At 45.5% G+C, this 144,179-nt stretch overlaps 5 protein-coding genes across 6 annotated transcripts; 1 reads left to right on the forward strand and 4 right to left on the reverse strand.

Moving 5' to 3' along the window:
- Positions 1-2,491: 2,491 nt before the first annotated feature.
- Positions 2,492-3,554, forward strand: LOC134016814 (olfactory receptor 1D2-like). The gene has a single exon (XM_062456103.1). It carries the CDS (start codon positions 2,616-2,618, stop codon positions 3,552-3,554), a length of 939 nt encoding a protein of 312 aa, XP_062312087.1. The 5' UTR covers positions 2,492-2,615.
- A 12,970-nt stretch (positions 3,555-16,524) lies between these two features.
- On the reverse strand, positions 16,525-40,314 carry LOC134017527 (kinesin heavy chain-like). 2 transcript variants are annotated; one of them, XM_062457246.1, is made up of 25 exons: positions 39,829-40,314; positions 33,589-33,676; positions 33,174-33,247; positions 32,023-32,127; positions 28,948-28,996; positions 28,582-28,725; positions 28,367-28,491; positions 28,005-28,109; positions 27,664-27,812; positions 27,373-27,521; positions 24,547-24,710; positions 23,673-23,741; positions 22,608-22,814; positions 22,061-22,207; positions 21,719-21,907; positions 21,452-21,569; positions 21,278-21,354; positions 21,082-21,191; positions 20,169-20,270; positions 19,896-19,956; positions 19,739-19,810; positions 19,070-19,174; positions 18,713-18,929; positions 18,039-18,182; positions 16,525-16,628 (listed from the first exon to the last, which is right to left on the reverse strand). In XM_062457246.1, the coding sequence occupies exons 1-24, from the start codon at positions 39,952-39,954 to the stop codon at positions 18,046-18,048; spliced, it is 2,889 nt and encodes a 962-aa protein (XP_062313230.1). In that variant the 5' UTR covers positions 39,955-40,314; the 3' UTR covers positions 16,525-16,628; positions 18,039-18,045. The 2 variants fall into 2 exon arrangements, with proteins under 2 accessions (XP_062313230.1, XP_062313229.1); XM_062457245.1 differs by lacking the exon at positions 16,525-16,628 and adding an exon at positions 17,712-17,858.
- Positions 40,315-40,919: 605 nt separating this feature from the next.
- Positions 40,920-48,459, reverse strand: epc2 (enhancer of polycomb homolog 2 (Drosophila)). Its single transcript, XM_062457247.1, has 14 exons — positions 48,045-48,459; positions 47,250-47,409; positions 46,923-47,068; positions 46,537-46,743; positions 46,204-46,352; positions 45,869-45,998; positions 45,445-45,654; positions 45,002-45,085; positions 44,624-44,772; positions 43,833-44,158; positions 43,382-43,512; positions 43,134-43,275; positions 42,656-42,923; positions 40,920-42,210 (listed from the first exon to the last, which is right to left on the reverse strand). The coding sequence occupies exons 1-14, from the start codon at positions 48,195-48,197 to the stop codon at positions 42,138-42,140; spliced, it is 2,328 nt and encodes a 775-aa protein (XP_062313231.1). The 5' UTR covers positions 48,198-48,459; the 3' UTR covers positions 40,920-42,137.
- A 1,241-nt stretch (positions 48,460-49,700) lies between these two features.
- LOC134017529 (methyl-CpG-binding domain protein 5-like) lies at positions 49,701-65,229 on the reverse strand. The gene is made up of 11 exons (XM_062457248.1): positions 64,832-65,229; positions 61,640-61,795; positions 61,051-61,429; positions 60,192-60,294; positions 59,902-60,064; positions 57,094-59,241; positions 54,816-54,985; positions 53,683-54,693; positions 52,477-52,550; positions 52,278-52,353; positions 49,701-51,991 (listed from the first exon to the last, which is right to left on the reverse strand). Exons 3-11 carry the CDS (start codon positions 61,173-61,175, stop codon positions 51,929-51,931), a joined length of 3,933 nt encoding a protein of 1,310 aa, XP_062313232.1. The 5' UTR covers positions 61,176-61,429; positions 61,640-61,795; positions 64,832-65,229; the 3' UTR covers positions 49,701-51,928.
- An 832-nt stretch (positions 65,230-66,061) lies between these two features.
- On the reverse strand, positions 66,062-95,239 carry acvr2aa (activin A receptor type 2Aa). The gene is made up of 11 exons (XM_062457250.1): positions 94,035-95,239; positions 85,949-86,165; positions 84,588-84,697; positions 80,164-80,318; positions 74,213-74,356; positions 73,521-73,664; positions 73,038-73,183; positions 72,648-72,762; positions 72,370-72,508; positions 70,612-70,742; positions 66,062-69,568 (listed from the first exon to the last, which is right to left on the reverse strand). Exons 1-11 carry the CDS (start codon positions 94,087-94,089, stop codon positions 69,374-69,376), a joined length of 1,551 nt encoding a protein of 516 aa, XP_062313234.1. The 5' UTR covers positions 94,090-95,239; the 3' UTR covers positions 66,062-69,373.
- Between the last annotated feature and the right edge of the window lie 48,940 nt (positions 95,240-144,179).

Here is a 144,179-nt window from a genome sequence, read left to right on the forward strand (position 1 = left end):
GTATTGTATTGTACTAAACTTTGTAATAAATCTATCGTGAGCCTTACTTGTCCTGGTTATCCATGTGGGGGTTGTGTTCTAGAGATTTATAAAACCTGTAGTGGGTGGAGTGGTCAAGGCTCGTCCTATTAGTGGGCAGGCACTTTACATTTTTGGCGTAGTCGGCAGGACTACGCCAAAAATGCGTAGTCCTGCCCTTGCCTTTGACTTCAGTAAACAGATACTTGTTTCGTTCAAAACTTAATTTTGTATCAATATTCGTTTTTTTTACCGTGAGCGGACATTTTCGAGGGCTAACCAACAGTTAACTCAGTGTTTCCTGTCGGTGAGGCTGCGTAAGCGCGCATAAGTAAATCGCTTGATCACTGTAGTCTTTCAGGACTACAGATTTCCTACCGCTGAACACATTTATTTATTTTTGATTTACCTCACACGGTCCGGACTGGCACAGCCCTGGGCATTTTATGGCCCAAGGGAAGAATGACCAGAATTACAGTTCTTTTAAACTCGAGTTGCTTGCCCTTTATTGGGCGGTAACAAGGACGTTTTGAGACTACTTGTGGGGGGAAGACTTCATAGTATATACAGATAACAACCCCCCTGGTCCACCTTCACACTGCAAAGCTTGGGGCTGTGGAGCAACGATGGGTGGCCCAGCTTGCTAACTTACAATTCCAAGTAAAGTACCGCCCTGGCCGCATAAATCAGAACGCAGATCTTCCCTCCCGGCTTCCTAGCACGGAGGGACAGGTTTATCTGAGCCAATGACGCCAGAAAGAGTGCCACCATCAGAATTAACCGACAGAGCCCATCTGGGGGCAGATTCAACAAGAGGATCCACAACTTCGATCGTTGGCCCAGAAGATCAGTCAAGGGGAGACGCCCAAAGCAGGGGCTCAGCTAGATGCCCTACTCTACTGGCCTCGTCGAGGGAACGATGTGCGAGGCTGGATCAGTGAATGCACCCAGTGTGTGCAGAGCAAACCAGGACCAGAGGTAAGGGCACCCCTGGTGCCGATGACTACTGGTTATTCTTTGGAAGTGTTGGCCATTGAATACCTATCTCTGGGTCAGCCTGGTGACGCTTACCCTTACGTGCTTGTCATGACATATCTATTTTCTATATGGCTGGGCCATCCCCACCAAGGATTAGACTGCATAGACTACTGTAAAAGCTATCTGGTCCGCGGTAGTGCAACACTGGGGTTGTCCAGAACGGATTTTGTCTGATCAGGGGGCAATGTTTGAGTCTGCACTGGTAGCTCAGTTCTGTCAGCTCTATGGTTGTGCAAAGATTCGTACTACCCCGTATCGGCCACAGGGCAATGGTGCCTGTGAGCGATTTAACCAGATCTTGATCTCTTTCCTTGGGTCCCTCAGACAGGATCAACAGAGGTCCGGGCCTGAGCAGTTGCCCATGCTGCTTCAGGCATATAATAACACTGAACATAATAGCACTAGGCTTACACCATTCTTTGTAATGTGTGGCATGCATGCCCGTCTTCCTGTTGATGTGATTTCAAGTGTAGACGCCCGGGCACTACGAAGGGACCTGGATGGATGGATTAGGTATCACCACGACCAACTGTGCAACTGTGACATGAAACAATTATAGTAAATGTGGCACAAAGGTCTGCATGAACTGTCCCCTGCCCTCTACTAACTTTATTTAACCCTTGTGTTATCTTCGGGTCGTTCTGACCCATCAGTCATTGTGACCCACCGTCGTATTGCGACAACTTTACCGCATACAAAAACAAAGTGAAGCATTTTCTTTTAACCGTTGGGCTGTCTCAGACCCCCCACATTGCGAAGGTTAAAAGAAAATTATTTTTATTTGGTTTTGTATTGGGTAAAATTGGGTAAACACAAAGATGGTTCGTTATGAACCTTTGGGTCATGTGACCCGAAGGCAGCACGAGGGTTAACATGGGCCCCACCTGAGCCTGGCCTGGGGCTATCTGTACCCTTTGACCCCTCCCCCTGACGACGGGCCTGCAGAGAGCTGCGCTGTCCATCCCCCCTGTAGATAGCAAAACAGAACCAAGGGTTGAGGCTGGGGCAGTGGGGGAAACAAGAAAGAAGCATCCATGCATCCTGTGTCATATTGCATCCTGTGTCAGCAATATCAGAGTGTGAGTGAGTTCTTGGTCTTTAAATAGACTGCCCTGTCTGTAAGATGGGTCATAAATATACAAAGAGATGACGGTGGTGCTGACTGACAGCGACAGACTGACAGCGTATCTTGGAGTCTCTGGATGTTACATCACATACTCCCAACATCATAGTGTGCTGACGAGATCCATAATCTAAATCCACAACACTGTTCCCACTTCCTGATTGGACAAATCACATTTTCAGATTTGAATATGCATCTGAGTAGAGAATAAATGAAGAAAATGGTGAAAAGAACCACAGATATAATTTCATAGCACAAGCTTAACATGGTACGACGACTCTTTGCTTATCTTGTGTATAATGTTAGGTTTAATATTAACTGGGTATCGTACTTTATTACTAAGATCTAACCTTCAATAAGGATAGTGAATAAAAGGGACCTTTTCCATTTCGTTTTAGATAGCTTGCTCTTAATTTTGACTTGTTATTTTTGCACAATGGGAAATATGTCAGTAGTAACAGTGTTCACTCTGTCTGGGTTTGGAGACATAACAAACTACAGGGTCCCTGTCTTCTCTGTCACTTTATTGTGTTACTGTGTCATTGTGCTAGTTAATGTTTCAGTCATCATGACTATCATCTTTAACAGAATCTTTCATGTGCCAATGTATATCTTTCTTTGTAATTTGTGCATTAATGGACTTTTTGGTACTGCAGGATTCTACCCCAAATTTCTGACAGATCTGCAATCTCGTTTGCAGGTCATCTCCTATGCAGCCTGTCTGTTTCAGGCTTTTGTCATATATTCTTCCGTGTGCATCGATCTTTGTCTGCTAGCCGTGATGGCCTATGACAGGTTTGTAGCAATATGTAGACCACTGCAATATCACTCTGTCATGACTAAGCAGCGGGTGGCACAGTTAGTCTCTTTCTCCTGGATTGCTCCTTTTGGCCTTACAGCTGGTGCTATTATATTTACTTCCCAAATTAGGTTGTGTGGCTCACACATACAGAAACTCTACTGTGCTAACTGGTTGGTTGCTAAATTGTCGTGTGATGCGACCAGTTGGGTAACTTCATCCACACCAACCAATGTAGTTGCATATGTAACAATATTGTTCTATATTTTTCTTGCCATTTTCATAGTTTGCTCTTACATGCAGTTGATCAGATCATGTTTTAAGTCTTTGGAAAACAGAGGAAAGTTCATGAGTACTTGTTTGCCACATTTATTTGCATTATTTAACATTTCAATTGCTGCTCTATTTGATGTTTTGCATATGCGTTATGGCTCAAACGATTTGCCACAGAGCCTTCAAAACTTCTTAGCTGTTGAAATTCTAATAGGTCCTCCATTATTCAACCCCCTCATTTATGGTCTGACACTAACTCAAATTCGCAATAAAATACTGTGTAGATGTTTGAAAAGGAAATAATAGTGTGTTGAGTATATTTTTTATATGCATTTTTATTTCATAAATGGTAGGTACTGTAAAAGGTGGGTCATAGGGAAATTAAACCTTTAAAAAAAGAATATTCTAGAGGTTGCAAATTTGCTAAGCTGTGGCATTGACTTTGGGGTTGACAGTTGTATGTAGTCAGTAAGAATGTTTTCAAACCACAACAGTCACACTATGCTTTTTATTTAAACAAAACTAGTGGTTTCAGGGAGATGTGGAAGAATGGGGAGTTTGTCATTTATCCAGCTGTTTGTTAACATGAGTGATCCAGTTAGTATCTGACCCAGTTCTGAGCTAACTCACCTTAGTGATAGTGTACTACACTGTGATAGTGTACTACACTGTAACTCGTTGCAGGATAACTTCATAGAATTGTTAAAATCATGCCTTATTGCAAAAATATTTTGGAATACTACTTGTTTACCAGACATTTCTGAGACTCCAAATGCAAAGCATCACACAAATCTGCCTGATCTCCTTTCATTTTTCATGCACAGAAAAAAAACTGTCTTTATATTTGTTCCTATATATTTTTCTTGTGTTACTTATTGTATTTTGAGCATGGTTTAATATACAGTATGTTTGTACGTATTATTTTTGAACTTTACAATAAAAGAGTGGGTTTGTCCCACCTTTGTTATTGAGTATCTGAATCTGTACCATAGAACCAACTTTGAGACAGGTTCCACACTAAAACCCTTCCCCCTGGCTGCAGGGGGAAGGGTCATAGAATAACTTTCCTCTTGAAGCTCCCTAAGCAGCTGTTCTTGAAGCGATCTCATATGCTTGATGCATTCTGGCCCACCAGTTCTGCACATACTCTGAGTAACTCTCTACTTTCTCAGGCGTTGTTAAATTGAACATTATGTCGATGGGTAGGCGTGGAAAACGACCAAATAGCAGAGAGTAGGGAGAAAACCCTGTTTCCTCACTGCGTGTGCAATTGTATGCATGCACCATTTTCTCCAGGGAATTTTTCCAGTCAGCTTTCTTTGTGTCCGTCAAGGTACGCAACATGGACAGGATTGTTTTATTAAAACGTTCCGTCTTCCAATTTCCAGCAGGATGGCAACACGTTGTATGAGAGCCTCGCACCCCAGTGCACTTCTTAAGCTGAACCATTAAACTATTCTCAAATTCTCCCCCCAAGTCGTGGTGAATCTTCTCTGGGAACCCAAAGCGGAGGGCAAAGTCATTAAAGACCTTTTGGGCCACAGTCTTTGCAGACTTATCTTTAGTGGCATAAGCCTGTGCAAACCGCGTGTAATGGTCTATCAATACTAGGATGTATTCGTAGCCCCCTTTACATGTTTCCAAATGTAGAAAGTCCATTGACACTAGTTCAAATGGATGTGTCGTAACAATGGAAACAAGGGGTGCTCTTGTTGCCTTTTGTGACCTGCGTCTCTTCAGGCACTCACAGACATGTGCAATGAAGTGCTCTACCTCCTCTTGCATCCTAGGCCAATAAAACCTCTCCCGAATTAGGTCTAATGTCCTGTCCACACCTGGATGTCCCATCTCTCTGTGCAGCTCTGTAAAAACGGTTTCACAATACTCTCGAGGGAGGACCTGCTGATGCCGATTTCCTGATCATCTGCAAAGCACACCCTCTGGGTTGAGATACAACTTAGTCCACTGACGGAGGAGCACCTTTACATCCGGATGCTCTAAGGTAAGCAGTCTGGATTATGGGGGCTGATTTGTTCTCTTCAGTTTCAAGGCTGGCCCTATGATAGGGTCTTTTTCCTGACTCTAGAATTTGTTGTGATGATAAAGGCTGACACGGAGGACCCCAAGATGCATCCTTTAACAGGCTCAAAGTATCCAGCTTGATCGTACTGATCCAAGTGGGGGGTATCTGCTGCATTGACACACCCTCAATCGACGCACTGATGGCTTCTTGGCTGACGTCTTCTGTGCACTGCTGCATTAAAGTGTCTATTTCCAATGGCTTTCTTGAAAGGCCATCAGCATTGCATCTGCCTGGGCGGTACTTAATAGAGAAATCAAAGTCTGCGGGATGAGCGACCCAGCGATGCCCTGAAGCATTTAATTTGGCTGTTGACAGTACATAGGTCAAAGGATTATTGTCTGTATAGACAGTGAAATGTGGTGCATGGTATAAGTAAGACAGACAGACAGCCCATTTGAGTGCTAAAAATTCAAATTTGCCAGAATGCATGTGATTATTTTCAGGTGGGGTCAGTGTCCGTGAGCCGTATCCTATGACAACCGTTTTCCCCTTCTGCCTCTAGTAAGGAATGGCACCCAGCCCCTCTTGTGACGCATCACAGTGGAGTACAAAGGGCTCGGTTAGGTCTGGGTAGCCTAGTATAGGTGGGACAGTCAATTTATCAACAAGAGAGTTCAGTCTTTCTTGATGGCTTTGTGTCCATTCAATGGGACTGTTCGGTGACAAGTTACCTTTGTTTCTTGTGCTCGCTCCCCTCTTGTCTTTTCCCGTGCTGCAGGCGGCTGTTTGACTTGAGAGGATGACAGCAGCTGGTACCAGTGGTTTTGCCAACTTGGAGAAGTTTAGTATGTATGCTCTGTAATAGGAGAGGAATCCAAGTAGTCTTCTCAGGTCTCCTACTGTTGCAGGGGTCTTCTCTTTCAAAGCCAGGACAGGGGCTAATTCTGCAGGGTCCATGGTATATCCATCACTGGAGACCATACGTCCAAGGAAGCGCACTTTTCTTTTGAATATTTCACACTTGCGTGGACTCAGCTTGACACCATGCTTCTGGTATCGCTGTATCACTGTTCTCATGCACTGGAGATGCCCGTCAAAACTGGCACTGTGTACCAGATTATCGTCCAGGTACGGCTGACACATGACATCTCTAAGGCCACTTAAACACTCCTCCATATTTCTTTGGAATTCTGCGGGAGCTGAGCTTTGCCCAAATGGTATCCTAATCCAGTGGTATAAACCCCAAGGTGTTATAAAAGATGTTAAGGGTTGACTTCGTTCATCTAGGGAGCCTTGGTGGTAGGCCTTACCTTGGTCTAGGACCGAAAACAAAGAGCTACCACCAAGAGAGTCCAGCATGTCTTGATATCTGGGGATAGGGTGGCGGTCTGGGACTGATTTCTTATTTAACTCACGGTAGTCACAACACAGTCTCAGAGCGCCATCCTGTTTTCTGATGCACACAATGGGAGAAGCAGGGATGGGATAAACCCAATGTCGTCATCGTTGTAGGAAAAGGCGTGACACTCCTCTCGCAGTATCTGCCTTACCCTCTCGTTGTGCAGGCTCTAAGTGGTCTACGTTTACCGGTGGATTCCAACAGGTTGGCTTCTCTTCCGTTTCCTTGTTTGGCATAACATCTCTCTGACTAGAGAGTTGTCATTGCTTTGTTTTTCAGTTGAAGTCAGCTGTTCGGACTGAACTGCGTATGCTGTTTTCACCGTTTGAAGGTAACCCAGGACAGTGCGTGCATTTACTGTGATATTATATTTGTTTGTGTTCATGAGAGGGACTGGAACACACAGACTTCCCTCTTGTCACTGTCACTAACCCTTCTTCTACAGACACACCCTCAGGTAGGTTCGGCTGGTCACAGGGGACAAACAGCAGGCTTTGTGTGCACATGCCCTCACATTCACAGTGGTCACCGTTTCGGCAGCCAAGCAAATTGTCCTTTTGCCAGTGCAAACAGTTACAACGTCACACTCTGAATCCTCTCTCATGAGTTGTATCACTAACTTTGCCGTTTTGCAGGTCACAGAAAAAGCTTGACTTAATTTCTGAATCGTCTGTGATGCTGTCTGCTTCTCATCCCCTTGGCTTATTGCTTGAATTACATTATACCCGATTATAGGATGCTTGGCCACATTTGAGTCACTTGAGACTAACAAAGGGGCTAACAGTGGTTCTGATGAGCCCTGGTCTTGAGGTAGTTTGAATTCTACTTCTGCCCAGCCTAAGAAGGGTATTTGAGTCTGATTTGCAGCAAGGCCAATTAAAGTACCTGGACCTAAAAGTTTCCTCAATGGGGCGCATTGGACAATGGGGCAGATGAGTCTTTCTCCATTCTTCATTAATAATACTGGCTGGTGCGCCGGTGTCCCAGAGTGCCTCCACTGGCATGTCATCAAAAAAACATTGTATTAGACATCGCTCACCGATTAGGTTAATCAGCCTGGTCTTGCGTTGAGGGGGGAGGTAACACACAGGATGGCCTGGCACGGTAGCAGACGACTTCAGAGGGGTGGCAGAGATGGGCGATATGGGTATGTGCTGCCTGTCGATGTCCACAGAGTCATTTTGCTATCTGAGGACCTCTTCAGTGGGGCTACTGGCGGCCCTGACCTGGCAGCCCTGACCTGGCAGCCCCCTCTCGTTTCCTTGGTCTCTCCTCTGTCTGCAGCCGCGAGAGATGTGTCCCTCCTGCCCACATCGGAAGCAATGGCTACACAACTCATCTCTGCCTGACTCTTGACAGGCTCTGCATGCGGCTGGCCTGTAGCGAGGAGCATTCATGGGAGTGTGTGGCAGTGACTGTTGTTTACTTGCACCTACACTCTCCAGGAACATTTTCTTCAGCTCCTGTATTTCAGCCTTGAGGTCATTAATTTGCTTACTCGATTCTGTGTCTTCATCCTTGCAGCGTGCTTGACATTTCTTGTTTTTATTGGAGACTTCTCCTTTATCCACGGTGCTAACAGCGATGTGGTGCCGCTCTACCTCACGACTGGATGCCGACTGCTGAGGGTCAGAGGGTAGATCGATCTGGATCTCGCTTATTCTTGACGGGCGAGGTTGCACAGTCTTTCTCAGCTTTTGTTGCCTTTCTTGCTCCAAATTTGCAGCTTCATTGACACGCGCTATCAGAACTTCATTTGTCACTCGATGGTCACACAGGTAGGGTTTGAGTTGGAACTTCACTGCATTGCTGATCAGCCCAGTCTCTAACGATCGCAAAAATCGTCTCTGAATCAGATCTGCGCTCAGCTTTTCCTCTTCGTCCTCCTCCCCCAGCTTGCATAATTTCTCCCTCAACTCAATAGCTCGAAACAGGAAACTCTGTGTAGACTCCTTTGGGTCCTGTGCCAGCGTCATCAGTCTATGCAGGAGATCGGAGGATAAGTCCACTTTGTAGTGACCACGTAATATGGTCTTTAAAACGGACAGTGTGAGGTCTCGACAACACAGCTGACAGGTTAGGCTCTCCCTGTTAATACACATGCTAGAAAGAGTTTTGGCTTGCTAATGTTGTTGCTAACGTTGCTAATGCTCTGACATTCTGATTCCACTTCGGATGCCATCAAGCGGGATCTCTGGTCGTAGTCAGTCCTTCACTAACCAATCAGCATTCATTATCAGAATGCTAGCGTATTATGGGCAACAACGACTCACCCTGTAAGAAATCGAAAGGACATAAGTACTCGTTCATTCAACTTTCGACCTATAATCCATGTTGAACATGCAAAAACTACAATCAAATCGGAGATTTCTCAATGACAATCAGGTGAAAGAGACAAATTTAGCCGTTTAGCTCCATAGACTCCCATTAATTTTGCCCTCGACCGCGATCACTCCCAGTGGAACTCTGGTGGAACTGCAACACAATTTGGTACAATGGGGCTTGATAGGGAGTGGCCAGGCTCTCCTTAAACAGGCTCTGGTATGATTTTGTCGCTAACAGTTAGCCTATTATCAATGCTAATGTCTCCTGTATCTAGCATAGGTAGAATGCTAAATATGTTTCTAAACACATCAACATACCTAACGTCACTGTGTCCAATCCCGACCGCTGTAAACTACTATTGTCCAAACCCGAACGGGGTTTGGACACTCAGTTTCCGGTCTTTTTGCCAGCATTTTCTTTTGCTATCGCCAGCAAAGTGTAAGTAGTATTATTTTAGGCATACCAAACAATCTACATGTAAAATTTCATGAACATATATGGACGTTTACATGTCTAAATAATATAGGAAAGTTACTTTGGCCAAAAGACCACTCGGTGACACTCGGGCGACGCTTGGGCGACGATCTTTACTCTGACAAGTGTGTCTGTGTTGTCATCGTACTGCTACTATGGGTTAGCATATGAGTGTATTTCAATGCTAGCTTAACACTACTTTGTCTTGCCAATGAAAATACACGATCATGTGTGACGTGATCTGTAGTCGAGGGGAGGAAGGGATGGGGGCTAGCAAACTTTGAGAAGAGTTCAACAAAACATCCAGCAGGTGGTGGTATACAGTCAAATTGAGATTTTATCGCATAGTTTGGAGATGTTGAAGCGTGATATCTTATTGTGGAGGACATAACTACGTCCCCGGATATGTTGACAGCATTTATGGTCAGTTTGGTGACCCTGGATCAAGTTAATATCCCAAACAGCAGCGGCCAGTGTTTAGAAGTGCGGTCGGGTTTGGACAAGGGTAGCGCAGGGCTAATTTACCGGCGCCAGCGTCTTTTGACCGGCTCTAGTAAAGGCTAAGCTAACTCTAAATTTTTAAACAATATTTAGCTCGAAAAGTAAGAAGTTAAAGCTTAACGTGAAATCAGTAAATCAGCTGAAAACGTGATACGATTATTTTATCAATATTTGAAGTGCCATTTTATCAGAATGTTAGCTAAAAACCGGTCGGGATTGGACACAGTGACGCTAGCTGTAGTCGGCATTAGAAGGGAAGCTTCTACGTTAGCAATAGGCGAACGCCTGTCTAGATTATCCATTTGAAGAACTGGAGAAAGGCAGGTGCTAGCATTGCTAATAACTGTTACTCGACAAAATCATACTACAGTTTGCGGTTATGATGAACATAAAGTCGGAACGCACCTCTTTTCAGCAACAGCTTCATAGCATGTCCTGCTTTACATTGTCCCAGATTTTCAAAACCGTCCTTGGTGAAATGGTTCGGGAAAATGTGTCGAGGGTCGAACTGCACAGGGATCTTCTACGCTACGGTATAGACAAACATCAGCATGCCCGTCTAATCAATGTTAGCTAGACTCTAGCTCAGGGGTACTCAATTAGAAACCCATATAATGTTGCGGGGCGGTAGGGATGGACTGGGAGTAAAAATAGGTCATGCACATTCTGTTTGATGTGATGCTAGTTCGTGAGAACGCTAGGATACCTAATGCGAGCGCGCGTAGCAGGCAAGACACTTTTTTTGCCTTTATTTGAGCTTTATGTAAAATGAACATAGCCGTTTTTCAATTGGTAAAACCTTGTCTAGTGAAGGTGATGTCTTTTTGTCTCTTAATGTTTCAGCCCCACCCTTACGTTTCTTAGCCTGGTTTTCCATTGTTATTCTTCTCCCGGTGCTCCCGATGGCCAGTCCGCTACTGCGGGGCTGGGCTGTGCCGCGGTGGTGAATTTTCAAGTCATATAATTGGAAATTCTCGTGCTGTCAGGGGGTGCTACAGCACTCCTAGTTCCCACGGCCATGATAGTGACGTTTCACATTAGCTACCACTATTGACAAGGGCAACCGTCTCATTAAACACATCGGTTTTGTGCGCCCCACCGGCAGCACAAATGCATACTTGTCTGAAATTAGGTATTTTGGGATTTGGATTTTCGCCGGGTTTAGAGCACGCCATGTTTTTCGCTAATGAAGAAACAGGTACTGTTAGCAAATCGATTAGCCTGCGTTGTTGCGAATGACACACACAACCTGAGCCACAGAGGTTGCAACCAACTTTCAGTGAGTCAGTTGTCATGGTGATTACAGTTATTAAAGCTACTTATTGGACCTTTGTATTGGACAAGTAAGATAGAAGCCACATTTAGTTGGAACAAAAAGATGTGCCGGTTAAAATGGAAACGTTCCGTCAAAATGAATTCCATAATTGACGGAACGTTTTAACGATATATATCGTTATAGGTCAGGGTCCGGATAGGGAACCGCCTGGGTCCGGACCCGGACCGCGGTCCTCCAATTAGTGACCCCTGCTCTAGCTCATATGAATTTTATTAACGCTGATTTGCAAGGAATGCAAGACCAGCTAGATAGCGAAAACACCTAGACTGTAGGCATGCAAACTAGTTAAGCTTGCTAACGCAAGAGCATAGCCTAGTTGACTGTGTTTCATTCGAATAAATAACCCGTGTTGTCATGTAAATCTACAATTCAAGATGCATGTTTGTCCAGATCTATTTTTCAGCAAGATAGCTAGAGCTAACTGAAGCTGAGTTGAATCACGATAGTTTGTTTGTTAAGCTAGTGCTAACGTTATACCCACCTAAGGCGATCCTGTTTGCTTCGACAACAGAAGTGGAAACAACTAACGGAATAATTTGAAATGATATCTAGTCAATCTGTTGAAAACAGTGTTGTGTAGACACAATAGATGTATTTGTACGTTTTTATTTCAAGTCTCCACCTTCGTTATTTCAGTGAGTGCTGTTGCCTTGTTGAGTCTTTGCTCTGCAGCTTCACCCGTTCTAAACCAACCAATCAGCGCGCAGCTCATCTATATATTCATGAGCATACCATAAAAGGAGAAAACCTAGTGTTTTTTCCCGGGAAAATTTCACTGGATGTATCAGGGGGCTTAGAACTAGCCTGGTCCTAACCAGACTCTTGTACATTTCATTTGTACAGAGAGTCTGGCCTCTCTCCATTGACAAGCGTTGACTTCCTTGTAGGCGGGTACTCTGTTGAAGTTTAAAACTATTGGATCTGCCCAGAGCCACTCTGATCTGCCATGACCAATCGCTAGCGTTTGCCAATTCCTTCACCACTACTGTAACAGAGCTAGCTGCCGTAGCTGGAAAATCAAACTGTTCCCGAACCCCGTGGGGAGGAGGCCCGTTGTGGCCCGGGCCACAACATCATGGCCACCAACAAAACTCAGCAAAACTTGTTCTTGCTCCGGCTTTAGTTTATAGATATTCGGCAGTGTTGCCACAACGGACCGAATGGCTTCACTAGCATCTTTCTCCGCCGACATTAACCCTTGTGTTATCTTAGGGTCATTCTGACCCATCAGCCGTGTGACCCACCGTCGTATTGCGACAAATTTACCTCATACAAAAACAAAGTGAAGCATTTTCTTTTAACCGTTGGGCTGTCTCAGACCCCCCACATTGCAAAGGTTAAAAGAAAATTATTTTTATTAGTTTTTGTATTGGGTAAAACTGGGTAAACACAATGATGGTTCGTTATGAACCTTTGGGTCATGTGACCCGAAGGCAGCACAAGGGTTAAGGAACTACAACACAAACTAGCGCACGACATCAACGTCATCGTTCTCAGCCACTCCATCTGTTCGCTGATTCGCCGGTAGAAAATCTACCGGAGACATCTGACTTACGTACCTCATGGCCAGACCTAGTACAGAAGCAAAATCAAAATTGAGCGGAAGTACCTAGGAGGGCAGGGCCAGGCTAGCATACAACAGCACTCGGGCCATTTTCAGCCCAACCAATGTTACATACCCTATTCGGAGACCTTAAGGAACAGTGTGAAATACCCCCAAAAAACAGTCAATCACTCCTTTAAACTAATACATACACGCAGATGAAGTATAAACAGTCAGCAAGGGGGAGAACTGTGTTTGGAACTAGCACAGACTACTTTTGACTCTTGGGTATGGTTAGCATAATACAGATACAGGCATTGTATGTGTGACTCACATTTCAGACATTTTGATGCTTAAGTAGGCTTACTTTGATTATATGCTGAGTAGGCTTACTATGATTATATGCTGACTGATCCATTACATTTGCAATGGTTAGCAGGTAGAATTGTGGAATTACCTAATGGATAATGCATCTACTGTTACAATGTTTACTCTTTCTGGGTTGGAAGGGACTACGCACTACAGAGGCACCATCTTCTCTCTAACTTTACTGTGTTACTGTTTGATTTTTCTGGTAAATGAAATGTTGCTCTAGTTTTGACCATCATCTTAGAAGAAAACCTCCATGAGCCCATGTACATATTCCTGTGTAATTTGTGCCTCAATTCACTTTATGGGACTGCAGCATTATACCACAATTTCCTGCTGGATTTACTGTCTTACTCTCATGTCATCCCTTATGCAGGATGTCTGATACTAAGTTTTGTAATTTATTTATGTGCTTGTAGTGACAGGGGGACGTTTATGCAGACCTGTGTGCAGCATTTACTGTCATTGATTCATGTCACAGTCGCTTTGCTTTTTGATGTAAGGAACACACGCTATGGCTCAAGTGATTTACCGCAAAGTCTTTCCAATTTCTTGGCTATAGAGTTCATATTAGTTCCTCCACTACTTAACCTTCTAATTTATGGTCTTAAACTGACAAAAGTTAGAAACCGATTATTGAGTTTGTGTGGAAAAATGAATTGATATATTGAAAAACTATTCAAGATTTACCACAGATAGAAAAACATGTACATCTATTTAGCTAACAAATATAAAATAATAATAAAAAAAAAGCATTTAAAAATGATCTGATACACCTAATGGTGAGTGTGCTTATGACCTCTATAATTTTTTGGCAGTTTACGTGCTGTTTATGTGGTGATTAGATACAAGTTTAATTAAGGTGTGGATCCACGGTGCAGAATGAATTGAAGGTATCAGACTGCATTATTTTTCTCCAACCTGTTGAATATATCAGTGGTGATATCTTCTCACCAACTACAGTTCTGTTCACTCATAGGTCATCTTGAATTCCCAGCACAACTAGCTGAGGTGTTTATGCAAATACAGACTATAAACAGTCTGTAAACAGGAGTGAAGAACAGTACAGGGGAACTACACAGCACAAACTAACATTTGACTGAACACTGTAAATAGGCTTTAGTTACTGTATGTACAGCAGTGCATGTTACAACTGTTAAAATAACTAATGTGCTTATCTCAGACTTATTGTTAGGGTACAAGCAACACAAGAAGAATAATTTTACAACATTTTCACATTTTAATATTTATGAAATCATGAAATTGTGAAAGGAACGTTCTCACTACATCGTGTCATTGATCATGGGCATCGCAGGACTGTAATAAACATGACCAATCATTAAGGTCGGACCGGCTCTATTGATCGGATGACATTCGGACCGAATGCAATGATTGGATGGGCTACTTGTCTTGTCTACTACCTCCTGGCAGTAGTCAGGCAGCACGTTCATGTGTTTTGGAGGAGTGGCTTTGAAGGGAGGCGATGGAATATTTTGGTTTGAATCCTTTCAAGCTCAAGCTAAAATTGCTAGGTTTGCAAAACTTGCCTATCATGCCTTTAAGAGCATTTGGTCTTGAATTTGACCAATACTACTGGTCATTCAAGGTTGTTTGCCGAGAAGTCAGGACAATAAATCTTGTATATAAGTGGCGAACGTAACACATAAGTGGCATAGTGTGTTGTCATTTTCTCACCATACCAGGCCCTGTGAAATAGAATGAACATGGAAATGTTTATGTTCACGAGATACTTACATCAGTAAAGTAGTGACATGAGTGAACATGGCAGTTATAATATTTTCTTTTCGTTAAATACCCTTCACCAGTCTGGACAAGTGGAGCCATTAGTGACTGTTTCCCAGAGGAGGTGAACAATCTTTTCAGCAGAGACATTTGATTCGTAATTTGAATCCATAACTTTATACAAATAATGATCAAAGGTCTGAATAGCATCCACATCAACCAAATAGGAAAACCCAGTTACGCTACTTGAGAACATCTAACCTCTTCACTGAAAGATGGCCTGTTCAGCAACCTTGCACAGGCAACCTAAATTGACCCATTTATTCTTTTGATCTCATTTACAAAATCTACAACTCACAGCCAAGTTACACATTCCAGTAAAACATTTTTTAACCAAAATACAATTGACTTGGATCAGGGTATATTGTCTTTTACCATGTGACCAAACCTGGAAGTGATGCATTGTTTAGGTGGATTGTTCAATTCTCTTTTCTGGGTGTTTTGTTGAGCTGAATGATTCCTCTTCCTGACCTTATACATCACCTCATACACCTCAATGTTTTGTGATACCTAGTACCTTATGTAATTAAGACAATACTGTACAGACATGAAATATGTAGACCTATATAAGATTCATGGTACTAATTCATAAATCAGAGCACCATAATTATTCATTGCTTCCTACTGATGCAACATCGTGATTATGATGATCCTGGATGTGTAAAAGCTTAAAATGAGAACATAGATGATAGTGTGCTCATATCAATATGGATTTCTCAAACACAGATGACACTCATGTACAGTAGAGTTACATATACACTGTCATATTCTACAATCACATAAAAAGTGGAATAATGTCAGTCTGAAAAAAAAACACAGTTGATATTTAAATAATAATTGATAATACACAGGATACATTTTTATAAAACAAAGTCACGAAATGTGCAAACTTAACAAGATTGTGTTTATACTGAAGCGATAGTCTGTCAACACAACCACAGTCACCTCACATCTATAAAAAACTTTTAAAAAGAAACTACAATCTTAGTTTTTTCTGCAAATGTTTACCTTGGTCCATAACCACTTGATAAAAGGCCTCTAGAACTGAGAATAGTTTACGGTATGCTGAACTTGTAATTTGGCTTTAAAGAACCTTTAGGAAAATCAGTTTCAAAAGTTACAGCACTGGGAGAGGAATTCAACGATAATTGGAAGAAACTCTAGATACATAATAGATAGTCATCATAGGAACAATATAAATAGACAAGTGAAAGAACAATAGATACAAAATGAGGGAGAGTGAGAAATATAAAGAAATAAAAATAGAGAGATAGAATGCACTTGACTGGTATATAGGGCCTGCATCTTTTCTTGGCTATGAGTAGAGTTATCCAATAGAGAAAAGCAGAGAGAGAGAGAGAGAGAGAGAGAGAAAGAAAGGCAGAGAGAGAGAGAGAGAGAGCAAAAAGAGGAACGTTTGGGAGATGAGGTCTGTGGTCCCAACGAAGGCAGATTGGTGAAGTCAGTGTTGGTCCCAGTGGCTGAGAGTGTTCTGGGGTGGGGAGTGCAGAAATGAGGTTATTGAAGTTAAAGTAAAGTCATTGTAGAATGGAGGATCTTTGCTTGAGGATCCAGCTTTGATCCTAAGGTCTGAAGCAGCCAGCCTGTGGGAGATGGGAGAAGATCTTAGGAGGGTGTACGGTAGGCATCTATCTTGGTAAAGAAACAGGGAGGGGGGGGGGTCTTCTCCACTCTGCATTATATGGCCTCTTATCTCTTTCTCTGAGCTTCAAAGGGTTTTCCTAGGCGACCTGACAGTCACAGTATTCACCCTCACTTTCTTTGGCGGGACTTTCAAACACAAGAACAGACTTTTCCCTTTCATTGAAGTGAACAGAGCTGTAAGAAGTCATTCCTTCAACACTTCACCTTTACCACAAGAGTATAAAGTATAGAATTATGAGAGGAATATTTGTGTGATGATTGCTCCTTTCTTTTCTATGTTGTGTTTACTTAAATGTTGATGTTAGTAACTACTTCTCCTGCCTGTTAGTTAACCAAGTCATCCATGGTATCTAAATGAATCTAAGGTCATAAAACAATTGAACTATATTTTGTAACTGTACAAAGATGTCCATAACAATAATATGAACATTCTTGTGAACTAGCCTAAGACCAGTTCACACCTACAGTAAGTGTGAATGCAAGAGAATGAACTCTATAAAACTGAGATGACAAGTCAATTTCTTTGTCATAATTGTGTCCATATGCAAAGAATATGGCGGCGCAAGTGTTGTCAGGATTAGCATTTCAAAGGATGTCACCAAGACACCTTGCTAACCTGAGTTAGCAGCGTAACAGGAAGGATAGACAATTGCAATCATCATCAAGACCAATTCCAAAACACAATTCTCACAGTGAACTGTGACTGAAATCACACACTTGGTCTCCTGATCCCTGCAGTCTGCACATTGGATAATCATCCTTTGACAATTTCTTCTCCACTTGAGAAGTTGATACTTCTGAACACTGATATTATAAATTAAGAATATCTTATTCTTAACACCCACACCTTGCTACAACTCAAATCGGACTACTGTGAAAGTGAGACTGATAACTACAATGGTACAGTTTCTGGCTATGGTATTTTTCCTCTAAGTATTTAACAGCACCAATCACAGTTGCAGATTGATTAGATACTGCCCCCGTGTGGCACATTTCAGAATTTTCACTTTTTAGTCATGCACATGAGCAAGAACAGCATTTCTGGCCATTTTACGTAAGTAGCTTGATTGGAGTTACAATAATATGAGCAGGTTAATATAATGCAACAAACACAAGGACAAAATCTGAGTTTCGCTGGCAGCTGAGAGTAGGGACTGGCTGACTTTCCTCTGCAAACACAAAAACATTCTCAGACTCCACAGAACTGATTACAGCTTGAAAGGCCTTGACATCTGAATTAGGCTTGAAGGATTTGAATGCCATTATGGGTTTCCTGGCTGTATGAATAACTTAATACTTGACCCAGAATTCATGCATATTGCTGCTGGGTGGTGGGCGGAGCTACTGACCTGGTGGTTACTTGGTGCGCTGCTGCTGTGGCTGGCGCGGGCGGTGGTGGTGGGGACTGGGCCCGCCGGCACCGCCCCGCAGGGTGTGGCCCGTGGAGGAGGATGGAGGCTGCTGCTGGTGATGTCCAGCACGGATGGGCTTGGCTGCACACACACACAGGGGAAGCAAACATTATTTAAAATCCTAGCAACACTTTTTTTTTTATCAACATTTCTGCACAATGAAAACTAACCCCAGTGTGAGCGATTCAAGGTCTTTTAACCCTTGTGTTATCTTCGGGTCATTCTGACCCATCAGTCATTGTGACCCACCGTCGTATTGCGACAGATTTACCGCATACAAAGATAAAGTGAAGCATTTTCTTTTAACCGTTGGGCTGTCTCAGACCCCCCACATTGCAAAGGTTAAAAGAAAATTATTTTAATTTGTTTTTGTATTGGGTAAAATTGGGTAAACACAACGATGGTTCGTTATGAACCTTTGGGTCATGTGACCCGAAGGCAGCACGAGGGTTAAAATAAGGAAACATGGTGAAACTCAGTACTGAGGTTTTGTCTCTGTTCTCCCCACTCGTTGAGGTCGATTTTACTGGACGAAGGGGCTCCTCCTCCTCCACTTGACCAAAGTCCCCCAGCCCCCCTCCCCACCCCTCTCCCACCGCCCTCAGCCCTACCTATTTGAGCAGTGTGGCTCCTCCTGGCCACGTTCTTGGCCCTCACGACCTCCTTGATGCGGTCCACCTCCTGCTGGTAGCGCTTGCGGTCCCTCATGGCGTTCTCCTTGGCGTCCCTCAGGGCGCTCTCCAGGGCCCTGACCCGCTCCGCCGTGGCCCGCAGGCGCTTCTCCAGCTTGGGCAGCTCGCAGCGCAGGTCGGCATTATCACGCACCAGCTGTGTTCATACAGGAGGGGTGGTCAACATGAGTGTGTGTGTTTGTATGTGGGTGTGTGTGTAACTGTTTTTATTTGTGTGCTTGTCTGTGTGTGTTTATGTATGTGTGTGTTTGTGTGGTTCAGTGTGAGAGGACCTACCTGCTTGTGGACTTTAGTGAGCTGCTCCAGGTTGTTCTCCAGGAAAGTGATCCTCTGTCTTTGGGCAAGGCTGCCTCCAGCCTCGTCAACATCCATCTCTGCACTCTGATTGGATGGACAGGATGAAGAGACTATACATCACAACAAATCAATATAATGGAACTTGGCATGCATATACAAAAACAAACTCAAGTGGCATCTATGAAGGAAACAGCAGTCAACAGCCATGGTTCTGACATAGTCTGACATGCACTGTGAGAGCTGACATAGGCATGCAATGTCCTTACCCAGAAGATACAATTGCTAGCACTAGCTAATGCTCGAGTTCCTTTAACAGCTTATTTTCAGGCTCTGCTTAATGTTTGGCTTTGGATATTAATAAAGTTGAACCAAAACACTGGCAACATTCTGGTGGGCAGCAAGGCCTGGGTGATTACACGTACACCCACAAACAAGACAGTACGTAAGTGTAAATGTTTTATTGGACACTGAATGACCTTCCTCATAACTTATAAAGACCTTGAGTTTTCAGGGACATATGGTACAGTTCTGATGGGTGGAAAGGGTGTGGAGTTAGGGTTCTGGGGGTGGAAGGAGTGTGGGGTGAGGGTTAGGGTTCAGGGGGGTGGAAGGGGTGTTGGGTTAGGGTTTGGTGTGGAACCAGCCTACCATATTCACTCGTGAGGTCAGGTCCTGGATGAAGAGCGTGCGCAGGTTGTGCAGAGTCTGGAGCTCCTTGACCTATTTGAAAGAAAATGAGCTCTCAGGATCTTCTCCAGGGGTATGTATCATGTACAGGAGAAGGTCTGTGTCTGTCCCCACTCACCACAGTCTCCTCCAAACCCTTCAGGTCCTCCTTGGCCTGCTCTCTCTTCTCAGTCAGCAAACTGACAAATAAAGACACACAGGCTTCATGCACACTAGTTTATGTTACTAACACCAAATGTTAGTTATAACATTACAGTAACATCCTGACACATACTGAAGAACTAGTACCTACAGGTACTGTACTGCCTAGTTACCTTATGGACAAGGTTCTATATGGACTATGTTCTGTTCTGTATAGGTCAAATATAGTACATGCAATGGCTTGTCTTACAGCAGTTTCTGCAGCTTGTTGTCCTTCTCCATCTCCTCAGTCTTCAATTTGTCATAGTCAGACTGTAGCTTGCTGTGCTCCAACCGCTGGGCCTGGTTCAGACTGGGGGTGGGGAGGTGGGAGGGGGTGTCAACACTACTGTATACAGGGGACAACACTGTGGATTTACAGTGGACATTTAGGGCCGGAAAGGCCTCTTCTTCTTGAGGAGACACTGATACACTTCTCACTAGTCACTTTACACACTGTCACTTTCAGCTATTGGTTGCACGATCAGCAATATTGCACTATTGTACTTCACTTGTCTTAGGTTAGTATAGGTTTATAAGGTTAGTATAGGTTATTATGTGTATTATGTGTATTTAGAGGTTTAGTATACTGTATTGAATATTGTATATTATTTGTATATTAGGAGGCTTGCTATATTTTAGCTTATCCTAGATTTAATCTATGTTCTGTGTACTTATATGTTATGTTATGCCAGGTTGCTTTGCGTTGTCTTGTCCTAAGAATTTCAGGGCCCAGTCTGACCCTGTGTTGTTCTCTGCAGCTGACAATAAAAGACTTGAAATTGAACTTGCTTGTACAATACACACTACATGTATGGCACTAGTTCTAGAGTAGGTCTACTAGTGTCTTTAGGGTGCATGGTTGAAGGTACTAGAGCAGTTCTACTAGTGTCTATAGGATGCATGGTTTAGGGTACTAGAGCATGTTTACTAGTATCTCTAGGGTGCATGGTTGAAGGTACTAGAGCATGTCTACTTGTGTCTATAGGATGCATGGTTTAGGGTACTAGAGCAGGTCTACTAGTATCTCTAGGGTGCATGGTTGAAGGTACTAGAGCATGTCTACAAGTGTCTATAGGATGCATGGTTTAGGGTTCTAGAGCAGGTGTACTAGTGTCTCTTACTCCCTGAGCTCGTCCAGGACTCTCTGTTTGAGGTCGATGTCGTCTCTCAGACGGGTCAGCTGCTTCTGGTGCACCTCTCTGTGGTTCTCCATCTGCTCTTCCAGAGTCTTCTACATGGAGACAGAGGGAGGGATCAGGGAGGATGGGGACAGAAAGAGAGACGAACAAAGAGTGTGTGAGCGAAGAGTGTGCTTACCTTCATCTCCACAGCATCCAGCAGTCTGTTCATGTGCTCCTTCTCCTTGTCCATCACTGACACCTCTTGCATCTTCCCTGGAGACACAGCAAACATGTATAATTTTCATAAAAAATGACAGTGTGTCTCTGCATGAGTGCTTTAATTGTGTGTGTGTGTATATGTATGTGTCACCTTGAGCATTGAGCTTGGCCAGCTCCTCCATGAGAGAGTCCTGACTTTCCTCCAGCTGTCTCTTCTTCTGCTCCATACTCTGCATATAGTCAGTCAGAGACCTGATCTTAGCCTGGTGCTGGAGGGCAGACGGGAGAGGGAAAGGGAGAGAGGGAGAGGTTAATTACAGCATGGTAAACCAATAGCTAGGTTCGTCATGGTCAAGCAACCTATATTTTACTGACTTTAACAAAACCTGTGAGACGGTGCTTCTTCTTGTGTGGTTACCTGGGAGATGAGCATCTGACAGGAAGCCAGCTCCTTCTCGTTGGCCTGCATCTTGCGGCTGGTCTCTGACAGGTTGCTCTCCAGCTGCTTACTGCGGCTCACCAGAGTCTTGACCTCAGACTTCATCTTACTGATGTACAGACGAGCCATGGTGAACTCCTCCTCCATCACCCCACTGCCCTCCGCCATCTGACCACACACAGGACGACTGGGTCGGGGGGGTGTATATTTGTGTTTCAGTAAGTGTGTATGAGCATGTGCCTGTGTGTACGAGCATGTGTGTGTGTGCGAGTGTGTGTATGTGTGTGTATGAGCAAGTGTGTGAGTGTGTGTGTGTCTTACAGCCTTCAGGTCGCTGGTGCCGAGGATGCCTCCTATGTCACTGAGGTCCCTGAGCAGCAGGCTGAGGATCTCTGCTGCCCTCCTCCTGTGGTGGCTACTGAGCTCCTGCAGGCTGGACAGCTCCCTCTGGACCCCCTCCAGAGAGGTCTGCACACACACACACAACCAGACAAACGATCAGACACACACACACACAGACAAACGCTCAGACACACACACACACACACAAAAGGACAGATAGACAGAAGTATATACACACGCACACACATATAAAGTTAAAATCACAATATTCTCCAAGTCGTCTCCTATGCCCTGGGTTGAGTGTTCCAAAATCCTGTACTGGGTGTCTTTCACTTGAGTGCACAGCATCATCTCCACCAGGTGGCGCTATCCTAAGGCAAGTCACAAAGGGTCTAAGTACAGGCGAACATGGTATGTATGTAAGACGGTTCAGTTCAGTCCAGCCCAGCCCCAACCTCCACCCAGCCCCAGCCTCCCCCCAGCCCAAGCCTCCGCCTCCCCCCAGCCTCCCCCAGCCCCCTCACACCGTCTTCTGGCTGAGCTCATCGCTGAGCTGCAGGTTGTGGCGGGTCTTGTTCTCGGCCTCCTGGCTCTTGTGGTCGTAGTTGACGGCCAGCTCCTCCAGGGCCTGCAGCACCTCCTTCACCTCCTCCTTGGACGCCCTGCTCTCCCTCTGCAGCTGGGACAGCTCCTCCTGAACACGCTCCAAGTCCCGGCGCACGGATGACAGCAGCTGAGCAGTGGACAGGGAGAGACGGTCAGACTGGCAGACAGGCAGACAGGCAGACAGGCAGACAGGCAGACAGACAGGCAGACAGGCAGACAGGCAGACAGGCAGGCAGGCAGGCATGCAGGCAGGCAGGCAGGCAGGCAGGCAGGCAGGCAGGCAGATGGATGGACAAAAAAGATGTTTGCACTCTAGTTAAAATATTGTTATTGTTGTACTCTGTGCCTGGTAGCCAACGTGGTTATTTTGCTCTGTGCCACCCATTCTTTGAACAAAAAACTAAACTATGCATTTCTGATCCTTGATTTCCCACTGTATTTTCTGTACCATTTGTACGTCTTTGTACATTTGTACTTTGGATAAAAGTGTCTGCTAAAGTTTTAATGCAATATGTATAGCCAATGACATGTAGTTTACATTACAAAATCTCGTCCTCTTCTAGACTGAGACACTGTATTATAGAGAGAATGCATGAGGGTGTAACAGCAGCCCCAGTGTCTCTTTAATAGGGGACTGGAGCTGCCTTTGAATGAACCACAGAGAGGGAAATTGATTTGTTACCATGGCATTTTCATTTGAAATCGCTTTGGGTAACTGCCGCAATTTTCAGGTAATTTTCTGCCATACAAGGCGTTAGGAAGCCAAACTTCTGTCTGCCAGGACTCACCCAGTAAGCAAGGGAAGTCACTACTGTGATGGTCCATTGAACATGACACAAAGGACCCACTGGTAACCACTTTTAGTGTAGCCTACTGCTTATTCACCACTAGATGGCGATACACACAAACTTAAGTTCCTGCAACAAAACACGAAAAAAAAAGTGTCTGGTCAGTGACAGCTGTTGCCTAGGGGACGGCACCTCACCTCCTCCTGGTCCATCATCTGATCCTTCAGACTCTCCACCAACTGACTGCTCTGGTTGATCTCATCGTCCTGGAAACAGTTCAAAGGTCATACACACTGTCTGATTCAACATATCTTTATTATTTAAATTAAATTCAGATTTTGGGGGCAATTCTTCCTTATTTATCCAGTGACATTACAGAGAGACAGGAAAGGCAGGGGAGAAAGAGGGGACGACACAAAGAGTGCCCATGGTCAGCACTCTTCTCCGGTGAGCCACCAGGGCAATCCATATCTTAATTATTATTTATTGAACTATTAGCTGTTCATATTATTAGAGCCTTTATCCGCCTATTAAAATGTAACTTCTTACAAAGCAATGTTTTTGGTAAAAATCCATAGAAATCCATTGCTAAACTAATGCCTTATAGAAAACGTTCCATTACAAATGTCTACTGTACTGTCTTATTGTCACTGTTGGTTGAGGACAGAGCTGGTGTGGTGCACTACTCCAGTGTGTATAACAGTCACACGCTGTCCCAGAGGTCATGCTGAGCAGGACTGGGAATTTGGCTGCCTGCCAAATTTTTTCATTTTTCCCAGCAGCTATTTGGGGAGATTCTAATGACCTTGGAAAATTAGCCTAATCACCAATCATTACGGACATTGGCACCGATTACGTACCATCATCTTTCAGAATGAGCTATTCATGTTTGAGTATTTACATATGATTAGTCAAATTCAGGGCTTGATTACGATATCTTAGGATCTATCCATGAATTAACAATTATATACACAAATGTAATATCTGCCAACCAATCACAACTCCAAGTTTCCCACAGCCCCACCTTCCCTCAGCCTATCACCCTAAAACCTTTCCCTTCGGCCCGCCCACCTTGTCATCCAGCTGCTGGTATAGGTCAGTGATGAGTCCCTCGTACCGGGTCTTCTCCTCGTCCAATAGCGGGGCAGCGGGCGGGGCCAGGGTCTCGATGACGGGCGTGGCCTCGCTGGTCTTCTCCTTACTGTTGAGCTGCTCTTCCACAGGCACCGCCTCTCCTGGGAGAGACAAGAGGAGAGGAAGAGAGATAGAGAGAGACACAGATAGAGAGATGTAGAGAGAGAAAAAGACAAATAGGGTTTACTGAGAAAAATGTAAATGGAGGAGAGTCAAAGACAAAGAGAGATGAGGGGGAGAGAAATGGGTTAGTGGGTGAATAAGGTGAATACAGAGACAGCAGGTATTTTCAGATTGAAACTTTTTTCCTCATACTGTACAACTTAACTTTAGAAAACTAGAAATCTCATATTAGCTGATGACCCATGCGCGCAGATGGCACTGGGGACGGGGGGGACATGTCCCCCCCAGATTCCTAGTGACCCCGATCCGTCCCCACCACTCTCCCTAAGGCGACAAGCATCAGTTCATAACTGCACAGCTGATTAGGCGATGTTAGCGATGTTAGCTTGTATTAGCGTGTGTAACGCAATACACTTTGCTTAAATAAGCAAAGTGTATTATGCTTATTTAAAGTATTTTTGGAGCCGGCGTTTGTGCTTTTAGGCTTGGCGTCTTCCTGTTTGTCATGGAGATGACGTTAGTAGCCCCGTTCGTTTGGCTGGTTAAAATTGAAATGTTTGCTCGCTCGCTCCCTTTCATTAACCTATTGGTTGCGATCAACCACGACACAAAAAAGGCTCAATGGCATTGCTGTGTGCCATATTCACCAAGACAGACTTGACAAACTGGACAGACAAGACAGACAGCCCAGCAATATCTTCAGGGAAATGAAAGGAGGAGAGATGTTTTTGGGACCTATTGAGTCAGCCTCTAGAGGGTAAATTTGTTTGGCTGCAGAGGGAATTCTTTTTTTTAAATAAATTTGGTTTATTATTGGAAAAACAATTACAAAGAAAATTCATACTTGCAGAGGGAATTCAGAATATTGAATTTAAAGTGTAAATTTCATTTCACATTTCATGCTATGAAGGCTATACTTATTTTATTTATGTAAATCTATTGTTTAAGTGTTTATACTTTATACCGTTTACATACACATTGTTATATTTGTAATAATTTACATCCTGCTGAGATCAGCAAATGTTTAAATAAAACATTTGCAGAGGGCATGAAGTTTTGGTGCGTGATTGACATACTAATGTTTATTGCAGCTTCATATACTGAAGCTGCAATAAACATTGCCTGTCTGACTGGTACTGTATATATGTATATACATATATATAACATTACACAAAATAACTAATTGAGTTGGAATCATTTGCTGACAGCTTGGTCCCCCCCAGTTCAAAAATCCCATCTGCACCCCTGTGATGACCCCCTTCGCCCCAGGAAGCTCACAAAACACTTTTTGAAGCCTTATTTCCACAGATAACTGTGTGTGTGTTTGAGGGGGGGGGAGTATCTATGGACAATCTGCCTACCCCCCTGGTGATAGACGTCTTAACACCTCCAGATGAGTCTTCCTCAGGGGAGATGAGCCTCTCTAGGATGGACCTCATGCAGACTGGGATAAGGCTGTGTGTGTGTGTAACATTATGACAGAACTACTTCAGAGGCCCAGACAGTGGCATCCTCAAGGACTGTCTCTGTGTTTGTAGCTGTAGATTATCTACTCTGCTGTGTCTGAGAGGGGGGGGGGGGGGGTAAAGGAGAGGGAGAGGCAAGGAAAGAGCATGAGGGACAGAGAGAGAGGGAGGTAGTGAGGGAGGCAGGGGAGGAGGGCAGGACAAATTAGGAGTAACAGAGAGAGAGAGAGAGAGAGAGAGAGAGAGAGAGAGAGAGAGAGAGAGAGAGAGAGAGAGAGAGAGAGAGAGAGAGAGAGAGAGAGAGAGAGAGAGAGAGAGAGAGAGAGAGAGAGAGAGAGAGAGAGAGAGAGAGAGAGAGAGAGAGAGAGAGAAGACTGAGACTACAGAGCATCTAACGACTTATCAGTCAGTGTATGACTGTAGCCATGGCAACAGTCAGAGCCCACATACGTTGTGTGCTGTCATCCTCCCTTCATCCTTCCTTCCCCCCATTCCTTCATCTTTTCATCCCCTTTTCTCTCTGTCTCTAGACTGATGACACTGAGACAAATGCACCAGGACAAAGTGAACATGCCTCAGTGTCTTTCGAGAAACTGCAAGGAACGGACAACATAAGATGGAGGTTGTTTGTTTGTAGACCCCCCATCCAGGTCAACCAGAAAAGTCCACTTTGTGACAGTAAAATTCCTTGCAATCCCAACATGAACCATTGCATTCAGACATAATGAGAGCGGTGAGGCTGGGATGACCTGAGTTCACATAAGAGTCAGGGATGACTCGATATACCCCCCTTATCTCTTCCTATTAGAGTTCTCCAGGGGGGTGTGTATGTGCATGTCCCCATGTTTAAGTGTGTGCATGCACCTCCCTTTTCTTTGTATAAACTTGTTGGTTTGTTAGTGTGTGTTAATTTGTGAGCATGTGTGTGTCTGCGAGTGTATGTGAGTGTGCGCACGTATGTCAGGGTTTGTGTGTGTGCCTTCCAGTTGAGATGTTCTCATCAGGATTCAGGTCTTGTTTCACCATGACGGCTACTGCTTGACAGCTTTTCTGTCGTGCCTCGGAAATCTTTATTATTATTTCTCTCCCTCTACCTCTGCCTCCCTCTCCCTCTCCCTCTCCCTCTCCCTCTCCCTCTCCCTCTCCCTCTCCCTCTCCCTCCCTCCCTCTCTACCTTTCCTCCAGCGTTTTAGTTCGTTCTCTAGTTTCTGGATCCTGATCTTCAGTCCTCTGCTCCTCTCCTTCTCCAGTTCATACTTCTTCTTCCACTCCTCAGCAGTCAGCTCCAGGTTCACCGACACCGTGTTCTTGATGGTCTTAGCTCTGCAACACACACACACAGCACCATCACACACACAGCAGCATGTTCACAAATACACACACCACCGCCATCACAGACATACACACACACAGTTCAGTCCCATGTGTTGCATAACAGTATGATTGTAAGACCAGGGAGGCCCACCTCTGTCCGAACATGAGTGTGGACTTGGTCTCGGCCTCGTTGTAGACGGAGGGGGAGCAGCAGATGACGATGGTGGTCCTGCAGTTTCCCCCCAAGGAGTCCTGCAGGATGCGGGTCATCTTGCTGTCCCTGTATGGGACGTGAGTTTTCTACACAGAAGACAAGGACTGACTGAGGGAGAGAGGTACATGGCAATCAACTGGTTACACACATCTATAAACGTAAATGTGGGAGGATGAGAGAGAGAGACAAAGAGGGAGGTAGGAAGAGGAGGCTTTGAGAGCAAGAGGGACAGGGAGGGTGAGAGTGAAAACGAGAGAGAGGAGACAGAGATAACTTACAGTTCCCTCGGCCAGCGCTGAGATGACGTTCCCCAGGGCTGACAGAGATTTGTTGATGTTCTTAGCCTCGTCCAACACTGAGCCCTCTGCTCCAGTTTTACTGACCTGAGGGGGGAGGGAGGGGAGTATATACCATTGCACAGGAAACCTCTCAGTGGAACCTTCGATTCGATCGAACATCTGTGTACTCATAAGTCATTGACAAGGGGGAGACAAGAGAAAGAAATAGAAGGAAAGAGATAGATAAAGCTACAGAGAGATGGACAGAGAGAATGAAAGAGATCGAGAGACAGACAGACAGAGAGACAGAGACAGAGAGACAGCGACAGACAAAGACAGACATCGAGCAGGTGAGGTCAGACCTTCTCACTGCCAGCCAGGTCCACCAGGTAGAGCTTCCCTGACAGCTTCAGCTCTGTCTCCACGTTCTCCTGCTTGATGCTGATTAGGAAGATGCTGTGGCTGCGAGAGCTGTGCTCGTTCATGTCTGGAGGAGAGACAGGCTCAACGTTACCCAACACTCCATACAGTTACCTGAACACTGGGTAGATGTAGAACAGGCTTTGAGGAGACACACTTGTGACAGCGACATGACGATTTGTCTTCCCGTCGTCGATAACGTCCATCACTTCCTCTGGGCTGGAGACGAAGCGCTCAGTGCAGCCCTTCACGTACGGAACCCTGTTCTTGTCCTCGTGGACAGACAGGTTGGTCTTGGATACTGGAGCAGGGAAACAGGTTTGTCTTAGATACTGAAGTTGGGAGATACATAGGTCTTAGGTACTGGAGCAGAGAGACAGGCAGGCCTTAGACACTGGAGCAGGGAGCCACTGAAGGCAGCAATCCAAATAAGGGGCTGAACGGAAAACCAAAGACCATTACAGGTCTATAAAGAGGTCCAACAGAGTTATTCGACATTTTGAAAGATTCGTAGTTGGCTCACCATCTAGCAGGTCTCTGATCTTATCTAAGTAGATTTCAAAGTAGGAGACCTGCAGAGAGAGAGAGGAGACACAGGACACTGTGAATCTAAAGAGGGATGTGAACACTCAGCTGATTGAGCTGAGGGCTGACAGATGTGCTGTACCTACATTTACATTTAATAATTTAGCAGACGCTCTTATCCAGAGCAACTTACAGTAAGTACAGGGACATTACCCCCGAGACAAGTAAGGTGAAGTGCCTTGCCCAAGGACACAACGTCATTTTTCACGGCCGGGAATCGAACCGGTAACCTTCTGATTAATAGCCCGGTTCCTTGGTGACTATCTGATCCACATGATGAGTAGTTAAACTCTTAAAGGATTATTTAGTCTGACATTTGTTGGAGGCCGATTTGGCAGAAAATTTTATCACGGTATGTTTTCTTTATATTGATCGATGTCAATAATAATGCTCAATTTGAGTATTCTTGTTAAAGGTACCATGGCATGCTGTTTTTGGATGCTTTTATATAGGCCTTAGTGGTCTCCTAATACTGTATCTGAAGTCTCTTTCCCGAAATTCAGCCTTGGTGCAGAATTATAGTCCCTACGAGCAGTCCCACAATGAACTTTCCTTAGGATGTGCCATTTCTGTGTCTGTAGCTTTAACCTTTTCATGTTCCTGTTAAATTTGCCTGAAAACGCCTAAACAGCATACCCAAAGTAAATTGGAAGCTGTTCTTGAACCATTTGGAGTACATGCATGTAAATGATCTCTTTTGAAAGCTGACACTCTGAAGTTATGTCCCCTGTTGTCAGGACCCCTGTCAGTCCTTCTAGTGTTGAGTAATAGAAGCTTGAACACAAGGAAAGTGAAAATTTCTATTTCCGCCTAGATTTTGTTTTGAAAACAGAGGCCTGAATAGGCCTAGAGGTGGTAGGTATTATCTGGAAGACTAAATTGGACCACAGGTTGAAGCCTTACCCAATTCAAATCAAAAGTCAAACATAATACCACAATATATTCATATTTGACACATGTTTTTATAAGAGTACATCCAGGAATTTTCTAAAAGGGTCTTTTGGAGACTCCAAAATGACCCTTTGTAACCAAGGTCAAGGTCAAATAAAAAGGTATTATTTTTCATAATTGTTATCTCTGGCCCATCTCTGGTACTTAGAAATATCATATATAATAGCTAAATCCCTAATTAGTAATACTGAAACACAAAAACTGAAGCATGAACACATTGGAGTGCTTTATCTGATTCCAAGGATTGGCGCACAAAGAACACTGATTCTGTCAACCATATTGCGCAATCGACTGTTATTTTGAAGGCTCCACAGACGCATACAAATGAGGTATTGGCATTTTCAGCTAGCTGTCAGCTACAAGGCTAACGAGCTAATTTCAGAGCCAGTCGAAGCCAGTTCGAGAAATTTGTTTAGAACCAGTGTGGGGGGGGGGGGGGGGGCGGGGGGCAGGACGCACAGACCTAGTTGGCTTTAGAGGGCTGTCAACGGGGCATGGAAGCTCCTATTGGGTCGAACAAGGTGTCAATCAAAAGGGGAGGGTTCAACGGACATTTTGAGACCTTCATTTTGTAAATACTCCGTTGATAAATCGGAGAAAATAACACTTTTATGTGAACAAGTTGTTTCTTCCGTCGGCTAACTTGCATAATGAAACAAAGGATAATGGCTATTCATGAACGTAAAACATTGTATTTGGACGAATTACTTTACATGGTTAGATACTTTGAACCCTTGGGACTTACGCAGATCAAGTTTTGATGGCATGATTTGCACACCTGGACCTATTTGAACAACTTAGGGTGAGTACAACTTTTTTCTTTGGCATTGTTGAAGGAATGTTCACCGGAAAAAGACGTTGACTTTGCTTGCTATTGCGACTTGATCTTGAATTGGTTTATTTCAATGGAAGCACAAGAATCGTAGCTTTCCAACGATGTATAACATGTGTAGCGTCTAAAAAATATATTTTTTAGAATTTAGTGCGTCGTAACTGAGGAAGGGGGAGGCAGCATTTTTGTCTCGCGGGCGAAACAGGAGCGTAAACAGGTTAAATGCTATGAGGAGGAGAGAGGCGGGGCTAACTGCCATGCTTCGGTCGTTTGAAAGCCATGATGTCTCGATGAAAAACCACTATCGTGCTCGTACTATCGTAGCTCATTTTCTCATTGGCGTGCCAAATTCTCTGGAGGGGGCAAAGCAGAGAAAGGGGAAGTAACCTTTGCAGTAGACTATGTAGACATGAAAGAAGCCAAAATGTGCGTTTTGTTCCCGATTGCATTGCTGTTATTTTGTGGAAGGCACTGTTGCATGGTTAATGAAATATTTCATTAACCAAATATTTTCATTTTTGTGGCGAAATATGTGCATACCACATCTGCAGCTATAGCCATGTTTATGTGCCGCCTAGTCCTGTTGACACCTGGCATCTTCAGCTTTGATGTTGTAAGATGTCAGAAAACAACAATTGAGTCTTGAGGAACATTAGAGTTAGCTAGCTAATTTTGTGTGTTACAATACATAGGAGTTAACCAGCTAGCTGTGTGTGGTCCGGTAGTAAGAGTTAGCTAGCTACAGCGTCGGCTGTGAGTGTGTCAACTTCATTTGAAAGTGAGGTGAGTGGGGGAGGCCAGAAACATGCATTAACCACATGCGCTTGTTTCTCTGCTAAACGATTAGCTGTTTGTGTAGTGTTTTTGTAGGTTCTTGAATCAGTTTCTCTTTGAAACTGATTCAAAGAGAAATCGAAAATAAATCTCAGGACTGTTATTGTGGAAGATTTTTTAATGAAAAAGTATCCAGATGGCCGTGGACCAGATACACACACTCACACACAAACACCAGGTGGAGGCCCATATGGCAGCATTGGTCCACCCTGGATCTGGACCTCTTTGGGGTGCTGTCACAGGCCCAGACCCCAATCGCAGTGCTCTATAGGGCCTTCTTCACTCACTTTAACACCCTGGTAGCTTCATGTCTAAAAGTATGGTCAGTGGTTGGGGAATTGTATTCCCGTTTAACAGCAATCTGATACAGACAGACTGGCATGTGTGCTATGTTACCTTGATGTGGAACTCCAGGTTCTCATCCATGGAGTAGATGTGGTCAAAGATGTCCCTGGCTATACGAGGAATGATGCCCATCAGCTGGGGGTCATGGAGCTTGCCCTGCAGGACACACACATTTCACCTTTGACAATCTGCTTTGCGCATGCGTCGTACACCTGCTCCTGGGCAGAGTTGGGCTGCAGGACGCGATCAAACACATGGGGCTTACCCTGCAGAGATAGTCACACTGTTATACTCAGCACATATCCAATACATACCTAGCATACACCTAACACATACACAACACATACGCACCCATACACACACATTGCTTAATGTCGGAATTACAAAGGATTGCAATAAAGAAACAAAAATCCACTCGTGAGGTATTTGGAAGAAGTGTATCTGATAAGATACCCTGTTGTCTGCCAGTTTTAAAAACATTGGAAAGACAAAAGTTGGTACAATAATGTTTTATAGAGGAGTGATAACATTTATTGTTTCTTTTTGCAAAAGGGATATAATTACTGATCCCCTTTTTGGAGATGTTGGCCTCCTAAATGACTTGTACAGTAAATCCCTGGAGCTTCCATCTCTGCTCTCCTCATCCACGTCAATCCCACCATCATGATCTTCACCCTTCACCTCATCAAGAATGCTCTACCCGTCATCATCTTCACTCTAATAACAAGAGACCCTAACCCTGACACTGGTGTAATAAATGGCAGTCATTCTCCTCAGGGCTGTGCCATCACTACACTGGTAGTGAATCCTTTTTATCTGGGTGGGGAAAAAGAGACGAGCCAAGAGCCCACTCCTCTCTCAAACCCTCCTCCCCAACTCCCCCCTCCTCACCCTCTTTCTCCTCCCAATTCCGCCCTTCCTCCTCTCTCTCCTTCCACCTCCTCCCTCCCCCTGCCTCATCACCCACTCTCCTCCCACCTGCCTCCTCACCCCCTCCCACCTCAGTCCTCACCCCTTCCATCCTCCCACCTTACCACTTCCCATCTCCCTGCTCACCCCCTCTCCCTAGGGTTTTGGGAATAAATTAGAAATGTACTTGAATATACATGCACAGGTTTAGCACACATTTAATTTTATTTTATTGATTTCCTAGTGTTGTGTACATATACAAGGTCAAAGGTGTTGCTGTCCCCCAGTCCTACCTCCATGGTATGGGTCTTCCCTGAGGAAGTCTGGCCGTAGGCGAAGATGGTCCCATTGTACCCGCCCAGCACATCTGCAATCATCCAATCAGATCATTGCGTCAGTGTGGTTGTGAAAATGTGTCACACAATCAGAATTGGTTCACCTTATGTTCATGTCATGCTGAGTCAGAACCATCTGCTTCTTGGAGGAATAATAATAACAACATTCATCCTCCTGTAATAATCATCATGTGGTGTTTCTTAACCAAAAACGATAGACTGAAAAGTGTAATTTTAATGTGAGAATGTCCCAATAAATAGCATAAGTCAAGTCACTCCCTATCAGTCTCTCCTCCTCTCTCTCTCTCTCCCTCTATCACTCGGCCCCTTTTCATCTCTCTCCCCCCCCCCCCCCCCGAGACAGAACACCCACCTTTGACAATCTGCTTGGCGCATGCGTCGTACACCTGCTCCTGGGCAGAGTTGGGCTGCAGGACGCGATCAAACACATAGGGCTTACCCTGCAGAGATAGTCACACTGTTATACTCAGCACATACCCAAAACATACTTAGCATACACCCAACACATACACAACACATATAATACCTAACACATACGGCTTCTACTGGAAAATCAAGAGAAGAGAAGAAACCCTTTATTACAGTAATCCCCAGGCAGAGACATTTGGGTGTTACAGCAGCAGCAAAAGGAATATAGAGATACTGTAATGAAGCCATGAATGTACGTTTTTTATTAAAAAAAAAAAAAACTATGGTCAAATAATGAACATAAACAACGTGAACATTTTAAACAACAACAACAAGATAGACTTATGAACAATATAGAACAACAACAAATGGAAACTAAGTACTGTCCCCCCCCCCCCCCCCTCCCCAAGTATACAACTAACCTACGGATTTACACTAGCTACCAGCTTCAGGATCTATAGATCCAATTACTGCTCAAACATATATATATTTTTTTAAGATTTAATAAAACAGAAATGTGTTAATCTTGTAGGCAGATGCAGCAATCCTACTCTTACTTATGTACCAGTTAGACAGAAAAGCCTCTGGGAAATCAAGACTAGAATTCCAAGCAGTCCTGTACAGCAATGTAAAGCTTATATTACAGTAAACCCAGAACAGTAAATCCACAGGGAGTAGAGAGAGAGGGCAAGAGAAGGACAGAGAATAAGAGAGAGAGAGGGAGAGAGAGAGAAAGAAAGTGAGAGAAGAGGGAGATCTGGAGCAGACCCATTTCCATTCTTCTTGCTTTCATTGCACGCTCACGCACGCATGCATGCATGCAGGAATGCACACATGCACACACACACAAGTCTTGAAGGGAAAGTACTTTACTAAGACTCCACACAGACATGCATGTGAACAGGCCATGATCAGATAACCATGATCAGATAACACAGGACAAGAAAACATGCACAACTTCTTCTGTTTTTCTAACATGTCTTGTTAACCATGTTGTTGTTGTCATACCCTGGGCAGCTGACTGGGGGGCAGCGCCACTAACCATCAACAGGGTTAGCATAGCGCCGTCTGAATAATGAGCACACAGACATCAGACTTATACACACAGGCATAGACACACAGCTTGACTCAGCCCTATCTTAAACTGGCCATTACCAGGCTTGTTTAGTTTTTTTCTCAATGTCCCAGTCAGCTTCTTGCATGTCTTTGTTGAGCAGGCAGGGTTCAGAGGGACATACTTAAGGGAGTTCAGGGTTCAGAGGGGGCAGGGTTCCAGAGCACAGGCAGCAGGAGACATAAAGCTGCTGCTGATACAACCACACGGTCGCCACGGAAACTGCATATTACTGTGAGAGGCCTGCTCTGATTGGATGTCCGCTTGTTGCAGGTGTCCCTCGACAAATCAACGAGTACGGAAACAGGATTGCTGTCATGTGAGCCAGGGTTTTTCCACTCCATTCTTTCTCTCTCTCAATCTCTCTCTGTCTCTCTCTGTCTCTCTCTGTCTCTCTCTGTCTCTCTCTGTCTCTCTCTCTCTCTCTCTCTTTCTCTCTTTCTCTCTTTCTCTCTGTATTTCTCTCTCTCTCTCTCTCTCTCTCTCTCTCTCTCTCTCTCTCTCTCTCTCTCTCTCTCTCTCTCTCTGTCTCTCTCTCTTTATCTCTGTCTCTCTTCATTTCTCATTCTCTCTCACTGGTAATATAGCAGAGCGGGGGGCAAGGTAAACACTGGCCTGCCTCACACAGCCAAGTCCAGAGCAGCCTGGGTGGTTCAGGAGCGAACCCCCCCCCCCCCACACACACACAGCGAACATACATGCAGACCTCCCCCACATATAGGCAGACACACACATGCACCCACACATGCAGACCTACTACTCAAGCAGACCCCACGCGTGTAAACGCTACAGTGGTTCTTTCAATAATGGATGGGCCCTCCCTTGGGAGAGTAAAACCTGCTCCTGCCTCTCTCAGTGTGAGTGCGGTCTATGTGTTCCTGTCTCCAACCATGGGAGGGATCAAGGCATCAACACTTACACACACATCCACACACATATACCACACACACACCACACACACATACTTTACTTCAGTGCTTTAAAAAAACACAAGAGCAACTATAGCAGAGAGAGAGAGAGAGAGGGATTCTGGGCAGTCCTTCAGTTCCCCTGTCAATCATGTCTAATGACTGGCAGCCATCGTCATGGAGACCACATGACCCTAGAGACAGGAACCCCCCCACACACACACAAACATATACAGGCCTGGAACAAGGCAGAACCTGTCTGTTCACCAAACTAAACAGCTACTCACGGATGTACTTTAACATAAACACGACTGCATGCAGGATTACACTTACACAAATAATAAATTCAATCACTTAATTCCAGACAAAACATTGGATATTAGACTAGTAGTGGGATACACTATCAAAGTATGTTTGATATGTAGCTGTGGTTGTATTATGTGCAGTCCAGCCCAGTCAAGACAAGGGGATTATGAGAGGGGCTGCTGTTGGACCAAGCAGCTTTGCTGCAGTGCACCTGTAGGAACAGATGATACCTCCAACATGCTGTCCAGCACCACTAATGGCACTATGGAATTTCAGCTTGTGGTCTGACAACTAAAGATAGACCTCAGGAAAATAGATTTTTCAGGAATATAGAACTCAGAAAAATAGTCATCAGGAGAGGTTTTGCAATGTAGCTTTTGTTTTGTGTCTCGTTGTTGAAGCCTAGTAGCACCCCGGTCACTTAATTGTCTGTCCCTTCCCCACAATGTGACACTATGTGACAGAACCCTTATAACAGGCCAGCCATCCTGGAGGGAAGCCTGCTAACACAACCAGGCATTGACAACATCCAGCGGGAGACTTAATAACTCATTCTTTTTTTATATTGTTCTTTTTCCCCATTCAAGATTTCAAAGTTAATTTTTAATTTTTTCACTGAACAACCAAATCAATTTTCCTGCAGTTGAGCCCCAGTCTGAAATGCCACGCTTCACAGATTTACATCAGAATGGTAGGAGTCTTTAGTTGATTAATATATATATTTTTAAAATGATTATTTAATTTATTTTAATTTATTTCAGACTTCAGTTCCCTGACAGTCAGACCTTAGTCTAAAATAAATTTAACTAAATTAAATTAAACATTTTAACTTTAGGCTCTACTGTCATACTGGAGTGACCAGTCACAGACTCTCTCTGCTCTAAGACGTTGTTGCAGATCAATATGCATTAAATGTCAGGCCAGGATCCAGAGGATCACATTCTGCTGAGGATTGCTCTAACACACGTACATAGATCTGATGATCAGCTAATCTTTTATTTCTTTTTTTTATTCAATCTGCTGTAACAAAGAGAAAATCTGTCAGGGTATGCGTGTTGGTGTGTGTGTGTGGGTGGGTGTGAGAATTGCCCTTCCACCATCCCCCACACTAATAACAAACGATCCAGGAATTCATTTTCGTCCATCTGGCCATATATAATCACCCCTGCCCCCCCAACACTCACCTCCCTCCCCCAAACAAACACTACTAAGCAACAGGACAGCACAAAGACAGGGTTACAAAGTAATTCATTATTTAACAGCTCATAATAAGGGGAAGTTAAACTCAGGCACACTGCCATATTGTCAGGCTAAAATTATGTGCATAATATAAATATATATACATACTGTGTCCCCAGATCAAGCCTGTGGCTCTGGGGCCTCAAATAGACCTTGGAGATAAAGCTGGTGATGACAGAACTAAATCAATAATGTGCTAATTAAACACTCCAGAAATATGTTTTATATGGTGAGTTGTGGGTTGTTAAAATACATTTAAATGACCACACAACCCCTAACACTCAACAGTTACACAAACCAGGTGTTTAGGCTACCCATAACTCAGCACATTTGCACAGTGAACCCGAGAGATACCAGCAGTAACACTCAGACCCACAGTAACACTCAGAGATACCAGCAGTAATACTCATAGATACCAGCAGTAACACTCAGAGATACCAGCAGTAACACTCATAGATACCAGCAGTACACTCAGAGATACCAGCAGTAACACTCATAGATACCAGCAGTAACACTCAAGGTAGGGTTACCTCAACAGAAAACCAGTTAGTCTCTACCTCAACTCCATAGCATAATATTGTATTACGTTAGCAGATACATCTATCCAAAGCGATGCACAGGGAGATTTGAACCTGGGGCTCGATCTCGATCTGCAGTCCAATGCTCTACCCAATGCTCTGCCACTGAGCTTTATCCATAGCTATTGGCTGTCCTCCAGAAAGAGATGGAGAATCTGATCCCTGATCCAGGTACACAGCTCCCTCAGGATGTTGGCTCTCTGGGGGACAGGGAGGACACTGGAGATGGGACATATGGCAGAGGAGTGGCTTGACTGGAGGGCTACTGAACAATGCTACAGCACATATACGCATGGGTTAGCATGGGGAGAGGACTCTGTCATCTGCTTTTTGTATTCAGGCAAGGTGGCTGCCCTCTACACACAGCGGGAAAGGCAGGAGAGGTAGTTCAACTTCGCTGTAGGTGTATGGATGCTATAACTGGGAAATCTGAGACACACACAGACACACACTGACAAACACGCACACAAACACATACATATACATACACACACCCACACAACAGAATTCCAGGACACAAACTTACGTCTACTAAAGGACAAAGTTTCAGTCTGTCTCTAATCAAGGTAAGTAGGTCCCTGTCTCCCTCATAGCTGAAAACAGGCCTTGTTTATTCCACTGAGACATAGTCTGACAGACACTGATGGACATGTTCTGCTGCACCCACTCTTCCTCAAAGACCATTTAAACCAGCATTCAAGCATCAGTGATGTCTTCATGGGTTCAGCCATTTCAGACCAAGACAAGCAGGCCTATTCCCTTGCTAATGGTCTCCACTCAGGCAGAGCCCATCTGCGAACCTCCTGCTTAGGTACATCACTCTGAAACACTGCTCTTGCTGGGGGAAGGGAGGGAGGGAGGGAGGGAGGGAGGGAGGGAGGGAGGGAGGGAGAGATGGAGGTTGGTATTGAGGGAAGGAGAGAGGGAGGGAGAGAGAGGCAAGGATAGAAGGATAGATTGTATGAGGGAAGGACAGACTGAGGGAGGGAGGGATGGCAGCAATGTGCGGAGGGGGGGAGGGAGGGAGAGTCTGATGTTAGACATGGCAGTTTATTCTGCTGTGATGGAGTGACAATACAAAGACTACTTTCTTGCCAGAGCTTCTTTTTATGGAAATAGACAACTGCAGGTAAACCTGTGGATTATGTGCTTTATTCAGTATGACAGCAGCTACCTGACTGGGAGACAGCTGCTATTCAGCATTCACTGCATGCTGCCATTGACAGGGGACATTTTGTTTAGTTGTATTATGATGTATAATGTGCCAATACACATACCATAGATCCAAATGTCTCAATTTACCATTTGAGACATTTGGAAAGACAAATGTGCACTGCAATGTGAGAAGCATTTTCAGTGTTATGTATATTTGATATATCCAGCAGTGTCCATCATCAACTGGGTGACTGATGCAAGGTAATGCTGTATTGTGCATATGAGTAGGCTACTGAGAACATTTCAGTAAGAAAGAGATTCATTTTCTTCAACAATCAATTATTATTATATTCTCATTTCCTGGGTAAAGTGATTATGAAGCTGATGTGATATCCTTAGTAGGCTACAGCATGTCTCCACTGCATGCCAGTCAGGGAAGGTAGACGTTCTACTTCCAACACCATGACAGCACGGTCGGCTGTGCTATAGTGGTGTGCGGATAACAGCTCGCTTATAGGTTATCAATTCTCCACCGTTTAATAGCTAGACAACATTAAATCATGGGTATGACCCCGAGAAGCAGGAACGTTCAACTGACATTATGTCCAGTTGAGTACCGAAATGAAACGGGAAAAACATAACAAAGCCTCATGACTCCAATATTGCCTAATTAAAGCACATTTTAATAGCCTATCATATCTGAATTATTCACGATCTCGAGTTAGAAATCGAATGTCTCACAGATATGCGTATCCATCCTATATTTACCATTTGTTTGTTGTCCAGACATTGTGGAGATGCAACTTATTCATGTTTGATTCAAATGTATCCAAATAGAGACAACGGCGATTTTAAGTTGACTTCTGAGAAATAAACCGACTTACCGTTATCACTACAGTATCTTCCCCCTTAAATTTTGGTATGTATTTGTCTCCTCTTGATTGTTCCGATTCATTTAAAGGCCTGAACCGACACATTACTTTTACTCCGCACTCAGACGCGTCCGCCATGACAAAATTATTGTATCCCAAAAAATATATAAATTTAGTTTTAAGTTTTCTTTGTCAACACCAAGCAAGCAAAAATATTAAGATTTGACCGAAGTGGCATTCATTCTTTATTGTGCTTCGTTGAAGATTGAATGTCAATGGTCCATTAAGCCAATTACAAAAGTGAATGCCTTAATTGATGTTTATTTGCGAAAAGTCAAAACACAAATCAAGGATACAGCATCTGGGTGTGGTTGTGGTAACCGAGAGCGTGAATCAGAAATGTCCTCTTTTGAAAAACAATTTTGTCGTCAAATCTTTGCTTCGGAATATCTATTTCCCAGCGAGCGTCTGGCCATTCTTCACCTCAGACACCAACTAGTCAGCAGCCTCGTCGCGCTGATGCTCGGTCCCACCTAGGTTCACACAGGATGCTGAGCCCGCGGTCACGTGCCCTATGCATCACCGAGCAAGCGCAAAAAGGCTAGTCTATCTTATCGATGAGATTCCCTGACTGTCATACCTGGCTCTATAATTATCATACATCTGAATCTTGGTCATTAGGATCCAGGGAGAGACAATTAGAGAGAACAGTGGAATATTGATATCAGCCGTTTTTGTAGTTTTTTTTCTCCTGTTTTACTTTTTGCCGCATAATTGGTGCTCTTGATATGTTCCTGTCCCATATTATGTTGCTGATTATGTTGTCATCCTACCCAGTTTAATGTGAATTCACCAAGCCAACACAAAAAATTGTGTAACTCGTTGATATTGTCTCTGCAGCTGCTGACTCATGTGCTGCTCCACCTGCTGGTCAACACTGAAACTCCAGGTTGACCTCCGCTTCTCTTCCCGAACCTGATTAGCCCGAAAGATACAGGAAACCTATGTGTGCTTGTGCTGGATTGTCGGTACAGTGTACGGGGCAGTTTAATAACATACCGGAATTACCAAGTGAGTCACACACGAGTCAGCACACTGTAATGTATAGATATATTTTTTATTTCCCAGCATTTTTTTTCAGAAACACTCCAAGAACAAGTAACAGGGGAAATGTATGTCTGAAGAAATAGTGCATGAACACTATCACTGCGACTAATCTAAACACGTTTCTAATGCCCTGTACAGGAATCACTACAACTACACATAACTACAAGTGAGGCTTAGCACTGATCTCAGACACTCTTTCAACATGTTACTTGGCCCTTGACTAAAGGAGAAAAAAAATATACCAAAAATTATTTATTTATGCAACCCCCCCCCCCCCCCCCTCCTTCGGTCTAAAGGGGTAGACGTTCAGTTGGCCAGTATTCTGAAAGATTACACACATCGCATGAGACATGGTCTAGTGCCATGTACCTTTTTACTGGCTCACACTCCCTACCCGTTAAAAAAGGCAAATATATTATAAAAACATTTTCCTGGTTTACATTTGCGGATTGATTCAAGGATGCATTTATTTGTTATTTCAATGTGAATTTAAATAAATAGGTTCCTGTGGAGACAATGGCTCATTCTTCAATGTTTTGGGAAAAAAATATGCATTGAATGAAATGTTTTCATCAAAAAGGAAATTAAAAATTAAAAAGACAAAATTCCTATTGCACCTAACAAAGCAACAGGAAAACTTGTCCGTATGGAAAAAAATGCCACCAATCTAATTACAAAACATCAATATCTATTTAATTTGTGAAACCAAATCAAATTGGGCAAATTTTTCTAATTAGAAAAGAAAAAAGCACATAAGCGAATATGCTAGCAAGACTGATGTTCATCCCCGCAGACATATTTTGCTGATTTGTTTTCTGTGAGATACAAAAATGTAAACATTGCGAAATAAATAATGAAAAACGAGTGATGTAGGATCCATGCTCATGATCCCTAACACAAACGGGTGCATTGTTTTGTGTATACTAGTTGTTTGCATTTTCAAGTGCAAAAGCATGATGACAAAATCGCTTGAATTCAAGTAACAGAAAAATGGAACACACTAATGATACAAATATACTATATTACACGGTAGTGATATTCCCAATTTACAAAATGTACATTTATAATATTGACAAATCTCTTATAATATTTTGATATGCTGGATTAAAGCACAGGTCCTTGTATTCTACCCCCTGGTGGCTGGGGCGTGCACTTGTCCTCTGGGAGGTTTCTGTTTGTCACATTCACCCGTCTGAGCTGGGGGGGTGAGGGGGTTATGTCACCTCCATGGCCACTGTGGTCTCTGATATACCGTTCAATGCTAGTCTCTCTGGTTCATGATTATCCCTGGGGGCACAAGGAGACAGCCAGTCAATTAACAATTACATTCAGAATAGGAACCTTCAGAATACAAAACCTTCAGAATACAAAACATTCTTCACTTCACTGCATCAAAATCAAGATTATCTGTCCATCTTATAATAAGCAGATTGCCAATTCACAAATAACCAAAGAGAAGATGATCAGTCAGAGGCAGCAGACACTGCTAGTGCGTACTGTGTAGAACTAGTTAAGTAAGTCGTTTTGGATTCAGCTCGTGTTTGTTTAGCCATCTGATACCAGTCACCAACATCAGTTTATGTAGTGCATAGTAAAGATGTTGGCTAGTTCAGTGCATGGTCAAAATTGAATCTTTCTAAACCTGAACCATTCCAATTGTGTTCCCTTCACTATCCCTCCCCCCCTCTCCTCTCCCCCTACACTGTCCCCCCCAATCCTCTCCCCAGCTCACCTGGCTATACTGCCCACAGGGCTGTCTGGTGTGACTCTGGGCCCGCGGTCCCTGCCGCTGGCTACGCTGGCCAGCTTCAAGGCGGAGGGCGAGGGGGCGGAGAGCCGGGCGCCGTGGTGGAGGTGCGCGGGGGACACGGCGCTGACGCTGCCCGGGTGGGCGTGCGCGTGGGACCTGTGGTTGGGCAGAGAGTGAGGCCTGACTGGGGAGTCTGTGTTGCTGTGGGATGTGCTGGTGGAGGAGGTCTGGTGAGGAGGTCTGGGAGGTCCTGTGGAAGAAGCCATGCGACAGTGTTACTACACCCTCCACAACACAATTAAAACTCTAAATAACCATTCAGATACAATATGACTGTTCTAACAATAATTCAACTGTATAACCATTCAGACAATGGATATGGCACATTAAACAGTATGACCGCTATCCTGTAACTATGACGGTAGCCACTCGGGTACATATCACCCCGTGACTTCCTCACCTGGAGGGTGGACCAGGCCGTTGACGCTGGTCTTGTGGGGCTTGTTCTCGTTGTTCACCGGGGCGCTGACCACAGCGGAGGCAGCAAAGTGTGCGCTGGCCGAGTCCAGAGTCTTGGACATGCAGTCGGTGGTGTTGGCAGTCTGAAACCAAAGGACAGTTTCTCAAAACACACAGCTGTTGAAGACCGAGGTGCTGTGAGAGTGTGTGCCAGTGTGCTTTTGTAGAGGGTGTCGTGAGAGTGTGTACCTGTGTGTTTTGGTGCTCGGGCAGTGAGGGATGTTGGGAGGGAGGGGTGTGCAGGAGTTGAGCCAGCTGCTGTTTCTGCATGTGGGCCAACTGCTGCTGATGAGTCTGATACTGCTGCTCTGTGATGCCAACTGCAGGAGACAGAGTGGGGTGCAGACTTAGACAGGGCAGACAGGTCAAATGGGGTTTGGGGGAGGGAGCTGTACCTACATTAGAGGGCAGAGTGCAGTTCTCTTCTAACATTTATGAATCCCATCCGAGCTGTATATTGTATACTATTTAATCTCAGTTGAAATATGTACACCATCTAATCCCAGTTGAGATGCATTAAATATATTATGCGAGTTGACATATATGCACGATCTACTCCCAGTTGAGATACACACAGAAAATGGTCCCTGCTGAAATCAAAGCACTGCTAGTCCCTGTTGAGGTGTGGATGGTGTCTGACCTGAGCTTTTGTTCTTGGTACCGAGTGCCAGTCCTCCAGCCAGCCTGCTGCAGAGGGAGGCTGGGCCCGGCCGGGCCCCCGCCTCAGAGTCTTCCGGTCGGGGCCGCGGTGCGAAGCAACGCCACCTGAGGGTCTGGATGTTGCTGAGGATGTCAGCCAGGGAGGAGGCAGTGACGGAGCCCGCCGAGGGGGCATGTCTGTGGGACTGCGTGGTGAGGCTGTCTGGAGGAGGTGGAGCCCCGGGCCTGGGTTGGGAGGTCAGGACGTGTTGGTCTAGCTGCTGCAGAACGCCGTCCATGCCTGATGACATGCGGTCCAACAACACCCTGAGAAAGGATGAGGGGAGGGAGGAGAGGGATGGGGGGGGGGGGGGAAGGTGAGAGGTAGAAATGGGGGGGGGGGGTGCAGAGAGAGATGAGGGGTGGAGAGAAAGAGGAGGGGTGGAGAGAGAGAGAAGAGGGATGTAGAGAGATGAGGGGTGGAGAGAAAGAGACGGAGAGAGAGGGAATCAGGGTGGAGAGAGAAAGTAGAAAGGGGAGAGACAGAAAAGAATGAGGTAGACATCACAGGTTAGGGTGTGTTCACACGTCAGTTGTATCAGAGACACACTGACATTTAACATTTAAGAAAATCATGGATTCTTTTTTCTAAAATCAAATAGCTTACAAGTTCTCCAATTAAATAGGAGGGGGTGTGGGAGTGGTAGGGGTGTTGGGGTGGAAGGGTGTGGCAGTGGAGGGGATGTTGGGGTGGAAGGGTGTGGCAGTGGAGGGGTGTGGGGGCTGGCGTACCTGCCACCCCGGCCCAGCCTGCGACGAGCTAGACCCACACAGCGGGGGAGTATGGAGAGGGCCGTGAGGGAGTGGCGATGCTGCAGGGTGTCCAGTCCAGCCAGCTCTGGGTGCTCCCACAACATCCCTCCACGCTGGTCCACAGGGGGCTGGGAGAGAGATGGGAGGCAGAGAGGGGAAGAAGGGAGTGAGGGAGAGCAAGACAGATTGAGAATGAGGGAGAGAATTATAGAAAAAAGGAGTGTGAAAGGTTATTCAGCAGCTACTCCAGGGCAGGACCAACATCACATCCTTTCTTTCCCCAGATTAAGCCCAAGTAACACAATACAGATCGTTACAGAGGCTATTCCTGTTAGCAGGTGTGTGGAAGAGACTTACAGCCAGGTACTGACACCCTGCTTTCCTCCTGAAGGCAAACACCCCGTCTGGGTCATTCTCCTCGTCTGGCTCTGAGGGTGGAGACTGGACACACACACACACAGATATTAATCACCTGTAAATACAACTATCAATACACATCTGTAATGGCAGTATAGAATCCCCCCCTCCCAAATCCAGGGGGGAAACACCTCGTCTTTGTCTCATCATCCATGTTGCCCTAGTATACCTACTCCCTCCACCAGACTATAGCATGCTAACCACACTACAACACACTATCCTATACCGACAACCACCACCGCGCTACACCTACTACCACCATGCTACACCTCCTACTACCATTACGTTACCCCATGCTGAACAACCTTTACACCACCCTGACACTACACCTTCTATTACAGAATGCAGCACCACCCCAGCCAGCTGCAGCGGGAGCTACTGACCAGTGGGGGGTAGTCCTCCTCCCCGGAGCTGTGGAAGTCGTACTGCTTGATGTCGGCCTTGTTGATGGTATACTGGCTGGAAGGGCGTCCGGGCCTGCGCGGCGGGCAGAGCAGCTTCTCCCTCCTGGTGTACTTCTTCTTGGGTCGGACAAAGTCGAAGGGAGCCTCGTCCTTGACTGACACCTGGTAGGGGAGGGCGGACTTGTGTGTCTGAGAGGGAGACAGAGAGGAAGAGGGGAAAATCCCTTCGTCATGTCTGGTACCGCTAGTGCTGTCCCTTAGCATTACCCACAGAATTCATGTTAGAATTGTGCACTTCTGGAACTTGATTATCTACATTTCTATGTCAGTTTCATAAAAATGTAATACATGTTACGCAATATAAAGTCATGAACCGATAGTGGAGGTCAGCACAGGCTCTTACCTTGGTCTTGATGTCAGCTTTGTGACGGTTGCCGTTGGTGAGGATGATGGGAGCAGTGTACAAGGGCTTCTCAGGCAGAGGGACTGTCACCTCGCTGAGCACTTCTCCTGTGTAGTCACCCATCTGATGCCTACACACACACACACACACACACACACACACACACACACACACACAACAGGAAAGTCGGAACAAAACACAGATTCATCATCACTGACTACTGTTAATGCTCCCAGTGGGGGACGGGGGGGAGACGGACGCTGGAACAGCCCTGTTAGGAGAGGGGCTTGGTGAGGATATGTGTTTGCGCTCTGAGGAAGCGCAGCCCTTCTCACCGTTTCTCCACCACCTCCAGGGTGAGGTGCAGCATCTCCCTCTTGCTCTTCTCTCGCCTCTTGATCATCTCCAGGATGGTGACGGTGCGGCTGAACTCCCTCCGCAGCTTCAGCATCCTCTCGTACGACGCCTCGTCGTTCTTGCGGTTCTGGGTGGAGGAGCAGAGAGAACAGTCCGAATATGAGCACAGTGCTAATGCTGTGGTGGGCTGTGATGGCTGATTTAGAGAGGGGAGGGGGGGTGATTCGAAGAGGGGAGGGGGCATGTTAGGGTTGCCATGTTTGGGGGTGGGGGGCAGTATGAGCTGTGTCAGCCAAGATGGTGTCTCTCACCTTCCTGGTCTGCATCTTCTCTGTGCGGCGTCTGAAGGCCACGTAGGCGTCGTTGTTGGTGGAGCCATCCCTCTTCTCCTGCTTGATGTGGGGGACGAGGCAGGGGCCACGGCAGTTCTTCTTCTTCCTTACCCAGTAGTCGTACACAGACTTGAGGAGGTAGTCATCCTCGTTGAGCAGCAGCTTCGCCTCAGGGAGAGTGACCAGCTGAACATGAGAGGGGAACACGCACGCTTGTCATCAGGATGGTGCCTCGGTTGAAATGCACGTTTGTTTACCACCAACTAAAAGTTGTGCATGGTTCTATCTGGTTTAACAACAACCTGGAAGTTGGAGGTAATATGGGCCTACAGTGTGCTACGCTGCTATTCTTGCTGTGCGTGTACCTGGTTTGCACTGGCCTTCTCCAGCCGGTCCACCATGGTCTCAAACTGTATGGGCTTGATCTCCATCTTGCGGTTGAGCCTGTTGAGGAGGGTCTCGTCCTCTGAGTCCATGTCGTAGTCTGGCTGCTCATTGTCCAGGCCCAGGGCTGAGGGAGAGAACAGCTGGTCAGCACCAAACGCCTGCTACCACACAGACGGTCGCAGAGGAGGACTGCACTTGTGAGTGTATGATCTGCGTGGTCCTCGGCATAGCATTTAATTTGTGTACTTATTTGTGTGTGAAGAGAAAGAGCAGCACCAAGCGCAGAGAGAGGAGGTGCTACTCACACTGTATGTGGAAGAGCTGCTTGGGGATCTTCAGGTCTCCCTTGTAGAGGCGGTCGTAGTAGGTGATGTTGCTCTCCGCTTCAGGAACAGGGATAACCATGTTTTCCTTCTTCTCCCGAAACACCTGCTGTGCTGAGATGGCCCTCTGGAGATGGTGCTCCTGTTGGGGAACGGGCCAGGAAGAGTTACTTATAGGAACAAGTTGAGTTGTGGTATGTGTGTGTCCGCAAATATGAATATATGTCAGAATACTGACCACGGACACATTTTGGTTCAACACTGTTGAAACATTAAATTGAACAAATTATTTTTAATATGTACAAATGATGTGAATCTTACGCATGGGTTTGACACATACTATTGACTAATGTGACAACTGGTGTGCTGGCCACTACTTTTAGATACATTTATCTGTGTTTAAAATACGTCATTTGCTAGTGTGTTTGCTACATAGCCTTATTATTTGAAGCATGCAGAAGCAATCTAGCTTGCTAGCTATGCCTCATACGCAACGACATGTTGCAAATCCGCAAACGATGTACGCAAAATTACCGACGTCACGAACCCAAACCCTTTGGGTTAAAATCGTACGTAGAGCACATTGTTTACGTTATAGGAGTAGAAATAATCGTAAAACCCTCTATTTATTACGCAAGATGCGTAACTAACTAGACATAGCGTAAGCACAGCACACGCTACGCAGAAAGTAGTGCGTAAACACATCTTGAATACCAGTGTACTCCAGCGGACCTGAGATACTTTTTAAGATTTCTTTATTTTAAATTATATACATACCGATTCTTCTTCTTTTTCCATCCCGGTTGGCATCTGCGGTACAGCCCGGTTGATTGATACGCAGTCATTTAAGTCTGGAAGGTCTCTGTTGCGGTATATTGGGAGAGGTTTGGCGGCGTCTAGCGCTCGCGCTCGGAACGATAATTTACTCATTGTTTGCGCCTATTACAATCACATAGACTGTAAAGGAAACATGAATCCCGCCAGAATTCGATCAAAAAATTTGGTATTAATCCAAACGGGACTCGGTTGTTTCCACAATAAGAGAAATCATTAGTTTCCATTTGATTGAAATCCAGTGCGAGAAGCCATTTCTGGTCGAGTTTAACTGGATTTAAAAGCTATTTTCCTCGGGTGATCCGCTCTCTGCGCCATGAAAAACATGGCGGACATGTCCACACAGCGGCTGAGCAATCCCGGCAGCCAGTGCGAGACATCTGAAAAACATGGGCCGTGGTGTTGCGTGCGCATCTCATACAACATGCATGAAGAACCCATGCAAAGCTTCTGATCACTTTCTGTACAAATACAGTGAAAACTAAATCAAACTAAGTTTTACACGTTTAAATACGTCCACTGTCTCAGTACTCACTGACCCTCAGAGTTCTCCTGAGTATTAATTGTAAGGAACAAGCCTTTTCCCCCATCATTTAAACCTGCGGCCACAAAAGTAACCAATTAACTTCCAAATAGGTCATTATCTTAAAAGTATTTATTTTAGTGTTTGTTATGTGGAATTCATCTAAAGCAAGCTATAAACACAAATACCAAACAATTCGTCCATCCTATAGGCCATAGGTCTGATATCTACAATTTAAAAGAAAAACTGAAACTGAAAGTCTGCCCGAATACTTAATTAGCCTATACTAGCGGTGAACAGTGCTACTGTTCAGATTCGGATGGATTCAGTTAAAGGGACTGTAAGTTTTTCCCATTGAAACTAAATTACCATGTTGTATGAATTGAAACAGACCAATTGGAGATAGTCAACAGCTATGAGTGGGCCCTGTCTTTTCTATTAAGTTTTCAACATAAAAAATACCAGTTTCATAATCCATGGCTGCTAGGCCTATCATTTGGAATCTGTGCATCATGCCCTACTTTAGTGTTGTTTGAGGGAACGGGAGAGATAATGGGTGAGCTTGAGAGGTCATGGCATTTCAGGACTGACAGTGGAGGCCTTGTTGCAGAGTTCAGCTAACTGAGCACCCACATATTCCTTGTTCTAAAGGTAACCAGACTGATTGGGAGGGTTTAGACCCGTCTCTGGCCCTGTGACTCACACTCCATTGGATGCCAACCACCATTAACCTTCCAAATAGAGGTGAATCTTGTACCTCATCTATCGTGAATGTGTACAGCTCTCACTGTTTTGTTGCAAGCCATTTTATTTGTATTTTATACAAAAAGAAAAAAACAGTACAGCTGTAAATTGTTGGCAAGTTTCTAGCACAGGGTTGTTGATTCTCATCACGTGGAAAACAGGACTGTTACTATCTACATACTGTACCTTTTAACTATTTCATTAGCGGTTAGCTCATTAAGATGTATAATGGGGGGCCGTTGCTATAATTTGACAAAATGTCAAAGTGAAGGTGTCTATGGCACCTTTAAGCATTCTCAATTTAAAGAGAGAAGACCATGCAGCAGCACATCTTTGTTTGAATATTTTATTACAAAATTACCGGAATACTTTGATTTGAAATCCCTTTGGAATAGACATGAAAGCAACCCTTCACTGCCTGTTAGTTCAGGCATCGTTTGGAAGTTATGCCATGTAGAAACAGACCAATTAAATTCTACAACACATTTGATATTGTAGACTGTAGAGATGGACAAAATAAGATGTTACCATACTGCTGTAACATTTCATAGATGTTACACTACCAAATTACCTACAAAGCATAACACATATTTCTTTACAAATAACAACCTCCAAATGCAAGTCTTTTTGAGATGAGGAAAAAAAAGGTAATTCAACAAAAATATAAGTTATCATATATAATTTACAATTACTGAATATGTATATAGGCTGATATTGGTTACAGTTTGTCACTGTATGGGAAATGTTTATTAAGTCATGATCACCGCAATGAGACAAGAGGTCAGAGGGAAACATAAGACATTCATAACAGACATTTAATACAACAAACTGCTTTTTCGTGATAAATACTTGATACTTAAGAGTAATGTGAGATTCTTATTTTACCTCAATTTAAATCCTGCAGTTGGTCATCATGACAGTGGGAGGTTTTTCACTCAAAATCCAACAAAACTAGCAATTTGCTAGTGCTGTAATGACCTCGGCAGTGTTCATGATTAAATCAATACCAAAACCAAATATACGTTCATAATGACAATCCTTAACACTGGACACTAGTTTATAATCTTAAATGAGAATTTATTTGAATTTAGAAATATATTTAAATCAACACTAATCCAAATGGTCAAATGGACAAGTGTAAAAAATTAAAAGAAGATTGACCATCTATTACTATGTAAAAATCAAATCAAACATCACAGATGTCCATAAATGTACACTTCCTATAAACACAATTGATTTAATATTACATTAACAGAATATACATTTTACTGTCCGTTTCTGTGTCCAGGAGAAAAATATAATACTCTAAGGCTTTTCAGAGTGTTAAACTCTTGTTAGTATTATTGCTAAACATCATTTCTCCAAATAAATATGGGATTCATTTATAAATAAATTACAAATGCAAAAAAAGAAGAAAAAGAAACACCAAAAGATTTTAAATAAGAAAAATAAGGCCACTAAAATAGACTCTAGAGATAATATAAACTAAAATGCCAAATCTGTGACACTGAGTAGCTTTGGCAGATATGAGTTTTGATATTGGCTGTAAGGCTCAAATCAAACTAAATTGTAATACTTTCTTGGGTCATTGAAACTCTGAAGAAGCAGAAAGCAAAGGTTTCACTGATGTCACTTTCTGCACCTACTGTATACGTGCAGGATATAATACTGTTAAGGCTTTTTGACCCGTCAAGTTACAAATAGTGTTTATGTTTTTCAACATTATCGATTACATATTGAAAGCTTTCATACTTTTTCGTCTCATAACACTTTTGGCAAAACATGTATTTATTTTTCAAGGGTTTGTTGAATTACTAATTTGAGAATGCTTTAACACCATAACACAGAGTTCTACACTAAGCGTTTGAAACTCACTTTTTTTTTTTTTTTTTTTTTTTTGCAGATGTAACAGGAAATCTGTTTTATCAAAAATATTCTGAGAAAATAAATATTATTTTGGGAATACAAATAATTCCTTAATTTAAGAGGCATATTTTTGGCCCCTTCCCAAATGGCTTTTTCTTTTCTTCAACAAAGTAGTTTTACAGTACATACATTCAAAATCAGCAAAGAAAACATGCAGGTTGAGTTGTTGGAGGTATTTGCATGCCTAATGCACAAAAGCAGTGAATGGGACAAGCCCAGGTCTTTCAACTTTAAGGGATTTCATAGGCAGGGAGTGATGAAACACCCAGTCACACGGTTGACTGAAACAAAGAACGGACCGTGTTGATATGTACATTGGACAATCCAACTGACTCAACGATGACAACACTGAACAATAATCACAATTAATTCAAGAATATGATAATGGATAATTTCCTATGTACACCAGTCTGAAACAGACAATTCTCATAAAAAGTTTTTTTTATAGAACGTTCCGATCCTAGTCTAAGAAGTATGTGAATACAATAACAGTTTTACAGACAGGAACCCCGATCCTTGTTCTCTGACTGTCGTGCCGTGGGGATGGTGGCGGTGAAGGAGTGTTGTGTTAGGATCAGGAACTGCCAGAGCCAAAACAGGAACCGGCTGGAGGACCAGGCCCCAACATTTACTGTCATCTGGAGATCTTCCTCCTCTTGGGTTTGGGGGTTTTAGCCTGTCTGTCTCTCTGAGACAACTGGGGAAGGGAGGACAAGAGAACGTCACATATGCACACTAGTTATATCACATACCTTTATACAAGTTGCTGATGCTAGTTATATCACATACCTTTACACATATAGCTGACGCTAGTTATATCACAGACTTAGTAGTTAGTGAAAAGGGACCTCTCTGGAAAGTTCCATTTGACAGATATATCGGTATGTAATGGTTCATCCAAAAGAAATGATGACATCTAATGACATCTAGAAATGTAATAACTGCAATAATAAACACATGAATATAGATATTAGATTACTAACATTGCCCGTTAATTTGTCCAGCTCAGTCATTGCGTCCTGTATAGCAGCTTCGAGATGGTTGTTCAGTTCCATGCCACTGGAAGAAAAATAAATATAGATACAAGATATATATACCATAACCATGTCTCAGGGTATGTCTGGAAGATGTGGCAAATGTGACAATTTGAACAATAACTGTATCCCTTAAAAAGTTGCCTACTTCCTGTGCATCTTAGCTTTATGTAGGGCTTCCAGGTCTTCTGCCAGTGTCCTGTGGAACCTCTCTGCCTCTACCTGTGTTGGGTTAAACAACACCAAAGCCCAGGGAAGGTAGTAAGAATCTTCAACTAAAAGCATCACAACCCCCACATAGCACACCAGTGGAAGAGACAGCCACTTGGAAAAGTTGCCCATTAAACATATTACATAGTGCAAACGTAAGCAATATGGAGGGAGGTGGGGGGGATTTGAACCTGCAACATTTTGATTCACTACAAACCTACACCTAATCGACATGTGCTGTATTTGGACTATATACAAATTGACATTTGTTTTAGCCTTCCTGAGCACTGCAGGGGTAAAGCATAAACCTAAAAGGCGTGATTCTGGTTAGCCTTGCATGCTTGTGAAAGCTTCTTATCAGAGGTTTACACTATGACTCAGGCCAATGTACACACTGACTCAGGCCAACGTGACTACAATTCACTCTTCATAGTCATTATAGCCTGACCAAATTTAATTATACTTTAATTAACTGAAAAATGTGCCTCAACTCCATATAATTAATTTCTAAATTAAAAGAGCAGCATCTTATGCTGTCTTTTTGACTTACTTCGAATCCCTCATTTACAGAAATCACTCCACCTCTTCATCACAGCACATCCTGTCACAGTCTAAAGCAAAGCACCAAGCCGTAGCCAAATAAAACCTGGCCCAAAAGATGACTTTGTTATCTATTTATGTGGTGTTTGGAGGTAAAAAATGCATTCCTGTCCTCTCAACATTTTAATTGCCTCGAGGATACTAGTGGACAAAAATAAGCACAAACTCAGTCAGCAGTGAATACATTTATCCAAGGGCTTTAGACACACAGGTGAAAGCAGAGTTGGAATGACCTCTGAGATGGTGTCAAATTCATTATGCTGTTGCCCCAATGTTTTTTCTTCTGGGTATCTCTGAGGCCTTTGACAGTGCAGCAAAGCAAAATGTTGTTTTTGAAAGCAGAACACCGTGCATGTTTCTTCTCTGGTCCCTGCTTTTTTGATGAATGCCTTTCAGAAACGTACACAGCCTCAGCCATTTAAAACTCATTTCTTGTAAACATTATCTTTCCATCAGTAGAGCAGTGCAAGAAGACGCAAGAAGAAAAGTACAAAGAGCAAGTATCCAACAAAGGCTGATGTGAAAAGAAAGACGCAAGCCTCACCTTGTCCTGTATGCTGTTCAGCACGCCAGGGAGATAGATGTGGCCCTCCTCCCTGGGCTTCCCTGGCCAGGGAGGGAAGCCCTTGCCCTGGCCCCAGAGCAGGTCCCCAGCCGGGTGGCTCCTAGGCTTCTGGTGAAGCCCCCTGGTGGAGAAAAGAGGGTCGACAGGCCCTGGGTCCTCCTCGCTGCCACTACTCTGTATTCCTGGAGCACTGAGTGCACAGTGGCCGTTTAGTTGGCCATTATAATGCCCGTTGTAGTGTCCGTTCGGGTGGCCATTCAAGTGTCCGTTGTAGTGACTGTAGTCTTTGACGAAGTGGCCCTCTGGAGAAGAGAACACTCCTGGGGGCTGGATGTGTTTGGGGTGGGCCCTTCCAGGGGACATGGCTCCACCATTCATGTGGGTCACCAGGCCGGGTCTGGAATACATGCCGTTGAACTGGGACAGGGCAGGATCCCCGGGGCTGGGATAGCCCTTGGGCCTCTCCAAGTAGGAGCCATTCCTGTGAAGGTCCAGGGAGCCCTGCTGGAGGAGCTCCTCGCTACACCACAGACCCTGACGGGCCTCAGCCTCCCGGACTGCTGGCCTCCGCTGGGTGCCACGCCGGGGAGCTCGGAGCCGCACCGGGGCTCCCACAGCGGCCGGGGAGGTGCTGGTCTTATCGGGGTTCTTGCGGGGCCGACCCACCCTGGATGGGCGTCGCTCGGCCTCCTGAGGGTAGGAGCGGAGCGGGCCGTGGATGACTGAGTGAGTAGTGCCCTGGGAAAGGTTGACGGGCTCGCTGGGAACAGAATCTGTGTACACACCGACGCGGGCCATCGACGTGATGACGCTGGAGGTGGTCTTGCTGGCCATGCCCGCTGGTGCCCGGTAGTTAGCCTCACTGCTAAGGAGACCCTGGGCGGACTGGTACTCCTGATGGCTGCTCAGGGGGGCACCGGTGGAAAACATGACCCCAGGACGACTGATTACTGTTCTGTTGGGGAGCGGGACCCTCTCAGGCAAACCAACCTTGAAAAGACAGTTACAATGTGTCACAATTTCAATATACAAAAAAAAGCTATTATTAAGGTTATTCCATTAACATATAAGATCCTTCTTTATGAGGTCTTTACTGAATGTCGATGCCTGACCTGGAAGTTCTGAAGGAGGCTGTCCATAGGGTTAGAGGGATGGCCCTGAGCTGCAGACTGGCCCTGTGCTACAGGCTGGCCGAGCTGCAGTGTGCGGCTGGTCCTGAGGAGAGACTGCAGACTGTCCTCTTGAGCCTGTCTTAGATCACAGCTTAGAGAACGGGCCTCACCTGGGGGCAGGGAGAGGGGGATGGAAAGGAAACAGAAAAGGGAGGATTATCCCGACGCTAGAACAGAGGAATAAGTAAGGGAAAAGAGAACGAGATCTTATCTGAGAACAATCTTCCTCCCAACTAAGAGTTTTTTTAAGACACTGCTAAACATATTAAAACCAGGTTTGCGTGGTTGGGAGAATCACCTAAAAGCATGTGAAATTTTCAAATAAGGCAATTATCAGTGCAAATAACAGGTTTATAGTTATGACTAGGGACCAGGTGGGTTGTGTGGGTGTAACTTAAAGCAGTTTGTGAGGTGGTGTTGATTGGAAGAATGATGCATGGAAAAGACAATGTGAAATATGGAAAAAACTAAAACTGCTTTAAAACAAGAAACTAACTGATTTGGGTTCATTTGGTCCTCCCAGATACGGAGTCTGACACTAAAAGTACAACTCCGCCAACAAATAGCTCAGGATGGTGGACACTTCAAATTAAGAGAACTCAATGGGGAGGGAATAAAGCTTGAAACACCCCTAACAATACCAGTCGTAAAGGGGTAAACCGTGTCTTACCGTGACTCAATACAGTGGCTGCCGGAGGACAAGAGTGAGGCAAGAACAAGAAGGGACAAGTTGCCAACAAAAGAGACACAAACAGAAGGGTGGACTAGCTCTAGTAAACAAAAACAAAAAGGTTCATTTACAAAGCAGATGACAAACCTCGAACAAAGTAGCCACCATGATCCGCTAACTTGGTTTCGAAGGACATTTGCTGAATCCACAGAGCTTGGACACGAAGTGAATGTGATCATTTGTGTGGAGCTCCTGTATTGAAACAGAAATGCATCCCATGTTTATGAATGTGTGGTATATGTCTGTCATGTTGAGGGAACTGCATGTCCATACAGTTCAACCGGCCCTGACCAACTACCAATTGATACTAGATTTCTGCTGTGAAAACAAAAATGAGTGGAAGATCCCAGTATCCATTATATCTTAGATATATACATACCAGTCAACCACTGATACATGCGTGTCAGACAATAATAATAGTAATCCAATTATGTTTTAATCCGCGGAAAAAGGTTAAATCCCTGTCATGTTCCCTACCACCATAAAATGTTAGTCTTAAACCATCACCTCATTCCCTGGATCACTACTGCGTGTCAGCTTGTTTACCAAAGCCAGTGCTTTGTCATTGTGTGTGACCCCTTTACAACCCCATCTCTCCAGTCTCTTGCTTTCTGAGAACATGGAATGTAGGTTACTAGAGGCTAGCTCGAGGACATGGGGACAGCGACGTCAGCCAAGAGGACGCTGCCGTCTGACACATGAACCAGTGACGCGTGCCTAGTGGCTCCCGGGTTCTCCGTCACAGACTGTCACCCTTGGCAAAGCAGAGGCATGCAGACTTCAGAGGACATACCAAGGGGCTGCTTTCTCCAACACTGAATTCTCTTCACTGTCCACAATATAGATAGAAGCAGATATTGCGTCAGGCAGGAAAGGACCATATTTCTGATGTCTGATGCTTGGGCTATCATATGATAGTCTACTCTTTATTCTAAAATCAGAATAAAATAAGATATGGGGGGGGAATACAAATTAAATACTAAAATAAAACATCACTAATTAATTAATACAAGAACAGAGACAAAGGGGTTAAAATGTCAAAATATAATATTGTTCTTAACTATTTTTTGGCAAAAGCGTGTCAGAGATGAAAATGTTAAAGATGATCACAATAAGATAATGTTATCACATTTAAAAAATACGTTAAAAAAGGTCTTATACAGGTTTAAAATAGCTCAAATCTTTGGCCTATGCCACGTCTGGACACGGCCTTGCCTGATTTCTGCAGTGTTACGGATGATACTGGGAAAGTACAGAACCAGTAAAAAAATGTTGATAAAATGAACAAGAAATACAATAGTGAGATATGCACAGAAATGCAAAAATGATGATAATGTTAAGATGCAACCAAATATGACTGTGGCCACATTTGTTCTTGGAGTTGCCAAAAAGTCAGGGTACCTAAAAAATAGAAGAGAACAAAACAAAAAATAACAACCAACATATATTTTTTCCTTTTTCATGTATCCTGAGGAAACACCAGCTTACCTGACTCAGGGAAGGTTTGGCCTCCATTGGACATCATGGGAGGCAGCCCTGTCCTGTCTCTGAAGTGGAGGTTGCCCTGGGACGGTTTCTGGAAATGTCCAAACTGCTGACGGTGAGGGACTGAACTGCCCACAGAGCTTACAGCCTCGTGTCCTCCGTACCCCAACGGCCCGAAGCTCCCAGCCATCGCAGGGTCGTGTATTTGGTTGATCAGGCCTGGGAAGTGTTCCATACCGGGATCCTGGCCTCCACTGTGACCTTCACTATTGAAGTTCTGACAGCTGGATATCTCAGTTCTGCCCTGGAGCTGATTAGGTCTCTGCAGAATTTGCAAAGCCGACATCTGAGGCACACTCTCCTCAAAGAAGGGGGACTTGCCAGACCTGGCAGGGTGGTGCCCCACATGGTTGGGCCCTTTTTGGGCAGTCTGGTTGCTCATACACTGAAGCAGCTGGGCCATGGAGGTGTTAGGTGCCAGTCCTCCCGGCTGCAGAGCTCTCCTCATGGGCTCTTGGTAGCCAGAGGCACTGGATCCAGCGCCACTCATCGGATGCTTTAACATGTTAAAAGACAAGTCTTCGCCGCTGTCACTAGGCTGCTTCCGCTTGCGATGCGCCTCTCTCTGCTGGGCCATGAGTTTGTCTCTGAGAGCTGCTCTCCCACTTTGGACTTCAGTTGAAAGAGGGCCGGTGTTGGGTACATATCTAGGGTTTAAAGTGCCGTGTCCATCATGATTTCCCCCTCGCCCTCCACCAACCAGCCCCGGATGTCCCAAACCGCTGGGCCGCACCTCTGCCCCTGCCGTGCCGTCCGTGAGTTTGTTTTGATTTACTAGCTGTGCTTTGGCTGCTGCCGACAGTAGGCTGCTGGCTGGGAAGGAGGAGGGATTCTGCTGCTCGAGGAGCTGGTTGAGGGGCATTCCTCCTTGGTGGTTACTGTGAAGGGCACCTTCGGATCCAGACACCGGAGGGCACATGGAGCCAGGGTGTCTGCTTAGACTACTGTTCATCCCTCCCAGCAGCTGATTCGCACCGTCCTTCAAGTGATGGAGCTGGTCTTGCTTGTACGCAGAGCTCGGGGGCAAGGAAGGCCGAGGGGACCGGGGAGGAAGTTTAGAGCCTCCGCAAGACGTCTGGAGCCCCGAGGACAGAGCATAACCCCCGTGCTCAGAGGAAGCTGAGGAGCACCGTGACCGGTGGGGGGACTCCTCCACCCTCGCCAGGCCAGGCCCTGCCATGTGCACCGGAGACACAATGGGGGACGAAGACACCGAAGAGGCGGGTGGATGCTGGACCCTCTGGCCGTGCCCGACAGGTCCAGACTTTGCAGTAGGCAAAGGGAGGTTGCTTGGCAGAGGGACGATGGAAGGGGGGATGTTTACATTCATTGATGGTACCTGAGGTTGGGCACTGTGGACGCCAGGTGGGTTCAGCAGTGAGGGATCCCGGCCAGGGGCCTTGCTCGGAATGGGATCCAGAATACCCAGAGGGTCTTTCTCAGAGGTCACCTGATTTTTCTGGAGGATGCAGGGAGGGAGCTGAGACAAGGAGGGATGTGACTGGGGCTGATGCTGATAGTCCATGTTGTGAGAGAAGCTGCAAGGTGACCTCTGCATATTAGGACTTTTGGCATTGATAGTAGGAGACAGGGGACCATTAGTCCTTCCAGCCATGGCGCACGAAGGCTGGACGGCTGAAGGTGAGCCGTGGAGCAAGATGCCGGGGGGTGAGAGAGGGGTGAAGCGCTCGCCATTCACGTGGGCAGAGCCTGGGCTCAGCGTGCCGTGGAAACCTAGTATGGATCGGTCGGGGCTCCTTAGAGAGTCAGTCCTCGGAGAGGGAGTCCCGTCTCCGTAATGCTGCGAGCCACATGAGGTGGAGGACGGAGGGCTCAGCAGCACACCCTGGCGGCTGCGGTAGGGGGACCTCTGGCTATTGTGGTCGCCGCCGCCGCCGCCCAGCCTTGCCCTGCTATGGCACAAGTACGGATCCCTCTGAGGTGAAGAACCCAGTTCATGTTGATAGTACCGCTGACTAGACATCGACATTTTATAAGGATTCTTACTGTCCGATGCTACAGAATTGGGTGGACCATTGTGCATATTATTCCTTATTGCTTGGTGGCTCATGGGACCCATGGGAGCAGTGCCTGGAAAGCAGAGAAAAGGGATGCAGATAAAGACGTGTCGGATGGAAACCAGAAACCCTGCCCTTAGAAACCACAGGGGAAAAATCTGAATGTTGGGACAGAAGGGAAAGGAACAGAAATATTAAAATATCTTCCATCTCTTTCCAAATATGTGTGTTTGATAAGCATGTTTTTTTTGTGGTGTCAGATCTTTCACTTCTGTTATGAATGCATACAGAATGCTGACATGGCATAAAACAGCAGCAGTACACAGTGAACACTACACCAACCACAACACTTCTGAGCTGGTCTCAATCTGTCATAAGGATACTGTCTATCAGTTTCATTTTCTACATGGCATTGGAAAAACAAAAGGGAGAAAAGTGCTGAGGTTTCACAAGTCATCGACACATCATTTATGGGTGGTATATACAAGAATTCCAGAAAGACATGCCTTCATGACCCCAAAATTGTTCAACAACATAAAAAATTAAAACTATGCCTGTTATTTTAACTTATATGGATATTTCAAAATAACTTCAATATCATAACTCGATAGGCTGTTTACTGGTACAAGTCAAAGTGATTCTAAGCATACAGAAACTATAGTTTCACTTGCATACCTAAATAACAAAAAAGCGAAATGCTGTGTATGGGTTGAATCGTATAGTGTACACATACCAGTGCCACCACTGACAAGGTGAGGGGACTCCATGCTTCTGTGCAGGGTTGCCACGGCAATGATCTTCCTCTTGTGGATGCACAGCTTGGTGACGTCAGCGTCGGCTCTGGCGTCCTCCGCCGTACGCTGCTTGACTGCAGCCCCAGGGTCAAAGTTGAAAATCTAACAGATGGCAGAGAGAGCGGTTAGCATCCGAGGTACACTTGTTAAACCTCTGGGTCACGTTTGAACTTTGAGAAGTTCCCGTCGCCGAGTCTAATCCCTGTGGCATGAAAACAACAGGCCTCACCTTATGAATAATAAGAGGGCACTCCAGCCCACACTTGCAGGTGCCATCTGTCAACAGGTAGCTCTTCACTTGCTCCAGGCAGGCTAGCACTGAGCCACTGGGACTGAGAGGGAGGAATGGGAGAGACCTCTGTTAAGTCACATCACACCATATGACATGGCTTCTGTTGTCTTTCAATTAATTGTGAACTTTAAGGCCCAACTTAGCTGCCACACATGAACACCACTGTGACTTTGGGCTAACCTTCATGTGGGCAACAACAGTGTCGTTAGGTTACCAGGCGCATTAACGGGAGGAAATATCTAACATACTTCACAGAACAATCCTGTGGGGAGAGCAAGGTAGATAGGTGGTGTCTGGTGGTGTCGAATTATAGCTCCATAAAACACAGCGCCCGACAGACTTCCCCGGCTAAGCGGCAAAGACAGAATATTCCCCGTACGAGATGGTCACCAACACATTCCTCCTCAAGGCCATGCTAGCCAGACCTGCCTAGCAGAGACGAATATACTTCATATAACAGGAATGTAATATTAGACTCCCTAGAAGGGGCTATGCCTGACTGATCTAGGTATTGTGCTTTTTTTACAGCACACTTTCATCCGTTGCTGCAGACGAAAAATGAACTGCTTTATGACTTGAAATAACACCGTGATCTCAAACCCATCTGACTTACAAGTAAAAAGGCCAATTAAAGGGTAAAATGCATTGGAAATGCTGTAAAAAGAGGAACCTTATGACAGTGTCATTTGGAAGCCATTACAAGGATCTACAAAGAAATTGATCAAACGGGCCCAGAGTGAAATTAAGAATCACATTCCCGCCAAGCAGAAAAATAAATATAGAAGGGAGTATTTACCTTATGTAGACAACTCCATTGTGGTGGGTCTTCCGTTGCCAGCCTATAGGGACTTGAGCTGGAGGTCGCCTTCCCTCGCCACACAGCCCCTCGTACTGGCCCTCGTACTTCATTGTTCTGTCCATTGTCCTTCGGTCCACACACAACCACACCTGCGTGAGGTTCTCACCAGGCGGTCGGACCGCTGGGGCCGCACGTCATCCTGGCGGTCTCGGAGGAGTGAACTGACCGACCAAGAGAGGATGTGCATCAGCCTCGCTGGAGGAAGCACAGAGCCCTGCGATCCCCTGCGGCCGCCCTCGATCCTCTTGTCGCTCCGGGGTGGGTCGGTGGGCAGGTTCACTGTAGGATCAGACCTCGGAAGTCCATCATCTCCATCCTGCTGAGTGCGGTCATCATTTCAAAACACAGGTTGCACCAGTGTCTATTGGAGGCCATGGTGGGGCTTGGGGAGGGGGGGGGACTTGGGGGGCTTTGGGGGTTGGATGGGATGTGTGTGAGGTGGAGAGGGGGGAGGGGTGGGGGTGAGGTGAGGTGGACGAAGCACCAATGAGAGACTTGTGCAGTGGACAGGCCCAGGATATCGTACCTCTCTGCCGGATGTGTGGTCAGTTCTTAGACACTGCAGTTAAAACTGGTGGCCGTCATCACTGCTGCTTTTTGTCTCTCCTCATCACTCCAGACAGGGTCAGTGTAACATCGTCCAGATACACTGAGCGTCACCTCAGGTTCCCAACAATGCCACCTGTACAAACATGAAGCGGGACGAGGTCTAACAACAGCAATCCATATCATGCATCATAAAGAGTCTTGGTTCATATTCATTATCAAGCAAATGTTGAATACGTGGAATTAAAGACTGAGAAAGCAACTGATCCTTTGAAAACCCATTTCCATTAAGCATTTAAAAATACCATATTTTGGAGCTGCAGTTCCCACTATCTAATGAGAGGGAGAGAGCACTGCATTCTGCTTCGGAGATTTCTACTGATGAGAGATCATACGATGGCAAATCTCACCGTCCAGATGGCAAAACACACATTGTGTTGTTTAAATTGGACAATAAAAAAGAAAATATCTGAAAAGAATTCTCATATGTGCCCTTCAAATCCATCCACCCAGAGATTGCAGTAGCGAGGAGCAAACTAATAAAGAATACACAGGGGGAATATTACCATCTTGTTGCCACTGGTGATCTCATCGTAAGGTATTGGCCAGGGGCTTGATTAAAATGGGGGGGGGGGGGGGGGGGGGATATAGACAGGCCTTTTGCCGTGATGACTAACTATGTGCAAGCCTTATATATCTGTATTACAAATTACATGAGTGCGTTGCATATCGTTTCATTGCAGTCTCACTGCCACAAGTTCAGCATAACCTATATTATTTAACTGGTACTTCACAGCTAGAGAAGAAAGATCTATGTGACTACCGACTGACTAACCTCCAGAAATGCACAAAACCAGCATTTTTAACTGTATGTGTTGGTTCAGAATCCCCGCAATAAAGACTGTTTCATTCGAGCATAGTCGGAGCCATCCCTTCCCCTTCATGTTGAGATAGTGCGCCACCCAGCATGCTGGAACACTCCCCCAGCTCTGTCTCTCTCCTGGACATTGTGATGCTCGTCCCCAGCGCCTGTCAAACTACTTGTCCATAAACACGGGCTCTCAGATATTGCATTTCAGAGTGTGAATCATGCTCGATGCTGTGCATTTCCTGTGACGGATGAGTCATCCAGGGCCAAGCGTGCACAGAAAATGCTGGGAATTAAAGCTAGGCGTCTTCCCTGAGGTATCGAATGTCCCAGTGTTAAATCACAGCAAAAGCATCCAAACAGGATTGTTGAGTGAGAGAATCAGATCACAAATTTCAAGAAGCTCAACTAAGCAACATCTCCTGCGTACTGGCCAAGGCTACTCCAAACAGCCGAGAGGCCTAGCGTGACTGAACTGAGGCACATTTGCAGAATAATTCCTCGTTACCTGATCAACCGAGTCAGGAAGAAGAGCATGGGGTTCTCTCGTGTTTCTTCACTCACTGCTCTATAGCTTGGAGGGGGAAACGAGTTGAAAAATAGGGCAGTCTGTCTTACATGCAAGGTGAAAAAAGAATCCTCCCAAAGGAGGATGGGAGGTCCACAGATTCAACGGCACTCAAAAATGTTGGCACAGTGGGCCACACTGATTCACAGGCAGAATAACTCTACGCTGTGCTAATACGCTGTGCAATTAGGATAAATGACTAAACAGTTTGCAAGACAGGTACAGACAGCACCTACTGAGAATCAAAATGACAACAAATTGATTCGACTGTATGCTCAGGATATACTGACAATAGCCTACAACAAGTCTACGGAGAGGCCTATTCAATTGGGATGGGAAAACAGGTGAAATCAATCTTTTACCTAGATTAAGATGGGGCATATGTTTTGTCATTCCCAGAAGGGCATGTTTAACTGGGGACTGGTGCCCATACAGAAACATGGAGCTTGGAACATTGAGGAACATTGAATTTTGAATGTAGAGAGACATGGAACTCTCCGTTCACCCTGCCATGTTGTAATTTGAATAGACTCTAGCCAATGTTACTGATAATACAGTATGACCTATTGAATTTTCATCTTGACAAACTAAATGCTTGCCACCGCAAGTTACCTTCTCCAATGTACAATGAGACACCAGCCTGGCAACCCATTTCTCTCTCTCTCTCTCTCTCTCTCTCTCTCTCTCTCTCTCTCTCTCTCTCTCTCTCTCTCTCTCTCTCTCTCTCTCTCTCTCTCTCTCTCTCAAAAGAACGACTGCATCAATGTCCTGTTGACTACATTCATAAATCTCTACTCAGATATAATTTGCTGTCAGGGAGCAATTTGCTGCTAGTGGGCTACATGCTGCAGGTAGGCAGGTAGGTGACCATTACAAAAAAGCCCCAGAGACCCATATCTGCTATTGAAGAGATACTGCAGGCTAGGAGGGAAATCAGAGTGACGTTCCATACAATATCATCACTAGCGCCAGGAGTCTACTGCCATCAGGAACCATAACATAATTATCTCAAAGGGAACCTTCTGGGTAGCAACAGTCGCACAATTTTTGCAAACCAGCAGAATCTTCCTGAAAAAGAAATTACATTATTTCATGAGCATCGTTTGACATGACACATTCAGGTGGTTTCCTTGACAACTAGGTAACAGGAACACATAATGTCAGGCCTAATTCATGGGTACAGGCAGGAAAGCCAAAGAGCTCCTTGCTCTATGCCTGACATCAGGATACACCAGCTGACTTGTACTGTACGTAGACGCACACAACCTTCGCCACAATAAATCGCTGGCTAAGTATGTGGGCAACATTTGTTGATACTTTGGGCCTCAAATTAGAAAGTGTTAACCTTAACTAGATAATAACTGCCAACTGTTTTGCAATATCATATTTCGTCTGTATGCAAGTGTTCAGGACTAGCTACCCAGTTAAATAGCATCTCTGCCTAGTACAGTAGTAGTAGCCAGCCGCTTCAGAATGACAAATGTTGCACGAGCCAAAATATAATTCAATACAGTTTGATTTGAGATGACTGTCCGGTCTCAGAAGCTAATTAGGTAAGTAACTGCTAAAACATATTAGCTGGCAATTGTTTGGCTTCACTAAGCAACATGGCAAGCTGTAGCTTTTTAGCTAGCTAAGTGGCTAAACAGTTAGTTAGCTAGTTAGCTAGCTAACGTTAGTTAGCAAGCTAACGGTTCACATTTTTGTATCCTAAACATGGAAACTCGCCCTCTTACCTCTTTGCCCTTCCTTGCTGCAATACAGCAATGGAAAATCCTCGACACACAGTGCCGTTCGCTTCGTTTACAACAACCCTAACGATGCACCCCTCAAAATTGACAGTCGAGTCGAGCCAGGGCCAAAGCTGAGACAGACAGACCAAACAAGTCTGTTGAAACAGGCAGCAAAGAATGGCAATTCACGTCTGCTACCAGCAATATTACAATTAGTGTCTTCTATGTCACATAATCCATAGTAAAATGCGTGCGAGAGATTCTGCATGGAGAAATGCTGAAAATATGAATATTCCCAAATATATTCCTGAAAATAATGCCGATTAAAGAGCTCCTACGTGATGCCTTGCTAGCCTGAAGGCTCTGCTACATTTCTCTTCTTGGCAGGGCGGTGGGATAGAACGATGGGAGAAGCGGATTGCGCCTGCGCAACAGCTGGAGCCTGGACAAGAGAACCCCAGCACCAAGGAGATTGACTGATTATGTTCCAGAGTACCAAATGAGCAATTATTTGCAATGTTCAGGGCACCGGAGTAAGACTCCAAAGTTTAAATTGGAATATTATATAACATATTTTCAATTCGATTACATGCAATTAAATATAGAATTTTGACTACGTCAGAGATGTTCTGTGCACATTTAGTTATCCCACTCAGAAATAATACTGGCCACTTAAGAAAAACCTAAAAAGATCCAGATTTAGTTAGAACCTCATTTTTGAAACTGAAATGTATAGCGAATAGTTTGGAATAGCCAATCATAGTAACCATTTCCAAAATGCCTTTAGGGGAAATAATCCTATGTGATATGTAATGTAATGAATAATATTATTTGGGATTTATTTTCTTACAATAATCCCTTGAAATCTAGAGGTCCAGGTCAGGGGCATATCTATAATTTTATTTTGTTGGGGGGTCCCCATCTTAAAATGAAGGGGTCACTAAAAAAGGAATCATTGTGAGCAATCAGAAATCTGGACATGCAAATGAGGGGGCCTAGGCCCCTTGTGGCTACGCTACTGGTCCAGGCACAGGATGATAATGACAAGAATATTGGGACATCTTTTCAAAATGCTTTGCTGCCATCTAGTGGTACACAAACAGCCATCCAGGTAATTGCTGGGATGAAAGCATACATAACAGATTTTACTGGATAAATAAAAACCTGAGTTAGAATCATTTTAACTACTTGAAGAAAAGAAAACATACACTCATAAAAAAAAACATGGGACACTTCAGCAGTCACTATACTTTATTTAGGGGGAGAAATAGCATACATAATTTCTTCTGTACAATATTCAACAATCACTTCCGACCAAGCCCTGAAACAGTTTGTTAAATTCTTGCAAAACAAAGGAACACGTGTCAGGTTTTAATTAGGGTGGTAAGATGCCTTGAATGAATATATCCGCAAAACGTGTAACACGCTTCAGTTTATGGAAACGTTCTACTGTGATGAAATATTGTGTCAGCATAGAGTGAAAATGAAAAGAAAAACCCGTTGCTGGTCTTATATCACAGGTGATGGTCACAGCGTCGTAATGACGTTGTGAGATCACTTGCCTGGAACACAGACCAATTTTGTGAGAATGAGCACCAACAGAGATGTCTGAGGTAACGCATAAGCTGATCCTGGGAGTTTTGACTAGTGTAAAGACTTTCTCTTTCAAAGAGGAATTTTAGTGTTGTTTGGGCCTTGACATAAATTACTATTAAAACAATTTTTAAAATACAATTATATATAAAATAAACAACATAAAATCATTCTTTTTAAATATTAACATTATAAAAGGATTTTTTTTTCTTTTATGTCTTGAGACCATAAAAAACAACCTCATGCTAAGATCACAATCTAAAACAACATTCATATGTACATACTGTGCATCTTCCATCCAGTCATCTGCTATTGTCATTGAAGGGGGTTTGGCTTTTTGTTAAAGGGGTAAATAAGCAGGCTAGATTTAACACGCGCCTCTTAGAAGTACCGTGGAGCAGAAAGAACAGATAACTCATGGCTCCACATGCTAAAGACCTGGGCCTGTTTTGGTCAGAAACATCCCTCTCTCAGGGCACAGACCATCTGCACAGCAGCTGTTAAAACAACATCCTGCAAGGGTGGAACTTGGAAATGAATGCCTGATCTGACCTAGGACCCCCTCAGCATCAGTGCTACACGCAATACAGGTGAGAAGTGTCAAAATGGCAGCCGTTGCATCAGTCAGACAGTCTACTGGTTGTGGTCATCTTGGCTAGCTGTGCCTCTTGTACAGTCATCGTCCAGACCTTCACAGCCTGGCTGAGTTTCTGTTGCTACAGTATGGACACCAGTAACGCAAAGGAGAGACCCCAAGCGCTCAGGCTGCTACTGTACATTAGACAGCCCCTTCAAAAAGACCAGAAGTCTACAAGGTTGTGTTGCAGTCGTTATGAATCTCAAAACATACGTTCTTGCACCTTTGAGTTGGCAACCGTACGTGTTGTACTTTACCATGGCCAGAGGATTTCCTGGTTTTTAACAAGACATCAGATTTTTTTTTATAGCTAAAAACAAAACAAATAAACGCTACACTGAAATGTCAGTTGAGGCAATGGCGAACCAGTGTTTGCTCCAACATGGATTGCATACAGTTAGCTGAGTAGAAACATAGTGTTATATCCCTGAATGTCTCTGTTGGTGAAGAGGCAGAAGCACAGACTGAAGCCACCAGTGTAGCATCCCCTCTAGAGAGGGCGAGCCAGAATACTGAACACATCACTGTGTTAAGATGCTTAAGCTACTCAGAGCTTCTCGCCTTGTCATTTCAATCAACCTACAAGCTTCCATTAGCCTTTTGAGTTTAGATTTATGTGTTTGCCATCTGAAAATAGGGCGTATATCCAAAGAAGGGAACGTGTCTGTTGATGGCGGACAGGGTGACAAAGAGAGGGCAGACAAGGTTCGACTCCATGATGGCTACATTGTAAAACCTGTCGTCAGCCGCAATGATATCCACTACCTCATGATGTTCTCTCCTCTACATCGCAATGCCATCTTTTACCTCGCGAAGTAGACCAAGTAGGCTCGAGCAGAACTTGGCCTGCTTTCGAGACCTAACGTTTGCATACGACCCTCCACTGAGACGTCACCACACAATGGCAGGAGGAAGTGACAGCCTGCAGACAGAGGGGACCATAGATAGAGATGTGTTTCCTGAGCTATGGTGATACTGGGTACAAGTAGCAGACTATAATCTGAAAAAAACACAGAGGGAAGGTAGAACTTGCAACTCCATATCAGAAAAAAATTATATATAAATCATAATCATCGGGGGGGGGGGGTTCCACAACCGACACCAGCGTCACTTATAAACAGAGGCTCAAAACTTACAAAGGACAAAATAAAAAAAAAAGGACAGAATGAAAACCAAACAGAAGGCATGCGCTTATGTGTGACACTGCAAACCTAACAAGGGCTTTAAAATATTATTTTCTTTGAACTCTGATATTCATATTTTCAGGGATATTCTTCTCAAAAAAGGTCTAACATTTTCAGTAAAACAACAACGCTCACAGTCACATTTGAATCGCAGGGGCAACATAGGAACACAGAAGCTTACAAGGCAGAGACACTGGTTTTTGAATGGCCATTTTACGTTGGCATACTTAAAAGTCCCGCACCCCTCCCACCCCCCCCACTTAAAAATGCTTCAATACCAAACACGGTCGTCTGAATATTCTGCAGTGGTCTTAGTGTTGCCATAGAAACTCACTATTTGTAGAATGTGAAACTGAGGTATACCTTGTTGAGAGGTTGATGGTAATTCTGAAGAAACGCTGCGGTGCAGGTCTGGATAAACAACCTTGATTACGCTGTTCTCTCCCTCTCACACACTCTCTCTTGATATATATACAGCAGCAATACACAGACATTCAGAAGCTGTTTCTTATTGGCATTACAATAGTCATTCATAGAAACACAAAAACAGCAAATCGTGTTTTTAAAAACCAAGTTGCCCTTTTTTATACTGAAATGAAGTGAACTGTTTGTGTGGGCTCTATCCACGCCTGCTTTTCTTAAAAAAAAACTAAAACAAAAAAAGAAGTCCAGGAAGTAATTTTCCTCATCTTTAATAAAAAATGAAAAAAAAAAAAAATGAAAAAAAGAGAGAGAAAGATATCAGTCAAAGGGTCAACCTTAAAATTACTGAGTCATTGTCAAGGTCCTGGACACCAGTGTGTCCAAATAGAAGTCTAGATGATTGCTTTTCTCCTGGCTTTGTTTCTCCCCCCACCTCCTGGATCCAAGGGGGGGAGGAGGGGGATGGGGGGGGCAGTCTTCAGGCACACGTGTTGCTAACCGTCACACAACGCAGTCTAAACCGGGAATCCCCACATGTGAATCCAGATCCTCTCCGTGATTGGCTGACAACTTGTGTACAATCAGAGACGAGCACAGGTAAGAGTCACTGTAGCTCATTGGCTGAGCCCATGCAGGGTCCGGCCCACCGGCCCCACCCTGACTGGTCCTCAGCCCAGTCAGCCCTGCTCTGATTGGTCCTCAGCCTAGTCATAGGCTGGACTCCTTTGGGGGGTAGTCTACGTTGGTGACCATGGTGACCACCGTGACGATCTCCTCAGGCGCGGTGACATTGTTGAGACGCTGCATCTGAATGACGCGCTCCTCCACGCAGCCGGCCGATAGGCGCGCCTCCGCCTCGTGATCCCAGCACTCCTCTATGGTCTCACACAGCATGGTCAGACCCTGGGGGATACAGATGGGTTACTGCACAGGACACACACACAGGGACGCGCACACACACAGGGACGCGCACACACACACAGGGACACACACACACAGGGACGCGCACACAGTCAGGGACGCACACACAGTCAGGGACGCACACACAGTCAGGGACGCACACACACAGTGACACACACACACAGGGACGCACACACACTCAGGGACGCACACACACAGGGACACACACACACACACACAGGGACACGCACACACAGGGACACACACGCACAGGGACACGCACACACACAGGGACGCACACACACAGGGACACACGCACACAGGGACACACGCACACACAGGGACGCACACGCACAGGGACGCGCACACACACAGGGACGCACACGCACAGGGACACACGCACAGGGACGTGCACACACACAGGGACACACACACACACAGACACACAGTGACACACACACACACAGTGAAACACATACACACAGAGGGAGGCACACACACACACACCACAGCATGGTGCAAGTCTGAGAGAGACTAGACTCCATCAGCTAGGCTAGCTAAGCTCATCTCCAGCTCCAGAGGACAGGAGGCTGCGTGGCTGGAACAGATATGATGGAGGCTGCGTGGCTGGAACAGATATGATGGCAGACACTGATAGGGCAGCGAGAAGCAGCAGCAGGTTCATACAGGAAAGGCCACTATCTTCTAGACTCGAGGGAGAGAAATCTGGCCACAAAGACGGTATCGTTCTCCAATCGATATCGGTCTGGTATGGGGTCTGGTCTGCTCGGGGTGAACGAGGTGTAGCAGCCAGTGCTGGGGGCAGGGGGATTTTTATTTGGGTGGAGCATGAACAGGTGAGACTGGGCATGGCCTACTGTGTGGAGGATGTAGCTGTAGAGATGTGCTCACAGAGCATACCTACAGTCTGATCCCAACTCCTCCTGAAAGCCTCATTATGGATTCATGTGTCATCATCTCTCCCTGTCACCTGACCACTGGGAATGCAAGGGATGATGGGATTTGTAGTGATTTGTGCCACTCACGGGGTGTTTCTGCCAGCACTCCCTGAGTGTGGGCCTGAGCTTCTTGTGGACGACCACGTCCTGCATGTCCTCCAGGGACGGGTGCTGGCCCACCTCCTCCTCGAAGGGCAGCATGTACTCATCCAGAGGGCCTGCATCGAGGACGACACACATTCCATGATTAAGCCCTGCCAAAGTATAGGAGGCGTGTGTGGTCTACAGTCAAGGAGGCGTGTGTGGTCTACAGTCGAGGAGGCGTGTGTGGTCTACAGTCGAGGAGGCATGTGTGGTCTACAGTCAAGGAGGCGTGTGTGGTCTACAGTCAAGGAGGCGTGTTTGGTCTACAGTCGAGGAGGCATGTGTGGTCTACAGTCGAGGAGGCGTGTTTGGTCTACAGTCGAGGAGGCATGTGTGATCTACAGTCGAGGAGGCATGTTTGGTCTACAGTCGAGGAGGCGTGTGTGGTCTACAGTCGAGGAGGCATGTGTGGTCTACAGTCGAGGAGGCGTGTGTGGTCTACAGTCGAGGAGGCGTGTGTGGTCTACAGTCGAGGAGGCGTGTGTGGTCTACAGTCGAGGAGGCATGTGTGGTCTACAGTCAAGGAGGCGTGTGTGGTCTACAGTCAAGGAGGCGTGTTTGGTCTACAGTCGAGGAGGCGTGTGGTCTACAGTCGAGGAGGCGTGTTTGGTCTACAGTCGAGGAGGCATGTGTGGTCTACAGTCGAGGATGCATATGTGTTCTACAGTCAAGGAGGCGTGTGTGGTCTACAGTCGAGGAGGCGTGTTTGGTCTACAGTCGAGGAGGCGTGTGTGGTCTACAGTCGAGGAGGCATGTGTGGTCTACAGTCAAGGAGGCGTGTGTGGTCTACAGTCGAGGAGGCGTGTTTGGTCTACAGTCGAGGAGGCATGTGTGGTCTACAGTCGAGGAGGCATGTGTGGTCTACAGTCGAGGAGGCGTGTGTGGTCTACAGTCGAGGAGGCGTGTGTGGTCTACAGTCGAGGAGGCGTGTTTGGTCTACAGTCGAGGAGGCATGTGTGGTCTACAGTCGAGGAGGCATGTGTGGTCTACAGTCGAGGAGGCGTGTGTGGTCTACAGTCGAGGAGGCGTGTGTGGTCTACAGTCGAGGAGGCGTGTTTGGTCTACAGTCGAGGAGGCATGTGTGGTCTACAGTCGAGGATGCATATGTGTTCTACAGTCAAGGAGGCGTGTGTGGTCTACAGTCGAGGAGGCGTGTTTGGTCTACAGTCGAGGAGGCGTGTGTGGTCTACAGTCGAGGAGGCGTGTTTGGTCTACAGTCAAGGAGGCGTGTGTGGTCTACAGTCGAGGAGGCATGTGTGATCTACAGTCGAGGAGGCGTGTTTGGTCTACAGTCGAGGAGGCGTGTGTGGTCTATAGTCTAGGAGGCGTGTGTGGTCAACTACAGTACAGGATGTGTGAAGGGGTTTGAGTGGTCTACAGTGTGAGTTATGTGCGGTCTAACAACTGAGGTCATCCAGAACGTTCTGCCTGATGAGACTTGTCACAATAACCCCGGGCCAGACCAGGTCAATACTGCGGCCAGACCAGACACAATCTATAGCTGTGTGGACAGGCTAGGAGGGTAGGACTCAGTGGACCAGGACCAGGACATGGCCTGCTGCAGGCCACCTCCTACACCGTGGGTGTGTGTCAGGGATGGGCGTGTGTGTATGGGCGTATGTGTAGGGGGGGGATGGGCGTGTGTGTAGGGGTGTGTGTGTAGAACTGTGTGTGTGTAGAAGTGTGTGTGTGTGTGCTCACCGTCAGCTGCCTTGCAGCGTGAGGCCAGCTCCCAGAGCACCAGGCCCACAGCATACATGTCTATCCTAAGGAAGGAATCTCTCTGGAAGTTGATGGCCCCCTCCAGGACCTCCGGAGCCATGTACCTACGGGTGCCCACCTGAGGGGGGGGGGGGGAGAACGAGACGTATAAACACACATACACAAATATGAATACATCCTGCTGTGTCGTTAGCTTCCAGACTCAGTAGATGATGCTGATGATGATGCTGCTCTACCGACAGCATCCTTGGTCTCACCTGTCCATGAGTGTCTCCAGCTGACTTCCCTGCCTCGAACCTCAGGGCCAGGCCAAAGTCAGCTATGCAGGCCGTCAGGTTGGTCTTCAGCAGAATGTTTTTGCTCTTGATGTCCCTGTGGAGGAAGGACAGCACCTTTAGAGCTGCATTCAGACACACAGAAGCTCTTGGATCAGAGGGAGGTGGCCTAATAGATGGTACGACAAACAAGCAGACAGGCTGACAGATGGGTCTTTCTGTTGAGGAGTGGATGGTGAACAAGGCCTATTAGCAGACAGACAGGCAGGAGGTTGGTTACAAGGTAGTGTACCAAAGGGGGAGGCAGAGTAGAAGAGGGGGAGGCAGGGTATTAGAGAGGGAGGCAGGGGAGCCGAGAGGGAGGCAGGTTACCTGTGAGCGATGGCAGGCTTGTGTCCATCCTTCAGCCCAGGGATGTCCTCGTGGAGGTAGGCCAGGCCTCGGGCCAGAGTCTGGGCGATGTGACACAGCTCGCTCCACGACACCACGTTGGCCTTCAGATAGTCAGTAAGCGACCCCTGGGGGAGGTGTCACACAGGTCACACACATAGCCTCCTTTGGATATCATAATAATGTATTCATCCAAAGCGACGTACATGGGGGGTTTTGAACCTGGGACCTTTTGATCAGCAGGGAAATGTTTTACCACTGAGCTACACTCTTAGATTTCAGGGACATCGCCGCTAACAAAACACACATACAAATCATGCACATGCACTCTCTGGAATCTATGGATTCATCCACTAGAGGGCAGGTTTCCCCCACAGAGAATGGCCAGACCCATTCTAACTAACAGAGCCGCAGAGCGTGAGAGAAGGTGTGATGTGTTCCTCTGACCAGCAGGGGGAGCCCTACCTTCTCGTGGTAGGTGGTGATCAGCCACAGCTCGATGTCCATGTTGGAGCCCCTCTTCTCTGCGCCCAGGAAGTGGAGCAGGTTCTCGTGCCTCATGCCGCTCAGGTTGTAGATCTCATACTCGTTCTGCCACGACTGCTTGTCCTGTGAATGCCACGCGGACAAGAAATGGTTAACACAACGGATTGTGTGCTTGACATCCACAGATGAACAGGCTTTATAGGGTTAGGGTCCCTGCTTTCATCATATATTATATTACAGCTCAAACATTATTTACATATATTTACATAGCGGAAAGGGATTAGGGTAAGCCTGATGCATATGACATTCCAGAACCTCTCCACGGGTCTTAAGGCAGCAGCTGAACTGGTCTACACAGTGACTGGGCTTCCATAATGATCTGTCATATTGGGCTCAGTGGTCAATCGAGGCCACAAGAGGCTTAGTGATTGGCCTCAGTTAAGGGCCCTGGTCAGACAGGGCGGGGGGGGGGGATTAGTCCTGGGGCTTTAAGACTAAGACTAACGCTCCCCCCTCCACCCCCACACACACACACACCACACCAGACACACAAGAAAACAGGGAAAGCCTGCCTCATGGTTTCGTGCTAGCCTGCCTGATTCCTTGCTGCCTCCCTCCCTGGCTGCTTCTGTTAGCCTTCCTCCCTCCTTGCTAACTCGGTGAAGCCTCACCTGAATGGGGAAGATCTTCACAGCCACATAGTCATTGAGCAGCTGAGCCTTCCACACGCAGCCAAAGCGCCCCCTGGCTTTAATCTCCAGCAACTGCAGCGGTTTCTGCCCCAGGATGGGGGATGGAGGCATGGGTCCCGGGTCCTGGAGGAGATGGAAACACACAAGGAAAATGGAGCAAAATCAATAACAATGACTACCCTTGAGCATTTGAAGTCAGAGAGAGACCGAGCTTCAACTGTGTGGCTTAGTTTGGGAAAGTGGGGCTGTGAAGATCCAAAATGGCAGCCGAGGGGCAGGATCAGTGAGGCCCCAAGATGGAGGAAAGGGAAACTTGTGAGCAGCTGCCAAGTCATTGCTATGAAGATTTGACAGACGGGGCTTATGAGGGGTTGGAGTAGGAGGGGGGGGGGGGGGGGGGGGGGAGTCCTGAGCCTGTTACACTTAATCACCAACCTCTGTCTCTGGACTGCTGGGTGATGCTGACCTACATTGAGCGTGGCAGGGGACTGGAGTGTGTAATTATATGAAGAAGATGCTCAAACTACCTAACAGCAGCCCAGGTGCTCACGCTGAAATGTTCCCTCTGGGATGAATACTTCCTCCAGGACAAGAGATCCCACCACCCCTGGCGGGAAACAAGCCTGTATGTATGACTAATGGCTGACTTAGCTTGGATAGGCTACTCTGCTAAAGGCCTCCAACAACCTGAGGCCTAAGAAGAGCACTCTGTTCTGGTGTTAATGTAGGTGGAGAGTTCCATACGTGTCCAACCTACTGCCTACTGTGAGCACGAGGTCTCTAAATACAGTTTGTGTGTGTGTGTGAGGGAGAGAGAGAGAGAGTTGAGTCATGTACACACACACCATACCATCCCACATGTAGCTACTGTACATGTGTGTGTGTGTGTGTGTGTGTGTGTGTGTGTGTGTGTGTGTGTAGAGGGTCAGGGGATAACAGCTCAACAGTGGGAGCAGAGGACAGTGTGTGCATGTGGTAGAGAGAGAGGGTAACCTAGCCAGACAGGTTGACATATAGGCCATTAGGCAGGGCTAAGGCTGTGTCCCCAGCCCAGCCTCTGCTCCACACCCAGCTCCTCTAACAGCGCCATGTCCAGGGTCATGTTTACAATTCCATTTCTCCCACTGCCAGTCACTGAACAGGCGCTCATAAAAAAGAAAACAAGGCTTTTTTTAATGGTACAGTTGTCCCTGTAGGCAAGGGCAGGATACGGGTGGGGTTTGTGTGTTGTGTCTACGGGGAATGAGGGGGCTTGCTATGCATTTATTATATTTATGAGCCACTTTTTTGCCCTTCAAAGCAAGGATCAATACTGTCGTTTACAGGCCATTGAGAAGAGAGAGAGAGAGAGAGAGACAGAGAGAGAGACAGAGAGAGAGACAGAGAGAGAGACAGAGAGAGAGACAGAGAGAGAGACAGAGAGACAGAGAGACAGAGAGAGAGTAGGTGAAGTGTATTTTGAGGTGAGGTTGTGTTGTGCATGTGCGTGTGGTGCATGTCTCCCTGGCGACAGTTCTCCACCATCCCATTGGTCTCATCACAGATCATCCATCAGTTCAACTAGATGGTATTGGCTGCATTCATGGCATGCTCAGTCTTGCATTCCAATCACTGAGTCACTTCCTCATTGGTCCATGCACTTGATTAGTCCGTGATTACGGGTCTGCTAACAAAGACCCAATCAGGACAGTGGATTTAATGCATACATGTCCATGCACAATAACAAACCATCGAAGAGCATCACAAAATGAAAAGACTGCTTGGTACAAGTCAAACTGAAAGAAACGTTGTCGCACTTGAAAAGGTGAAAAAGCAGGCTTGAATAATGTGATCAACAACAAAAACAAAAAAAGATGCAAAAATAAGTCAAACAAACTAGAAACCCTGGGCTCAGTACGAGCCAACAGCTGAATGGAGCTCGAGTCTTACCTCAATCATTATGTGAAAGGCGTGCTAGTAGAGGAGAGAGGCATAAAACAAAGATCCAGCATGAGAGACATGGAGGCAGAGAGACATAGAGTCAGAGAGAGAGACATGGAGTCAGAGAGAAAGACATGGAGTCAGAGAGAGATGGAGGCAGCAGAGAGACAGACATGCAGCGAGAGACATGGAGTCAGAGAGAGAGAGACAGAGAGAGATGGAGGCAGCAGAGAGAGAGAGACATGGAGGCAGAGAGAGACATGGAGGCAGAGAGAAAGAAAGACATGAAAGCATAGAGAGACAAGGAAGCAAAGAGACAAGGAAGCAGAGAGACAAGGAAGCAGAGAGACAAGGAAGCAGAGAGACAAGGAAGCAAAGAGACACGGAGGCAGAGGAGGGCAAGGGAGAGACGGAAGAGGAGAGAACGGCAACTGCAACAGCAAGGCTGATCCGATGACCTAAAGGTCAGACAACAGACCTACTCCTAAACAGGCTCTTATGATTGGCTGCTAAGTGACCATTGCCTTCGCTGACCTAGCTTCAGTTTAGCACACAGGGGCGGGAGGGAGGGAGGGAGTGAACGAGCCCCCATTGTTACACTGTAACATCTGGAGATGAGTGATCACTCAGCCCTGGGTTGGGCTCACCTGCAGCCAAGCGTAAGAGTCACGACAGCGATGGAAAGCACATTAAGCTGGAAGAGAGTTTAGGGCTTCTCCAACGCTCGCACGCAGACACACACACACACACTTTCTCTCCTTGCAAAACAATCCTATGGAAAGCCAGGACCATTTGTACATTATTCATCCACAACCAGCTATAGGGCCTGAGTGATTAATAGTACTCTGTGGTAGGCCACACACACGAGGATGCTGGTGCTTGTGGAGCACCTCTTCACTGTGTGTGTGTGTGTACATTACAGTGTGTTCAGCCCGGGGATGCTATCAAAATGACAAGCTGACGGTGAGCATTTCAGCCCCTGCCAACAACTCCCCCAGATTTTTTGCAACGCCTGTTAGAGAGTGTGATTACGCTCCTGGTACCTAACCCTCCCCTGACACACACTGTCAGGCAGCACACACTGTACTCCCACACACACACACACTGTTCCCACAGACACACACACACACACTGTTCCTTACCCACAAGCACAGTCTCCCCCACACCTGCTCAACACAGTCCACCCCATTTGCATATACGCTAGTCTCCATATGCGCACAACTAAATCCCTTCGAGCTTCCGGCAATGCGGCCGTTGAATGAGACTGTGTCCTGTGCACGGTGGAGCAGAGCAGGGCCTTGAGGTGGTGGTGATGATGTTGATGGTGTAGTGATGGTGGTAATAAATTGTGGTGGTGATGGTGGTGGTAATGGTGGGGGTGATAGTTGTGTTGGTAATGGTGGTGGTAATGCTGGGGGTGATGGTGGTAATGGTGGGGGTGGTGGTGGTAATCGTGGGGGTGACGGTGGCGGTGGGGCAAGGAGGGTGTGTGCACCCCCACTCCCCCTCCAGGCTGAAGGACATGCTGACTCAGACGGGGTGTTTAAAAATCTGGTAAATAATAGAGCTGCTCTTTCCTGCCTCTCAAGATCACGTTGCATTCTGGGATGGAGGTCAGAGAGGGTGGCCACGCACGCACGCACGCACACACACACACACACACACACACACACACACACACAGGGACTGAGCTTGGTCATCCATAAACACACACCAGGACTGAGCCTGCCCTTACAAACACACACGGACTGACCCTGGTCATACAAACCATGGAGATTTTCACTAAGTGCCTGCCTGCGTGAGTGTGTGTGTGCATGCGAGTGTGTGCATCATGTGTATTAAGCGTAATCCTTGTGTGCGTGTATATGTGTGTGTGTGCGCATGCATTTAGCCATAGATTTATCAACTTAACCCCAATTCTCCTTTTTCACAGCTAATGATACAGCTCTATGAACATAAACATAACATGAACATAACTGTGCTGTACTTCAAAACGTTTGTGTGTGTGTGTGTGAGTGTGTATGCGTGTGGTCTGTGTGTGTGTGTGTACACTCCAGTAGGAAGTGCCAGGCTGTACAGAAGTGAGCGCTGCATGTGGGAGGAGGGGAGGGATTAATGAAAATCATGGCCTGTTATCGATCAGACCTGGCATGTCTCATTGACCTGGGAAATGCTGCCTTTTGTAGCCTGGAGGGAGGGGGGACAGAGTAGGGGGTAGGTGGGTAGAACAAAAGAGAGAGAGAGATAGAGGGAGAGAGAGATGGAGAGAGAGATTCAGAGAGAGACGGAGAGAGATGAAGAGAGAGAGAGATTCAGAGAGAGCTGGAGAGAGAGACGGAGAGAGATGAAGAGAGAGAGATGGAGGGAGAGAGAGGTCATGCATTATTAACCCGCCCCCTCCCCCACTCGGAGCTGCGCTTGCCTGTGCTCTGTGGTGCGAGGATGAGTGGGCGAGGACCACACACACACACATGCTGTAGTTTGCGCAAGAGGGCACACACACACACACACAACAAGCCCACACAAATGCATATACACACACAAACAAGAACTACCACCCCTGCACGCACCCACACACCACCCACATACTCCCACTACCTCTCATAACTAAGATGCTTGTTCATTGGCTGCTGGTGCCTGGAGGCCCCCGCCCCCCTCAGCTGTATCCAGCCCCTGTTCTGCTCCGCCGGGCATATCACCGGCCGCCCGCTGTCCCCAAACAGGACCCCACATGCACAGCAGGTGACTGCGGACGGTGCTGATGTTGGGAGCGCTGCCAGGTTGAGGGTCCCAGCGGGTCACCATGACCTCTGACCTCACAAGAGATGGAGCACAGTGGAGGACGCCTTTTCTGAACTGACCAATCATGAACACACCAGACTCTTCTGAACTGTAAACATCAGATGGACAGACTGACAGAAAGCTGGATGGATAAATAGACAGACATATATATATGTAGACAGATAGGCAGACAGATGTATAAGACAGACATATATATATAGATGTAGGGGGTCAGGTGGCTGAGTGGTTAGGGAATCGGGCTAGTAATCAGAAGGTTGCTGGTTCGATCCCTGGCTCTGCAAAATGACGTTGTGTCCTTGGGCAAGGCACTTCACCCTACTTGCCTCGGGGGAATGTCCCTGTACTTACTGTAAATCGCTCTGGATAAGAGCGTCTGCTAAATGACTAAATGTAAATGTAGATGGCCAGAGATATATGTCTATAGACAGATAACAACAACAACAATAGAATACAGACGAGGTGAGAGACAGAAACACAACTAAATAATAAAGTCACCATTTATACAGTGCCACCAGGCACAAGGGCCTTTGAAATCGGATTCCGCTAAATGCCACGCTTCTATAGGCACTGTGGAGGTAGGCCCCACCTGCCAGGCAGTGTGATGCCTCACTTAGCTGTGGTGGAGGGCCTGTCATGAGGCTTCCTGCTGTTCTGAGCATTCATGTGGCAGGCTGGTGCCTGTGTGTTTGTGTGTGTGTGGAGGGAGGGGGGGGGTGGTACATTGGCTCAGTCAAGGTTCCGTCACACCCCATCAAGCAGAGCAGAGGTGACACAGCTGCGGGGAAGAGAGGCTCTGTCTGTCCATCTCCTGAGCTGACAGCCTCTCTCCCAAACAAGACTTGTAGGAAAAAGTAGAGAGTGGCATTTAAACAGACGGGAAAAGAGAGTGTGTGTGGGTGCGTATGTGTGGGGGGACAGATGTTTGTATGTGAGGTGATGTATTTGTGTCTGAGGAGAGATAGCTGTGTGTGTGTGAGGAGAAGGCGTGAGAGTGTGGGAGAGAAATTATTTTGAGAAGTAGGTAATGTGCCCTTTACAGAAAGAGGCTGCTCAACTCGACTGTGACGCCACAACAACAGGACAGTCTCAAGCTTTGGGACGTTGAGCCGAGTCTGACACGAACAATGTTTCCCCCCCCCCCCCCCCCCCCCCACATGCTACTGGTAGAGTCTAGCCTGATATGACAACTCTCGCCTTGCCTGTCTTACCTGGGTGGGCACCAGCACGGGTGGGTACGCCAGCTTGTGGTGGCGGTACATCCAGAAGGAGAACAGGATTATGGCTGTAATCCCCATGATGGGAACCAGGGAGTACATGAGGGTGGTCACCATCGCTGGCTTAGGGGGGACAGGGTTAGACGTTGCTGGGCAGAGAGATGGAGAGAGAAAGAGAGATAGAGACAGAAGGGGGGGGGGGAGGGGGGAGAAAATATTAAATTGCATCAAATTATATCAAGACAATAAAGTGCTTCAAAATCAAGTTGTTGAGGAACCGTTTAGCTTAGCACTATGCGAGGAATATCCATTTAGCACAATGCTAGTTAGCTACTAGATCAGCGCTAGCAATTGCTACTTAGCACAGATCTAGGCTAGCGTTAGCCACTATTGTGCTAGCGTCAGCAACTCAGCTAGTTAGCCACAGGGGAAATGTTTTTGGTCCCTAATCACCTGCACCAGGAGGCTGGCAACTGCACAGTGCCAGGTCTATGTGGGCTTTGTGCTACTAGTGTGGTAGTCTTGTCCCTCCTGTCCTCCTTCCCTCCCCACCTTTCTCTCTACTCCTCCTGACAGTATAGCAGGAAGTGGCCAGCTTGTCAGAGTCCCAGCTTGGTGTCGGACACCAGGACAGCGAGTGTTGAAATGGAGAGGAGAGATAGAAATATAGAGAGATGGAAAGCAAAGGGTGAGAAAGATGAGAAGAGAGGGATAGGGTCAGCAGAGGAGCAGAGAGAGATAGTGGACAGAGAGGGAGAAAGGGAATTAAGAGAGATGAGGAGATGCAAAATAGTGCCCTTTGTCAGAGAAGCAACTGTGTATCAATAATAGTTCATGCAGTGCAGTAACTGCTGTGATGGGTTTCTCTATGCTGGCCTGCCAGCCTGACATCCAGTGTGTGCTTCCAATTCCATCCCTCCACTTCTTTCATACTCTCTCTCTCCCCATCCCCCTCTCTCTCTTCATCCCCCCTCGCTCTCTCCATACCCCCCTCTCTCAATCGGATTCCATCTCTCGCCTTCTCCCCCTTCCGCCAATCCGTATCCCTCTCCCTCTTTCTCATCCCCCTCTCTGAATCTCTTTCTCTCCCCACCTCCCCCCCCTCTGGAAGGGCTGACCTAAGATAAACTGGCATTCGCTAGTAACTGACATGGTTACAGTAGTTAGCTAGTAACTGATGTGGTTACAGTGGTTGGCTAATGACTGACGTGGTTACAGTGGTTAGCTAGTGACTGATATGGTTACAGTGGTTAGCTAGCGACTGACATGGTTACAGTGGTTAGCTAGTGACTGACATGGTTACAGTGGTTAGCTAGTGACTGACATGGTTACAGTGGTTAGCTAGTACAGTTGCCAACCTTGTCACAATGAAATAAGGGACAAAAGGTGGCCTGCCGCTGCAGTACGGGGTAATCCCTATTTCCACATGACAAATCGACTGAACAGCGTCACACATTGCCCTAATTTTCTTTTTTGTGAAGGAATTGGCACATTTACTTAACGTACACTGGCGCAAGTGCGGGGGGGCTGAGATTGGATGATGACCGGTGTCGGTGATCATTTTCCAGTGTAGGGATAAGCACTGCTGCTGTTGCATCAGTCAGTGGTTAGATCGGCGTAGCATTCAATAAACGGGACAAGGGAGATCACATATGGGACAAATCAATTAGGCCCGATATAAAGGGAAGTCCCGGCTAAAACTGAACATTTGGCAACCCCATTAGCTAGTAACTGACATGGTTACAGTGGTTAGCTAGCGACTGACATGGTTACAGTGGTTAGCTAGTAACTGACATGGTTACAGTGGTTAGCTAGCGACTGACGTGGTTACAGTGGTTAGCTAGTGACTGACGTGGTTACAGTGGTTAGCTAGTGACTGACGTGGTTACAGTGGTTAGCTAGTGACTGACGTGGTTACAGTGGTTAGTTCGTGACTGACATGGTTACAGTGGTTAGCTAGTGACTGACATGGTTACAGTGGTTAGCTAGTCACTGACGTGGTTACAGTGGGGCACTGTGCTTTTTGTCTTGCCACCACAACCTAACCCTCAATCTCTGCCCCTCCCCCACGCCTCCCCCTCACTCAGCCCGCCTCTCTCCTCTCCCTTCCCCCTCTCTGCTCAGCGCTCAATTTTAGCTACGAGCGGGATAAGAACCCGGATTAGCCTCTTTGAGCTGAAAAACACGGCAGCACCACCCCCCCCAGCCCATTTACTCTCTGAGTACTGCATACTTCCTGCTTTAACCCCCCCCCCCCCCCCCCCCACCAACCCTCGGGCATCAGGATCACCGCACGGCACACGCAACTCTGCCATGGAGGCACTCTGGTCAGCGGGTCATGCTCTCTCTCCCTGCTCTCTCTCTGCTCTCTCCCTCACCTCCATGCTTTCTCTCTCTCCTGCTCTCTCCCTCCTCCCCACCCTGTTCTCTTGCTCCATCCTCCCCTTCCTGCTCTATTTACCTCTCTGCTACTCCCTCTCATGTCCCCCTCCTCCCTTTTCTCGCTCTCCATCTCCCTCTATTTCATGCCCCTCCCCCCTCCCCAGCTCTCTATCCTTTTCGTGGCTCCCCAGATAGGCCCTGTTGCTAGGTTTAAAAAAAGCACCGATGCGTGCATGCATGCGTGTGTGGTGTGAGAGAGAGCATCATGCATGCGTGTCTGAGCGTGTGTGTGTGTGTGGCGTGAGAGAGAGAACGTCACAGCTTTGATCGCTCAATGCTACACTAAGCGGCCACAGTGCTTTCCTCTTGTAAATGTCCCCGGCATTCCACATCTAGTTAGTTCCTAATGCCGCTGCCTGCCTGCCTCTGTACCTCCCTGCCTTTCTAGCTCTCTCTTGGCTCCCTGTGTCTCTGTCTGCCGTCCTGTCTCTCTGTCTGCTTATCAGTCTGCCTGCCTCTCAGCCTGCTTGTTTTTTTCTCTGCCTGCCCATTTGTCTCTTTCTCTGCCTGACTGTTTGTCTCTCTGCCTGCCTGCCGGCCTGCCTGCCTGCCTGCCTGCCTGCCTGCCTTTCTCTCTGCTTACCTGCCCCTTTGCCTCTCAGCCTCCCTGCCTGTCTCTCTGCCTCCCTGCCTGTCGTTCTGCCTGCCTGTTTCTCTGCCTGCCTGCCAGCCTCAGATCCACACAGGGTTGCATAAGCAGGCGAGTGGCTCCATCTACAGAGCCATCTCCTCCTCCAAGCCATAACACACCCCTGTTGTGTAACGCAAAGAACACACAGCCACATTTGGACCACTGATATCACTCGCTCAACAAGATCTAGCGGTTTAGACGAGCCAAAGAACAACAGGACGACTTCCCACAAACTGAGTCTGGGGTGAGATTTCTCTGAGCAGACAGACAGGATAGGATCTGCAGAGGAAGTGCTCTCCACAGAGCGCTGTGCAGGCTGTCCTGGGTTGTGGTTCAGACCAAGGGCCCCTGGTCTCTGGCCGAACCCCCGCAATCCCTGGCTAACCTCGATCCTGTAACCCCCTGAGACCAGCCTCACTGTCCTGACGAGGACATCCCAACAGGTTTCTATCACTGAATGATGGACAAAGGGCAGGTTTTTAAACGGTCTAGCTATAGCCTAGAACTGCACAGATGCAAGCAGTTGTAATTCCAGTTCCAGAACATCCAGACTGGTCTGGCCCCAGCCCAGGGCTAGAGAGCCCTTCCCCCTCTGCTGGGAGGGAGGCCTGGTAGCTCCACAGGAGGACAGATCAGCCCCTGTAATCTGAAACACAGCAATCCCTGAAGCACGGAGACACAGGGCACGCCACACGCCTCTCTCACCCCACTCTCCCCCTGCCCAAGGGCCCCTCTCACCCACTCTCCCCCTGCCCAAGGGCCCAATGACAGGGGGTCGATCTCACACAGCCCAGGTTTGAATGATCAAACAAACTAATCGAAGGAGCGGCAGTTTGGATGCAAAGATGTCTGGAGCTGGTGCGTGTGATTCTACTATCTACCTACTGTCATACCAGCAGCAGGTGAGCATTCTCCATTGAGACACATTGCGCACATTCAGACATACTACATAGGGCTTGGCGCAAAAGTGGCACAAGTGACATATTCAGAATGTTCTGATTGATTGTAATTATTTAATTAAAAACGACATATTTAAGCAATCTATACTTTTGTAGAGATTAGTCTTCAAGTAATTGATGTCACAAAAAAAGAAAAATATAAACGATTACAATTACTTACGCCTATTTTGCTCCAAACTCAATTGAATGTTTTCAGCTTTCGTCACATATGTATTCCATTTTCTTTTGCCATTTTGATAAGGCTCATCAAGACCTTTAAAATTATAGATACAACTATTTTTTGCCTAATATGTCTCTTACACCCCTTTTGCTCCAAGCCCTCGATATTGTCCTCTTGAACGTACACAGCCTAAACTTACTACTGCTTTTGGGTCTGGGTCACTTACTTGGTACTGTTTGTTTGTCTGGGTTGAAGAAGAATTTCTCATTGCACATGTTGCCTTCACAGCAGCAGAAGAACACCTCCGGAGCTTCTTTCTTCTCTACACATTCAGCACTGCAGAGGAGAGCAGAGGATGAAGTTAACATGGTAGCCTCCCTGACCATGGCCGTTTGGATGAAAGGACCTCTCTTTTTGTCCCTCTCACTGTCTGTCTCCTCTCACTCTCCTCCTCTCAATCCCCCCCTATCGTTCTGCCCTCCTCTCCCACTCCTCCTCCGCCCCCCCCCCGTTCCCCCCTATATCTATTAGCGTCTCCCTCTCTCTCTTTACTTGCTTTGGACGACTGTTTGTCATACTTGCACTTTTCAACTGAGTTTGCAGTTACTCTACTGACCTTGGGAGATAAGCACCACCTGTACATTAGGTATCTTTGTGTGCTACATTTCAGTTGAAGAATTATTACGCTACCATGTTGCTTTCTGCCGCAGTCCCATTCTCTGCTTTACAACCTTGCCAAGACGTAGAGAGCCGTAAAATAATATAACAATAAAGTTGACAAAAAAAGGGAGGAGAAGATCTATTGTCAGTTGACTATGTTCACTTTTAGGATTGCTAGCTGACCTTCGGTGGCGTGTTGTAAACAGACGTAAACAAGCTCACTAGGCCGGAGCGGACAGCTGCGTTTACTTCGGCAAACTATTTGTTTGTAAAAGGAGAAGCGAGGGGGAGCGTGCCGGTTGGAGCCTGTTTACATGTCGGGCACGAAGACACGCTGCTCTGCTGCCAGGCTACCTGCTGTACTTAGTTGAGTAATAACGTGGCGGCATGCCACGCTTCAAAAACAAATCGATCCGGTTACTGCAGGTGGGGGGTTAACGGGTTTCCGTACGTGCCGAGACAAGAGCGGCCAGGTAACTGAGACAAGAGCCCTCTTGTCTCTCACACGCTAGCGCAGGGACACACTCTGGCAGCTCCCTCACACACCACGTTTTTGAGAATGGTGTGAGGAGGGGGAGGGGGGGGCAGGACAGCCCCGCTTAATAACATGTTTTCACAACTAAAGAGGGCTGAAGTTGAAGCACTTGAAAGCGCTGCATGTGCAGTGGATATCAACGTGCCAAACCCTATAACTGCTGTGCTGACGGAGTCACAGGCCATTTGCAACATGCAAACTGAGGATCTGACGATATCTGTAGCTGAGGAGGAAAAATATATTTTTAACAGGTTATCACAGCTCTGCATCTACCATGCTGCCATGCAGTCCGAACGCCCACCCACCCGCCACCACCACATTAGTACACTGATAACTCCCGTGACAAGTACACATCATCCTGACAACCTCCCAGCACCAGGCTCCAGCAGTACCTGTCATAGCAGCTGATGTCGTCCAGCCAGCAGCCCTGCTTGACCACCTCCACCACGCCCGACACGTTGCGCCAGGTGGCAAAGCAGTGCCGCCGCTTGTCCTTCTCGCCGTGGCACGTCTCGATGGCGCTGCGGTTCCCGCGGAGGTCGGCGGAGTCCGTGGGGTTGTAGCTGTAGTGGACGCACTCCTGGGTCTCCGACCGGCCCAAGATGGCGCCTGAGGAGGACGAGGCAGGTTCTGGATCAGAGATCATGGTCGAGGATCCAAACAATTCTCCCCCCCCAACCCCCAAGCAAACTGTCAGGTAGGATAAATAGCTTCAGGTTGGGTTACAGATCCTTTTTCACAAAGAGATTTTCAATGCAAAACATATCCAGTGGCCAAGCGTACCACAGGAGGGACACGTCGTGCATAATCAACACTGTTCACTGGCCCGTTGCTCTGCACCACATCCACCATTAGACCCAACCAGCTCTAGAGGATGGCATAGTGTTCTAGACTATTCTACTACAAGAGGCACACTAGTAGAGGCCTCCTCCTTGCATCCCTGACTATGGTGAAGGACAAAGAGGGGGAAGAGGAGTTGTGAGGGGAGCCTCACAGGTCTCAGTAGTGATCACTAACAGAGATGTCTGTCACCAGTGTAATGGCCCGACAGACAGTAGTCCTGTAATTAACCAGTGGTGATGAGAGCCTCTGGAGGGAAAGAGGCTGGGGGGAAAGACAGAAAGGGAGTGAGACAGAGAGAGCAAGAGATAGAGGGAGAAAGAGAGAGATAGAGGGGGGGGGGGGGACAGAGCACAAGATAGAGGGAGGAAGGGAGAAAGAGAAGGAGGGAGTGTGAGACAGTCTTCAAACAGCAGGCTGTGCTGTGTAGGAAAACGGCTTATCGTGATTTATTAACTATTTGCCCAGGTCCAGAGGTAACCTGATAGCATTCTCCCTGTTGCATTCCCAGTGCTGTTGAATCTTGTTTTAGGTTCAGGTGTGGAACAGTAGTTCCATGAGTTATGCAAAATTAGAAGCGGGAGTCAGGTGGCTGAGCGGTTAGGGAATCAGGCTAGTAATCAGAAGGTTGCTAGTTCGATTCCCGGCTGTGCCAAAAATGACGTTGTGTCCTTGGGCAAGGCACTTCACCCTACATGCCTCGGGGGAATGTCCCTGTACTTACTGTAAGTCGCTCTGGATAAGAGCGTCGGCTAAATGACAATGTAAATGTAGAAGCACATCAAATCCCCTATGCCCCTCTTACTGTCACGCAGGTTTAGATGCACATAGGGGTGAGGGGAAAAAAGATTCACATATGAATCTCAATTCAGTCTTCTAGCGTAAAAAAAAAAGAAAAGATAAAAATGTGAAAAAAATCCTGAATCAATTTTTTATCGAATGGTGACTCCAAGAATCGATTCGAATCGTGAGGTCCCAAAAGATTCCCGACCCTACTACACATGGGGATGAACTGGCCTAGGAGCCAACATAAACACCCTCAGAACAGAAACAGTGAAAAGAGCAAATAGCTGAGGGTGAAATAACATTCTCCAAGCTTACTACTCAAACAACTCTGTCAAACCCTAACCTGTTCATCAATGACTGAGGGCCTAACCACTGCTTACAGAAAACTTATACGCCTTATCTTCAACACCAAAAAGGCCAAACAAAATAATTTCTCTTATGGAGTATAATCCTTGAGACTTAATCTTATCTAAACAAAATGAGAGGATTTTCAATTTCAGAAGCAAAACATCGCCTGGAGGCACCATATGGTTTAAGAACAACAAGAGCTGGTTTTGTGGTTAACCCTCTCAAAAACTCAAGTGGTGACACTGACCAACAAAACAGGCTTACTTAGTCAAAGGATGAGGCGGGTGGGGTTTGACAATGACAACACTTGTCAAAGCAAAGCCACAGATATGCAACTACACACAGGTACCTGGCACACACAGTTCACACACACACACAGAGAGATGGTTCAACTGTTGTGGACATCTGATGAGTTCTTTTTGTGCATGTGGACAAAGTATTCTATCCAGCCTAGTACCACTTGTTATGGGGGTGGGGAGGGTAAAACGTGACTGTCAGTTACTCAGGGTTATAATACTCCTACATAAAAAAAACTGGAACCTAGAGTTCCTCATTCCACAAGTGTACGACAGGAAGGAAGACCTACAACCATGCTTGTGCTGACAATCAATTATGAGCTATGCAGTTCCAGCATAGGACTATCCAAGCCCCAGGCCAGGGATCTAGAACTGGTCACGCAGGTTGAGAGGAGACAGTTGGCGCCAAGGAAATGAGCAAGGGAGGAGGGCAGATGAAGCTCTTTAATATTGCTGCACGTGCCAGACCAACTGGACTGGGGGATACGATGACTCTCATTAGCATTTCCAAGGGCTCCCAGGGGCTGGCGTGTTCATCATGCGGTGTTAACTACCAGCTCTCTGATGAGCTTCGATAGAAGTAACTGAGCCTGAAGAGAGATTGTTTTGTCCAGGCTAACGGTTCAGAGCTAAACCCTTGTGCAGCAGCACATTGTAAACATGCTCAGAACATCTGAAGGCACCAGAGCAGTGTAGTGGGGAGCAGCATTCTGCAAGGATAAGTGCATTTAGATTAATTCTCTATCACTCGTGGACCCGGTCCAAATCAGCCCTCGCATTTTCATTCATATTCATTTCAGAGAAATACAAACAAAGACAAAAAGAACGCCTCGTTAGGAAACTAATGGTGCAGTGGAGTATGTAGCGGCACGGAGGAAGAAAATTATTTTGGGGGGAATTAATTTGCTAATTGCCCCTCAGTGGGTATAAATCCAAAGGATTAGTTCTGGAGACACAAGTCGCTATTATCAGGATTACAGAGTATCTGCTGGAATTCCTGTCACTGCCAGGCCAGGGTGCAAGGAAGACGGGTCTCAAGATGCAGCATCAGGCATTGAGATCTCCTTAACAGGATAACATATCTGGGCCAACAAATCAAAAAAGACAAATTGACCCAGACGCTAAAACACAACTCACAAAACGGGCCCTTGTTCAAATGTCACAATTAATGTATTTATCATTGTGAAATTGTGAGACGTGGTTGGTTGACAGACATCACACATTCTGAGGTGAATGAGGGATGAAAACTATTTTCCAATTTGCTCCAAAATAACTCAGCTGTTTGCCTATTGAAAAGAAAGAGTTTATCAAAAGAACCAGAGCTTCTTGCTAAATTGTTTAAATGCCGTTTTCTGAGCCAGCTTCATAATTGGGGATGAAAACTAAAAATGGCTACATTATTTAACCAGAGGACAACCAGGATTTTGTGTGAGTGCTTTGACTGAAGACTATCCCCTGCTTTTTTTATTTTATGATTGTAGCACAACGGGCCCGACAAAAGACAGCTTAAAGCCCCACTTTGCCAGCTCATCAAGTCTGTTGCAGACTCTGATTATCTTGTCTAGCCCTGGCCAGGATTAGATGAAGGGGGGTGAGGGGGAGCAATACACTTTCTCTTGTACTGCACCCCAGTGCATAAAGCACTCCCCAACAAGTGAAATGTTAAAAATAGTGTTACTACCCACAACACAAATTTGATTACAGACATGGTTGAGCACATCTACTGTAAAGTATATTTTCTCCATTGTAAAGTCCCATTACAACACATACAGTGCAGTAATGGTACATGGTACCAAACGGCCAAGAATCTCCCTTTTTGACCTGCTTGAAATTTGATGAAGTGAAAGGAGTTGGAAACGTGAGGCTACACGTGCACACTGGAGGGAAGTAGACACCCAAGGGTTCAGGTAGACAATGTCTTCAGAAAGATCCTGTTGAACTTTTGCCTGTCATTTATCTCTAGGGAGTCAGGTGGCTGAGCGGTTAGGGAGTCAGGCTAGTAATCTGAAGGTTACCGGTTCGATTCCTGGCTGTGCAAAATGACGTTGTGTCCTTGGGCAAGGCACTTCACCCTACTTGCCTCGGGGGGAATGTCCCTGTACTAACTGTAAGTCGCTGTGGATAAGAGCGTCTGCTAAATGACTAAATTGTAAATGTAATCTCTTTCAGTACTTTGTCCTCCAGATTACCTCGATTCAGCATACTTTGCTTCAAGGGAATTCTACTGAACAACCATGACGCATGTTGGCTGCTTGACACTGACAGAGTAAACTCCTACTTTCTGAGTTGCTCATTGGCCCCAACAGGCTCAACTTTCACTGTAAAATATGCTGCAGGAGGGTTGGACTAGGAAGGGAGTTCCAGCTGAAGCTGGGTGTGTTTACTACCTAGTTGCTAATGGAGGTACTGGTGGTGCTTGCTGGTGGAGGTTCCAGGTGAAACTGGGCGTGTTTACCACCTAGTTGCTGGTGGAGGTACGTGGGCGTTCCAGCAGTGTTCCGGACAGATGAGCAGTGTAACTGGAGCTGGATCCGAGAGGCCGCTGGACATTCCAGTCAAGATTAAGATCTCTCCAAATTCATCTCCACGTTGAGCCATTTCTGAGAATGGACAAAGGCCTGGCAGTCTTAGGGACTCTCCAGACTGGCTCATCAGCAGCAGGACCAACATTGGGTCTATCCATTGAAGAAATATAACATAAGCCAACATCTAGACGTCCTTTGGAGTAGTTCAGCTTTAACGGTTGCGTTTAGAAGGTACATCGCTCATCTCCCCTTGTGGATGTATATCAATCCACAGAACCCTTCCATATGCTTGTCCTGCATTGGCCTGTGTGGAAGTGGAGACATGCTGGATCGGCTGAGCGCTTAAAATTCCATGCTAGCCCTGGCCAAAAGCCTTTGAGCCAACAAGGCCTACAAATGAACAGAATGTTTTCCCAGACCTGAGGAATCAAACGAGTATTGAGTAAATCACCTGAGAACAATCTGCGCATGTGTTTTCCAAGGTGAACTCGGCTCCAACTGGGTAATATAAATAATTCATGTCTTCATGATGCTAGGACCTGCAACACTATCTTGGCTGTTGAAAACCACCATTGAGCCACAACACACAGAAGAGAAAGAAAAAAAAAGTCCTGAGATGAGGTTGGCACTTTAAATCCAAAAGGTGTGCCATTAGGAGACCAGACTCACAGCTCGTTCCTACAATTACATTTAATGGCTTTCCATCTGTGAAACCAGTTCAGAATAACACTTTCATCGAACACATTCTTGGAGTCCCGATAACGATCCTAAAACAACAACAAAAAAGCCCTCTGTACTGCTGCTTGTGTTGTTGTTGTGGCAACTCTTTCACATGCAAGTAGTGGAATGGTGGTTCAGTTGACAACATAACCAGGTATTTTTCCGGTCAAGCGATCCTACTCTCAGACATAGGGGTGGACCCTTACAGCTTGTGGGAGAGAAAACACGCCCCAGGAAACTACCTGACCATGAGATGAGGGCTCGGTGCAGGTGGCTAGATAATGCAGAAGGGGTTACAGCAGAGTCCCATTAATGAATCTTGTTGAGGCATGTTCACCCGCTGATATTAAACAGGATGGAAGAAGAAGGATCCTGAGCATGAATAAAATAAATCAACGAATGTGGAAAAATTCCTATATCCACCAAGGAATACACCCGTCTAAGCAAGGGCTAGGAAGCAGAACACAAATCACAACAGGACCTGACTTCACCCTGCTCTCTGACTGGTGTCATTAACTCAATTAACAGAAGTCAACAACATGGAGAATAGACCATGGCGCCACTGCTCTGCCCAGTTTATAAGGTTAGGGTGTTATAATGAAGGGCATCTTCACCCAATTTGACCAAGAAACCCCTCGGTAATGAGCAATACACATTCTAATTGTGTTCTTCTAAAAGCCCCACTTGTAAAAGCCACCAAGGTAATGCGATAATTATAGCTTTAGAGAGGGGCTGCTTAAAATTCAGAAGGATAGGAGGCGAGGGCGGGATGGTGGGCTTTTGTTGTGCGGTGTGTGGGGAAATTTACATGTGAAACAGCTAAGGTCCTGCGAGCAAATTCAGCTGGAAAACCAGCTGGTCCTGGCCCCTTCAGAATATAACTACCACCTTGACATCCAGGCTCATCACTTGGCTTGTCTGTTGAGTAATGGTATTCATTTGTGTTGATCACACTAGAAAAAAACAACAGGGGTATCAACTCAATGAAAACAATTTCATCTTGAGGGTGAAAAAATATCAATTATGTTTTTCAAAAAAAGATTAATGACACCCCCTTTGTTATGCCACTGACAGATAAGAACATATGTGGCCCCCTTGAGAATGACATCACGGTCCTATGCATTGTACAGATCATCCTAATCCCTCATAAATGTGCAGTTCAACTAAAGCATTAAAGGGTTTCTAAGCTACCATCAGTATGGATTGCTTTGTGAGTGAACCAAAAGATGGAAATGGGGTTTAGTATGCTATTATCTTTCTGCTACATAAAAAAAATATATATGTATATTTGTTTTGGGGGGTGGGAGGATTTGTGACAGACGTGGAGTGGTTCTCTAATGGTCTCCAGCTGGGAAGTCTGATTAAAGACCCTGCCTGGACACTGGTGGGGATGAAGATGACCCTGGTCTTCTCGTGCTGAGGCAGAGAGGGCAGACAAATCCAGGCCTGACCTTTGGGAACATGCTTCATAAGGTTGGAAATCTCTACTAAACACGTCAAGACCTCTAATGCCTCGGTAAGGTGTTAAACCTTCTTTTGGAGCCACAAATGGTGCATATGGAAAGGGAAGAAATAATAAACTTGCTTTGGTGCATACAGCAGTCACCACTCTTTAACAATATCTAAAGGATATGTCTTGCCTTTCTCCCCATGTGTGTTAGTCTTTAAAACTGCAAATCATAACAACCCATCCCTCCATGTGGAGTATTTTCAGGACAGCCAACTACCTCTCCTTTTTCCTTCTGCTAAGAACCCATGGGGATCTATTTGTCAGTCTTCATGTGCGCGCACACACAAACCTCCCCCTACGATGCCACAAACTCCAAAGGCCAGGCTTATCAACAACGGCCTAAACAACCTCCAAACTGCCGACGCGCTAGCTCTGAATAATGGCCACTTCCTCAAAATAACCCCGGCGTCGATCCGCTACAGTAACACAGAGGGGAGGAATGTGACATTCATTCTCTGCTGAGGTCAAACCCCAGCATTGTAAGGGAGGTTGTGCCTAGGGGGAAACCAGCAGATTGATCAAATCTTCCGTGCAGATTATTGGGCCCAGTTCACAATCCACTTTCACTAATGATAAGTAAAGGGAGCTCTGAATCCGAGGATATGTCTCAAGTCTTTGAACCCTGTGCAAAGAAAGTAGTATGGTGTGAAGAGTGATAAGCACAGATGGAAGACTTTCTATCAGGGTAGGCGCCAGTGACACAGAAACTGACAACAAATAGCTTTCACTGCAAGACCATGCATTATTTTTGTTGTTGGTGATTTGGTACATTTGTGGGGGGACTTTTTGAGACTGATAGTTATAGATCAAGAAACAAAAATAGAATTTCAAAGCTATGAGAAGAGGGAGAATTTTGTTTTGAGGTAGTCACCGATAGAGAAATCACTTTTAGCACAGGTCAACATCTACATTTGTCATCTGTGTGATATAGTGTCCAGTTACAGGGTTTTAAAGTGAATAGACAAGTGTTCGATCCGCGATATTTTGTACTGGAGTCTTATGCATCTCATACTACTGAGAATCTAAGAGTAGCCTAGATGAGTTGCATTTAGAATCATCCTGTTTAAATATGCATCACCTTTGACATCGCATGCAAAGCCCACAATGCATTAATCATAGCGCCGTATGCATTATATATACTCTCCCTCTCCCCCGTTAAATGAACACGCTGCCTGGGCTTTGCATAGGCCTCGGTCTACTATATGAAGGGACCAGTATGCAACCCTTTGTTAGTTTACAGACAAGACATGTTGTATAAAATAGGATTAAAACATTATATATAAATAGTAGTGCGCATCATCCATACAATGAAACATTTTAAATTAAAGAGCAATGCATTTGAACGAACTGTCCCCGCCCCCTAGGAAATAATCCGTACAGCGTTATAGGTGGAATGACTGAAGCATGCAATCAACGTTTTAAAATTGTACAAAGTAGATATCTGACGACCCACCTGAAGAACACGAGATGAGAAAAACGCCGAATGCCAGTTTTGTTGCTGATCCCATTGTCGATCAAATACAAAAACTCTTTATTTAGATTAAATCCTGGAGCCACGATTCCCTGGGATTAAAGTCCAACCTATCAAGAGTACCTTTTTATAGCAGTAGCATTAGATGACTGATTGAGAGATCAGCCAGCCACATGGAGCTTTTGAAAACATCCTCGTTGCGATTCTTGGCGTGTTGAACTCAGTTCGTGGCAATGAAACGTCTGTGATTCAAAATATCACCAGAGAAGTAAAAAATAAAATAAAAAAAACTGTAGATAATGCCGATGTCCAGTTGGTAGCTAAACAGCTACCTAGTGTACTTTTTAACTCTGTGGTTCCCTACACACAATGCAACGTAGTATCCTACTCATATTCATAATTCATTCAAAGTTACGGGATGGCCTAAAAAATGTACAAAGGCTGCCGGGTGAAGTTGCTTTACTGTCTTATGCAATGTATTGAGTGGATGTATCCAGGTCACTCAACAACATACAAGCCTCGTCCGACTGGACATTGATAGCATCACCGTTACTATTACTCGTATTTGCATAGGTCCATGATTATTGGCATTGCTTACTGATTACGATTTTCTACCTGCATTTAGCAATTAGACTTTGCAGGACACCCGAGTTGCTTGAATGCTGAAATTTCCACTCGCTTGTTTCATGCAATCAGCATTCCACTTTTCCCAAATCACGCGCGATCAATCTGAAGGGAAGCTGACAGAAGGTTGTGTGAATTCCAATTGTTCAAACGCTGTCCATGACACACACATCTGACCGTGTTCAAAATAAATTGCACCTCAAAAAATCATAGTCTACAGTTAGCGCCCCTCAGTGAACATACACCACAGTCCATCCCCCTGATAGGGTTGTGTGGCTTAGAAGATAGCTACGCTGATGATGGCAGCCACGAATCCATCGCTTTCCAGCTAGCTTCCATGCTAGTGAACGGGCTTGTTTGGAGACGGTTTCCTAGCGCGCCCAAACAGGAGATGTGGATAAAAATCAACAATTGCGTCAGCAAAATGACTTGCCACAAATATCTTCAGTTACGGTGTCGTATAATCGAGTATCCTTGAAAAAAAGGAATAGATTTTCCTTAAACTGTTCCAGCGGATATCTCATTCCCTCGCCTTGTGCAGACGGTACGTAAGATGGCTGCTAGCACGGATTGTTTTTGTTTTTTCCACACTCATCTGTCACTACGTTGCTAAAAGCTGTGATTGGCGTGAATGCTGTCCTATCGGGAACGAGAAAAGATTAAAGTATTTACCATTCTACCAATACTGTGAGGAATGTGTGTACCCTGTGACACATGAATGACAGGTCATTTTAACGCCGACTGTTACTGTATAATTTTTGTGTATTTTGATTACAGTGACCTGTGGGCTACAGTAGAGTAAACTCATAACCACCCGCACAGTTTATTTATATCGATTTAGTATGATAACCACGTTTAACATGTTTTTGGAATTTGAAACCTACATTTTGGATTTGCTCAAAAAGAGTCGTATATGAAACACCTTTTTGTTGTTGTTTTTTTTACGATTTGGGCAAAAATAAACTAACGTAGCCTCGCCTGTAATGGTTTTGTATAAGGTAACATCACCTTTGTATTCAATATGCTTAGGTGAATCATATTCCGACTTCCACAATTTCCTGTGATCTAAAACCCCCCAAAATATGAGTAGCCTATGCAATGACGTCTAATATTTTTTCTATTCACAGCTGCTGTGATATATGGCATTTGAAAACATAAAGTCCTAGCTAATCATGATTATTATTATTTTGGGCATATCAGGTAACCTAATGTATGCTTAGGCATGTCTATAGGTGCTTTGGAATTCCCCGGATAGAAAGTAGGGAATTGGTCCAAGAGATTGGAATTGAAGCCTGTCCAAAATGCCTGACAGCCTTTGTAAACGGATTAAAAATATGAAAAGCAATCTTCTGTTAATTTGAAGATTGCTGCATTACTGTAGAAATTCAGTTGGCATTATAAGTAGTCCAGAATGCATTTCGAACACTGAGGATCATATTTACCAACCATTTACTTTATTTGACAGTGGAGAGGTAACTGCTTCTTCTAAAGAAAGCCAATACAAGTTTGGAACTTGCGACTTTTCCAGAAACCTTTATCTAAACATAACTTAGAAGTGAGATAACTTGTTCCTGGATGTCACTAGGTCACTGGGTTGTCAGATTATTACATCTTTTAAACAATGACCTCATTGTCACTTACTGCCTCTGTGGCTGTAGCTGACCTTGGTACAGATAAAAGCAAGAATGGAAAATATTCACAAAAGACGAAGGACAGGATATTCAACACAAACAAACATGATGTATAGGTCTATCACTTAATATGTGCTAAACTGTTGGTCTTCAGGTCCAGTCACTTGCAAAACTGGATGAATTAAATGACTTAAATAGCCTGTAGAATGACCACGATAATCTCCAGGAAACGGCAGACCCCGAGTCGAAATTCACTAATTGAGGACATACATACTGGACACTTATCGTAAACCAGAAGGACTTTAGACCATCCTTCACACCTGTCATTCCTTACTGGGCCACCCACTCACTAGTAAGTCCACCCACTAAACACCCCTCAAACACTCTCCTGAAACACGTGCAGTATTTAGCTGAGGGGATGTTTGGTAGGCATTCCCATCATGCTTTGCATTCTCCTCCTTGTGAGCTCATTAACTTTTAATCAAAGTTCGAAAAGTGCGAGAGATTATCCAGATGGATTTCAAAGAGTTCGTGAGAGATGTCAGGCAGATGTCAGCAGACTGGCAATGCATCTGTTGGAGTGTGTCTTTCCTGTCAAGGGGAACGTCCTTGAACGGGCGAAGGAAGCTTCTACCATGAAGTTAATTACCATTTCCCAGCAATAACCTCTCTTAGCCATCATAACAGTCAGTACAGCATTTAATTCATTTCCAAAGGACTGGAACACCTTGAATGAGAACAATATCAGCCAGGTCACCTTAATACCGAAATGGACGTTCTTGTCCCTTCTCTTTAGATGAATTGTCCTTTTGAAGTCCATGTAAATGTAACCTCTAACCAATGTTATACTTAGGACTAAGCCTGCATACTTGTACCAAGTTGTTCTTCTCCTTGTGCACAGGTAATTACTTGGCTTAAGCACTAGTAAATCACATTACATCCTGTCCTCTTAAATCAATGTTGAGCCTTGGCACACGGCAAGGATATCCTTTTCTTATAGTAAGACAAACATGGCATTGTCAAAGAGCTTTCCGTCTTTATCTCACTGGCACAGTTAACATGGTACAGGCAATCACTGTATCAAACACGGCTTCTCATCGTTTTAGCAAGTGATTGGGGTACACACAGTCCTTAAGGACGACACATGACCTATTCCCTTGAGACAGCAATGCCTCTGAAGTTTGACCTGTTGACTTTGAGGATGGCACTATGGGATGTTGCCATGGTTATGAGGAGACGTGAGGAGCATGACACTGGATGAGAGGAGAGGAGAGAGGAGCATTATACTAGATGCGAGGAGAGGGCAGAGGAGAGGAATGTGATACTTTATGAGAGGAGCATGATACTGGATGAGAGGAGAGGGTAGAGGAGCGAGGAGAGAGGAGAGGAATGTGATACTTGATTAGAGGAGAGGAGCATGATACTGGATGAGAGGAGAAGGAGCGTGATTCTGGATGGGAGGAGAGAGAATGTGAGGAGCGTGATACTGGATGTCACAGAGAGGAGCTAGCAGATTAGGCTTGTGACCTGGGCAGCAATGACACATCTGCTCCTCTAATCTTCATCCTCCCTGACGTTAGCTACTGCAGTCTTTATACCTGCAAGTGTGTGTGTGTGTGTGTGTGTGTGTGTGTGTGTGTGTGTGTGTGTGTGTGTGTGTGTGTGTGTGTGTGTGTGTGTGTGTGTGGTAATAGCCATATCATCTAATTACATGGTAGCCTAATTGTTGATGGCAGCAAATGTGGAAGCCAATAGTGGCTAATAATAGATTCTAAATCATTCAATGCAAATGTTTAAAATCATCTGAATTAACTGGCATCTCTTGGGCATATCCTCCACCTAGTTCCCATAGCTTTTTGTAAATAGGCATGCAAAATCAATACAGTGTGTAATGTTGGAAGTCATAACTGCAATAAACTGAGCATTTTCGTGTGGGTTTCCCTCATAGAATAGAATAGAATAGGGTTGGGTTGCATTTTATCATATATTTTGTGTTATTTGAATACTTTTGAATGCTTTTAATTGAAAGGAGGGAACAATTATATTGACATTTATTCATTTAGCACTCTTTTATCCAAAGCGACTTCCAAGAGAGAGCTTTACAAAAGTGCATTCCAGCCAAAACATGAAGCATACATTGTGAAAAGCAAATAAATGCCAATGGGAAGAAACATAAGAGCATGTAGTAAACAACATGAACCTCAAAAGTGCAAGAGTGTACCTGTAGGAAAGCAAGCAACAATAATATAATTTACAGCGAGTACAAGTAGTTAAATCGGTTGGTTAAGTTACAACTAACCAACAAGTGCAACAAGTCCCTCAATAAGTGTCATTGTGTTCCTGGAGGAAATAAACTAACATCGGATTGAACAAATCTTTCTTCAGTACCGTTGTACTCCCGGAACAAGTGCGTCTTTAGCCTTTTCTTGAAGGTGGGGAGTCAGTCAGTGTCTCTGATGGAGGTGGGGAGATGATTCCACCATTGGGGGGCCAGACAGGAGAAGAGCTTGGGTTGGGAGCGGGCACTCTTGAGAGGTGGGACCACCAGACGATTGTCAGAAGAAGACCGAAGGTGGCGGGTGGCGGTGTAAGGCTGGAGGAGAGACTGGATGTAGGCAGGTGCAGTCCTGTTCACCGCTCGGAAGGTCAGTACCAGGGTTTTGAATCTGATACGGGCCGTGATGGGTAGCAAGTTAAGGGAAATGAGGAGCGGGGTAACATGGGAGCGATTTATAGAATTGTCTACATCCGAACCAACATTTCTAGAGCTCCACTTTAGTCTATGACTTCAGCAGCACAGTTCTTTCATATGTTATGCAACCCACAGTAACAAGGACTCTGCAGGGATAGACATCATGCTAAGACGTTTAGCCTGTGGGGAGTTATTCTGTATGCTGCAAGGGAAAGAGGAGTTGGGGAGGGGGGATTGGGTGGGCGATGGGACTTATACTTCAGGAAGACAGTGCTTGAGGGGTTATTGCAGGAATAGCATTTGAAATGAAGACTGTCCTCACAAGCTGTTCCTTGTTGCTCAAAAGGCTGCTTTTACGTAACCTTCGAGTGCTCTTCACCCAGTGTAGCAAATTGTCCGCTTATGTGTACATGTGTGTGAGTAAGAGAAAGAGAGAGAGAGAGAAAGAGAGAAAGGGAGAGAAAGTGTATGTCTGCAGTTGTGTGTGCGTGTGTGAGAGAGAGAGAGAGAGAGAGAGAGAGAGAGAGAGAGAGAGAGAGAGAGAGAGAGAGAGAGAGAGAGAGAGAGAGAGAGAGAGAGATGGTGTGTGTATGCAGTACTGTGCAGTGCCCATGTCTGTAACAGGTTAGGGGGATAAAGAGGCTCCCATAATAGACAGATGAGTATAAGCACAAGCCTTGCTCACACAGTTTGGCCTAAAGGATGCCGGGGAGACTCTGAAGGACTCTGGGAGCTTGTTGTGTGACCACATCCAGTCATGTCCACAGAGGAGGCCCTCTGATGTCAAAGGTAAGTTGTGGTGTTAGCCACAGATCCGACCAGACCTGTTGTCCCTGCTGCTTGTCCGTGGCTGAAAAAGAAAACTGGGAGCTCATGCCAAGTGGGGCATTGGCCAAGGACCGTGGACTTGGCACTGGGCAGACACAGCACTGCCATGGTGATAAATTCCTCACAACAGGCATTCAACTGCTGGTGGACATACTTGTCCAACACCCCCTGGCCTCCAGCTCACCTCATATGGGAAGACCTGTTTGTATGAGAGATTAGACTCAGTTGCACTGCTATTGTGCCCCAGAGCCAGAAATGGCCTCAGTCGTTAACACAGCTGAGATGACAGGCCGGAGATTCTTGTAGTTCTGCAATCTGCTTGCATAGAAAAGTGTCATCCCTCACAACCTAAATGAAATATGCGAAGTGGGTTTTGTAAGATGTACGTACATTTTTTAAAGCTTGCGCATGAAAGACTTATGATGGGGAGTTCAAAAAGCTCATTCCACTGAGGAAGCATGTGTGCCTGTAACATCTGTAGGTACCGTCTTTACTCGCCAGCGACTGACACGTTTGTCTTTTGTTTGGCATGGTTGTTCGAAGTTTCAGTCGTTCACCTTTTAACTCCTCTTCAGAAAGACTTCCGCCGCCCTTACAGACTTCACTGAGTATGAAAAATGGTTCTGACAGGATGGCCTGGGTAAAGTAAGACAAGTGTGTTGTCTTTTGCCCTTGAAAGGTCAACCCATGGCCCCCTGTGGTGTTGTCGACCCACACCTCGCTAGGCTGTCTACGTCTCTTGCCGTTTGTGTATTTATCTTTACCATTGCCCATCAAACAGCCTGACAAGGTTGCCTGCCCACTGTGGGTGAGAGTTGCTGTTCAGGCGTGGTGACACTCGCTAGGCCCAACACTGCTAAACTCATGTGATGCTAAGAAAGTCTTACGCCTACCTACACCCCATGAACCCGTCCATCATTTGCAATTTTGCTTTGTTAAACAACCCCTCGGTGCGACGACACTGGCCTTTTGTAAGAACAAAGTGTTTGCTTTCCCCTGACGTGTTTACCACGTGTCTGCATCGAGAGGACTTACGTGTCACTTGAACTTAAAAAACAAGTTCAGCTGCAGTTTATGTCAAAAAGTAATGCTGGAAGGAACAGAATGCAAAAGTATAGCTAAACCTGTCAAACCCATCAAACATGAAACACAAGCACTTCCAAGAAACACGAGAAGTTAATATTTAAATGTTCAAAGAAGAAAAGGATGGATTTGAAAAAAGGAAATATTTGAAGGGATTTAGAACGGAGAAAAGGGTGTGCACCCATGAAGGCTGTGAATTCTGAGAACCAACCAAATAACTCAGACACCTTAATGGCTATGAAATTCCCAGGAAAAAAAGGGGCTTAAGCAAATTGCTTTTGTTGTTTAAGGTCTGCTTCCCTGTTTGCTCCATTTAAGCCCCACAATTGAGTGCATGTTAAACATCAATGTGTGAACTACATATGGAGGAATAAGTAAAGTGAAATAGTTTTCAGATTCAGATTTAGTTTAAAAAACTATGTGCTAACGAGAAGCTCTCTCTCTCTCTCTCTCTCTCTCTCTCTCTCTCTCTCTCTCTCTCTCTCTCTCTCTCTCTCTCTCTCTTTTTCTCCATTTCAACATCTCATGTCCTCTCCTGGTGTCTGCTAGATGGGTGCCCTGCTGGTTGCTGCTCCACTGTAGAGCTGTTGGCTCCAGCTAGAGTGGGCTGAATGGGCTAAGGGCTGCTAATGGCCTCTCTCCAGTAATTAAAAAGCCACTTTATTTCACTGAGCCCTACTGAAACTTTTAACTCGGATAACTCTCTGATGTATACCTCGCTGCCAGTCTGGGGGTCAGGGAGAATGTTTGGTGGGGGGGGGGGGGGGCAGAGAAATAGGGTTTGGCCTTTGTTTTGCGGGGTGGAGAGGTAGAGGATTTGGGGAGGGAGAGGTAGATGGTGAGGGAGAGGTAAAGGATGGGGGAGAGGTAGAGGGTGAAGTAAAGGACAGGCAGGGGGTAGGGGGAGAGGTAAGGGTAGAGGATGGAGAGAAGAGGGAGGACGAAAACTTTGGAGGGTGAAAGAGGAAGAGAGTGGGGAGGAGAGAGAAGGTCGGGGAAGGGGTGTTCCTCATCATGTCCAGTGTACCTCACCACTGAAATACATGAAGACAACATTTTAGCAAATGTTACAATTTGGTCTTAGCCTCTTACTCCTAATACACAAAGGTGTTTGTGTGCTTCTGAAGAAGAGACACACACATAACTTGCAGGACTGCTGACACCTTGACTGATCAGTGATCTGTAACCTATGAAGGCCAGAAGTTAGTGTCCTCTTACCAGGCTTCCCCCTCCTCCGTGAAGTACAGACAGATACATCCACCTTGACCTGGGCCTCCACAGGGCGGGGTTATGAGAAAGAGTTGGAACTGGCCCAGGGTAGCCCCTCCCCCTGCCCTTCTCCCTAATCTCATTAGCCAAAGATCTGGCAGAAGATCCAATCAGTGAAGGTTAGCCATTTAGTTTGCAATGATGTAGAGGTGATTTGTTAGCTGAGCGTGGTTCACCCAGAGGTCTTCAAAGGCTAAAGTGGGTGCGGAGTTAGAGTTAACTAAGAGTACTGGATCCAAATGAGGATGACCGTGACTGTGACCTGGTCAAAGAGGCAATACAGTTTGACCTTCAATGATGCCACACAGAGGATTAACAAGTTAATTTGACAACTTTGGTCCCAGGAGTAATAATCATTTGGGTTTTATTTGAAAGCATGATCACGAGTTAAAATAACTCGTAACCACATAACATTAGTTTGATGTTTAATATATAAAAATTGGCAGCCATTTTCCATATGAATGCATTTTACACATTAGCTGTCCTGCTTGTTAGCCTGCAGGGGAGACCAGATGGAGAAGTTAGCTGTAACAGAGGACAGGGACATTGCACTGAAATGACCCTAGCGTTGCCTTTATAAAGGGCTGCTAGGGATACTTTTTTGAGTCCCTGCAACTTGATTGCTGAAATATTACTTTACACTGGTTCCTGATTGAAGGTTTTTTTTGTGACTGAATTGGTAAGATAGTGAGAAAGAGAGAGAGAGAACGAGAGAGAGGGAGAGTGAGAACAGCTTGTTTTAGCTCTAAGTCTATAATTAGAGGGGGAATTTGGAACTTTACTGGTAGCATCACGCAGCGACGGCTAATACGGCTCTCCTGAATCTATTTTGGAAACTCCTCAGCAAGAAGTGTATTAATTCAGATTTATACAGAAGTTTGGCAGCAGAAAGGCAAAAAAAAGATAAAAGAAGGTAATTTTTCTTCTTGAAGTAGACCTGGCCAACCTCCAGTGCCTCACACAAAATCTGACATTTTCATCTCTGTCCCTGAGGTGTTTCTGGTGAAGAGTGAGCTAACCCAGGCACCTCTGTTTCTGTCCTGAGCTGAACCTGGACACCAGATCTGCCGTGTGGGAGCTTCAACCCACTGAAAAGCCATTCTGCCAAGTCCCCCCAGGTCTTTCAGGCGTAACCAGCGCTGGCGCCTGTTTAATCTCGCCTCATCGATCACTAGCCACTTTAGTGCTGATAAAAGAGTCATTTCTCCAACCATGCTCCACCTGTAGCTCCACCTACACCAAGCCTCCTCTTTTTAACGACCGTTTTATCACAGCGGTGACGGCGCCCCAATGAGATTGAAATTACTCGCTGCATATCAAAGCGCTTCCTGTCTGCAGCAGTGCAGATTGCCAGTGAGAGCCGAATGAACATGTTCCACTCCTTCTGTGGTTAAAGCGCCATGGAAGGCTGATAAATAAGCCTGCAAGAGTTGTGTAACTTTATCTGAATAAACATCATTACAGGCAAACGGCATACTGGTTTTTGATTACCTATCGGCCTCTTTGTGTGGAGAGAAGAGAAAACACCTGATGTGCAAATACGTTCTGTGGAGGGCTCCAGTAGGATTCTGTAGAGGAAGGTGTGTCAGACCAACACAGCGAGGGAAAAATATGTTGAAAAGGTTGAAGGAGGTCAAGTCCTGCTATTTCAGGGAGGTCTACAACCTAAAAGGGAAATCCAGTATACGTGACTCCACCATCCATCTTTAACTCCTATGAGAGAATCATCTATGTCTTGAGCAGCTTTATAACTGCGTGCATCAGCATGAAATAAAGTGCACGAGCCCCCTGGCTTCATTGAAGGCCTAAGCGACAGCCCAGACCACACTTTGACAGCTCTTTCATGTTCAGAATAAACACCCACACTGCCCTGCTCTTCTTTTATGACTACTTCTCTGTTTTTACGAGTCCCTCGGTATCACATTCTCCATCGTTGTGCTATCAAACGGACCCATTTCGAGTGAGATGGCGTCTGCAAATAGTCAAGCGGTTAGATCACTATTAGAAATGCAAATGAAATGTGACGCCCAGGGTCAGGCATCCTATCACCGCTCGGGGCCAGCCATCCAATCGCCACAGGGGGACAGGCAACACGAGTTGCCTGAGTGTGTCCTGAAACATATAAGGTGTGATGTGGGGACTGAGCCAGGGAAAACAATCCCCAAACTGGCTAGCTCTATTATTGCTGCTGTATTAAGGTCAAATAATTCACAAACACTGGTGACTGATTCCCATGTTTCCCTTGCAGTTCTCCTGCCGATTCAAGACACCCCTGCTTTCACCCGTCGAATCTACATGAATACACTGCTTAATGTATTTGAATATCCACCTATTCAAATTTCCAAAATTATTCAAATCAGGCCGCTACTTTCAGTATCTCCGCCGGTGTTTTGAAAATGGAAGGGCGCCATGGCGACAGCTGCCATGGTGCTTTGAGGCGTTGGCGGCAGGACGGTCTGATGGACAGGTCTTTTTGTGCCTCATCCCTGGGAACGCTTTTCATCCCTCTGGAGCAAAAGGCTCCTTCCCCGCGCTCAGTCTCGGCCCCGTCGCTGGTGAGGACTCTTCAATGGGCTGCCGCTAAACGGCCCCCGCGACCAGCCTGCATCAGCACGCCTTTCACCCCGCTCTTGAGGCCTCTCACTGTAGCTTTGTTTGTGAACGACGGGCGGTGGAACAGAGTCAACAGCAGTAGAGGGACAGGCAGTCCATCTGCTAATGACCATGGACTTCCACTCAGGCTTGTGCGGGGGGGGGGGGGGGTACAGGGATGGCCCGACCCTTTCTACAGAATTCCTCTTAACCCTAACCGTCAGCCAAGAGAGAGTTTGTTATTGTAGCGCCAATGCCGTTCCGTAAACATAGAAACAGATAATGGTTAATACATGGCACAGTTGGCATTACTGTGTCTTGTATGTGGCCCAGGGACGTTTGTGATGAGAGCACATTGTCTGAAGGTATCCTGTCACACCATTCCAGTGATCTCATATCTCATGTGTGTGTGTTGTCTCAATTACACACAAGCTCAAACACACACAAACAACAATCAGGGCTTTGGGGAAATGACCAGGCATTCCTGTACTAGATGCATGAGCAGCCCACTAGAACAGACCAAGCTGATCTGGAGGCCTAAGTGAACATCTGTGGGAGTCACTAGTTACTCTGTATGATCCTGATTTGACTGAATCTCCTCACATTTTGACACTCCATCATTATCCTCCCCCCAACAGGCAGCAGGACGATAGATGGTTACAGATTCTGACGCACCCCGATTCCTCCGGGACCACCATGCCTTCTATTGTCCAATGAGATGAGAGGAGTCACATGTGTGCTGATCACATGCAGTGATGTTCTCTCGAAAAAGTGGCCACCCTGCCAGTTAACCAAGCCCCCTCCCCCCTGTGTGCCACCCACACCATGCGTCACTGCTCTCTGCAGTTGAGACATGGGAGATCATTGTGGACACGCAGCTCACGTAGACCACACCACGGATCATTGTGACCCTCGTTGGTCACAGAGTCGGCCTATTAGGAGCAAGCCCACTAAGCAGCTCTATTGCTCGTCTCATTCACAGATTCACACGTTCAAAAGAGAGAGGAAACACATATCCACATTAAATCCAGCGTTGTGTTTTCTGGGTCTGAGGAGGAGGACTGGAGTAACGAGAAAGGAAGGGAGAAGAGAGATGACGGATGACCGGGGGTTCTGCTAACAAAGAGAATGCTGGCTGGTCATTAACATTGAGAGGACCTGATGATGGATATCTGGTGGCGAGCAGGTTAATGATGTTTACCAGAGAGCTGAGAGCTTGGGTTGCTAAAGGCCCTCTCAGACCCGTTGCTTACTAGCGCCCCTTTGTCAGTATGGCTGTTTCCATGAACCTCTGGAACCTGGTAATCAAACAGACCTACGCTCTGTTTCAGGTTCAATTTCAACTGCAACATTAACACTTACTTACATTTACATTTATTCATTTCACTAGCAGTAGCAGACGCTTTTATCCAAAGCGACTTCCACGAGAGAGCATTACAAAAAAAAATCATATTTTAAGAAATGCACTGAACTGTAAGTAAAGACATGGTTGATCTCTCTGAATCTGTGGTATTACATGTTCAATGATGTACATGAAGCTGTCGTTGATGTTGTGTTGCAATAGGCACAAGCTCATTGGTATGGGAGTGTACACTTACTGTATACCGGCAGTAGTGTTCTTAGTAAGAGTTGTAAATCTTCTGCCTGTAGGGTTCATTCTAAATGAGCAGTTTGTCAACAACCGTTCTGTTGACAAACTGCTGTTGACAAACTGCTCATTTAGAATGAACCCTAATGGCAGTCTCTTTCTGCCTCATTGTTCTGCAGGACACCCCGAACTTGGGATTGCATCCTCGTGCCGTCAGTCAAGATCAGACACAAACCAAAGACAAAAGGCTTTGTGTAACTCTGGATTCATGTCAGTGAGCAGCCAAGGATGCATCCTCTTCCCTGGGGTCGGGAGAGGACGGCTGATCAGCACGTAGCACCGTGACAGTAGCTCCATCATCTCCACACTGGAGGAAGAAGAACACATGGGAAGGCAATAACTCCTCCTGAGAAGGACAGGATTAAAACATATTACTCTAGTGACACGCTTGAAAGGGACAGACACGTTCAGTGTCAAGGGCTTAAGAGGACTAATGTAGAGGTAGGAGCTTATGAGAACTAGGGTAGAGGTAATAATTGCATTCATCTGTAGCATCTCGAACTACATGGGTTCAAATCCCGAATATGTCTGTATATGGATGGGTTGGAATCCTGAGTCATTTCTATTGGTGCTTGGGTTGGAATCCTGAGTAATTTCTTCGGTGATGACCCCTCTTCTCCCCCCTTCCCATTTAAAGATGTGCTCCCTCTATTTTCTTTCATAAAATGGGAATATGGTGCTTTTTCCCCCCAAAAAGGAAAAAGGCAATTACACAAATACAACATTATTGTAACAAACTGCCAGTGTTCTTGGAGATGCCACAGGGGGCTAAAGCCAACACGGAGTACCTGCTCTCTGCAGATCTGTTACCCTGATTGTTTTTTTATGTCCACAGTTGCAAGGATTGTTAGTTTTGAATCAAATACAAACACAATCAGAAGGGATACTTCCGGATAAACGAGTCCGATTGTTTTACCCTCAACGCCAGCTGTTGTTCACTGACAATCTGTGCTTGTGATTTCCTTGCCTGACTGCAGGAGTGTCTGTTTACAAGAGTGGACCCTTTGTCTTGTAGTTTTAATACACTGAAGGCTGTAGAATCCTTGAGGGTTTGTTTATTAAAGACGCTGATAATGAGTTGTATTACGTATTGAACACAAGAAGACCTCTACCAGTGCAAAGTTATGATCATATTACCAGAATCTGACCTGGCTGCCTTTATAGCTCATTTTTTATACTATTTGAGTCTTAGCATCTCCACCCTGTAGCCAAATACTATTCGATGTAAGTCGCCAATGATTCAGTTTCAGTGTTAGTGTACGGCCCTGGGTCATGATGTAGCAGATTGGCTTACATGTTGACGACCAAAGTGATGTCTTTCATCCTCTTCCCAACCTCCTCTCCTCGCTTCTGTCACCCCTCTCTCCCTGCAAGGACCCCACTAGAAACACTGAAAATGCCCTCTCTTCAAAATAAACCCCCTCACATTAGCATCCGAGCTAACATCGCTAACAGGTTCAGCCCTTCGAAGGCATGGGACTATCTGCATCTCCTGGCCTCCCTTTTTGTTTGTTTGGCAAGTGCTTATCAGCTGTAATGCTGGTGGCTCACTGTGTAATTAGATTTCCAGGGCGGCACAAAACCATTTGTCGCTGATTAGGAGGGAGACTCCCGTGGCACCCGAGCATTGTTAGGTTGGTATAATTAAAAAGGCAATTTATGCACCAATTACTTTAATTAGCTGATTAGCTGATAATTTGAAATGTGAGAACACTGCAGCGGAGGCCATTACATCACACAGAGGTTCCAGCTCCTAGAGGAACCGATCACACCTCCTTGTGAGGGAATCTGAAATACAGGGGGTAGGCTGTCTGATAGCGGGAAGGCTACGGCTGGCCTGAAATGCAATACTGTTCAATTTGGTACGCATTAAAGATGTTCGACTGAGATAATATTGAGTGAGAAAACACATTTGAGAAATACGAAAAAGTTGTACTCTTTACCTGATTGAAATGTTCCAATTCTAATTCACTAATCAACTTTTCAATTTAAATTATAAATCAAATCTTATTTACAATTGAAATGTAAAGTGGGGCATCCTATTGACTTTTCAGGCAAAAAGAGACTGTCCATCTAAGATAACCTCATGTAGCCTATCAAATACTGTCTCCTTGTCTTCTGTTATCATGCATCCCCTCACCGTGGTGACAAGGTACAAGCTGCAAGGCCTCGCGTGGGCCTCAAGGGCTACCGACTTTTTCCCATCATGTCATCCACGCACACACACGCACACACACGAACACACATACACAGAAGTCCTCTCCATCTATATCTATAATTAAAGACATACGTACATCCGTGACAGCCTCAAATATATCATTGAGGTCACCACATAATTTAGTATGGTGAAGGATGGCACTACTGCTGGTTAAACAAGCTAAGTAGAATATTGAAAGCACAAGATGGATGCAGCCCTCCCCCCCCCCCATACACCACCACCACCTTGCACAGCCAATACAGCATAGTAGGCCATCAGAGAACTTCCATCTTTAGAGGCTGACTCTGGTTGCAGTTCGCCGGGAACACAATGACCTGCACAGTATCTGAACAGACTTCCTTCCAGAGGGATGCAAGTCAGCATCTAGAGGAGCCATGCAGAGAGCCATGGTTGTCATGTTCTGCAGTGCCACAAAGGAACTGCTTCCAGGAAGCCATGACTCAGACTCAGGGGATACATTGTTCTCTTACCTATAAGAGTGGCACACACGTTTTTATAAAACGTATGAATTTTGCAACGCAATATACTGTATTTTTTATGGTTATAAATAGCCTACAAGACTTCTATCCACAGTACATTAATTACCCAGAACATGGAGGACAGTAGATTTTAAAGATCGTGATAAACATCTTGTGGTCTTCTGTATGCTATGCAGTCCTTCTCATATTTAATCACTTGAAGTGTGGAGTGTCTTTGTCTAAGTGAGGTGGAGGACTGGTGGAGGAGGAAGTGGAAGAGGTAGAGGAGGTGGAGGAGGTGGAGGAGAGCTGGAGGAGGTGGGGGAGGAGGAAGAGGTGCAGGAGAGCTGGAGGAGGTGAATGAGGTGGAAGGCTGGAAGAGGGTTGCAGCTGGAGTAAAGCTAGAGCTGGTCACAGGCTGAAGGCAGACGGGCCCAGGGCTGCCAGGGAGACTGGGCACCCACACCCGTCTCTTGGCACCGGTGGCGTTTCCACAAAAGCAGCTACAATGTGGGAGGTGGAGAGGTATTAGTGGCCACTAAACACACCCACCACAGACTTGGCGCCCTAGAATACCAGGGAGGAAAACTACATGTAATGTTGTCTCTTCCTTACTTCCTTCCTTTCTTCCTTCCTTCCTTTCGTCCTCTCTCTCTCTTTCTTATTTCTCTCGTTATCTCTGCCTCTCTCTCTCTTGGTGTTTTGGGATTTATCTCCATCTCTTTTGCCAAGCCTACTGGTTCTCCCTCTATCTCTTTATATAGGGAGTCTTATCCCCCAACCCAGTAAAAAAGCGGAAAAAATATGTACAAACGATATTGACACAAAATACTGTGACCTCCACGACCACTCCTGATTGCTGAGTTCCAAAATGGTTGTACATGCTTGTAACCAGGACGGTACACGCATGAGGAGGGCTTAAGTTATGGACAATCCCTTCATGCACAAGCAGTGATCTTGTTCGTAAAAGCTATATGGGGTGTCAGATATGGGGGAGGGGGGGGCCTAATGAAACTCAACCTGCCCCCCACAAATCCCCATGCAGCACCATCTGCCATAGATCTACACGACAGGGATGGGAGGATTAAATGCAACGCAGTAAGAACTGATCGTGTCAGTGGGAATGCTAAAGAAAGAACCTTCATCCAGTAGAGAAAAAAGAAAAAAATATGTGAAATATGTGTTTTGTAGATTATCAAGACTACATGAAGATGTAGTCCCCATAACCCTCTCATGGAGTTGTGGTCATGTTGTTTTGAGAATGTGTTTCTGTACATGGCAATGGGTCTATGTAAAGATGGACAGCTATTCTGCATACTAGTTTCATCCTGTGGCCAATAACACCATACCAATTTGTTTTATAGGAACAGGAAATTATAGCAGTGATGTAGCAGTGATGAATTGTTCTCTCAACGCTGAGAGAAACATTTAAAATCCCTTGGCTCCCCTTTTTTTCAAAATTTGTGCCAACATTTCAGAACAGTTGTTTGAAAGTTACCAGGGTTTGTGAGTTGTGCACTATATATGGATTTTTGCTAACAACAGGCCTCACTCAACCTTCCATGGGCTTCTGTCTGTAAGGATCAGCTGGGCTGCTTTCTCAGCAAACATCTTAATCAACTTAATTCTGTCAGGCCTGAATACTTCATTTCACAAAATATGAAAGCAAGCATAACATTGTTGCTAATGAATGATACTTATTTCTTATTATGAAGAATGACTTCCTCGAGGCAAACATTAGCACACACAAAGTGTATTCAATGTGAAGTGAATGCTCTACTGAGTGTATTTGGACAAAAGATTTAGACGAATTATGATCCAGGATTTGCAACCTGCTCAACTATGTTCTATTTCATTCCCGGAATAATAGTAAATACTATTTCACTTAAAACAAACCAAATGTAAATACACTCTGCAACCCACCACATGAATTCCTTTTTTCTTGTTATCATGTTGTTGATTGTACCACTATATTTCATTGTGTCCCTAGCAGTTCTCTTGGGAACAGGGACATCAGGGTATTGTGTTCTAACAGACCCACATGGCCTGGTGGGCCACTGTCATCACCTGGCTCTTTTTAATCCCTTACTCTGGCTCCACATCTGACCATGTCTGACAGCCTGCCACAGAGACGCCAGGCCCCTCCCCTAGGCCCCTCCCCCATGCCCCTCCCCCCAGACTGTGCTGGAATGTACCAGGCGTACTATTTGCTCAATCCCTCCCTCCCTTACACACACACACTCACACACCACACACACACACAACACACATGCCACATAAACCCTTAGAAACCCTAACTACTCAATCACCACACACACACACACACACACCACATTCACAACCATTCAATCACCACACACACCCCCTCACACACCATAAACATGCCACAATAACACACACTCCATATATACAACTACTCAATCACCTCACTCACACACACACACCAAATAACAGTAATTCCCGACCATACACCCCCCCCCCCCACACACACACACATACCCTTCATCCCCCCACACACTACTTAAACCACATACTACACCTACACACACTACAGATAAACACACCTCACAGACATACCTGCCCCACACAAACTCTAAACAGAGCCCATACACCACCACACACACATGCCACCCCCACCCACAGTGAGATCTTCCAGTTTACTGAACACCAACACGGGTCACTTTATCGTTTACATTTGGTATGTGGCTGAGATGAGGTCACCTTGACATCTGCACATCCAGGGAAGTGTTTAAAGGGTTGAAGTGACAAATCTTGACATAAGAATGGAATTTATTTGTAATGCTTTTATGTTGATGAGTCAGTATGAAACTACAGAAATAACCGATAATTGAATTCAATCACTTAAATTACTTTAAAGTGTATTTAACATTACTAAGGAAATGGACCTTTTCGTAAAAATATGAAAGTCCTATCCTAAGAGAGGCCCTTTTCATATTCCTGTCATATGAAACAGATTAATAAATTACCTTTCCTAGATATTTTATGCCCTGAATGCTTTGCCCTCTATGACTAAACTTTAATACTTTTCAGAGAAAGAGAAAAGGGTTTGCTGGAAATAAAAGCTATGAAAAATCTTAAACCATGTTAACACACTTCCATGTAGGCCAAGTTCCTCTAATGATGCCATTATAAATCTTAACAGCTCTCAGAATTCATGCTATTCAACATTTCTTCAACATCACTTTGTTCATCACAGGCGTACAAAGAGATGAAAATTGCATTAAACATAAAATGACAGGGCTCGCTATCTGAAGATGAACCATACATTTGCTTCCACTGGTGAAATTATTATTTTTAGTTCCAGACGTGTTTTGCATTTCGATTACCCTGAGTGTTTGAACAGGGCTTCACCGCATAGTTTTTAGTATCATTAATGTCACTGTACACATCAAGGTCCATCACTTCAGCTCGCTCTGACAGATCTAATCTCACTGTTTTGGTACCTGGGGGTGAGTAGCAGTTTTGGACCCTGCCAAGATATCTTCCCTGCCTAAGCTTCACAACAATGGATGTTCTGAACACCTGTCAGAGTCAAGGGGAAGACAAGCAGAGGGCTTTTTCCCAAACATGAGGTAATACTGTTGGAAGAATGACACCCTGCATCCAACCACAGGTGTGACCTTGCCTGGGCTTGTTATTGGAAAGACTTGGTTTGAGTGAAGAAGGTTAACTAGCTCGTAAACCACTTGTAAAACCTTATAGTTTGTCAGACAGACTTTCAAACACGGCCTCGTACACAATGAACTGTGTTTGGTTCTCCTCGCTTATGGATAAGCACATATGCTTTTTTTATATGTATATCCTGGGCTTGGTGGTTGAAATCCTGTTGGCACGGAGTAGATATTGCATAATCAGACAGTGAATAAAGTGTTTGGGAGACTGAGAGCATTCCCTATGGGTGATGGAGGACTTTCTGAACAACACGGTTGAATCTTGGCCTTGAACGTTAGACCAAGGTCACTGTGACCCATCCTGGGACGTGAACGGGCTGGGGTCATTTCAGTGAGGTCAACGTGGCCTGAGCTGGGAAAGCCGGCAGGGATGTTCACAAGAGGGGAGTTCTGACATTGAGAAAGGTGTGAGACACGTTGAGGCAGGTGTACTTGCTTTGTATTTGAAGAGGAGCTGGAGAGATGCTGGGGAGATTCTGTATCAACGATATTCACTTTCTTATATCTAGGATTCACACAGATCGTTTCCACAGAGAGTAAGACTTGGAATGGATTACCTTGCCGTCTAAAATATATAAAAGGACAACCACCATGCTATTTAAATTATGTTACTTTAGCAAGACGATTCCACATTAGTACTTCAAAAGGAGAACCCAAGGTGACATTTTGATAATAACTACACCACATGTTTTGAGCCTCAGATGACAGGTTCTCTTTACTGGTGTGACCTGAAAATAAGCAAATGTAAAATTCTGGTCAGAAGTTATCAGAACCGATGAGATGGGAAATCATTGCATTTAATTGTAGGTAAAAATCGCTATGGAAATTTCCATAATGCTGTGATCCACAATGACATTTGAGATAATTGGTGCTGGTTACAACCTTCACCAACAAATCACATTGCCCAAGCTGAAGATAGCAGCACATGCGACCTTCTATACTAATTGGTCCTTTAATGGGTTGTACTTGTTCTGTCTCTAAGGTCAGCCAGTCAGCTATAAGCCTTGTGTGACTGTGGTAGCAATGATACACTATTAGGATTGCAATCAACTGAACTGGTCCACCAGAGCAGGAGAGAGAGGGGAAGGCAGAGAGAGGGAGGGAGATGGAGGAAGAGAGGGAGACTTTTTTATGCTCTTTATTGAGACATTCACACATTGAAAAACACACTGCTGTGGTTGCCCCTGTGGTTCACCGGTTAAGTGCGTGTATTATTTGGGCTAAGGGCTTAAAGCTAAGGGCTTAAAGCAGTGGGTAAGAGAGATGGCCAGCCCATAAAAATATGAAACAAAATACATGTGACCCTGTTTCTTGGGAGTATGGGGGACCCAGGATAAATATCCCCACTAAACAGTTCCACCCCAGCTTCATGTTTACCCCCTGCAACAACAATTCTTGACTGTCTCTGTCTCCCCCACAAAAAGGTCACCTAACCCCCATACCTGAGTCTAAGTAGGTAGCAGTTGGTCCCAGGGCCCCGTGAACCACTCTCTATGGCAGGTCTCCAGTCCTTTTAGGTGTGGGGGGCTTCCACACACATCAAGTCTCTCACCTTGACACAGGCTGCTTGTAGTGCCTTCTCCTTTATCTGATTCAGTTCCCCCAGGCTCAGGGTGCTTCAAGTCAGTCATGAAACAGGGGGAGAGAGGGAGAGAGAGCTAAGGAGGGTGAGAGGGAGGGAGGGAGAGAGAGACAATGGGTGGTAAAGACAGAGAGACAGAAATAGCGAGAGACAGAAAGGACAGAGAAATACAGAATGGGTGGGTGAGAGCGAGGGAGAGAGAGAGAGAGAGAGAGAGAGAGAGAGAGAGAGAGAGAGAGAGAGAGAGAGAGAGAGAGAAAGAGAGAGAGTGAAAGAGAGAGAGAGAGGTCAGTGTGAAAAAGAGATGTCAAGAATAGAAAGAGGAAGAAGAGTAAGCCACGAGAGTTCAGGAGGACAGGTTACTCATGCCTGTTTTCCAGCGTTTATAAGCAGGAGCCTGGAGGCACTGGCATCTCTCCAAAGATCACATCCCAGATTCGGTGTCAGAGTTTGGGGTTAACGGCACCTCTGTTCAGCTGGAGTGGATGGTTGGAAGTTGTGTGGGTAGTACTGGTGCCCTGATGTTCAGATTAGGGAACCGAGCACGCTGGCTGTAGCAGGCATGCCATGTTCATGTCCACACCTCTCCCCTGGACCAATGAGAACAACAGCCTCTGTGTGTGGTATTAGAATCACTCATTTGTTTAAGTGCTTGTTTTACAGATGTGCTCCAAATACACAATGTTCTGGAGCTGAGGCCAAATAATCACTACTACACAGTCTGTGTCGATAGATAGATAAGTGGGTGATGGATATTGACTTTTCTGGACCACTAAACCAGAGCTATGATAGAGATAAAGAGTGACTGGCGGAGGTGGCAGAGGCAAGAACACTGTCCAATCTGCAATGGGGACCCCCTCCTTGACATGGCGGTTGAAACTGTCTAATTGTGTATTGTGTAAATCTGTGGCATCCTCCACTCCACTGTAGTGGCTCTTTATCTCTCTATCTCTGTATCTTTCGATCCAACCATTCATCCATCCATCCATCAATCAAGAGCGGGTTTTTACCAACATGGGATCCATGGTAGTGTAACCGAGTATGCCTACCCGGCTCCCTGCCTCACTGTCTGATTCACGCTCTGGAAATTGTCTCAGCTTCAGCCATGTGCCTGAGAGCAAATTGGTTTTCTTTGAAACCGTCCTCAGAGCTGACCTGGCTCTCCTGCTTGGCTTTTTGGCGCTCACGCCATCCCTTTATTGCTGCGCCTGTGTAATTAACCGACTCCGTTCCGTGACCGAGCTCGCCGGAGCGAACCGATGCGGCGGTCTGAAGTAGGCTAACCCTTTCCTCACAGCCGACAACGAGGCAGCTGTAGCCCAGTGCTGTAGCTAACCCAAACCCAATGCTGTTTGACCAGCACAGACACGTCCACGGTCCAAGCCGCTCGTCATGAACACACATCTCACTGTTCATGCGATCGGGATTGAGGCCTTCCCCCTCTCCATGCTGCGGTCGGGATTACCCGTTTTAACTCTGTGTGGGAGCATGCTGATGCGTGTCCCCGGACTCCCATGCTACATTACCCAGCGCGTGCCTGGGGTATGAGATGCAGCCCAGCTGATTCTGTGTGAGCATACAACCACGCAGACCCCTTCTCCCCACCCCCATCTCTTTTATACAGCTGGTCACGCTACTCCATTGAGACCCACCCCCTCCTTGGAGCAACACTAGGCTGCAATGAACACACACACTTGCATGCACGCACGCGCGCGCACACACACACACACACAGGCTTGTGTCAGAGCATCCTGCCTCTGTGCAGCCAGATGTACAGCTTGGGACACCCCGTGTTGTGATTCCATTCAATGAGCTCTTTTTACACATACTACTGACACACACAGACAAACACGCTCGCATACACGCACACAAACCCTACTCCCGATATGGTCCAATGCATGTATGATCCTCCTCTCTCTCTCACACACACACACACTCTCACACACAGCAGTATGGCTGGCGAGGAGTTCGCCATGCCAGAAGCAGGTAGCATTAGTGTCAGGACAGATGCTCATCCAGAGTATGCTACCCAGCCTCCACCCTACCCCTGCCTCCACCCTGCCTACTGCCTCCAGACTCTACCCTGCCCCAGCCTCCCCCCTGTGCCCAGCCTCCACCCTGCCCCCAGCCTCCACCCTTTTCCCCAGCACCCACCCTCCAGCTTCCACCCTGGCCTGAAACCTCTGCCCTGCCAACAGAGATTGCTATCCCAGCCTCCACACTGCCCCCAGCCTCCATCCTGCTCCCAGCCTCTGCTACCTTGGACCCACACATGCCAGGGTCCTGATGAACTATTGGACCAACAACTGTCCCTCACACATGTCCTCTGTGAAGTTAGCGTGCATTCTCACTTGTAAAAATAGCCCTGGCCATCACATGTGCTCAAATTTAGAGCACTTTAATCCCTTGACCCTGCCTTCACCGAACAGTATGCACAAACATCCCCCGTTTCCAATTTAGAAACGTAACATTTTCACAGTTCTGAAATAGAACCGATGCTGAAGATATAAATGGTTTCCTACTACACGTTGTAAACATCTCTTGTGGAGGTCACAGTGTGTTCTGGGTGTAACCTCAATGTGGCTTCTGCTAAAACATGCTCTATGAAGCTTTTGGTCTGGCACGATGATTCTCAATCATGTCCTATGAAGCTAGAGCACATTTCCAATACATTTGATCAATTCAGCAGGTGCTGAACTACGTGCTCAGATAGAACTGTACCTACAATCAAATGGGCTTGTGAAAGTTCTCTTTTCATGTGTTTACCCCCAAATACAGAAAATGACTCCTCGCTGGTTAGGTGGCAAACATGAAGGTAGGAGTGGTAGGATGTAGGGATAGAGAAAGAGAGAGAGAGGGGACGGTAGTGGTAGACTATAGGGGGAGAGACAGAGGGGCAGGAGTGGGGGAGAGAGAGGGGGTAGGAAGGATAGACTAGGGGGAGAGAGAGAGGGGTTAGGAGGGATAGACTAGGGGGAGGGGTGCTGTTCGATGAGCAGAGAATGCCCGAGCCCACAGCTGAATGTCACGTTCCTTTAACAGAGTGAAAGGTGAAACCAGAATAGCATCGTCCTTTGCTGTCCTGAAGGAAGATGCTATGCGGAGAACATCCCCCAATGAACCAGAACCCAACAACTGGATGCGTGACTAGGACAGACATGTTCCACCCTACCACAGGGTTCAACACTTCATCAACCCAACCCACCCCCTAGCAAGAGCACAGGAAAGGATAATAATCCCATGGCATTTACGAAACATAAAATCTGTAAAAGTGCTATTTGTGAGTTTAAAGTTGAATGTAGTCCATTACACAACACGACAGCTATATATATACAGATGCATTATCTAAGTCCTAGATTTGCGAGTGAATCAGAGGCTGCACCCCAATTATAGAGGAAGTTACATAACTCATATTAGAAATTCTCTTGGATAAAAAGCAGGTTTAAAACACATAACTCAAGACCCTGTTCTCCTAATAGAAACAGATTGGAGAACTTGCATATTGTTGCATCATACATTATATCACTTCTTTGGCAGTAGCAGACTGCATTGGCAGAAGCCAAGGTTTTTTGTGTTAGGAACAAAGGTGCCTCTGAGAATTCTCTGACTGCTGGTAAAGTGCTTCATGTGATCAATGTGTTACTGCCCCCTAGTGGCTGTTTGGGTCCATAACCTCTTGGAGCGCATGCCTGATAAAAAGCTTGTGTTGTAAGTAACAAGAATCTTGGTAGCCTGCTGCTTTGACTGGCAAGCATCCAAATATTATCTCAGCGAATCCAACCTGTTTAAAGCAAAGTCCACAATCCAAGAATGTGTCAATCTTAAACTGTAATAAACCTTTATATGGTGCACTTGTATTCAACTTGAAGTTGAAACTGAGGACATCAGGTTTTTGATTTGTAGTCGAGGTTGTTGACAAACTTGCAACCACAGTACTCATTTTCTCTTCTTCTTGCGGTGTTAAAACCACACAGTGAGAGATTTACACACTTCAGCGCACGCACACAAACATCCACAGACATTGACACAGACACACACATACAAACACGCACTGATAGCACACTGAGACAACAGTCAGAAGATATTCAGTGGAGATATGTGTAAGACAAGACAACATAAGACAAGACCGTTGTTTATAATCGAGTAAGATAAAGATCTTTGTCCTTACTTAGGACAAGATCATTCTCCCCTTGTAAGTGCTTCTTAACTTAATTTTAGCAATGAATACAATGCTGGAGGACTGTGTTTGTAAACATTAAGTGTACGCAGTGAAGGAAATTAGACATGGATGAATGGTTGTGTTCTAGTGAATGGTGCCATGGGCTTCCATTACGGACAAACAGCTCCATTTAGGGAACTGCAGCACTTCAGAAAGCCTTTTAGCATGATCCCCCACTAATGTTGGTTCCAACCATGGTAGTTACCCCGCAGATGCACTACAAGGAAAAGGATACAATATTAGTTAGTTCAGTTAAGGAGATCCCAGCATCCTTTTCAACGTCACTTCATTTTGGAAAAGAAAATTGCATAAATTGTTTGTGTTAAAACATATAAAACAAGCAGTTTGTAACTGGTTCAGATTGAAATGTTCTTGAAATGTGTATCACTTTAAAGTGTAACTAAACTCCAAACATTTTTCCAGTTCAACCCTCATGGTTAAAACTCAAGCATGGCTCAACTCAACAATCCTGGACTTGATTCCAATAAATCTTTGCAAATGTGTCATGTTTTCATTTTTGAGTAGCAAAAAAATGGCCAGAAATTTGTCACGTGAGAGCCTATCAGAGAGATTCCGTAGGGGTTTTATAAGTTGTCACCATTTTTATGTATTACTGAGACCATTTAAGGAAGCCCCATAAGGAATATCAACCCCCCCCCCCCCCCCCCCCCCCACACACACACACAAGTTTCTACAGGGTCAAATAGGCCAGACAGGACACGGTCATGGCTCTGCAGGAGGTTGAACAAGCAGCAGTTCTCCTCCTAATACACTAGAGGGAGCCATATCACTGAATCTCCTTGTGTGTCAAAATACTTAAATTTACACTCAAACACTCAAGACTTACACAACTTAAACTGTTTGCAACTCTTGCAGAACTTGTAACTTCCAACTTGTATTCTGACAGAACCACAAAATAACTCATCTGAATGATTCTGGGATTAGCTTCAGTTAGTTTCAGTCTGGGAATATGCACGTTTGTGTATTTAAGGGGTTAAACGATTAATTATCTCAAACACATGCAGGTCTGAATGCTAAAAGCTGGCTGAAGATGCCCTGCTCCTACACAGTTCCATGCTGGGATGATACAAACGTACTGTAGAGATCAGAAAACGACCACGACGGGAATGTTCCTGTGTTTCTGTATGACTGAAGCAGTGTGCACATGAGCCCGCCCAAACACCCCATATTGACTGTAGTCACCCAAACAATGTGAAAACACGCCTGTTAGCTGGATGTCCCATGACTTCATGCAGTGTGACGACTGATCAAAAGTTCCTGCGAGTCATCAGCTGACACTCCCAGCTTGGCTGTCCTTCTTCATCATCAACATCCTCAACAATAATTACCTGAAAAAAAAAATATATATATATATGTGAGAGTCAATCAACTGAGTCAAATAATCATCAATATCTAAAGGCTGGTTTTATACTTACTGTAGTGGGAAGATTTCCATTGAGGTAAAGTAATTTATTGATGGTGTTTGCTGTGTTCTGTGCCAAACATGAAGGTAACCAGGTCATAACTGGAGTGTGATTTCTACAGGGCTAGCAAGTGCTCAGTTAAACTTCTACGTGGCCGACAGGTTAAGCAATTGTTCTACATTAACAAATGAACATACTGTTGGGTGCTTTTTCCTCATTCATATCTGTCAGTCGAGTCAGTTCAGACATTAAAGATCCCATGACATGCTGTTTTTGGATGATTTTATATAGGCCTTAGTGGTGCCCTAATACTGTATCTGAAGTCTCTTTCCCGAAATTCAGCCTTGGTGCAGAATTACAGGCACTACGAGCAGTCCCACAGTGAGCTTTCCTCAGGACGCGCTGTTTCTGTGTCTGTAGCTTTAAATGCTGTGAGGAAGAAAGAGGCGGGGCTAACTGCCATGCTTCGGTCGTTTGCAAGCCATGGAAAAACCAATGTCGCGCTCGCAAGGTTGTTTTTCATTGATGGGCCAAATTCTCTGTGCGGGCAAAGCAGAGAAAGGGGAGGTAACCTTCCCTATTGTGACATCACAATAGGGGATTTTCAAAACCGAGTGTTTGAGCTCTCATTTTCTCAAGGCGGAGAAGAATACCCAGGCCATGGTTTATGCCTATTGAAATTTCTAGCCACTGGGGGACCAAAGGCAGGCTAGGGGAACTCATATTAATGTCAAATAACCTCCTAAAGTGAAGTTTTCATGTCATGGGACCTTTAAAGATCTGTAGATGGTCGGTTACACAGAAACATCACCTCACTGGCCCACAGAAAGGAAAGGGGTTAGAATTTGGGGGATAATGATTGGATCAGTTCCCCCAACCCCAACTCCAGCCCCAACCCCTGATCTCCAGCCCCAGCCCCAGCCCCAGTCCCAACCCCAGCCAGTGATCTCAAGCCCTAACCCCAGCCCCAGCTCCAGGGATAGACAGGGCTGGGGCTGGGGATAATCCACATTCTCCCCTCCCTGCCAGTGTTGTAATACCTTGTCTTCTGTGTGCCATGTCCTGACCACGACGATAACGCAGACGAGACTCTGTCCTTGTCTGTTTTCAGCTCTGAATCAGAAAAAGTATGGCCACCACCATGTAGTACTCTGCAGAGAAACTATCAAGAGGACATCCATCTCTGCATCCATGTTGTGTTCTGAGCAAAAGCCCTTCTGCGTATTCACATCAGCCCAGTAGGACCAAGGGATATCAGGAAATGGATTCAACCCAAGCACCCAGCACGTCTGGTCCACAAGTCTTTCACCGGGCCCTGGTGCTGAGAGACATAAAGGGTTGTGTAATGACAGGTTGTCAGAGCTAGGAGGGGAGACCCCTGCTGGGTGAAACACTCAGTCCTACACTGGAGACAGACTGGCAACCTGTAATTCGCTCTTTTGGTTCCTACCCTACCAGAGACTGCTTAAACAGAGCCGAGAACGAGGAGGCTGATGAATGATAGTGTTGATTTTTACAGGGACAGATAATGGACAAAGTCAAGCAGTCTCTGTGTCTGTCCTCTAAAGGGCTCTCTGCCTGTTTATGTGTAAGCAGCTGAGTGCATCCCAGTCGAGATGTTACACGTATTTGAGCTGAATTGCTGCCTGAACACCATGGAAAGGATGGTAGTGTAAGTTCCACAGACATATAAATGACAGGAAAAATGCAGGGAAATCAGGATCACGCGCACGCACGCATGTATACGCATACCCCCACACATGCGCTGAAGCACTCCAGTGCAGTGCCAGATACAATAGTGAACAGAAACATATTTCACCCTCTCAGTGATGGTCATGACGCCCAGCATGCAACATGATCATATCCGAATATATCTAGAGTTGAATTCAGCACCACCGGGAAATGTGCCCAGAACAAAACCTGCACAACTGCACAACAAATCAATAAAACATAATGTCACCTTATCTGCGTAACCACTAAGAGTCTGTCAGTGAGTTAGGGAGACAGTAGATGGAAGAGGCTCTGTGTATGTGTGTGTGTTTGTTAGTGGATGGGTGGGTGGGTGGGGGGGAATATTACAGTAGTAACACAGCAGGGGGCAGGGTTTAAGACACAGAAACATATGGGAGGGTACAGATGTTAGCACTACAGGGTGCATCCCTGACTTTATCACAGGGAGTAACCCTCCATCATCAGGATTTAAAGGGTAATTCTCATTTTGTAAACAGGAGGAATCAAACAGACATCTCAATCAGTACAGCACTCAAACCCACCCCCGCCCCCCCACCAACACACCCCGACACAGACACTCGTACACACACACACACACACCCACACACACACTCACTCACTCACAAGAACACACATACCCCTCCAGCCAACGAGACACCATGATGTTTGTATCATTTACACTTCTTTAGGATTGAGAAGCAACAACTTTGCTGCCACACAGTAAAAACTCAGTCATGGGACAGAGTTTGGATTCTGACATTTAGTGAAGAATCCCCCTGCAGCTGGCTCTTTTTATTGTGTGAAGACGATTAGAGGCTGAGGACACTGCAGTGTTGAGTGAGTAAGGATCTCTGCTGTACTGGGAGCTCTGTGTCTGAGTCTCTGTCTGAGGCTTAGCCCTAATACCAGAGACGTTAGAGAAGAGTTGACATGTGTCTCAGAACATAAGACAATCCTTCAGAAAACGTCAGTGAGGATGTGGTTAAATGTCAGCAGTCAATGAACTGTGGCAAGGGCACCGGGATCCAGGACATGGTGATGTTACAGTTATTGCATCTGAAGTTGGATGCAGTCATTGTGTTGCAGAGGACAATCCCATTCTCTTCCTCTGTGAAGACATGGAGACTGGATCCGTCACTGACTTCGGAAACCCTAATAATAAGATCCCATTGTCTATTTAAAGCCTTCTGACCTCCTCCGGATCCATGAGCTCACTCTTAGATAAAACCTGAGGTAAAAAAAGAGGTTTATGGAACAATGCATTGTTATTGCTAAAGCTAAACAGTAGCCACGCACCCGTAGAAATGTAGGGTCACTGCCAAGAACAGCTAATTTGAGTTTTTCATCCGGTACAATGCAATCGTTCCCAAACACGAGGATGCAGGAGTGCAGAGAATATACAGAGGCCAGACATCCAGGCATCTGCGCATTTAATCACTTCTCTACATTACCACAATTACTCCACCAAGATTTTGTTGCTTTTGTGCACAAAAAAAGTCTACAAATCGATTTTTATTGGGGCAACATTTCAATGTTTATTACAGGCAAGTCATGCGGTAAAGTGACAGTAAATGAACTAAGCTTTGAAAGTTATATCAAAGTGACCATGACCTCACAGGCTTACTGGCCAATCAATACCTTCATGTGGACAGGAAGAGGCTTCTGATTGGCCCCTGAATGCTCCTTTAGCAGATAAACAGCAGGTGTTCTGTGTGTGTGCTAATGTGTTTAGTCTGTGAGGAATCCAAACATTTGTGTATCGTCTTAAGGCACAATGAGACAGGATGGGAATCAACCAATAGGAACTCATCAACTCTGAACCTCCAGGCTCCTCTCTCTGCTCTGTATACATGCAGGCAGGGACACCACCCCCCCCCCACACACAGGAATGCCTCACACACACATGCAGACACACACACACACACACACACACACCTCTAGAGGAACAACATCTGTGGACCTGCAGTTATTCTGTCATCATTAGATAACATACATGAATGATAAGATGAGACTACTTGTAGACCCTATGCTGTAGCATAGGGTAGGCAGGCTGCCTTATTATAATATATATTAGAATAATATATATATATAGGCCATACAGTACAGAACTATCCTACCATGTTCCTGGAGCACTACCCACTTGGAGATCTTTACCCTAGCTACAACTTACCTGATTCAGCTCAGTCAGCTACCTGTTCCTAGCAGGTGAGCTAGTCTGGGGTTGGGGTAAAAGACAGCAGGACAGTTGCCCACCAGCAGGGTTAGAGAGCCTAGCAGAGGGCTTGTGTTTCTTACAGGAAGCCCTGGGAATGACTTTAGCAGATGACCTCAGTGTTTTAAGGCTGCAGGATGTAACTCAGTGATGTCAGTGGTAATTAGGTTCGGTGGTAGTGAGTCTCTGGTTCTACCCGGCGTTTCCCCCACATCGGCCCTGGCCCCGAGGTGGGGTTGCAACCCGCCGAAGCAGGGTACTCAGGAGATGGAGCCCATCATGCTGGCCCAGATACAGATCTGTGTGGTTCTGGGTCTCTCACAATGACTCATGGTCTTATCGGGTTCATGTCCTGACGGCCTGTAATATCTTCGAGTTACAAAGCCATATAATAACACCAGAATACGATAAACATTGGTAATTTATTAATTATCCCTGAAGATCGATAGGAGAAAGCGTCCATACAGAAGCCAGATGGCTTCCTGAGGGTCCTGAAGGCAGTCTTCTTCAAGGGAAGGAAAACATGAAGGAACTACTTAAAGTACACTGGTTAAGATGGATGTCTTCCAAATCACCAATACAAGCCTGAAAGTCAGATATTGGGAAGTCATTAGATATACTGAAAAAAAGGAAGTTGAGTAAAAATGAAGCTGATAAATAAGGAGCTGTTTGTTATCTACAATATCTCTGAGGCTTTTTTGTGGAATTTTGTATTAAGTTTTTTTTCCTGCTAGTCTGACACATTTTTTGCACAGCACAAATCACTCAAGGAGCGCTTCCATATTCAACCCCCTGTAGGACAAACTCTGGAACAACCGACACTTCAGACTTTAGGCTCCAGTAGTTTTGAGTCTGGGTCAGTCTGAGAGCAGTTGGCTACAGGAAAGAATACCTTATCGCTACACCAATTATGTAATTTCCTGTTCTGTTTCCTGTTGAAGAAAAAATGAAAAGCAATTTGCCAGAAATCATGGGGATTTGTATATGTTCTTGACTGGACATGAAAGACAAACACACCTCATAATCACGTTATATTGAAAATGCATTGTAGACCAAAACAATATGTTGCACTCTCATAACAGTTAGTCTTCAACTGCGTACAACTATACTTCAGACTTCTGAAAGAAATAGATTTTGTTTACGAAGCTTGACAAATTATGAGAAGTGAAGGGTGTGAATAAAAATGTGAAGACAATTATCTAAATGTGGCCAATGTTATTTTTGCAATTCAAAACTTCCATTTCAGCAGGAAAACATGACATTTTATCCCAACTGGTGAAGGCCTCTGTTCTCCTTGGAAAAGTTAATCGCTCTTATCACCTCGTCTTTCATACTGAAAGAAACGTAATTTCATAGGCATTTGCCATTTCAGATATAAAAAGATTCACTTTTGATTAATTATTGGCACTCATGCTTTTAATTAATCACATTCATAGAGAACCAGCACTTTGACATTGTTAAGAATGATAGCATTTTCTATTTCACACTGTTCCTTACTCCACTACTTTCACAGACATCTGAGAACATGCCTCAGTAGCTCATGAACTTGAGGAAAAATACACATCAAAGAATACAAGAAATGGAAATCAGAAATGGCAGGGCCATCTTAACGATGCTGATGCCCAATTCACACATTTCAGTGGCTATATTTACATACAGTGTAGGCATGTAGGCCCAAGTGTGTATCTGAATAAATATTTCATCAAAGCAATCTATTCCCCTGGCCCTCGCAGGTTACCAGTGCTCCACAACAGAGCCTGGTTCAAATTGAATCCTCATGATCAACATGAGGAAAAGAAGATGTTTTTGCATCATTGTTAGTCAGATACATAATTATGAACAAGACAGCTCTTGCAGAGAGCGCCTGTGACGGTACCAAGGTTTGTCCTTTAGACTCTCTCAGATCACTCAAAAACTCAATTAAATTCAAACCTTAAAGACAAATTCTTAGAAACATTCTTACTAACTCTAAACATGTGTGTGCCTTCGAAATGTCTACCTTGATGTGGAAAACACAACCATTCTGCATGAGTGTAGCCATGACAACATTCCAACAATGTTTATTTAGTTGACACCGCTAACGACGTCAAGCGTGTGTTTGATTAGTTTTTGGCATCACTATCGCTATTCAGTTCATTCTCTTTAATCAATAAAGCTATGACACTTCGAAGTAGAGTTCCTGGTTGTTTCAAGGTTCTTGTTCATGAGCCTAGGTGGGCGATTTCTCCATCCCCACCCCGTGGGCCCAGAAGACAGGAAGAAGCTGAGTCATCTGACCCTGATTGGACGTTCCATGGCCCAGATATGGAAGACCCCCCGAAAAATAAACAATGTTTAAACCAAGCTTGGCTCCTCACTAGTTTAATAATATGAAACACCTTGAGCACAGTCCTGCCACGTTTGCCTTGGTGTGCTGCCATTCTAGAATGTACAGATCTTTCGACGAAGTTACGGGACAGAGGCTGTTGAATAAACATGTCGTGCTCCTATTCAGCCTTCAGGTACAAGGCAGAGGACTCAGTGTCAGGGAGTTGGCATATAATCATGATACATTTTTTATCTATTTTACATTTGTAAATAATTATGAGGAACTCTAGGAAAAAGGCATCCCCTCCCATATACAGTACACGCTACGCTAGGTTCTTTACTCTCCTAGGAATGGTACATTCCACACCTCTGAAATTAATAATCTATGATGAGTTGTGTGAGAGGGAGAGGAATATCCATTTCAGGGGAGCGAACGTTAAGAAGTTCTTCCCCTAATCAGGCGGGGAGCTGCAGAGTTCCTCAGGGAGCTTCCAAGAATTCCTACAACATCCCTGCCAGCTTCAATGTGTTCCTTTGATTTCCCAAAACCAAATGGAACATCTTCTGCTTTGACACCTCAGAGTTTTAGTTATCTTATTTTTGTTGGATTTTCAGGAATAAAGATTTGCAACGTATTAAACACAGTGGACATTCAAATTCATTACACTTGCTGAATAAAAAACAAATGAACACGATTTCATGGCAAATCAATCCACTCATAATGACAAACTACTATGTATCAGGATGTCAATATAATCCTCATGTGAAGGCCAGCAACTACAAATGATGTACTCTACAAATTATGAATTCTTACTAAGAGTAAGAAATCCAGCACCACACCTAGCTCACTCCATCCTGAGTCACACCGATGTTAAGTCCAAAAACCTCTCCCAGCTTAAGTCTGCTTCCCATTGACCCATCTCCACACGTCACAACCGCTGTTACCTCATACTCAACAAAGGATAATGACTGGACATTTCTTGAAAGAGTACGCCTTTCACAGACATGGAAATGTAATATTGAAGACGTCCTTTTACAGGAATTATTGGCCTGATACCACCACAGGACTCAAACATAAGGAGTAATACACAATGGAGATCCCAGGAATCTCTTTTCTCTCTGTCAGGGCATGTGCCTTCTAATGATCCGAGACGAGGCCCAACCATTCGCTCATCTCCCCCAGGGAGCGGGGCCTTCTGGCTAAAGGGAGCACCCGAGTGGGTGAGGTGTGGTGAGGCGTTTCTCCCCACGTCCTCCCTGTCCCGTTGGTGAACTTTGCTCTTCCTTGCCTTCACTTGCTCCTCGTCTGCACAGCGCAGTGCAGTCTGCTTGACATTGCGTCGATTCAGTGCAGGTTCAAACTGACATGGTCCATGGCCTTTATGTGGTCTACTAGCTGGTGTATGGTTGGGTATGCTCAGAATGATCACTGTGCTGCCAAATAAATACTACTAAAGTATTGTTTCCTTCTATCTTTGTCATATATTTAATCAGGACCATAAATAGATATGAAACCGAGTTGATTGTGGGTCTGACCACCTGGATGCAGGACTCAGATGTGTGAATAACTTCTTGGATGACTGTAGGGAAATGACGGTGGTCTACAACCATCTGGAGCATAATGTGCATCACTGACATGGACAACCATGATGCAGGTTCTTCACCGGGATTTAGGGGTTGTGCCTGCTGGGAACGCTCTCTCTCTCTCTCTCTCTCTCTCTCTCTCTCTCTCTCTCTCTCTCTCTCACACACACACACTCACTCACACACTCTGGTGTCCGAGTACACAAACACACACACACAGATTCTATTTAATCTGGCATGAAAATAGCTGGAATAACTGGCTGAGCTGTGTGAGCTCATCGAGGTTTAGTGGTCATGACAGGGCTTCCAGGCTGGTCACACACACACACACACACACACACACACACACACACACACACCCACACCCACACCCACACACACACACACACACACACACACACACACACACACACACACACATACACACACACACACATCTTTCTCTTTTTCTCTCACACACCCTGAAACACAGTCTTAGACCAAATCAACCAAGCTGCACCCCTGTTTTCTGTCCAGCGGTTTGCAGCTAATGGCGGTCCTTCACATGTTCCTCCTGTAGCGACAGCAAGCAGAAAGGCTGTCCTTCACGTACTCCACTTGATGGTGCCCTGCATCTGGAAAGTTTATAAAGTTTTATCGTTTAGTTGTACTGGGAAAGTACATTTATTTTCATTCCACTCATTCCGATTTAATTGGCTAGAAAATCATCAATTGGCGCTATGGAACATGTTTACAGTGGGGAACTGTGTTGTGAACTGTCTAAGTTAACCAGTATATGAGCTTATCCCATCATGGTAGAACTCGAGCAAAAGTTTTCCTGGAAATTACCCGGAGTATTTGCTTCACAGTCAAGAGTTGAGATGGACTTTGTTTGTATGAAGTGCATGGTGATTAAAAAAGACCCTGACCCAGAACAAGATACAACTCAGTCCACAGAGACACACACACAATAAAACACACACACACTCACACTGTGGAACCCACACGCTCTCGCGCACACAAACACAATCTGTTCTTTAAATATTGTAGAGATGAGACAAGGCCTCTTGTTCCCTCCCTGCCCTGAGAGAAGCTGCTGTCTCCATTACAGATTAGAAAGCCTCTTTCTGCCTCTTTTGTTCAGAGGAGAGTAAAGGATCATACAAGACTGGCCAGCGTATTGGCTGAGTAGCTGTATAATCCTGGTTGGGAATGACAGAGTAGACATAACAAGCTTGGACCTTTTTATTTCTGTGTGGATGTTCCTCTCTGTCCTGGGTCTAAAACACAGACCCTCTGATGTCTGTGCGGTGGTCACAAATAATGGTGCATCATGGGACATCATGTTAGCTACTGTGCCAACAAAATGGCTACAGGGAGTTTGATTGGAGCATCTTTGTAGCGGTGGCAGAGACGGTGGATCCAGGACCCACTGGGTGATTCAGCTGCAGTCCCTCATCCTCAACACTCCGCCTCGCCGGTCTCAAATTAATCTTGGTTTGTGTCTGAATGTTAGTGTTGGGCTTGTAGTGGGGCTCACTTTATACCATTCATGTATTTACAATGTACAACAAAAGCCCTCTTTCTGTGTCAGCGCTCTGGGCCTTGGAGTTGGATTTAATACGACTGCAACGTTGTCTTTGATGTAGCAGAAGCCTATAGGGAGATCATGTTCCTCAGCATGCGGCGCTGTCTGAGAGGGTCTGATGTTAGAACTTCTTAGAGGGCTCTCGTTGAAAACAAATTGACATGAAGGACCTTCACTGTTGGCAACCCAGTGTCATCTTCTCTGACACCAAGCACAGGACTGCCAGGGAATAAAATGAAGAACATATTGATACAGGGTTCCAGAACCAAACGGAAGACAGTCAACAGGCACCTCTAGATGTGCTAGTACCCATGTTATTTTGCTAGGTGCAAAGCGATACGCAGTCTGATGAATATTCAGATAGTGTTCCATGTTGTTGTGCATGTTAGGTTTCTGTGTTTGTTTACCTGGAGCAGGGATCAGAACAAAGCTACTCTCCCAGGTCAACATCAACAAACAAGTGAGAGAGAAAACAAAAACGTTTTTCTGGATTTAGTTTCTCTCGTTTCCTCGCATCTCATCACGAGGACTTACAGTATTTCCTGACAGTCTGCTAAGCTACTGTGGAATATGTTGACAATGGTGAAGGGTTGACGAATGTAGAGACTGCATCATACTAACATTTTGATAAGAGTAGCTCTCACCATTCACATTTTTCTTTTCTGTTTGTAAAGATTACTGTTACAGTACTGAGTTACAGTTCGGCCGCAATGTACACAGCCTATCGTGACACCTACACAATGTATCCTGGTCTGGTCATGGTTGAAATCATTACCTTTGTATGGAAGACTTTGCCCAACATTTCAGGACAGTAGCGAGGATGATGCCTAGCAGCATTAGAGACTTCCAACAGCTCCTCCTTGATCCGCTCTATGGATGAAACGGTGAAAAACAAAACCTTACAGATGGAGACTGATGTTCTGAGAAGACTCGCTCAGTTCCAACATCTGGTATCTGACAGCTTACCGAGTTTGCTTGCTCTGATGAAATGGTGTGTATACCATCATGCACGGTCTTGCCTGGTTTAATAAACATTTCTACAGCTTTATTTGACAAAAGCCTTTCTGGCATTTTCCTGAAAATGTCAAGCTCTCACAATCTCCTGTAGACCGGTTCAGAGGCGTGTGCGGAACTACAATGAAACCGAGCCAAGTGTATGCACAGAACTAAACAGATGAAGGAGGTCCTCTGGGATTGGTCAAGTTAAATATTAATAAACATTCCAGTAGAAACTCATTCACATAGATGAAATGGAATTTTATTTGCAATTAGCAACTCTCTGAACTGACTGGGTCTCGGTTCAATGCAAGGATAGTCATGCAATTAGGGGCTGGTCTTATAAGTTATTATAACTTTTTATATAATTAAAGCTACAGTTGATGTAAGATGTGCTGGCCAGATAGTGCTGTAAACTACTGTGGTGAAGGAAAATGACAATATTTTCCAGTGTTCAAGGGAAACAACCCATCACATATTTCTACCAGAACTTGTTAGTATCAAGTTATGAAGTGAAAGTTGACCTCTGATGTTTTCTAACATTTTCAAAGCGGAGGAAGACCACATATATAAAAAAGTTGAGCTCATGACTGACCTGGCAAATACAATGTGTGAGTAAATGTCAGCCTTTCACAGTCACTTCATAAGAAAAACCTCAGACTGTTCCATGCCAAACAAAACAACTGCGTTATGCGTTTTAACTTCTCTCTGAACCAGAGGTCCTCAGTACTACAGATTACCACGACATCAGAACAGGCAAGGTGACAGGCCACAGAGCCAATCTCTTGACTTAGAGCACATTAACTTCTGTCTTTTGAACATGCTATTGTGCCCCCTCCTGTCTCAACAAAACACAATCTGTCAGACCAGATCTTCATCATCTACAGCTCAATTCAGTGACCTCCTGAGAAGGCCCTGAGGGTAGATAACAGCATAATGATGACATAATTACCTGCATGTCACCCTCCACTGGGAAGAGGGTGCGCGGTCAAGGCCCCTAATTATTAGAAGAGATTCTGATCACTTGATTGGTCTGCCCAGGCGATAAGCTACGTATTTGAAAAGAAGTGACAAATGGTCATTAGTTCAAAGATGAGGAATTGGCAAATTGTGTCCACCAAGGACAATGGTGTTAAAGATGGCAGGAGGTGACATGCCGAGGAGGCCACCGCTGGGTCAGAAGGTCAGTGATAAACTCCCTCCATTAGTCAGACATCTGTGGACATTGTAATTAGGTATGTAGGAAGTTATCATGGACAGAAAGTTTTGAGACAAATTGAAAGTCAAATTTGTGACACTGGAAAACTCTGATACTGATCGGTTTAAAAGCAAGTTCCAGTATTTGAGGTGGAACTTCTTCACAGGTGTTGTAAAGAAGCTGGTACTTGACAAAAAACAACAACTAGGCTACAGTTTTGGAAAATTATTCATATTTATTTTTAAATGAATGGAATTTCTTAACGTACTTAGTTTAGATTATTCCTAAACTATGCTAATACAGAATATTCAGAATGTATGTTCGCTCTCCTGTTGGTTCACTCTGGATGATGAAGGCAGATGAAACTGTAGGATTTGTGGCTGAATGTGTGCTCCAAATACGAGTCAGGTTACGGAGTCAGGTGGCTGAGCAGTTAGGGAATCGGGCTGGTAATCTGAAGGTTACCAGTTCGATTCCCGGCCGTGCAAAAAACATTACTTTGTGTCCTTGGGCAAGGCACTTCACCCTACTCGCCTTGGGTCCCTGTACTTACTGTAAGTCGCTCTGGATAAAAGTGTCTGCTAAATGACTAAATGTAAAATGCTTTAAATAAGCACTGAATACAATGAACACGTATTTAATGACACTCTTTTCATTTACCTGTGAATACAGAGTCGCTGTGAAGATGACATCCACACAGGTGTTCTATGACATCATGTGCAACACAGCACAAGTAAACCTCCCGTATCCCCTTACTTCTGTATTAGAGCTGACGAGTAAAACAGTTTTTCCTCTTTACTGTGAGCTACAGAATAGCACATACAGCCCTCGGTCACTTGTCCCTGTTACATTTGCCATTGAGAGAGACAGATGAATCTGCTTTCTTTGTTTGTTTACTTGAATCACCATGAGTCTTTAGGGAGATGTACTTTCACAGTCCTCTTCATTGATAGTCACTTTGTCAATGCCACTTCAAACAAAGCGATCATTTACGATATAAGACACATCCAGACTGATTTTAGAAGGCAGAAAACACATGCTGTGTTTTTTCATCAGCTTTGTGTGTGTGTGTGTGTGTTTTATAGTTTTATTGTCATTGCATCGTTGACCTTCTGCCAGAACAACCCACTGCTGTGGACATTGGAACACCATCAGTGCCAATTTGCAGAGAATGAAAATGGCATGATGTCCCAATCCTAGCCAACAGCTTTCAGATGCATCAAATGGTCACCAGGTCAGTTTTGCCACTGCCTTTTTTCTCTCCATACTTGCTAAATACCCATTGAACAGAAAGCAAGCAGAATGGCTTAAATGGTGGCCAAAACAAAGCAGTCATTGAGGGAGTCCTCTATCAAAGCAGGTTTACATGAAGAAGCAGTGTTTCTAAAGAGCGAAAAGAGAAAGCAAACTGGAGGTTCCCCTCTGTGTTTGGACGACGCGACAGGAAATGTTGATGAGAGGGAATAAATAAAACTTTAGTTTTGTTTGGAGGCCCTTGTGTATGATGTGTTTTAAGTCGTACTAGCAGGGAGGCCAGTAGGACACAGAGGCTTCCAGCGTTGGAGACCGGTCACTTAGCAACATCACCTAACTCCGGCTTTGGAATGAACAGGAAGTTTCCAGTGGGCAGGATATGGGTTTCAAATCAAAACAAAACAACACTCATAATATTGTTTGATATTGATTAACACAATGTAAACAATCTGGCATAGGACAATACCGTACAGTGCAGTTTGAAACTTGTAGGCCTATAGATTGAGCTACTGTTGCTCAATCACAGTCACTTTGCTGTACAGCGTCCTTAAAGGGCGCCTGCTGGAGTGGTTGTATTTTGTGTCAGTGCATTGGCAAGGAAAGCTTTTCATCCTTTATTCAGGGTTTATTAACATGATGGGAGGCAGCTTTCATGGCAGGAGTGCTCCATCCTTCCTCCCACCATTTTGTGAACTGTTTAAGATGTCATCAGTATCACTGAGTAGTTCATACAGTGGAGCTGGCACCCTGTCTTTCTTCACAGTGGGCAGGAAACACTTCACAATAACATGCCCAGAGTTCCTGTTCCCATATCAAAACTCCTTATGAGAGCGGGAGACCATCGGAGAGGTTTTGACACCAAACATTATGCTAATCGACCTCCTGAATTACTGGCCTTCCTAATCACTTCCCTGTGGGCCAACCGGTACATGAAGAAATACACCCATACAGCCAGACACCATCTTGTATTTCAAGAATCAAATTTGACTGTGTTTAAGATAATATTCTACAGTGTGCCTTAAGGCTTGGCCATGACCGAAAATTAGGTTGTTTAATAATTTGTGAAAAGAATGCTTCCAAACCATGAAATCAACATAATGAGTTGTGTCCATAGGATGGCTTAGGCTATAGTAGAAATGTGTCTTCAGAAGGTAATTGGAAAGGCTTGTAATTTTCAAAGAACTCTCTGTTTAAAAAGTCCCTTCACACTGCCTCAAGAAACTTCAAGTGCCACTATTCCCATAATTAGATATAGTAGACAAATGGTCTCTTCGCTACGCCATTAGCAAGAGGTCAATCTCTCCTACCAAAGAGACTACTGTTCTTCCCTGTTAGAGCTTTGCTGACTCAAAACCGCCATGTGATTGTCTGGCATGTAAGTTCCTTTATAAAGGAGAAGGTCCCAAAGGAACATCAGAACATGAGCCTAAAGGGCTGTTGCATCTCCTAGAGAGTTATTTTTAAGGCACTTGTAAGTTATGTATGAAAATTAAATCTGGCATGTAGCCTTCCATTAAAAACAAGTATTCAATGCTCTCTTTCAATGTCTCTATTTTCTTTTCTTTTTTTCACATACTGTAGATACAGAGATACCGTCATTGGGAAACAGATACTGACCCCAAAATGGCCTCACAGAGGATGGGAATATTCTTGTAACAGGCCAATCCAACATCCTAAGCCTTCCTGACAAAAAAATTGCGGCAGTAATTGTCGTCAATCAGTTTGAAAGTTATCAAGATTCTTATCAACGGTGCAATTTTCCACCGCTCAAAGGCGGCCACAAACCTTCTCATTAAGGGCTAGACTACACGTGGGAACATGTGCTAGCCATTTCTTCATTTTTCCTTTTAGTGTACCACACGTGTGTGTTCACCCAATGGTTACCAGTCCCGTCCCTACCACCCTGGCTAGGGCTTCACAACCCCGTACGCAGCCTGAAGACTTCCTGTCTGCAGCCGAGCCACCCTGGTGACGATGGGTTCATTTCCTGACCAGATGAAGTACATTGGAGGTAATGGAGCCCCCCACTGTAGATCAAACAGTGATATTTCAGCCTGGCAGTAAAGGAGATGAGTCTTTGATAGCGACTGATTATGTAGTCTTTGATTAATCGCTGATGAAAATTGATGGTGTGTGTGTCTCTAAAAAGCTACTTCTGAGGCTGTCACTTTGTTGTGGTACCATACAACTTTAGGCCATTCTGCTTGAGTGTCTGATAATTGGAGTTTCACTTGAGTTTGTTTCATTAAGTTGGACTAAGAAGAGGACTAAGAAGAGATCTATAAAAAGAAAGAAATTACCTAGCAACAATATGCTAATTGGATTTGGTGGAGAGAGCTGAAGTACTTTTTTTGATTGTAAAAACCGAACAGAAATCTGTTCGGTTTTTATTCTGCGCAGTCTTCCAATCCTGTTTGGCCCTCCACACAAATATCCAACTCGTCCTCTGCCAATATTTCCAGCGGTTTGGCGTGGGCCTTGCATGTGGGACCATATCTAAATAACAGCAGACACTTCGAACATTTGAAGGGCGCATTCTCTGATTGGCTGCAGCCAGAGCGGCGGGTGTTCTGTTTTGCGCTGAGCGGTGATAAGGCTATTACAGTGTTTTTTCTGTGGCTATTTCTGACAGACAAATTCGCCCGGCTGGGTGCAACAGAAAGGGGTCTGGATTGAAGATGGAGGGGCGTACAGGCCCCTGCGCTGGGCTGAGCGCCGCCAGGATTCAGAGGATAATCAGCTGGGGAGAAGCTCACCACAGTCGGAGGAATGGCGGTGAAGATCAGAGTAGCTTCATGATACGCGCTGGCACCAACACATCATACTGCAGCACAGGCAGGGTTTGGAGCAACCTAATCTCTGTCTGACTGTGTTTCTTTGCATGAATATGTCCTATTCCACTAGGGCTGGTGAACTCCGTTAGGTTGGGGGTAAATCCTCCTCAGAGTGAGGAGAGAACTGATGGAGGGGCAGCTCATCGTTTTAATTAAAGGGACAGACAGTTTATGGTGTTCTGATGAATGCAGGCTTCAGGAAGGATGCCAGAGATTTGCAGGGCACACTCTTCATAGACTTCAGGACCCCAGGACCTACTACCCACAAGCCCTGATTGTGGAGTCTCCAAGGGCAGTGACTGGGCACCAATATGAAGCACCACCACAAGATGAACATCACACAGCAGATAGCTGTCCTCAGTGGGTATCAAGTGCTCAGCGCATGACAGCAAAGCAGTTAAAGAAGTCAACTTTGATCACTGACAGACTTTTTAAAGACCTTTTCTATGTCTCTCATCCAGGTTTTTTATATTAGACTTCAGCCTAATGTGGTTTGAATCGGGACATTTCAGAGGATATTCTTTATGTGACTGTTAAAACAAAAATGCTACTAAGACCTACGCTCATGAAATATGTTTTTAAAAGCTTATTTTAAATGAAATACTTTTAATTCATGAATAGTCCAGTTTGAAAGGGGTTTAATAACTTTTGAACTCACACCATGATTTGGAACCATTTACTGTAATATCAATCACTTCAAACACTTTTTAAATAGAAAAGGACTTAATGTACATCTCTGCTATTGACCCAGATAAATCTCTTCTTTGACCACCAACATGTTCTCCAGTTGTGTTGTGTGTATGTGTGTGCGTGTGTGTACGGTGTGTGTTTTGCAGTGTGGCCCTGATCTAACCAAAGGTTCCAAAAACACATTTGAATTTTGTTGTAACAGAAATTCCTACCATGTTCCTTGTACACCATCGTTTTCAGAGTGGATCTGGAAAAATACATTCAAACGATTCTTGCAGTCAGCCATCATAAAATGAATCCATTCAACCAAAACACAGCACATCAGGACCTAAGTATCTTATGACACCTTGATTTTGTTTATCAGATAAAGGTTTCAACATGTTATTGCTTTCAACAGCAGCTTCGCTGTCAACGTTTGAGTAGAGATAGATCGTGCAGAAGTTACCCTCCTGATACGCTTGGAAGTGATGAAGGAGGCTGTTGTTCTGTTGGTGGGTTTCCCCTCCCTGAGGCTGCATCGACAGAGCCATCTCACAGGGGAGAAACCCAGCCCACACGGTGCAGAACATCTCCCATCTCCTGGCTCCCCTCGGGCGCTTCTCCATCCAGATGTTCTAGAATCAAGGTTCTGTTTTCTTCTATCCCCTGGGGACACCCTCTAGTCCCAAACATTTAGAACCTGTCTTCGACTGCTGATGTTCCCTGCTGTGCCACACGCAGAAACGATTATGGATCTTGTGTGTGTTTTTCCATCCCTCTGTTTTGAAGGATGCTTCTGTGGTTGCCCCTTCTGTTGCCGCCGTTGTAATAATTGCAAGAGAGGAAAACGGCGTCAGGTTTTTACTGCGTCTGGTGATGAATGGTTGAGATTTTAATTGCGATCTGATTATCTTTTGCCATCTGTTATTGGCTGTTTTTAAATCTCCTCAACAAACCTGTGAATCCAGCAATCCTAATACACATAATGTAGATGTGTTTGTTTTGTCTATATTTATATCAACAACGGCAACAACAATCCTTAATAGACCAATCTTATGCATCTACCATCAGTACATTCCTATTCAACCCTCATATTGCGTCTTGCTTTTACATTTACAGTCTGAAACCTGTAACTATCAAAAATAAAAGAAAGCTAACAGAAAGTCAAACTTGAATCAGGACACAATGTGCTTTCACAAACAACCTTTTTTCAAAGTGGCGATTTTACAGCTCATACAGCAAGTGGCAGGGCAAACTCCTTCTAGACATGGCCTGGAGATTCAGCAGTCAGAAGTATGTGCATGTGATGCTGAAGCCTGATCCTGGGTGTCCCCAAAGGGTGCATGAATGGAGATATTCAACAGGCTTACGGATGTCATCAGGCAGTCAACTCCCAGAGGGCGTGGGGCTAGTTGGGGCTATACACCAATTCAGCTAAAAGTCAGAACGCTACACAAGTCACATGACCTGACTGGAAGGCCCTGAACCAGAGAAGGCAGAGGGTGAACACCTACAGGCTATCTTCTATCCACTGTAGCATACTGTGCGTAGAAAACAACCCTGGAGTGGAGGACACCCTCCAACTAGCAAGTACATAATGAGGCTAGTTTGCCCAGAGCTGAACAACACCTTAGGCGATCATACACACACTTATCATCAACAAATAGAAGATGAATCTTTTTCATGCTTTTGTAAATGACAGTCCCACTGTAATCACCGCTTGCTAGCGATATCCAACGTTCTAAACGCAGTACAGTGTGGTTCAAACCCTTTCTACTTGAGCAGTCAGTCCAGTCAGCTTTAAAAGGATACAGATTCTGTTCTACAATAGGCCAAGGTGTAAATATAGCAGCTACGCTAGTGGGGTATCTCCCCCCTGCACACATCTGAACACACCCTCCTCACCGGACCAGAGGGGCTCCAGATGTTGTGGTAGGAAGTGGTAGAACTCCAATAAATAAATTTCCACTTTAAAAACTTGGGAGAAGGGGAAAAAGCCGGTTTTGGATCAAAGGAGGCATTTCAGTCAGGTATCAATTAAAGCCAGGATACGTTCTGGCGTCAAGTGTTTACTGAGAGTTGATCTCCTGACTCGTGTCGGTTTCATGTCATTACGTCGTGTGAGACAACTGTTTTCAGCAGGTTGTCCGTTCTCTAAACACTCCAGTCCGACGAGCGGACTCACAGACGAAGTCTGGCGTGACCATGTCTGCTGATAGAAAAGAACCAATTGGAGGAGAGTGCCTCTTTGCAGTTCATGTTTGCAGGTTTTAAACGACACCAGGGAAAAGGAGGCCAGAAGGGAAATACATTGGGAAAACGTTTCCCTCCTGCTCATCCAAATGACGTTCTCTGGCGGGTCCATCTCTGGCGTGATCTGATCTGACCTCCTTTGACCTCTCTTTGACCTCCTTTGACATCTCTTTGCCCCTCACTGCCCTCCACCTCCAGCACCCCCACCTCCCTCTCCGCCCAGATGAAAACAATCCTAATCCTGACATTCTGAACAGTTATCAGCTCTGTAATGTCTCGGTTTGCTCTGTAATCTGGCCCTTTTATCAGATTAAAACAGATTTATCACTCTCACTCCCTCTTTCTCTCAGTTTTGGCTCTGGCACGGCACCGACTCTTAGCCTCAGAGTGGACACTTTTTTTGTTCCATGTGGCCAGGTTAATGGCCTTCATCTATCAACAACATCCTCAATCTGAAACAGAGTTTATACTGGGTTTAAGTTGGATTTGAGGGCTCATTCCTATAAGTGGGATTTATAATCGGATGGGAGCAACCGATTTACGATAAATCCATTTGACACGCAGGTACATACAAGACCAGATGTACCACTTGGACTTACAGAGTTCACTTAAAATGGAAACCCACTGGTGTCCATCTCCAAACATCAGCCTGGCTCTGAAGGGACGAGAGCCTCGTGATCAGAGCCAGGCAACCGTCCGTTTGAAGAGACATGTTGCAAAGACATGGCATGATTGTTTTTCCATGTAGGGTACAAATAGTCGCTCTACAATGCGTACATACAGTAGCCAAGGGACCCCATTTGGTGGTGCTCTCCAACCATTTTCCTGGGGGCGGACTTTTAGCCTTCCAGATCTCTGAGTAAGTGTGGAGCCCTGGGGAGCCGGCCCCCTCCCTCGCTCTCCGCCATCTGTGCCTTCCTCCCCCATCATGCATCTCAGAGAGCGTTAACACAGCCTTGCTCATAGACCCTCCAAGAGTGGGGTTCCACTCCTGCTCCATGGGGGGGGGGGGGGGGGGCAGCGGACTGCAGGGAAAACACAGAAGATTGTACCAGTTGGCTGCACCCGTGTCATGTAGTTCCCCTACCGTGAAAACCATAGAAGACGACGCAGGAGTTTACCATTACTGTACTGCGAGAGAACAGGAACCATACGTCCTCACACACAACAACATATTTATGCTATTCTTACGACAACCCAACATCCAGAGTTGTTACCTCTATTTCAAAGGGCTTGTCCTACATTGAAAGACATGACAGGGCAGCCTCATCAGTGGCCTGTCAGTGGGGCGGCCATGACAGTCACAGGAGAAGCAGGAAGGGTAAATATTTGCTTCTCTGTGGTGGGCACACTTCACTGAGGTCAACCGTCTGGATCCCCTCAGCCTCTGGGATCATCTGTTGTTATAGTTGGGGGGAGAGAGAGAGAGAGAGAGAGAGAGAGAGATAGACAGAGAGAGAGAGAGAGAGAGAGAGAGAGAGAGAGAGAGAGAGAGAGAGAGAGAGAGAGAGAGAGAGAGAGAGAGAGAGAAAGAAAGAGAAAGAAAGAAAGAAAGAAAGAGGGGTCATTGTAAACAAGACAATGACATCAGTGGAACATAGCTGCTAACACTGCTAACTCTGCTAACTCAAAAGACATACATTTATGTTGGATTCGTATCTTCCTCAAGTTCAACTTGAAAAATTGTGTGTCTACGTCGTGAAGCTGATGTTGGTGCATATGTGTGTGTGTGCGCACATGAGCTGTTGTATATGTGTGTGTGTGTGCGTGAGACTCTAAGGAACTTGCCCAGCCAGGACTCCCCCACCCATGTTGAAGTGTCACAGAGAATTTCCTGGTTGGCTAAATCATGTAGGTGGGGGTACTGTGTAAACTGAAGCCAGCGGGGAGGAGGCACAGCCAAGTCCTGGAGAGGGGGGCGAGGTCCTCAAGCTGAGGTGATGACAGACCTTCAACATCATTTTCAGAACAGGAATATTGCATATTGAAATGTATTATCCAAAGTCATTACTGGCTGATGGAATAAAAGGAAGGATACGTCAGTTAACCTTTTCATGTTCCTGTTAAATTTGCCTGAAAACGCCTAAACAGCATACCCAAAGTAAATTGGAAGCTGTTCTTGAACCATTTGGAGTACATGCATGTAAATGATCTCTTTTGAAAGCTGACACTCTGAAGTTATGTCCCCTGTTGTCAGGACCCCTGTCAGTCCTTCTAGTGTTGAGTAATAGAAGCTTGAACACAAGGAAAGTGAAAATTTCTATTTCCGCCTAGATTTTGTTTTGAAAACAGAGGCCTGAAGAGGCCTAGAGGTGGTAGGTATTATCTGGAAGACTAAATTGGACCACAGGTTGAAGCCTTACCCAATTCAAATCAAAAGTCAAACATAATACCACAATATATTCATATTTGACACATGTTTTTATAAGAGTACATCCAGGAATTTTCTAAAAGGGTCTTTTGGAGACTCCAAAATGACCCTTTGTAACCAAGGTCAAGGTCAAATAAAAAGGTATTATTTTTCATAATTGTTATCTCTGGCCCATCTCTGGTACTTAGAAATATCATATATAATAGCTAAATCCCTAATTAGTAATACTGAAACACAAAAACTGAAGCATGAACACATTGGAGTGCTTTATCTGATTCCAAGGATTGGCGCACAAAGAACACTGATTCTGTCAACCATATTGCGCAATCGACTGTTATTTTGAAGGCTCCACAGACGCATACAAATGAGGTATTGGCATTTTCAGCTAGCTGTCAGCTACAAGGCTAACGAGCTAATTTCAGAGCCAGTCGAAGCCAGTTCGAGAAATTTGTTTAGAACGAGTGTGGGGGGGGGGGGGCGGGGGGGGGCAGGACGCACAGACCTAGTTGGCTTTAGAGGGCTGTCAACGGGGCATGGAAGCTCCTATTGGGTCGAACAAGGTGTCAATCAAAAGGGGAGGGTTCAACGGACATTTTGAGACCTTCATTTTGTAAATACTCCGTTGATAAATCGGAGAAAATAACACTTTTATGTGAACAAGTTGTTTCTTCCGTCGGCTAACTTGCATAATGAAACAAAGGATAATGGCTATTCATGAACGTAAAACATTGTATTTGGACGAATTAATTTACATGGTTAGATACTTTGAACCCTTGGGACTTACGCAGATCAAGTTTTGATGGCATGATTTGCACACCTGGACCTATTTGAACAACTTAGGGTGAGTACAACTTTTTTCTTTGGCATTGTTGAAGGAATGTTCACCGGAAAAAGACGTTGACTTTGCTTGCTATTGCGACTTGATCTTGAATTGGTTTATTTCAATGGAAGCACAAGAATCGTAGCTTTCCAACGATGTATAACATGTGTAGCGTCTAAAAAATATATTTTTTAGAATTTAGTGCGTCGTAACTGAGGAAGGGGGAGGCAGCATTTTTGTCTCGCGGGCGAAACAGGAGCGTAAACAGGTTAAAAATGTTCTTTATATGTTCTTCGTTGATCTGTTTTGCATGTACTAAGCTCATCTTTGTGTCCCCCTCAATTGGTTTGGAATGAGTCGGTACGGTTTCTTCATATCCAACCAGGTGTAGCCTTTAGGTGGTGCTGTTCTCTGCAGATCTATCTCTCTGACGGGTCCCTTCTCCTTTCTCTCCCTCTCTTCCTGTGACTCTCTTTCTCTCCTCTCTTCCTAGCCACACAATAAGCTCATTGTCCCCTCCTCTTTCAGCCAGTCTCTCTCTCTCTCTCTTCTGGATCACTGTCTCTTTTGGTGTCACTGCCACTTTTCTCTCTCCCTCTCTTTCTCTCTCCCTTTCCTTCTCTCTCTTTCTGCCAGATTATTGTTTCCCTGCCCCCTCTATTTGTAAAGATCTCTGCCTCTCTTTCTCTCTCACATCAGTAAAGATCTTTCTTCCTCTATCCGAGTCTACCTCTCTTCCCTCTTCACTTTCTCCACTCATTCTTTTCTATCAAATGATCTTTCTCTCTCTTTCTCTCTCTTTGTCTTCTCTCTCTCAGTTGGCATGCTATGTTGATTGCAGTGTGTGTGGACACTCTGTCTAGGGCTGCATACCAACACTGCCTGTAACTGTTCGCTTGTGTGACAGGGGCCAGTAGAAAGAGAGAGGGAAAGAGAGAGAGAGAGACAGTGGGAGGGAAGGAGAGGGAGGTAGAGAAATTAAGACAGAGGGGGAGAGAGAGAGAAAGGGAGTGGGAGGGCAAGATAGAGGGAGAGAGAGAGAGGGAGAGAGATTGAGGGAGGGTGGAAGGGAGAGGGCAGAAGGGGAGAGGGTATGGGGATGGTGGGGCATTCACCATTCCCAAGGCACTCCGGGGGAGGAGCCAAGACATCTTTGTTCCTTGGAACACCTAATCCTTGGGCAGGGGCCAAGGACCACAGTCTCCATGCACAACTGACACCAGCCACCAGGGACAACTCAGGGTTTTAGGCGTGTCCTGTTCTGTTTCTGCATGACCACAGCCAAGGCAGGAGAGAAAAGAGCCAAGAGGAGGAGGAGAGGGGGGGCTGTGAACGTGGTTTTCATGTTCCTCTGAGGTGTTATTTTGCCTGTAAGATAAACTAGTGGCCCGTTGGGATGGTATCACTCCCCAGGTGAATACGCATGGTCCTGGTGTTTCACAGGAATGATCGGGACAGACAAATTGTGACAAACATCTGTTTATTTTATTATGTACCATGGAAAATTCGGACAAAGTAAGGAGGTAAGAGTTTAATAAACATGACCAATGTCATGTTTATCCTTTGGTAAAAACCACAACCATTCCATCGTGACCACGCGACTAACACTCGCTACTCCTTCTGCCTCGCATGTCTCTGTAGAGACAGCATGGAATTCGCTCAAACCAGACAGTTAGAATGGGCCCTGAAAATCCTAAGTACCCACTATGTAGTCAAATCAAAACAAACACAACCGCCCGGGTCAATGCTGTTTATTCATCTTTCTAAATATGAGTGGAAACTGAGGTAATAACAGCCAATCAGCTGTGAGAGAAAACAGGGACCCTGTCATGTGACGGGGGTTCATGTCACGCAGGTAAACGTTACACAGCTGCAGCATCCTGTATGGCTCTGGAGGTTTACACTGCATAAACGCCACACTTCCCCTGCCCGCCGGCCCTGGTGTAAACCCAGGATATGGCCGATTACAACCAGCAACAGCAGGAAGTGACAGGTGCTTACCTTGGGCCCTGGGAGGGTGAGTTAAGATCACGTATTGTGCTGCCCACCGTGTTCGGGAGAAGGGTTGAGAGGGAGCAAAAAAGGTCAAGTCAAAAAGCAAAGATGGAAAGGATGGAGGAAATGGAGAAGATAAACCAAGAGAGCCAGATGGAGGAAAGGACTTTGACTTGTTCAAGTGTTCAGACTCAGGGAGCCATGTCCAAGTCACAAAGCAAGACCCCAGTCAGTGTTGACCCTCATATTAGAAGCCCTCAGTTGGACTCAATAAAAAAAAATACACTCATGCACGCACACGCATAGTTATACATGGTAACTCCTCTTCGGGCTTCTGTCAGAGGGCCCTGTTAGGACGCATCTTAAACACACTCTC

Source organism: Osmerus eperlanus, chromosome 3 (genome assembly GCF_963692335.1).
Source record: "Osmerus eperlanus chromosome 3, fOsmEpe2.1, whole genome shotgun sequence".
Taxonomy (NCBI): Eukaryota; Metazoa; Chordata; class Actinopteri; order Osmeriformes; family Osmeridae; genus Osmerus; species Osmerus eperlanus.

Coding starts and splice junctions, on each gene's coding strand:
- LOC134017527 (XM_062457246.1), bottom strand. CDS start 39,954: ATGGCGGACGCGTCTGAGTGCGGAGTAAAAGTAATGTGTCGGTTCAGG. Junction 27,813..28,004: donor CAGCGCTGGCCGAGGGAACT/GTAAGTTATCTC, acceptor TCTTCTGTGTAG/AAAACTCACGTCCCATACAG. Junction 21,192..21,277: donor TGGATGCTGTGGAGATGAAG/GTAAGCACACTC, acceptor GTCTCCATGTAG/AAGACTCTGGAAGAGCAGAT.
- acvr2aa (XM_062457250.1), bottom strand. CDS start 94,089: ATGGGATCAGCAACAAAACTGGCATTCGGCGTTTTTCTCATCTCGTGT. Junction 73,184..73,520: donor TCACCACCTACCACGAGAAG/GTAGGGCTCCCC, acceptor CACCTCCCCCAG/GGGTCGCTTACTGACTATCT. Junction 70,743..72,369: donor ACGCTGCAAGGCAGCTGACG/GTGAGCACACAC, acceptor TCCTCGATGCAG/GCCCTCTGGATGAGTACATG.
- epc2 (XM_062457247.1), bottom strand. CDS start 48,197: ATGAGTAAATTATCGTTCCGAGCGCGAGCGCTAGACGCCGCCAAACCT. Junction 47,069..47,249: donor GCAGCTCTTCCACATACAGT/GTGAGTAGCACC, acceptor TCTCTCCCTCAG/CCCTGGGCCTGGACAATGAG. Junction 43,276..43,381: donor CCGAGCACCAAAACACACAG/GTACACACTCTC, acceptor CTTTGGTTTCAG/ACTGCCAACACCACCGACTG.
- LOC134017529 (XM_062457248.1), bottom strand. CDS start 61,175: ATGGACAGAACAATGAAGTACGAGGGCCAGTACGAGGGGCTGTGTGGC. Junction 54,694..54,815: donor GCCTCCTTCAGAACTTCCAG/GTCAGGCATCGA, acceptor TGTCTTTTCAAG/GTTGGTTTGCCTGAGAGGGT. Junction 51,992..52,277: donor TGGACAAATTAACGGGCAAT/GTTAGTAATCTA, acceptor TCCCTTCCCCAG/TTGTCTCAGAGAGACAGACA.
- LOC134016814 (XM_062456103.1), top strand. CDS start 2,616: ATGGGAAATATGTCAGTAGTAACAGTGTTCACTCTGTCTGGGTTTGGA.